Genomic DNA, 135,653 nt, shown 5'->3' on the forward strand with positions numbered 1-135,653 from the left:
TGACCACACCTGACGCCACTTTTACTAAAACATCTGCCCACTTCTAGTTAGGTCTTTCAATCCCATATTTTTTTCAGATATTAATTTTTTATTTTGTATATCTTTAGTCATTTAGCATTGTTCACATGTTGTGGAAGCCATCTTATCTGTTTCCAGCTCTAGTCATCAATAATTCACGTATAGCTTGTCAATGAAAGATGACTTAAAAAAAAAAAGCAAAAAAAAAAGTGATTTTGTGTGTGCTTGATCTTGTGTATTCTGATCTATGTAACTCCCATCGATCTTCTGATCATTTCCTCTTCATCTCCCAGATGTCTTCTTTCCAAATATACCAAGTTTTTGCAAGTCAGAATCATGTAATTCCACATGAATAGCAGTTACTTTTGGGTATGTCTATTTAGACGGAAATCTAGATTTTGCCATTACATTTAAGGGGTTATTAATACTCCACTCCCTCTACAACACAGTACCATCAGCATACAGTGAGGGAAAAAAGTATTTGATCCCCTGCTGATTTTGCCCACTGACAAAGAAATGATCAGTCTATAATTTTAATGGTAGGTTCATTTGAACAGTGAGAGACAGAATAACAACAACAAAAATCCAGAAAAACGCATGTCAAAAATGTTAGAAATTGATTTTCATTTTAATGAGGGAAATAAGTATTTGACCCCCCTCTCAATCAGAAAGATTTCTGGCTCCCAGGTGTCTTTTATACAGGTAACGAGCTGAGATTAGGAGCACACTCTTAAAGGGAGTGCTCCTAATCTCAGCTTGTTACCTGTATAAAAGACACCGGTCCACAGAAGCAATCAATCAATCAGATTCCAAACTCTCCACCATGGCCAAGACCAAAGAGCTCTCCAAGGATGTCAGGGACAAGATTGTAGACCTACACAAAGCTGGAATGGGCTACAAGACCATTGCCAAGCAGCTTGGTGAGAAGGTGACAACAGTTGGTGCGATTATTCGCAAATTGAAAAAACACAAAATAACTGTCAATCTCCCTCGGCCTGGGGCTCCATGCAAGATCTCACCTCGTGGAGTTGCAATGATCATGAGAATGGTGAGGAATCAGCCCAGAACTACACGTGAGGATCTTGTCAATGATCTCAAGGCAGCTGGGACCATAGTCACCAAGAAAACAATTGGTAACACACTACGCCGTGAAGGACTGAAATCATGCAGCGCCTGCAAGGTCCCCCTGCTCAAGAAAGCACATATACAGGGCCGTCTGAAGTTTGCCAGTGAACATCTGAATGAGTCAGTGGAGAACTGGTTGAAAGTGTTGTGGTCAGATGAGACCAAAATCGAGCTCTTTGGCATCAACTCAACTCGCCGTGTTTGGAGGAGGAGGAATGCTGCCTATGACCCCAAGAACACCATCCCCACCGTCAATCATGGAGGTGGAAACATTATGCTTTGGGGGTGTTTTTCTGCTAAGGGGACAGGACAACTTCACCGCATGAAAGGGACGATGGACGGGGCCATGTACCGTCAAATCTTGGGTGAGAACATCCTTCCCTTAGCCAGGGCATTGAAAATTGGTTGTGGATGGGTTTCCAGCATGACAATGACCCAAAACACACGGCCAAGGCAACAAAGGAGTGGCTCAAGAAGAAGCACATTAAGGTCCTGGAGTGGCCTAGCCAGTCTCCAGACCTTAATCCCATAGAAAATCTGTGCAGGGAGCTGAAGGTTCGAGTTGCCAAACGTCCTGACCTCTGTGATTCCACCCCAATGGTGGAACAAGCTCCCTCACAACGCCAGGACAGCGGAGTAACTCACCACCTTCCGGAGACACTTGAAACCCCACCTCTAAGGAATACCTGGGATAGGATTAAGTAATCCTTCTACCCCCCCTTACCCCACCCAATTTTTAAAAAAAAATACATATTGTAAAGTGGTTATCCCACTGGCTATAAGGTGAATGCACCAATTTGTAAGTCGCTCTGGATAAGAGCGTCTGCTAAATGACGTAAATGTAAATATGTAAAAGTGATTGCCAAAAAGGGTTTTGCCACGAAGTACTAAGTCATGTTTTGCAGAGGGGTCAAACACTTTCCCTCATTAAAATGCAAATCAATTTATAACATTTTTGACATGCGTTTTTCTGGATTTCTTTGTTGTTATTCTGTCTCTCACTGTTCAAATAAACCTACCGTTAAAATTATAGACTGATCACGTCTTTGTCAGTGGGCAAACGTACAAAATCAGCAGGGGATCAAATACTTTTGTATATACAGTTTTCTATTCTACTGTATTTTAGTCAATGCCACTCCGACATGGCTCATCCTAATATTTATATATTTCTTAATTCTGTTCGTTTACTTTTAGATTTGTGAGTATTGTTGTGAATTGTTAGATACTACTGCACTGTTGGAGCTAGGAACACAAGCATTTCACTACACCCGCAATAACATCTGCTAAATATGTGTATGTGCCCAATAAAATTTTATTTGAAATAACTGCCGGTCGCACGGTAATTGACCATGCATAGCTTACAAGCCACTGATGCAGACTTTTGGAACAATCTACATCTAAATAGGTATTCCTATATGCTTAATTTAGAGTTATTTATGTAACTTTAGTTGTGATACAAATGTTGTGCTATATGTTTTCAATTTTAATACATTCTAAGACTGCATGATGCGACTAATGATTTGAAAAAGTCGCATGAAAAGCATGAGCTCTGCTGGGTTTTTGTGCAGGCTGTACATACGGCATCAGTCTCTCATTTACAATTTGATAAGCACTTGATAATGCCTCAAATTTCCTGACTGCGTCCCTTTTGTGTGGCCGTAATGCCCCCTAAATAAAATCCATGCCTTTTGCAGCCAGTGGCCGTTGTGCCCTTGGGCTGAATATAATAATCATAATTCCTTTCTCCCGGCTGCACGCCGAAACACCTCTCATTCACACTGCTCTCCGTCACCTGATCGGGTCTTTGTCACAGGCTACAAGTGAAGACGGACACGTCGGGGACGCAACTGTGCATGTCCTTATCCAATTCCGAGGCGCACATTGAAGATATTGGAAGAACTGTCCACATTTACTTTTCGTCAGCCAACAAGATCAGTAGGCCTAACGTCAAAAAACCTGTTTTAAGCAATGAGGCTGACACAACAGATAAGAACGTTTAGCTTAAAAATGTTGATAAACTATTAGGCTATTTCTTCACATTATAAGCGCAACAATGTGCATACGGCAGTAGGCTATAAGCGTGAATGTTCCAAAATGCAATAATTAACAAGTGATAGGCTAATATTGTCACCCATCAGACTATTCTTGATTTGATCTTGTCTTTACATATACTAAATAATATATATGTGAAATTTGTTTTGATTTAGAATGGACCATTATCATGCACCTGTCTTGGAATATGGGCAGGGGGAAAAGAATACCACACTTTTCACGTGGTTCATTTTCATGCCAGCCAGGTAGGCTATACTCCTGTTGTAAAGAGAAACAATGTGCTTAATATTAGGAAAGTTGAGAAATAAATAGTATGTCTAGCCTATAGAAAGCTGATGGGATCCTCCTCTTTTTAGTAGAGGCCATCAAACTCTGTTTTCTCACGCAGTTGCATAGCCTATAAAAGTGTTACGCAACATGAGCTCATGGGCTCTCATTAAGTGTTTGATTAGATTTTTGAGCACATTTTCATTGACGTCAGAGTGATTAGATATGCCGCATTATTTTTTCATCGGGTTCTTGGTCACCTCCCTGATCAAGGCCCTTCTCCCCCGATTGCTCAGTTTGGCCGGGCGGCCAGCTCTAGGAAGAGTCTTGGTGGTTCAAAACTTCTTCTATTTAAGAATGATGGAGGCCACTGTGTTCCTGGGGACCTTCAATGCTGCAGACATTCTTTGGTACCCTTCCCCAGATCTGTGCCTCGACAAAATCCTGTCTCGGAGCTCTACGGACAATTCCTTCGACCTCATGGCTTGGTTTTTGCTCTGACACGCACTGTCAACTGTGGGACCTTATATAGACAGGTGTGTGCCTTTCCAAATAATGTCCAATCAATTGAATTTACCACAGGTGGACTCCAATCAAGTTGTAGAAACATCTCAAGGATGATCAATGGAAACAGGATTCGCCTGAGCTCAATTTCGAGTCTCATAGCAAAGGGTCTGAATACTTATGTAAATAAGGTTTTGATTTTTCCTAAATTAAAAGCTGAAATGTCTTAAGGCAATAAGTATTCTACCTTTTGTTATGGCAAGCCTAAATAAGTTCAGGAGTAAAAATGTGCTTAACAAGTCACATAATAAGTTGCATGGACTCAATAATAGTGTTTAAGATTATTTTTTAATGACTACCTCATCTCAGTACCCCACACATACAATTATCTGTAAGGTCCCTCAGCCGAGCAGTGAATTTCAAACACAGAGACCAGGGAGGTTTTCCAATGGTTAGCAAAGAAGGGTAGATGGGGTTTCCTGTTTTACATGTTATTTTGGCATTAATACGCGTCACATATCAGTTTGCAAACAGTGTAAAAAACATGGTCTCTTTTTTGCTTTCTTGAGTAAAGGCAGCTCCAAAATGCAGGTGTTTCAGCCTAGCTCAGTGCTTTCTGTGGTGGTGGGGCAGCCAGCGGAAAATACGGAGCGTAGGGGTTGGTAATGTTCTCTAGTTGCGCCGTGATTGGCTCAGTGTTCTGTCACTCATGGGGACACTACATCTGCCAAATCTAAGGGTAGAGCTCGAAGATTCAAGCCCCTTGGGAGCTGCCATAAAGTTAAAGGCTCAAGGTCATTGGCAACAGATAGAATGACATCAAATCACATATCTACAGTAGCTTGGATTGGCCTGATCATGTCAACATCATACTTTCCAAATCTTAGCTAGCAGTCATCATCATGAATGAAGTCGACAATCTACTGGCAAATCCTTTTTATTCCTTGTCATATGAAGATAAATAATGAAGAGAAATTATAGATAAAACGTATCGGTGCTCATCGGCCATTGGACATAAACATTAAACAAATTGGAAATCGCAAATTCAACAAATGAGTGGTTTGGAAGGGATCAGTGGCTAACTGCAAGCATTGCAAAGCAATCACTAGCCCGCTATTCAGTGGAGTGGGTGTGTGGTCCCAATTCTCGGTTTAAGGTTCTCTTTTCCAAGCTTAAAATGATAAACATTCAACATCGGCCACGCTGTCAATCCAGCATGATTTCTGCCGCGCTCAAAACAACTGTTAACTCAGAACTGGAAAATCTGACTTCAGTGAGTTCAAGACAACTGGGAACTCGGGGGAAAACGAGCTCCTACTGGGGAAATACGTTTTGAACGGTCATCCAACTCGGAATTGTAAGTCGGGAACTCAGGCCTCTTTCTAGAGCTACGACCTGAAGATCACTGACGTCATGATTCAACCTTGTTTCCCCCCCCCCCCCCCCAGAGTCCCCAGTTGTCTTGAAAGCACCATAAATCCAGACTTTGATAACAACATTTGCCCATGAAGGACCGCCACGCCACCTTCCTGTTCAAGTGAGCACAGCACAACAAGGTGAGTCCAAAAGCGTCTTGTATGCTGCTGAATAAGTAACGTAATATGCCAGGGAGATAGTTTTACTTTCTTAGCTACAGTATACATAAGTGTATGTTGTGTAGTAAGCTGTTAGTAGCCCATGTGCCTCACCCTAATAATTTGGTCTATTTTCCCCTCTAATTTCGCCTACTGTTCTGACTTGGTGGTGCACATGCAGCCTATAACCTGTTTTAGAGAAATGTAATCATCGAATATTGTAAAAGCTTTCATTGTCTGCTTATATGCCCCTTTTATTTATCCTACGGTTCTGACTTGGTGTACAGGGAGAACACTATAAGAACGGCCCGTGTTCTGAATTCTGTCGCTGTACATTTCAAAAGTGCTGAACAAATAGTTATATTGACTACGTCCGTCCTAGCTCGCTCATTAATGTCTTAATCTAAATTACAGATTGCCTCGTATCCGCTCGTCGTCCCCTTATGCCATAGTTTGGACATCTCAATTGTCAGTAGAAACCACATTTGTTTAAGCAAGTCAGCCATATCAGCTATGTTTATTTTTTAAGGCAGTAAATGACGCTGAATGAACTGTTTCGCTGCCAGACAAGGCTCCGCTGATAGCCAGGTGGAGCAGTGGTAAGGTGTTGAGACTGCTGTTGGGACGGCTTTATGGAGGCCCTAACAGTGTGTGGGCATCGTTTGTCACCGTTATTAGTGCAATTGATGTATTGTTTAGTGTTCTGTAGTGGCTTTGCTGGCAAAAAAAAAATGTTGGGGGGGGGGTTTGCCCCACCAAGATTTACATGCTGGAGAGGAAGGAACCAGCTCAGGGATTTCACCATGAGGCCAATGGTGACTTTAAAACAGTTAGAGAGTTTAATGGCTGTGATAGGAGAAAACTGAGGATGGATCAACAACATTGTAGTTACTCCACAATACTAACCTAAATTACAGAGTGAAAAGAAGGAATGTACAGAATACAAAATATTCCAAAACATACATCCTGTTTGCAACAAGGCACTAAAGTAAAACTGCAAAAAATGTGGCAAAGAAATTAACTTTATGTCCTGAATACAAAGCCTTATGTTTGGGACAAATCCAACACAACACATCACTGAGTACCACTCTCCATATTTTCAAGCATAGTGGTGGCTGCATCATGTTATGGGTATGCTTGTCATTGGCAAGGACTAGGGAGAGTTTAGGATACAAATAAATGGAATGGAGCTAAGCACAGGCAAAATCCTAGAGGAAAACCTGGTTCAGTCTAATTTCCAACAGACACTGGGAGACAAATTCACCTTTTAGCAGGACAATAACCTAAGTTGCTTACCAAGACGACATTGAATGTTCCTGAGTGGCCTAGTTACAGTTTTTACTTAATAATCGGCTTGAAAATCTATGGCAAGACTTGAAAATGGCTGTCTAGCAATGATTAACAACCAACTTGACAGAGCTTGAAGAATTTAAAAAAGAATAATGTGCAAATATTGTACAATCCAGGTGTGCAAAGCTCTTAGGAGACTTACCCAGAAAGACTCACAGCTGGAATCACTGCCAAAGGTGATTCTAACACGTATTGACTCAGGGCGTTGAAAATGTATCTAATCAAGATAGTGTTTTATTTTCCATTCATTTTATAATAAATGTTAAATCCATTTTAATCCCACTTTGTAACACAACAAAATGTGGAAAAAGTCAAGAGGTGTGAATGCAAATGACTGCTGTCTGAACACACACACAAATCCGATTTGGTCACTTGTAACTTGCTGTTTGGACAGTCAGTATTCCAAAACAGATTTGAGCATTAAGGCCTGCAGTGTGAACAAGGCTTCAGAACTCCAAGGATTAAGTCAAGTCACATTGACCTAGTGCAGCATCAGACTCCAATAGTGGTCTGTCTCTGTAAGAATGCTACCGCCTCTACCGCCTCTACCGCCTCTACCGTCTACTGCCTCTACCGTCTACTGCCTCTACCGCCTCTACCGCCTCTACCGCCTCTACCGCCTCTACCGCCTCTACTGCCTCTACCGCCTCTACCGCCTCTACCGCCTCTACCGCCTCTACCGCCTCTACCGCCTCTACCGCCTCTACCGCCTACCGCCTCCTGCCTCTACCGTCTACTGCCTCTACCGTCTACTGCCTCTACCGTCTACTGCCTCTACCGCCTCTACCGCCTCTACCGCCTACTGCCTCTACCGTCTACTGCCTCTACGTCTACTGCCCCTACCGCCTCTACCGTCTACCGCCTCTACCGCCTCTACCGTCTACTGCCTCTACCGCCTCTACCGTCTACCGCCTCTACCGTCTACTGCCTCTACCGCCTCTACCGTCTACTGCCTCTACCGTCTACTGCCTCTACGTCTACCGCCTCTACCGTCTACTGCCTCTACCGCCTCCTACCGCCTCCTGCCTCTACCGCCTCTACCGCCTCCTACCGCCTCCTGCCTCTACCGCCTCTACCGCCTACCGCCTCTACCGTCTACTGCCTCTACCGCCTCCTGCCTCTACCGCCTCCTGCCTCTACCGCCTCTACCGCCTCTACCGCCTCCTACCGCCTCCTGCCTCTACCGCCTCTACCGCCTACCGCCTACCGCCTCTACCGCCTACCGCCTCTACCGCCTACCGCCTCTACCGCCTACCGCCTCTACCGTCTACTGCCTCTACCGCCTCCTACCGCCTCTACTGCCTCTACCGCCTCCTACCGCCTCCTGCCTCTACCGCCTCTACCGCCTCTACCGCCTCTACCGCCTCTACCGCCTCTACCGCCTCTACCGCCTCTACCGCCTCTACCGCCTCTACCGCCTCTACCGCCTCTACCGCCTCTACTGCCTCTGGCGCTTTCTCAATTTTCTAACTCCCGACTTTTGAGTTAGAGGTAAGGACAGAGGATGCAAGGGATGGAGGAAAGATGAATTGAGAGCCTCTATGGATGCTCACCTGCTCCAGCGTAGCAGCGAAGCCCTGTCTGTCAGCCACGTAGGGAAGGCCATGGACCAACCCCACCTTCTCTGTCATCTGGTTGGCCATATCTGTCAGAGTGTCCGGTTTCACTGGGGAGGAAGAGGATCAATCAATCTACCAAAATGATTATTATTTATTTGTTATATAAATCAGCAGTTGTCCCTAAAAAGGGATTTTACAGATCAGGCAATGGGATCTTACTTATCATTTTCATAGTATTTCATTCAACTACAGTATTTGAATATAGGTGAATAAAATAATGTTGTGTTTGTATGTAAAGCAATCAAACTATCTAGGCTCAGTTTATTTGTTCAAGGTTCAAAACAAGAACACACAGAATCTCCATGATCAAATGGGAAGTAGTTTGGTGTGAGTCAGCGATAAAAAGGAAAAAACAGGGCTGCTCACTGACTTGGAATACTGGCGGTGATTCATTCTGTTATGATTAAATCAGAGTAAGGAAATGTTCCAAATGGCACCCTATGTAGTGCACTCCTTTTGACCAGGGTAGTGCTCTATGTAGGAAATAAGGTTCCATTGGGTCCTGTTCAAAAGTAGTGCACTATGTAGGGAATAGGGTGCCATTTGAGACACACACAGAGTTAGTTTCCTACCTCGTATTCCGCTGTCGCAGATCCACACCAGGTCATACTTTGCCCCCTCATAACCTGGCATCAGGTTATTAATCTTGGGGTTGATGCCAACCTTCTTTCCTCCTGTAAAAGAAGGACATCAGTTTTCTTCAGTGGCCTGAGGTGCCTTAACCAGTAACCGCTGGAGGTGCCTTAACCAGTAACCGCTGGAGGTGCCTTAACCAGTAACCGCTGGAGGTGCCTAAACCAGTAACCGCTGGAGGTGCCTTAACCAGTAACCGCTGGAGGTGCCTTAACCAGTAACCGCTGGAGGTGCCCTAACCAGTAACCGCTGGAGGTGCCTAAACCAGTAACCGCTGGAGGTGCCTTAACCAGTAACCGCTGGAGGTGCCTTAACCAGTAACCGCTGGAGGTGCCCTAACCAGTAACCGCTGGAGGTGCCTTAACCAGTAACCGCTGGAGGTGCCCTAACCAGTAACCGCTGGAGGTCACGATCACCAGACTGGGTCATGAACCAGTTATGAAACCAATACATTCTCTTAAACCCTCACTTACAGATGGTTTCACTTCCTGTTAACCCAGTGGTATTCAGATGGTTCCACTTCCTGTTAACCCAGTGGTGGTATTCAAACTTTTTTCAGCGGGGACCCCATTTTTTCCTGCCAGAATTTCTGGGACCCCACCCCAAATCTAATGACACAACCTTATAAATATAAATAACAATAATAATAATAATAATAATACAAATCAAAAAACGGTACATTTTGATTTTCACATCAACAAATAACCTTCAATTCATTACATTATTTATTTTTTACCACCTTTTTCTCCCCGATTTCGATCTTGTCTCATCGCTACAACTACCCAACGGGATCGGGAGAGGCGAAGGTCGAGTCATGCGTCCTCCGAAACATGACCCGCCAAGCCGCGCTTCTTAACACCTGCTCGCTTAACCTGGAAGACAGCCGCACCAATGTGTCGAGAACTAATACATACATTGTACAATTGTATAAATAAAAATTATCAATAACGTTAGTATATTGTCCCATGAAATAATATATACTTACTTCCAGTGAAGGGAAATCTTAACACCACAGCATACAATGACATTCTAGACGATTCTGTGCTTCCAACTTTGGGGAAGGCCCTTTCCTGTTTCAGCATGACAATGCCCCCGTGCACAAAGCGAGGTCCATAATGAAATTGTTTGTCGAGATCGGTGTGGAAGAACTTGACTGGCCTGCACAGAACCCTGACCTCAACCCCATCGAACACCTTTGGGATGAATTGGAACGCAGACTGCGAGCCAGGCCTAATCGCCCAACATCAGTGCCCGACCTCACTAATGCTCTTGGCTGAATGGAAGCAAGTCCCCGCAAACAATGTTCCAACATCTAGTGGAAAGCCTTCCCAGAAGAGTGGAGGCTGTTATAGCAGCCAAAGGGGGGGGGACCAACTCCATATTAATGCCCATGATTTTGGAATGAGATGTTCGACGAACAGGTGTCCACATACACTACATGACTAAAAGTATGCGGTCTGTATCATGTACCGGTTCACGGATCATAGGGTATTACAGCTTGTGAAAGTATTCACCCCCTGTTATGATGTCATTTCATAGTGGTGGGAACAAGGACATTTAGTAGATCAGTCGAGGGAGCTTACTGGTGGTTTATCTTAGAATGATTGATATATATATATGATTTACTGACTTGGGTAAATACCATCAAAGAAGGGAGTGCCCACTGAGGGTTAACAGATGTTGTTGAAGAAACGTGTAACATGACATATATAAACTGAGAGGTTTTCTTTGTCTGTGAGTTCGGATGGCAAGAGGCAGAGCATGCTCCTTTTGTTAACGAACCCGGTACCGAATATTACATATTTGTATGAACTCTCCATCTAAGTGTTAAGTATATTCTTGCATCATGAATTACTTGATACCCGAGACACTCATAACACCCCCCCCCCCCTTGGCATGTTTCCTATTTTGTTGCCTTACAACCTGGAATTAAAACAGATTTTTTGGGGGGTTTGTATCATTTGATTTACACAACATCCCTACCACTTTGAAGACGCAAAATATTTTTTTATTGTAAAACAAACAAGAAATAACACAAAAAAACTGAAAACTTGAGCGTGCATAACTATTCACCCCCCAAAGTCAATACTTTGTAGAGCCACTTTTTGCAGCAATTACAGCTGCAAGTCTCTTGGGGTATGTCTCTATAAGCTTGGCACATCTAGCCACTGGGATTTTTGCCCATTCTTCAAGGCAAAACTGCTCGAGCTCCTTCAAGTTGGATGGGTTCCGCTGGTGTACAGCAATTTTTAAGTCATACCACAGATTCTCAATTGGATTGAGGTCTGGGCTTTGACTAGGCCATTCCAAGACATTTAAATGTTTCCCCTTAAACCACTCGAGTGTTACTTTAGCAGTATGCTTAGGGTCATTGTACTGCTGGAAGGTGAACCTCCGTCCCAGTCTCAAAACAGGTTTCCCTCAAGAATTTCCCTGTATTTAGTGCCATCCATCATTCCTTCAATTCTGACCAGTTTCCCAGTCCCTGCCGATGGAAAACATCCCCACAGCATGATGCTGCCACCATCATGCTCCACTGTGGGGATGGTGTTCTCGGGGTGATGAGAGGTGTAGGGTTTGCGCCAGACATAGCGTTTTCCTTGATGGCCAAAAAGCTCAATTTTAGTCTCATCTGACCAGAGTACCTTCTTCCATATGTTTGGGGAGTCTCCCACATGCCTTTTGGCGAACACCAAACGTGTTTGCTTATTTTTATCTTTAAGCAATGGCTTTTTTCTGGCCACTCTTCCGTAAAGCCCAGCTCTGTGGAGTGTACAGCTTAAAGTGGTCCTATGGACAGATACTCCAATCTCCGCTGTGGAGCTTTGCAGCTCCTTCAGGGTTATCTTTGGTCTCTTTGTTGCCTCTGATTAATTAACTCCTTGCCTGGTCCTTGAGTTTTGGTGGGAGGCCCTCTCTTGGCAGGTTTGTTATAGTGCCATATTCTTTCCGTTTTTTTATAATGGATTTAATGGTGCTCCGTGGGATGTTCAAAGTTTCAGATATTTTTTTATAACCCAACCCTGATCTGTACTTCTCCACAATTTTGTCCCTGACCTGTTTGGAGATCTCCTTGGTCTTCATGGTGCCGCTTCCTTGGTGGTGCCCCTTGATTAGTGGTGTTGCTGGGGCCTTTCAGAACAGGTGTATATATACACTGAGATCATGTGACAGATCATGTGACACTTAAATAAAGTCCACCTGTGTGCAATCTAACTAATGTGACTTCTGAAGGTAATTGGTTGCATCAGATCTTATTTAGGGGCTTCATAGCAAAAGGGGTGAATACATATGCACGCACCACTTTCCCGTTATTTTTTAGAATTTTTTGAAACAAGTAATTTTTTTTCATTTCACTTCACCAATTTGGACTATTTTGTGTATGTCCATTACTTGAAATCCAAATAAAAATCAATTTAAAATTTCAGGTTGTAATGCAACAAAATAGGAAAAACGCCAAGGGGGATGAATACTTTTGCAAGGCACTGTACAGGTCTAAAAAGGGACTAAAATGTTCACTTGTATGTGATACAAATGTAAAAAGCATGTCAAACATCCTTCCTCCCGATTAAGTTTCTATGTGAGAATTGCCAGAACAATCTTAGATACCAAAAATATTTTCCGTCCACGCTCACATGGAATAGCCCAACTATGGATTCTTGTTTAGTCAGTCCCCTTGTGTACTGACAGGACACAGTACTGAGCATTGACATGTTTCCCTACTTACAACTACACATTTTAACATATTTATTAGACAGATCTTAGAATAGCAGGACATGAGACATGAATTGACAGTTGTTCAAAGAACACATCAACACATTATAGGCTCTTACCTATAAATAAACGAGCATCAACGTTGGGATATTTTCCAAGAAGCTTTTTACAAACATCAATGGCTGGGTCGTCATGGTCCTGCACACACAGCAGGATCTCAAACTGGCAAAGAGACAAAGACAGAGAGATACATTAGTCCAATACTGTAGAGAAACGGAGAGCCTGCACACACAGCAGGATCTCAAACTGGCAGAGAGACAAAGACAGAGAGATACATTAGTCCAATACTGTAGAGAGAAACGGAGAGAGAGATAAATGTTAGTCCAATACTGTAGAGAGAAACAGAGAGAGAGAGAGAGAGAGAGAGAGAAATGTTAGTCCAATACTGTAGAGAAACTGTATTCCAAAACTGTGGAGAAAGACAGAAATGTTAGTCCAAGCCACGAGGCATTTATTAAATTCATTTGTTTAACCAGGATATTCCACTCAGTAACAATTTCCACTGTTTTCCAGGGAGTCGTGGGTTACAAGAAAAAACACTTTAAAACAGATAGTTGAAAATTTGAGTCAGGACTGAACTGACTAAAACTAGAATTAGTATTAGACCCTGCACAGTGTTCTACTGGCCCTCTGACCCCGTCAACAGTGTTCTACTGGCCCTCTGACCCCGTCAACAGTGTTCTACTGGCCCCCTGACCCCGTCAACAGTGTTCTACTGGCCCCCTGACCCCGTCAACAGTGTTCTACTGGCCCCCTGACCCCGTCAACAGTGTTCTACTGGCCCCCTGACCCCGTCAACAGTGTTCTACTGGCCCCCTGACCCCGTCAACAGTGTTCTACTGGCCCCCTGACCCCGTCAACAGTGTTCTACTGGCCCCCTGACCCCGTCAACAGTGTTCTACTGGCCCCCTGACCCCGTCAACAGTGTTCTACTGGCCCCCTGACCCCGTCAACAGTGTTCTACTGGCCCCCTGACCCCGTCAACAGTGTTCTACTGGCCCTCTGACCCCGTCAACAGTGTTCTACTGGCCCTCTGACCCCGTCAACAGTGTTCTACTGGCCCTCTGACCCCGTCAACAGTGTTCTACTGGCCCTCTGACCCCGTCAACAGTGTTCTACTGGCCCTCTGACCCCGTCAACAGTGTTCTACTGGCCCTCTGACCCCGTCAACAGTGTTCTACTGGCCCTCTGACCCCGTCAACAGTGTTCTACTGGCCCTCTGACCCCGTCAACAGTGTTCTACTGGCCCCCTGACCCCGTCAACAGTGTTCTACTGGCCCTCTGACCCCGTCAACAGTGTTCTACTGGCCCTTCTTACCCCGTCAACAGTGTTCTACTGGCCCTCTGACCCCGTCAACAGTGTTCTACTGGCCCTCTGACCCCGTCAACAGTGTTCTACTGGCCCTCTGACCCCGTCAACAGTGTTCTACTGGCCCTCTGACCCCGTCAACAGTGTTCTACTGGCCCTCTGACCCCGTCAACAGTGTTCTACTGGCCCTCTGACCCCGTCAACAGTGTTCTACTGGCCCTCTGACCCCGTCAACAGTGTTCTACTGGCCCTCTGACCCCGTCAACAGTGTTCTACTGGCCCTCTGACCCCGTCAACAGTGTTCTACTGGCCCCCTGACCCCGTCAACAGTGTTCTACTGGCCCCCTGACCCCGTCAACAGTGTTCTACTGGCCCCCTGACCCCGTCAACAGTGTTCTACTGGCCCCCTGACCCCGTCAACAGTGTTCTACTGGCCCCCTGACCCCGTCAACAGTGTTCTACTGGCCCCCTGACCCCGTCAACAGTGTTCTACTGGCCCCCTGACCCCGTCAACAGTGTTCTACTGGCCCTCTGACCCCGTCAACAGTGTTCTACTGGCCCTCTGACCCCGTCAACAGTGTTCTACTGGCCCTCTGACCCCGTCAACAGTGTTCTACTGGCCCTCTGACCCCGTCAACAGTGTTCTACTGGCCCTTTGACCCCGTCAACAGTGTTCTACTGGCCCTCTGACCCCGTCAACAGTGTTCTACTGGCCCCCTGACCCCGTCAACAGTGTTCTACTGGCCCCCTGACCCCGTCAACAGTGTTCTACTGGCCCCCTGACCCCGTCAACAGTGTTCTACTGGCCCTCTGACCCCGTCAACAGTGTTCTACTGGCCCTCTGACCCCGTCAACAGTGTTCTACTGGCCCTCTGACCCCGTCAACAGTGTTCTACTGGCCCTCTGACCCCGTCAACAGTGTTCTACTGGCCCTCTGACCCCGTCAACAGTGTTCTACTGGCCCTCTGACCCCGTCAACAGTGTTCTACTGGCCCTCTGACCCCGTCAACAGTGTTCTACTGGCCCTCTGACCCCGTCAACAGTGTTCTACTGGCCCTCTGACCCCGTCAACAGTGTTCTACTGGCCCTCTGACCCCGTCAACAGTGTTCTACTGGCCCTCTGACCCCGTCAACAGTGTTCTACTGGCCCTCTGACCCCGTCAACAGTGTTCTACTGGCCCTCTGACCCCGTCAACAGTGTTCTACTGGCCCTCTGACCCCGTCAACAGTGTTCTACTGGCCCTCTGACCCCGTCAACAGTGTTCTACTGGCCCTCTGACCCCGTCAACAGTGTTCTACTGGCCCTCTGACCCCGTCAACAGTGTTCTACTGGCCCTCTGACCCCGTCAACAGTGTTCTACTGGCCCTCTGACCCCGTCAACAGTGTTCTACTGGCCCTCTGACCCCGTCAACAGTGTTCTACTCTGACCACTTCAACTGTGTTCTACTCTGACCACTTCAACTGTGTAAATCAGAGGCTTATTCTGACTGATACTACTTTTCACCTGGTGCTCTACAGTGCATTGGGGAACTTTTCAGACCCCTTGGCACATTGTGTTACGTTACATCCTTATTCTAAAATCCTCCTCAATCTACACACAATACCCCATAATGACAAAGCAAAAACAGGTTTCTAGAAATGTTTGCAAATGTATAAAAAAAAACTGAAATATCACATTAACATTAGTATTTAGACCCTTTACTCAGTACTTTGTTGAAGCACCTTTGGCAGCGATTACAGCCTCGAGTCTTCTTGGGTATGACGCTACAAGCTTGGCACACCTGTATTTGGGGAGTTTCTCCCATTCTTCTCTGCAGATCCTCTCAAGCTCTGTCAGGTTGGATGAGGAGCGTCGCTGCACAGCTATTTTCAGGTCTCTCCAGAGATGTTCGATCGGGTTCAAGTCAGGGCTCTGGCTGGGCCACTCAAGGACATTCAGAGACTTGTCCTGAAGCCACTCCTGCGTTGTCTTGGCTGTGTGCTTAGGGTCATTGTCCTGTTGGAAGGTGAACCTTCACCCCAGTCTGAGGTCGTGAGCGCTCTGGAGCAGGTTTTCATCAAGGATCTCTCTGTACTTTGCTCCGTTCATCTTTCCCTCAATCCTGACTAGTCTCCCAGTCCCTGCCACTGAAAAACATCCCCACAGCATGATGCTGCCACCACCATGCTTCACCGTAGGGATGGTGCCAGGTTTCCTACAGACGTGACGCTTGGCATTCAGGCCAAAGAGTTCAATCTTGGTTTCATCAGACCAGAGAATCTTGTTTCTCATGGTCTGAGAGTCCTTTAGGTGCCTTTTGGCAAACTCCAAGCGGGCTGTCATGTGCCTTTTACTGAGGAGTGGCTTCCGTCTGGCCACTCTACCATAAAGGCCTGATTGGTGGAGTGCTGCAGAGATGGTTGTCCTTCTGGAAGGTTCTCCAATCTCCACAGAGGAACTCTAGAGCTCTGCCAGAGTGACCATCGGGTTCTTGGTCCCTCCCTGACCAAGGCCCTTCTCCCCCGAATGCTCAGTTTGGCCGGGCGGCCAGCTCTAGGAAGAGTCTTGGTGGTTCCAAACTTCTTCCATTTAAGAATGATGGAGGCCACTTTGTTCTTGGGAACCTTCAATGCTGAAGACATTTTTTGGTACCCTTCCCCAGATCTGTGCCTCGACACAATCCTGTCTCGGAGCTCTACGGACAATGCCTTCGACCTCATGGCTTGGTCTTTGCTCTGACATGCACTGTCAACTGTGGGACCTTATATAGACAGGTGTGTGCCTTTCCAAATCATGTCCAATCAATTAAATGTACCACAGGTGGACTCCAATCAAGTTGTAGAAACATCTCAAGGATGATCAATGGAAACAGGATGCACCTGAGCTCAACTTCGAGTCTCATAGGAAAGGGTCTAATACTTATGTAAATAAGGTATTTCAGTTTTTAATTTGTAATACATTTGCAAACATTTCTAAAAACCTGTTTTTTCGCTTTGTCATTATGGGGTATTGTGTATAGATTGATGAGGAAACATTTTTAATGTAATCCATTTTAGAATAAGGCTGTAACGTAACAAAATGTGGAAAAAGTCAAGAGGTCTGAATACTTTCCGAATGCACTGTATGTATTATATACATTACCATGTATCTGCCCTTGTAATACTCGGGATGACACACACTAGAAATGTCAGCGGTTGGTTTTCTGACTCACTGGTATGTTGTTTCACAGCTACTATTGACTATGAAGAGATCCTGACACAGTGAACCTGTACAGACATGTTGGCTAAGGCCTGTTTTAAAACAGGACGTCACCATCTGAAGGTAAGGCAGGGCGTTTTTAAATACCTCAGTCACCCCATCCCTAACCATACGTCACGTCCAAGTACTGTACGGCATAGTGTTGACTCACCCAAAGCGCTGCAAGCGTGAAGACAGTTGTGAAAGGCTATCGTTGTGTCAATCATATGATTTGGTTGGTAACACGCACCACAGTCTAACGTTTCCCTTTACAGTACGAGAACATGTTGTTCTACAGGAAGCGGCTACTTCTGGTTTGCTGCCTTACTTTGATCTGTCTAACTGTATTGCTTGGTGGTGGGCAGGCTAATACCTGCAGTCAACTTGTGCAATACATTAGGAGATAAAGCAGGTTTCTTCATTACGTCATGAAGCTTACCATAGATCCCCAGAACAGTTGAGCACGTCATGTGATTTGTTTGTAAAAATGGCACAACAGCAGAAAGCTTGAGCCGGTGAGTCCATAGCGTTCTATATCTATCGGTGAGTCTCAGTTCTGCGGCGCACATGAGATGATTAAGTTAGACTTGTATGCAATTCACTACTAAATGTTTGCCATCAGATATCTTATAAATGGCTTTCTGCCAGAAGTCAAAGAGCTCTGGATGAGTTATGTAAAGCGGCCATTTTCTCCCTGTGCTTCCTACTAGTGTTTTTTTTCCCCCTCCTCCGTTCTCCTCCCCTCTGCTCTGTGTTCACATGCTGCTCTCCCTTCAGAAAAGCATGCATCACAACTTTGTTCATTTGCACAATATATTTAGTTCACTTTCGCTTGTAAATATCCACACTCACCGAAAATAACATTCAGTAGCTACTAGATATGCTTGTATAACTTTATGAGATGGATTTTCCTGTCTTTGCAATTCGTTTCTGTTTGTTTTCGCTCGTTAGCCTTTAGCTAACAGCGTCTATATGATTTCGCTAATAGTTCTAGGAGCTCTCTCTAGGAGCTGATCCGTCGTCAGTATTGTGGAATAATTTGAATGTTAAGGAAAGATTTGAATGGAGAAAGCTGATCCGAGAGCAGCGCTCCCTTTCTTCCGATCCTCTCAGTATCGACACGTGCTACAATGACGCACTCAGCGACCGTTCTCTCTGCGTGGTGTTTCGGGAAGCGCGTGCTACATCTTCAGACGTTGTAGGAAAGATGCATCGTTAAAAACACTTGTAAGCCTAAATTCCATCGCTTTTGGGAAACTGGGCCGAGGTCTGTATCCTGAATGAATGTGAGAAATCAGCATTTGAGGACCGTGTTGGATATACATGTTCCCAGGAGACAGCAACTTACCGAGATCAGGGCCAGCTCCTTCTCGAACTCTTGGTCGGACAGTCCGAGCGGATTATAATTTGTTCAGATGGTGAGGAAACCACAAACAGGCTAGGGACGGGAATGGCCAGGATTCTATATGTATTGCGAATCGATACTGTGATTTTATTGCGATTCGATGTTCCAAACACATATTGCTCACCATATGTCTGCTGCAGAGGGGCAGAGAGAGCCATGGAGAAAACACATTTTTGATCAGTCATGGAAATAAATGGGCTGAAAACAAATTGTCTCCCTATTTAAAAAGATGTAGAACAACCTATGAAGGTAAAATACTGGAGTTTTGGTGCAGGTATATCCAACTAGCACAAAAATAATATTGCGATATTGTCAAAACGATACATCGTCAAAAATAATATCCCGAAATGTAACTATCGATGTCCCCACCTCCATCACTAAAACAGGCATGCCCAAACTAAAGATTCAAAACCAAACAAAAGGCATCATGGCCACCAAACCCCAGCCTCCTCACGGCTCTGCCAGCTGCGACACTGACTGAACATCACCATAATTGGCAGCACCTTTCTCCTTTTCAACCAGGCTCAGCGCCTGGACAAGGTTTCTGCTGCCCCCTGGGGGAATGGAGTGGAAGTGGTAGTGCGCTGTCTAAAACTACCTAACCAATTCCCTAACAATACAATACAGAACAGGTAGTACCTTGGGGTAGTCGAGTTCAAAGAAGGTCTCCAGGTTATTGATGAGGTTGGGGTCTACTCCTTTCAGAGGCTTCAGTAGAGAGACCCCTGCCAGCTTACTGTAGGGCTGCTTGTCACTGGTCTTCTTATTGAGATAGAGTCGGCTACATTCAGGGAGACAGACACACAGACAGACAGACAGAAAGGGAGACAACAAACGAGATCTTGAGTTAATTTTTTTACATTATCCTTGTAATCTTAGAACAGACATTTACAACACTATTAGCCAAAGTTGAGGCAACTTAGAACAGACACAATCACAAATTCACAACGCTGGTATCAAAGGGGTTTTAAAATCACTTCACAGGTTTTTCCAACGGCAAGACGTCAAAAGGTGGCGTTTATGTTGTGATAAGATAAGTCCTTGTCCCATGCTACTGTCTTTACAGGCCAAGTCTACATCTCATTCTCAATCCCAACGGGAAAGAAAGGCACCGCCTAAAACGATGGAATTAGACTGTCTGTCCAACTTTGCCATTGGGGTTGAAGCATAGCAGCCTAGGCCTAATTATCTACATCTGAGGCCATGGATCATGTGACTGACTCATCTCAACATTCCACAATCTCTGAGGTGGTCTGAATGAAACGTGATGATAAACCATTGTTTCTGAGTGAATCACATACATGCTTTCATTGTCTGCATCCCAAAAATCGCACCCTATTCTCTGCTACTAACTACCTGCTGAACATTAAGGATTCTCTACCTGCTGAACATTAAGGATTCTCTACCTGCTGAACATTAAGGATTCTCTACTGAACATTAAGGATTCTCTACCTGCTGAACATTAAGGATTCTCTACCTGCTGAACATTAAGGATTCTCTACTGAACATTAAGGATTCTCTACTACTAACTACCTGCTGAACATTAAGGATTCTCTACCTGCTGAACATTAAGGATTCTCTACTGAACATTAAGAATTCTCTACTACTAACTCCCTGCTGAACATTAAGGATTCACTACCTGCTGAACATTAAGGATTCTCTACTGAACATTAAGGATTCTCTACCTGCTGAACATTAAGGATTCTCTACCTGCTGAACATTAAGGATTCTCTACTGAACATTAAGGATTCTCTACCTGCTGAACATTAAGGATTCTCTACTGAACATTAAGGATTCTCTACCTGCTGAACATTAAGGATTCTCTACTGAACATTAAGGATTCTCTACCTGCTGAACATTAAGGATTCTCTACTGAACATTAAGGATTCTCTACCTGCTGAACATTAAGGATTCTCTACTACTAACTCCCTGCTGAACATTAAGCCTGGTGTGTTTCCTGAAGCAGTAATTATGACGTTGTGTGGAAACTGGAAGGAACTGTGTGTTGGCTAAGTGGAAAAAGGCAAGCAAAACACTGGTCTAGACCTATATGCTACGTATTTGGCCCTACAAGCCTTTCTGAAGAGAAAATTCAGTAACTCAAGAGTTGAATTTCCTCTTCAATTCAATTTGCGCCTCAATTCCTGCACCTTGCTCGGAGTGCGAGGTAGCATTTTCCATTTTAATCATTTAGCAGACGCTTTTATCCAGAGCCACTTACAGGAACAAGAAAGGGTTAAGTGCCTTGCTCAAGGGTACATCGACAGATTTCCCCCCCATGTCAGCTCCGGGATTCAAACCAGCGACCTTTCGGTTACTGGCCAACCCTTTTGTCCTACATTCCTTTCACACAATCTGCTCTGCTTGAAATTCACTTTCTCACATTCCAAGAATACTCCGCTGTTTGTAGCTGACGCAGCATCTAAATATGGTCTACTGCTACTGGTGGTAGTTGGAGGGGAAGTCGTAAAGGGCCTAGCTGGTGGTAGTTGGAGGGGAAGTCGTAAAGGGCCTAGCTGGTGGTAGTTGGAGGGGAAGTCGTAAAGGGCCTAGCTGGTGGTAGTTGGAGGGGAAGTCGTAAAGGGCCTAGCTGGTGGTAGTTGGAGGGGAAGTCGTAAAGGGCCTAGCTGGTGGTAGTTGGAGGGGAAGTCGTAAAGGGCCTAGCTGGTGGTAGTTGGAGGGGAAGTCGTAAAGGGCCTAGCTGGTGGTAGTTGGAGGGGAAGTCGTAAAGGGCCTAGTATATGTTTCTTATATCTCCTAGATATAGGACAAACACTTCAAAATGATGGTCCTCTGTAGCTCAGCTGGTAGAGCACGGCGCTTGTAACGCCAAGGTAGTGGGTTCGATCCCCGGGACCACCCATACACAAAAAAATAAAATAATGTATGCACGCATGACTAAGTCGCTTTGGATAAAAGCGTCTGCTAAATGGCATATTATTATTATTATAAAACCTTGTTTGTTATTATTAATTTTTGGACTGTCTTATTTGCCAATTTCGAATGTTGTATTCAATTGCGTTTCTATGGACTATAGTGGTAATAGCCAAATTCTATATTTTGTCAAATATTGTCCTAAAGGGGTCCTAAAATTCAAAATCAAATAGCTAAATGATCTATAGTAAGACCATCTTAAAACAATTCCATATGTACTTTACACCACTGGGTACTAGCTAGTTAGTGTGTACTAACTAGCTGCACAAGCAACAGTGGTTAACATAATGCCCTGGAACAAAGATACTGACTCGCGCGATCCACAAGACCAACAAACCTCTACAGGTTGCGCGCGCACATACCATTTGGGACGCTAAAATACCATCTGAGACTCACGCGCATTTTGAGGTTTTGCAGACCACGCGGCGTCATCGCACACTCTGCAGCTGGATGCTTCTCGTCAAATGGGGGCACAGTGTTTTCTCGCGCTGCCCTATCGCGGCATTGGTAATGACGCTAGCTAGTGAACGGGTTTCCTTAGCCAGGTGCTAGCTAGTGAACGGGTTTCCTTAGCCAGGTGCTAGCTAGTGAACGGGTTTCCTTAGCCAGGTGCTAGCTAGTGAACGGGTTTCCTTAGCCAGGTGCTAGCTAGTGAACGGGTTTCCTTAGCCAGGTGCTAGCTAGTGAACGGGTTTCCTTAGCCAGGTGCTAGCTAGTGAACGGGTTTCCTTAGCCAGGTGCTAGCTAGTGAACGGGTTTCCTTAGCCAGGTGCTAGCTAGTGAACGGGTTTCCTTAGCCAGGTGCTAGCTACGGGTCCGGAATGACACCAGTATCATGGTACTTGTTAGTATCCGGAAAACAGCCCTAATTTTGGATGCAAACATCATTATGTTGTCATCCAGAGTCACATGTTTATTTTCCAAGCTATAGCACACAATATTTTACATACAGACAGTTTTTTTAAAGGACAAAAGAGTTTGATCTGCTTTGTGTTTTTAATTTTTGGCATGCAAAAAATATTGCGATACTGGTAACTTATCGTCTAGATACCGAGGCACTAAAGTAACTAGCTCTCCAAAACCCTTCTCGTATGTAGGGTTTTCAGCGGTTACATTCGCCGACTGTTGGCTCCATGTAAAGTACAATTCCAATGTTGTGTTTTAACGTTTAGAAATGTAAATAAATCACCGCTTTCAACTCATTTCGTTCATTTGAGTCAGTAAAAGGCGTCTGCATGCTTCCCAGTCGAAACAGTTCGGAAGAGTTTGTGCATATATTATTATGACAACATTTTGTGATGTTTTTGTTAATTTTGGTCTTCAGCAAGGTTTTTTGGGGGCTGTTTGGGCACACATTTCTCGAGGCAAGCCGAAGTTGGTAGCCGAAGCCTACGCCCCTTCGTCTGTGATCGGTCAACAGTAGGGACTCTTCAATAAAGTCTTTGTTGTCATTCAATGAGAGACGACTCATTTTCATGCACAATCTTTTCATTGAGAAATACTGCACCAAACGTCTTAGTTAAATGTAAAATTGTGCGACTAAGATCTCCTCTGCAAAAACGTCTAAATTAATGACAGATTTCTTGAGCTACACTACATGGTCAAAAGTATGTGGACACGTCTTCATATTAGTTGATTCTATTTCAGCCACACCCGTTGCTGACAGCACACAGCCATGCAATCTCCACAGACAAACATTGGCAGTAGAATGGCCTTACTGAAGAGCTCAGTGACTTTCAACGTGGCACCATCATAGGATGCCACCTTTCCAAAAAGTCAGTTCATCAAATTTCTGCTCTGCTAGAGCTGCCACGGTCAACTGTAAGTGGAAACGTCTAGGAGCAACAACGGCTCAGCCGTGAAGTGGTAGGCCACACAAGCTCACAGAATGGGACCGCAGAGTGCTGAAGCGCGTAAAATTCGTCGGTCCTTGGTTGCAACACTCACTACAGAGTTCCAAACTGCCTCTGGAAGCAACGTCAGCACAAAAACTGTTAGTCGGGAGCTTCATGAAATGGGTTTCCATGACTGAGCAGCTGCACACAAGCCTAAGATCACCATGCGCAATGCCAAGCGTTGACTGGAGTGGTATAAAGCTAGCCGCCATTGGACTCTGGAGCAGTGAAAACGCGTTCTATGGAGTGATGAATCACGCTTCACCATCTGGCAGTCCGACGGACAAATCTGGGTTTGATTATTTATTGATACCTTTGAAACGAGGTCTAGTTGCGGCCGCAACCAGACTAGATTGTGAACAGAATGATATTGCTTTACTGTTTGCCCAATAGGCTATCCTTCGCAAACTGCAGCAGCCACCCAAACGATTCGTTCTCGAGTTCGATGGTTGAGCAGAGGCAGGCTCAGTATGTTTTGGTTCTACAAAGCTGTCAATCGATAACATTCAATAATCAATTGATTGCATTCATTCTTGCACCATGTGATCATTTATCAACGTGTATTTTCCATCTATGCTGCCTGATCTATTTTTCTGGGCGCACATGATAGACAGTTGGTGGTTGGAGTACGGTATTAATTCTGCTGTAGAATTCATTGAGACCACCAGGTCAAACTAACAAATAAAATGAACGAGTCACTCGAACAATGAATCATGACACGAGTCAGTAAAGAATCGTTCGCGAACTACACTTCACTAGGAAACTCAAACTGTATATCTTGCTATCTGGTTGAACACGGCACGTGTATAACTACAACCAGTTAGCAAGTCGGAAATGTCACAATTCCAAATAGCATTTGAACGCGGAATTACACACAGGTGTTTGGAGCACGCTAGACAGCCAATTAGCACAGGTGGCCGCCTATGTCTTCCGCAAACCAAACGATGTAACATGGAGAGATGGCCGTGTGGAAACACTAACCCTATAAAGGTGTGTAGTAATGGAACATTTTGTTTTTGGGGAATTATTTATTTATTGCCGATATGATATGTTCCATATATTTCGAAACCCATACCGTAATCAATGCGTTTTAACGTTCAAAACGAGCGTCGGGGATCTTAAAACGAAACCCACAAGAAGATGCTATTGTCAATATGCGCTAAAAGCAGTTTTTTTTATTGTTTTTTTATTTCACCTTTATTTAACCAGGTAAGCCTGTTGAGAACAAGTTCTCATTTACAACTGCGACCTGGCCAAGATAAAGCAAAGCAGTGCAATAAAAACAACACAGAGTTACATATGGGATAAAAAACATAAAGTCAAAAATACAACAGAAAATATATATACAGTGTGTGCAAATGTAGCAAGTTATGGAGGTAAGGCAATAAATAGGCTATAGTGCAAAATAATTACAATAGTATTAACACTGGAATGCTAGATGTGCAAGAGATTATGTGCAAATAGAGATACTGGGGTGCAAATGAGCAAAATAAATAACAATATAGGGATGAGGTAGTTGGGTGGGCTAATTTCAGATGGGCTGTGTACAGGTGCAGTGATCGGTAAGGTGCTCTGACAACTGATGCTTAAAGTTATTGAGGGAGATAAGAGTCTCCAGCTTCAGAGATTTTTGCAATTCGTTCCAGTCATTGGCAGCAGAGAACTGGAAGGAATGGCGGCCAAAGGAGGTGTTGGCTTTGGGGATGACCAGTGAGATATACCTGCTGGAGCGCAGACTACGGGTGGGTGTTGCTATGGTGACCAGCAAGCTAAGATAAGACGGGGATTTGCCTAGCAGTGATTTATAGATGGCCTGGAGCCAGTGGGTTTGGCGACGAATATGTAGTGAGGACCAGCCAACAAGAGCGTACAGGTCACAGTGGTGGGTAGTGTATGGGGCTTTGGAGGCAAAACGGATGGCACTGTGATAGACTACATCCAATTTGCTGAGTAGAGTGTTGGAGGCTATTTTGTAAATGACATCGCCGAAGTCAAGGATCGGTAGGATAGTCAGTTTTACGAGGGCATGTTTGGCAGCATGAGTGAAGGAGGTTAGCGTCTATGAATGGGGTACAAGATGACTAGCTAACCCAATGAATTACACGGTGTAATTAATTGGTCTATAAGATAACTAGTTAGTTAACGTCATCATCTAAATACCATTGTGACCATATCAGAGGCGTTCACATAGGTTCAGTCAAAAGACAATGCCATACCGATGATGCTGATTTCGTAGCTAGTGTTAGCGTCAACAGCGCTAGCAGCTAATGTAAAATCAGTAACAAATATAGTGATATTTCCAACTTTGTCTGTGCCAGTAGCTTGCTAAATAAAAGGAAGCGCTGAAAAACATCAGTTTAGATATTTAAACAAAACAATAGTTAGTGGCTAACAATTTAACGGTATTAGCGATAGATTACCTTAGCTAGCTAACTTAGTTAGATAGTAAGCTAATCGATGTTTAGCTAACTAGTCATCTCACTCAAGGTGGCTATCCTGTGCGAGGTTGGAGAGGTTCAGTCTATCGACATAGATAGACAGCTAACGTTATTTTTGGCTTCTCTTCATGCTAACTTTGTTAGCTAACGTTAGCTTGCGACATACTTTAGCTAGCTAACTTAGTGTGTCTAGCTAAATTGATAGGCAATACTTACACATAGATGATGGACATCAAATGCATAAACCACAGTACGCAAAATAGAATGAATCCAAAGATGGAGAACCCTTGCATGGCAAGATCCAGAAGGTCCATTGCTGTGGCTAGCTACTACGTTAAAGGCCGTTGTTGTTGTCTCTACACCACTGGTGTAAATATCCAAGCACACTGGCGAGCCTAAAGGGAAGTCTTCCAAAGGACGTCGCTTGAGGTACTTACTGGGCGAGGTATGGCGCTTCCGCTCATGAGGTCAGTCTTCTTCTGGGGGTTTTTATGTGGCGGTTGGCAACCAACTTTACGGCGCATTACCGCCACCCACTGGACAGGAGTGTGTACCAGAGACAGTGAAGGTCTAAATCTGAGGAAACATTTACATTTTAGTCATTTAGCAGAGCGACTTACAGTTAGTGAGTGCATACATTTTTCAAACTGGCTCCCAGTGGGAATCGAACCCACAACCCTGGCATTGCAAACACCATGCTCTACCAACTGAGCTACACAGGATGAAATACATAATTAAATACTACATCCCCTGAAAATTTCCTCAGCAGTTCACTTAATCCTGGCTCTTCAACCCCATTACTCCTCAAATCTAATAACAATCGCTCCCTTTCTCTCACATTTTTCTGGCACTGAAATACCATTATCTACCTCATAGCTTTCTGACATAGAGCTCCCCACCCTCATGACACTTCCCTGGGGGGGGGGTACCATTATCTACCTCATAGCTTTCTGACATAGAGCTCCCCACCTTCATGACACTTCCCTGGGACGGGGGGTACCATTATCTACCTCATAGCTTTCTGACATGGAGCTCCCCACCCTCATGACACTTCCCTGGGGGGTACCATTATCTACCTCATAGCGTTTCTTAAACGGAAGCAAAGGGAACAAAACGGGGATAAACATACCTGAATTTGTCCAATAGAAACTCTCATTTGCAACTGTTTGGACTAATGATTACACCCTAGATCAGCTAGGTGCAGGCAAGAGCGTGCAAGGCGGTATTGAATGTGTCGCTGTCTGTCACCTTGATTACTAAAGATTATCTCGACCTGTGTGCACCCGCGTTGTAAACTTTCATTCATAGGCTAGGTTGTAGCAACCTCATGATGGGTACAGGGAACATTAGAGTATGGTGTAGGAGCCTAAACCTATCAATGTTACATTGAGCTGGGTGAATGGAATATGAATAACAGTCATCCAATATGATGTAATAGAAATAAGGCCATGTTCATAAAAAAATAAAAAAATAATCCTCCCTCATCTTAAACGTCACTGACCGCCACTGGATTTGATTCCCGCAAAATCACCCTGTTGTCCCGCATTTGGGTATTTGAAATGTGGTCACCTTATTTACAGCGATGCGGCCTCTGCAGATCTCCGCATCGCTGTAAATGCTGTACGGCCACTGCAGACCATGGATTGACCATAAAATCGGCTTTAAGTGTCTATAGTACGAATCAGGTTACAAAAAATTAAAGTTTATTGGTTGTGTACACAGTTTAGCAGATGTTATAGCGGATGCAGCGAAAATGCTTATGTTACTAGCTCCTAACAGTGCAGTAAAAATGTCAAACAAGTACACAAATAATAAAAATAAAAAAACTAGAAACAAGAAATCACGAATGTCAGAACGAATCCAGTTAACAATCCAAATAACACTATCAGTAATCCAAATGCAATCTATGCGTATATACACCAAAAAATATATACTAAGAATGCTGTGTACAGCTGTAGGTCAGCCTGGTCTCAGACCAGACGTAACATAGTAAATGTAAATCCGTAGATAAATAGTTTGCAATAGCAATGGCGTCTTTTCTAGGCACTAACTCCGCCATGGCTTGTTAGGACTACAAGCTGGTGAGCTCTATTACAGTGAGCTACAGTGGGGAGAACAAGTATTTGATACACTGCCGATTTTGCAGGTTTTCCTACTTACAAAGCATGTAGAGGTCTGTAATTTTTATCATAGGTACACTTCAACTGTGAGAGACGGAATCTAAAACAAAAATCCAGAAAATCACATTGTATGATTTTTAAGTAATTCATTTGCATTTTATTGCGTGACATAAGTATTTGATCACCTACCAACCAGTAAGAATTCCGGCTCTCACAGACCTGTTAGTTTTCCTTTAAGAAGCCCTCCTGTTCTCCACTCATTACCTGTATTAACTGCAACTGTTTGAACTCATTACCTGTATAAAAGACACCTGCCCACACACTCAATCAAATAGACTCCAACCTCTCCACAATGGCCAAGACCAGAGAGCTATGTAAGGACATCAGGGATAAAATTGTAGACCTGCACAAGGCTGGGATGGGATACAGGACAATAGGCAAGCAGCTTGGTGAGAAGGCAACAACTGTTGGCGCAATTATTAGAAAATGGAAGAAGTTCAAGATGACGGTCAATCACCCTCGGTCTGGGGCTCCATGCAAGATCTCACCTCGTGGGGCATCAATGATCATGAGGAAGGTGAAGGATCAGCCCAGAACTACACGGCAGGACCTGGTCAATGACCTGAAGAGAGCTGGGACCACAGTCTCAAAGAAAACCATTAGTAACACACTACGCCGTCATGGATTAAAATCCTGCAGCGCACTTAAGGTCCCCCTGCTCAAGCCAGCGCATGTCCAGGCCCGTCTGAAGTTTGCCAATGACCATCTGGATGATCCAGAGGAGGAATGGGAGAAGATCATGTGGTCTGATGAGACAAAAATAGAGCTTTTTGGTCTAAACTCCACTCGCCGTGTTTGGAGGAAGAAGAAGGATGAGTACAACCCCAAGAACACCATCCCAACCGTGAAGCATGTAGGTGGAAACATCATTCTTTGGGGATGCTTTTCTGCAAAGGGGACAGGACGACTGCACCGTATTGAGGGGAGGATGGATGGGGCCATGTATCGCGAGATCTTGGCCAACAACCTCCTTCCCTCAGTAAGAGCATTGAAGATGGGTCGTGGCTGGGTCTTCCAGCATGACAACGACCCGAAACACACAGCCAGGGCAACTAAGGAGTGGCTCCGTAAGAAGCATCTCAAGGTCCTGGAGTGGCCTAGCCAGTTTCCAGACCTGAACCCAATAGAAAATCTTTGGAGGGAGCTGAAAGTCCGTATTGCCCAGCGACAGCCCCGAAACCTGAAGGATCTGGAGAAGGTCTGTATGGAGGAGTGGGCCAAAATCCCTGCTGCAGTGTGTGCAAACCTGGTCAAGACCTACAGGAAATGTATGATCTCTGTAATTGCAAACAAAGGTTTCTGTACCAAATATTAAGTTCTGCTTTTCTGATGTATCAAATACTTATGTCATGTAATAAAATGCTAATTAATTACTTAAAAATCATACAATGTGATTTTCTGGATTTTTGTTTTAGATTCCGTGTCTCACAGTTGAAGTGTACCTATGATAAAAATGACAGACCTCTACATGCTTTGTAAGTAGGAAAACCTGCAAAATCGGCAGTGTATCAAATACTTGTTCTCCCCACTGTATGTCAAGAATCCAATATATAGATGAACAGTGTAACAAAAATGCAATGCACAGTAGTAGATATATTAGAATGAGCTAGGTAAAGAATCCAGTGCATTCGGGAAGTATTCAGACCCCTTCCCTTTTTCTACATTCTGTTACGTTACAGCCTTATTCTAAAATGGATTTAATAAAAATTGTTCCTCATCAATCTACACACAATACCCCATAATGACAAAGCAACAAAAAAAAAAACGTATTCAGACCCTTTGCTATGAGTCTCGAAATTGAGCTCAGGTGCATCCTGTTTCCATTGATCACCCTTGAGATGTTTCTACAACTTGATTGGAGTCCACCTGTGGTAAATTCAATTGATTGGACATGATTTGGAAAGGCACACACCTGTCTATATAAGGTCCCACAGTTGACAGTGCATGTCAGAGCAAAAACCAAACCATGACTTCGAAGGAATTGTCCGTAGAGCTCCGAGACAGGATTGTGTCAAGGTACAGATCTGGGGAAGGGTACCAGAAAATGTCTGCAGCATTGAAGGTCCCCAAGAACACAGTGGCCTCCATCATTCTTAAATGGAAGAAGTTTGGAACCACCAAGACTCTTCCTATAGCTGGCCGCCCGGACAAACTGAGCAATCGGGGGAGAAGGTCCTTGGTCAGGGAGGTGACCAAGAACCCGACGGTCACTCTGACAGAGCTCTATAGTTCCTCTGTGGAGATGGTAGAACCTTCCAGAAGGACAACCATCTCTGCAGCACTCCACCAATCAGACCTTTATGGTAGAGTGGCCAGACGAAAGCCACTCAGTAAAAAGCACATGACAGCCCGCTTGGAGTTTGCCAAAACACACCTAAGGGACTCTCAGATCATGAGAAACAAGATTCTCTGGTCTGATGAAATCAAGATTGAACTCTTTGGCCTGAATGCCAAGCATCACGTCTGTAGTATGTAAAATGTATGCACTCACTAACTGTAAGTCGCTCTGGATAAGAGCGTCTGCTAAATTACTAAAATGTAAATGTAAAAATGTCTGGAGGAAACCTGGCACCATCCCTACAGTGAAGCATGGTGGTGGCAGCATCATGCTGTGGGGATTTTTTTCAATGGCAGGGACTGGGAGACTAGTCAAAGTACAGAGAGCATGGAGCAAAGTACAGAGAGATCCTTGATGAAAACCTGCTCAAGAGCGCTCAGGACCTCAGACTGGGGCGAAGGTTCACCTTCCGACAGGACAACGACCCTAAGCACACAGCCAAGACAACGCAGGAGTGGCTTCAGGACAAGTCTCTGAATGTCCTTGAGTGGCCCAGCCAGAGCCCTGAATTGAACCTGATCGAACATCTCTGGAGAGACCTGAAAATAGCTTTGCAGCGATGCTCCCCATCCAACCTGACAGAGCTTGAGAGGATCTGTAGAGAAGAATGGGAGAAACTCCCCAAATACAGGTGTGGCAAGTTTGTAGCCTGGGCATTGTTGTTCACTAATTAACTCCAAGTAGGGAAAGGATGGCGGGGTTGAAAAGTAATAAAGGGGAGTATATATATAAAAAACATGGGGGATTGGAAGTGATGCAGACAATTACATTGATAGAAGATACAATCTATCTGCAATATTAAGCTGATCCATCCCCCAGAAAAAAATAATAAATAAATTGTTTGTAGCGTCATACCCAACAACACTTGAGGCTGTAATCGCTGCCAAAGGTGATTCAACAAAGTACTGAGTAAAGGGTCTGAATACTTCTGTAAATGTATAACTTCCATTTACATTTCAAAAAACCTGTTTTTGCTTTGTCATTATGGTGTATTGTGTGTAGATTGATGAGGGGGTTAAAAACAATGTAATCCTTTTTAGAATAAGGCTGTAACATAACAAAATGTGGAAAAAGTCAAGGGGTCTGAATACTTTCCCAATGCGCTGTAAATAAACAGTGTGAAAAACACAGTATATAAAGAAATGGTCCAGTGTTTTTAATGTTTGCTATAAGTTATATGGGACAACAGCGTTGGCTGTGTGTGGGTGTATGCGTGTGTGTGTGTGTGTGTGTGTGTATATATCTGAGGACAGGAGTCTGTGTGTGTTTCTGTCTCCTACTGCAGGAGTGTTAAGTAGATTGCGTCATCATCCTCTTCATTTGAGAAGACGACTGATTAAATATTTGAGTAATCAAATGTGTTTTTGTGTTTTAAAAAAAATGTGTAACGCTAAAATACCTATCACATCACACATTTAGTAATGACAGAATGCGTTTGAAACTTCACGCACAGTAAAACTTTTGTATGACTTAATACAATTATTTTATCGATAGTAGTGGGAGAAAAAAAAGATGCTTGTACATTGATAAGCACACCAAAGGTGGCATTAATGATAAGTAATCAAATAGCCCATTTCACACCGTAGTCTGCTGAATTTGCAAGATAATGGTCGTGTTCCTCTGTTGAAATGTTGCGTGCATCAACCAATGGTTGCGCGCCACGTCATCGTCTGTGTCATCGACTGACAGATTGCTATAACATATGATGTGGTTAGCTGATACATTAAATACCCCTATCCAGGCGTTGTACGTTCTGGCAGGCGTCAGCAACGCCTGGGCAGAGGAACGCGACAAATGAAAATGTGGCACTGACTCACCCATGGGTTGACGTTTCAGCATTGTCTCAATGAAGAGTTCCGTGTTCGACTAGCCATGTGCGACATGCACACGCATTTACAAGCCTGCTACAATCTTTACTAACGTCATGCCACTGATGATTGGCTGAGAGAAATTGATGATAAAAAAGATTGTGGGGGCTGTTTTGTTAGACTTCAGTGCGGCTTTTGACATTATCGATCATAGTGATCATGGTCCTCTGTAGCTCAGCTGGTAGAGCACGGCGCTTGTAACGCTAAGGTAGTGGGTTCGATCCCCGGGACCACCCATACACAAAAAATAAATGTATGCACGCATGACTGTAAGTCGCTTTGGATAAAAGCGTCTGCTAAATGGCATATTATTATTATTATTATTATAGTCTGCTGCTGGAAAAATGTATGTGTTATGGCTTTACACCCCCTGCTATACTGTGGATAAAGAGTTACCTGTCTGACAGAACACAGAGGGTGTTCTTTAATGGAAGCCTCTCCAACATAATCCAGGTAGAATCAGGAATTCCCCAGGGCAGCTGTCTAGGCCCCTTACCCTTTTCAATCTTTACTAACGACATGCCACTGGCTTTGAGTAAAGCGGATGACTCAACATTATACACGTCAGCTACTACAGCGACTGAAATGACTGCAACACTTAACAAAGAGCTGCAGTTAGTTTCAGAATGGATGGCAAGGAATAAGTTAGACCTAAATATTTCCAAAACTAAAAGCATTGTATTTGGGACAAATTATTTACTAAACCCTAAACCTCAACTAAATCTTGTAATGAATAATGTAGAAATTGAGCAAGTTGAGGAGACTAAATTGCTTGGAGTAACCCTGGATTGTAAACTGTCATGGTCAAAACATGTTGATACAACAGTAGCTAAGATGGGGAGAAGTCTGTCCATAATAAAGCGCTGCTCTGCCTTCTTAACAGCACTATCAACAACGCAGGTCCTACAGGCCCTAGTTTTGTCGCACCTGGACTACTGTTCAGTCGGGTGGTCAGGTGCCACAAAGAGGGACTTAGGAAAATTGCAATTGGCTCAGAACAGTGCATCACGGTTGGCCCTTAAATGTACACAGAGAGCTAACATTAATAATATGCATGTCAATCTCTCCTGGTTCAAAGTGGAGGGGAGATTGACTTCATCACTACTTGTATTTGTGAGAGGTATTGACATGTTGAATGCACCGAGCTGTCTGTTTGAACTACTGGCACACAGCTCGGACACCCACAAGACATGCCACCAGAGGTCTCTTAACAGTCCCCAAGTCCAGAACAGACTATGGGAGGCGCACAGTACTACATAGAGCCATGACTACATGGAACTCTATTCCACATCAGGTAACTCATGCCAGCAGTAAAATTAGATTTAAAAAACAGATAAAAATACACCTTATGGAACAGCGGGGACTGTGAAGCAACACAAACACAGACACATGCATACAAACACACGATAACATACACACTATACACACATGTACACATGGATTTTGTGTTGTAGATATGTGGTAGTAGAGTAGAGGCCTGAGGGAACACACTTAATATGTTGTGAAATCTGTTATGAATGTATTGTAATGTTTTTAAAATGTATAACTGTCTTAATTTTGCTGGACCCCAGGAAGAGTAGCTGCTGCCTTGGCATCAGCTAATGGGGATCCATAATGAATATAAAATACAAATACAAATACTGGTTAGCGGCAGGCGGGTGAGGCGGGTGAGCAATATCCACCGCCATAATAGGGGAGAGTGGGGTAAGTTGAGCCGTTTTTTTTCATTCAGCATCACCAGGTCAAGGAAAATATAGTATTCTGTCTAACAAAAAATCTACATATATACTGTATCTACATATATTTCAGGATTTTTTCTTTTTCTTTTTATTTCACCTTTATTTAACCAGGTAAGCCAGTTGAGAACAAGTTCTCATTTACAACTGCGACCTGGCCAAGATAAAGCAAAGCAGTGCGATAAAAACAACAACATGGGACAAGCATCATGGCCATGGGACAAGCATCATGACACCTATAAGAAAATACCTAACTTGTTTCTTCCTTCACAGACTCCATGAAACAATGACCTCTTCCTAAATATTTGGTCACATGATACATTTTTGTGTATGGTTTCCTAGAAACAAGGGGTGACTCAACTAACCCTTCGGCTCACTCCTTCTTTAGCAGGGTTGGACAGGGACCAGAAATCACTCCTTCTTTAGCAGGGTTGGACAGGGACCAGAAATCACTCCTTCTTTAGCAGGGTTGGACAGGGACCAGAAATCAGCCCTGGCATTTCTAACACACTCAACTAACCCTTCGGCTCACTCCTTCTTTAGCAGGGTTGGACAGGGACCAGAAATCAGCCCTGGCATTTCTAACACACTCAACTAACCCTTCGGCTCACTCCTTCTTTAGCAGGGTTGGACAGGGACCAGAAATCAGCCCTGGCATTTCTAACACACAGGCCCTTTTTTTTCGTTGAGGCCCCCCATTATTAGCGAGATAATTATAACTTTGAGCAGAAAACCCAAAGTTAAACAGCTCTACTGGGCTAAAAATGGACCAGCCCATCTGGCATTTGCCCAGATTGCTAGTCCTCCCCTGTTCTTTAGTGTAATATCATAAACAGTTCTGAATATAATTGTAGGCCCATGTTGGAGAAAGGAGTGCCTCAGAGAAGGACTAGGTTACATTTCAGGTTGTAGATGCAGTCAAGTTTCCTGTCATCTTCATGAACAAATCATTTCATTCAAGTTTTAACCAAACTGCCTTGTATTCATGGAATGCATGACTTGTAATTAGGAATGCACTTTAGCAATCCTTGCACCCGTCGGGAGTTTCCAAACTCTCACGCACAAACACTCCCCATCTCTCTCTCTCCCCACCTTTCTCTCTCACACACACACACGATTGCTTCCTCGTGCAGGTTGTACGACTCCAGAGAGATTTCCATCGTCAGTGAGAGTGAGGCAATACTCAGCATGTAATATATGTTATCATAATAAGTATCGGTGGAAACATTACAGCCAGAGAGGAGAGGCTCAGGTCACATGACGCCATGATGACACATCTCCATGGGAACAACAGGAGAGTTCACATTAGTCATGTAGACTATTATGAGATGTTGGGTGTGTTGTTGGGAAGCATATCCATCCAGTACCCCTTTAACTGGGCGTTACCACAATAAGTCTATATACCATCAGTAGAAAACATTTCAGATCATTTCACATAAATAGCTCATCAAAAAAACGTTTCGGTTAAACATTCTTGAATTAATTTACACACAAACATGTGAAACTAGAGCAAGTTATTATTGAGTTTAGACATATTATTAAAATTCAACAGCGCACAATATTTTAACAATACCAAACAGACAGGTAATAATCAACCCAAATTAATCTATGCAGCACATTGGTTTGTTTACTAAGCATTTCCCTTTCTGGTGCACTTAAACGACCTCTATAAATCGCTGACTGAAGTACATCATAGCAACACTCAATACTTTGTCCTCCTGTAAAATAATGTATTGCCTTTATCTGGTTCATCCCCATCCAGTGGTGTTTTACAGTATGGGGTCGTCACCAGGATGGACATATTAATATAAAACTATATGATGGAACAGCTACAGTTGAAGTCGGAAGTTTACGTACACCTTAGCCAAATACATTTAAAACTCAGTTTTTCACAATTCCTGACATTTAATCCTAGTAAAAAATTCCCTGTCTTAGGTCAGTTAGGATCACCACTTTATTTTAGGAATGTGAAATGTCAGAATAATAGTAGAGATAATTATTTATTTCAGCTTTTATTTCTTTCATCACATTCCCAGAGGGTCAGAAGTTTACATACACTCAATTAGTATTTGGTAGCATTGCCTTTAAATTGTTTAACTTGGGTCAAACGTTTTGGGTAGCCTTCCACAAGCTTCCCACAATAAGTTGGGTGAATTTTGGCCCATTCCTCCTGACAGAGCTGGTGTAACTGAATCAGGTTTGTAGGCCTCCTTGCTGCACACGTTTTTCAGTTCTGCCCACACATTTTCTATAGGATTGAGGTCAGGGCTTTGTGATGGCCACTCCAATACCTTGACTTTGTTGCCCTTAAAACATTTTGCCACAACTTTGGAAGTATGCTTGGGGTCATTGTCCATTTGGAAGACCCATTTGCGACCAAGCTTTAACTTCCTGACTGATGTCTTGAGATGTTGCTTCAATATATCCACAATTTTCCTTCCTCATGATGCCATCTATTTTGTGAAGTGCACCAGTCCCTCCTGCAGCAAAGCACCCCCACAGCATGATGCTGTCACCCCCGTGCTTCACGGTTAGGATGGTGTTCTTCGGCTTGCAAGCGTCCCCCTTTTTCCTCCAAACATAACGATGGTCATTATGGCCAAACAGTTCTATTTGTGTTTCATCAGACCAGAGGACATTTCTTCAAAAAGTACGATCTTTGTCCCCATGTGCAGTTGCAAACCGTAGTCTGGCTTTTTTATGGCGGTTTTGGAGCAGTGGCTTCTTCCTTGCTGAGCGGTCTTTCAGGTTATGTCGATATAGGACTCGTTTTACTGTGGATATTGTCACGATCGTCGAAAGGATTGGACCAATGCGCAGCGTGGAATGCGAACATACTTTATTATTAAATTCACCACACGAACAAAACAACAAAACGATACGTGAAGTCCTTGGTAACAAAACACAAACCATACACGGAACAAGATCCCACAATACACTGTGCCAAACAGGCTGCCTAAGTATGGTTCCCAATCAGAGACAACAATCAACAGCTGATTCACGTTGCCTCTGATTGAGAACCACACCGGCCAACATAGAAAACACATAACTAGAGACTACCATAGAAACACAAAACATAGACACTACACACCCTGGCTCAACATAACAGAGTCCCTAGAGCCAGGGCATGACAGATATAGATACTTTTGTACCTGTTTCCTCCAGCATCTTCACAAGGTCCTTTGCTGTTGTTCTGGGATTGATTTGCACTTTTCGCACCAAAGTACGTTAAATCTCTAGGAGACAGAATGAGTCTCCTTCCTGAGCGGTATGACGGCTGTGTGGTCCCATGGTGTTTATACTTGCGTACTATTGTTTGTACAGATGAACGTGGTACCTTCAGGCGTTTGGAAATTGCTCCCAAGAATGAACCAGAATTGTGGAGGTCTACAATTTTTTTCTGAGGTCTTGGCTGATTTCTTTTGATTTTCCCATGATGTCAAGCAAAGAGGCACTGAGTTTACATTTACATTTTAGTCATTTAGCAGACGCTCTTATCCAGAGCGACTTACAGTTAGTGAATACATTTTTTTTTTTATACTGCCCCCCCGTGGGAATCGAACCCACAACCCTGGCGTTGCAAACGCCATGCTCTATCAACTGAGCTACATCCCTGCCGGCTATTCCCTCCCCTACCCTGGACAACTCTGGGCCAATTGTGCGCCGCCCATGAGTCTCCCGGTCGCGGCCGGCTGCGACAGAGCCTGGATTCGAACCAGGATCTCTAGTGGCACAGTTAGCACTGCGATGCAGTGCCTTAGACCACTGCGCCACTCAGGAGCCTTGGCAGGCTTTGAAGGTAGGCCTTGAAATACATCCACAGGTACACCTCCAATTGACTAAAATGATGTCAATTAGCCTATCAGAAGCTTCTAAAGCCATGACATAATTTTCTGGAATTTTCCAAGCTGTTTAAAGTCACAGTCAACTTAGTGTATGTAAACTTCTGACCAACTGGAATTGTGATACAGTGAATTATAAGTGAAATAATCTGTCTGTAAACAATTGTTGGAAAAATGACTTGTGTCATGCACAAAGTAGATGTCCTAACCGACTTGCCAAAACTATAGTTTGTTAACAAGAAATTTGTGGAGTGGTTGAAAAACGAGTTTTAATGACTCCAACCTAAGTGTATGTAAACTTCCGACTTCAACTGTATGTCGCACATGCAGCTAACAAAAACATATGGAAATGTCTGCTCTACCCAAAATTACAACCAAATAATTGCAGCATTACCGCAAAAATGGAAGAGGAAAGTGGAAGGGGGAAAAAGTAAGGAACTTGTCTGTCGGCCTTGCATTAAAGAACATAACTGGTGAAAAGAAACTGTGATAAATAAAACAGTATATCAGTTTCATTTAAGGACCAAAGGATTGACAGCCGTCCCATATAGATTGCAAAATAGTTGGGAAGAGATTTTTGACGTACCGATTCCAAGGCACATGGTTTATGAACTGATACGCAAAACGACACCGGATTCAAATTTAGAATTTTTCATTTTAAATTATTATACAAAATTCTTGCAACCAATAGAATGTTATATATATGGGGGATACAACCATCCCATCTCTGCAGATTTTGCTGCGGAGAGACATAATCATTAGATCATTTGTTTTGGTACTGTCCATATGTAGCTTGTTTTTGGTCGCAGATTCAGGAATGGCTGAAGAATTGCAATATTTACCTGGAGCTAACCCTGCAGTTAGCACTACTGGGTGATCTGAAATGTCATAGTCAATCATTCAATAATATAATAATACTTTTAGCAAAAATGTTTATTTTCAATTTACAATCTGTAGAAATGTGAATAGAAAGGTTCAGAACTTTTGTGAAAGATCACAGCACAGTTGAAAAATATATGGCAAATAGAAATCCAATATGGATGGTGTTAAGAGATAGATGGGAGGTGTTGAATGGAGCTGAAGGATGGGACTAATAACAACTAATAACAACAAGATGACTAATGTAAAGCATACTGTGTCCATAATACGTACACCACCAGTCAAAAGTTTTAGAACACCTACTCATTCAAGGGTTTTTCTTTATTTTTTTTACTATTTTCTACATTGTAGGATAATAGTGAAGACATCAAAACTATGAAATAACACATATGGAATCATGTAGTAACCAAAGAATAACCAAAGAAGTGTTAAACAAATCAAAATATATTTTGTAGTTGAGATTCTTCAAATAGCCACCCTTTGCCTTGATGACAACTTTGCACACTCTTGGCATTCTCTCAACCAGCTTCACTTGGAATGCTTTTCCAACAGTCTTGAAGGAGTTCCCACATATGCTGAGCACTTGTTGGCTGCTTTTCCTTCACTGCAGTCCGACTCATCCCAAACCATCTCAATTTGGTTGAGGTTGGGGGATTGTGGAGGCCAGGTCATCTGATGCAGCACTCCATCACTCTCCTTCTTGGTCAAATAGCCCTTACACAGCCTGGATGTGTGTTGGGTCATTGTCCTGTTGAAAAACAAATGATAGTCCCACTAAGCCCAAACCTGATGGGATGGCGTATCGCTGCTGAATGCTGTGGTAGCCATGCCTTGAATTCTAAATAAATCACATACAGTGTCACCAGCAAAGCACCCCCACACCATAACACCTCCTCCTCCATGCTTTACGATGGGAAATACACATGCGGAGATCATCCGTTCACCCACACCGCGTCTCACAAAGACACGGCGGTTGGAACCAAAAATCTCCAATTTGGACTCCAAACCAACCAAAGGACACATTTCCACCGGTCTAATGTCCATTGCTTGTGTTTCTTGGACCAAGCAAGTCTCTTCTTATTATTGGTGTCCTTTAGTAGTGGTTTCTTTGCAGCAATTCGACCATGAAGGCCTGATTCACGCAGTCTCCTCTGAACAGTTCATGTTGGGATGTGTCTGTTACTTGAACTCTGTGAAGCATTTATTTGGGCTACAATTTCTGAGGCTGGTAACTTTTATGAACTTTATCCTCTGCAGCAGAGGTAACTCTGGGTCTTCCATTCCTGTGGCGGTCCTCATGAGAGCCAGTTTCATCATAGCTCTTGATGGTTTTTGCAGCTGCACTTGAAGAAACTTTAAAAGTTCTTGACATTTTCCGTATTTACTGACCTTCATGTCTTAAAGTAATGATGGACTGTCATTTCTCTTTGCTTATTTGAGCTGTTCTTGCCATAATATGGACTTGGTCTTTTACCAAATAGGGCTATCTTCTGTATACCCCCCTACCTTGTAACAACACAACTGATTGGTTCAAATGCATTAAGGAAAGAAATTCCACAAATTAACTTTTAAGAAGGCACACCTGTTAATTGAAATGCATTCCAGGTGACTACCTCATGAAGCTGGTTGAGAGAATGCCAAGAGTGTGCAAAGCTGTCATCAAGGCAAAGAGTGGCTATTTGAAGAATCTCAAATATAAAATATATTTTGATTTGTTTAACACTTTTTTGGTTACTACATGATTCCATATGTGTTATTTCATAGTTTTATGGAGGCAATGTAGTGTAGTGTATATAGGTTATAGGTTAAGAACTTTTGTGAAAGAGCAGTTTGAAAGATATGGCATATAGAAGCAAACCAGATGGACATCATGAAAATGTTCGGAGAGGTTGAGGGTAGAGGAAGTTCAGGAGTAAAAACAAACAAAATATAATTATTGTAAAATTGACTGTGTCCATAAAATGTATATAGTATATATAAGCTGGAATTCGAGGCCTAAGCGTTGTTGTTCACTAGTTTACTCCAATTAGGGAAGGGGTGGTAGGGTTGGAAAGTAATATAAAGGAAAATATATTTATAAAAAGGATAAGTGTATATATATATGTATATGTTTTTATTTATATGTATGTATGTATATGTACCGTTCAAAAGTTTGGGGTCACTTAGAAATGTCCTTGTTTTCGAAAGAAAAGCAAATGTTTTGCCCATTAAAATAACATCAAATTGATCAGAAATACAATGTAGACATTGTTAATGTTGTAAATGGCTATTGTAGCTGGAAACTGCTGATTTTTAATGGAATATCTACATAGGCGTACAGAGGCCCATTATCAGCAACCATCAGTCCTGTGTTCCAATGGCACGTTGTGTTTGCTAATCCAAGTTTATCATTTTAAAAGGCTAATTGATCATTAGAAAACTATTTTGCAATTATGTTAGCATAGCTGAAAACGGTTGTGCTGATTAAAGAAGCAATAAAACTGGCCTTCTTGAGACTAGTTGAGTATCTGGAGCATCAGAAATTGTGGGTTCGATTACAGGATCAAAATGGCCAGAAACAAAGAACTTGCTTCTGAAACTCGTCAGTCTATTCTTGTTCTGAGAAATGAAGGCAATTCCATGCGTGAAATTGCCAAGAAACTGAAGATCTCGTACAACGCTGTGTACTTCTCCCGTCACAGAACAGCGCAAACTGGCTCTAACCAGAATATAAAGAGGAGTGGGAGGCCCCGGTGCACAACTGAGCAAGAGGACAAATACATTAGAGTGTCTAGTTTGAGAAACAGACGCCTCACAGGTCCTCAACTGGCAGCTTCATTAAATAGTACCCGCAAAACACCAGTCTCAACGGCAACAGTGAAGAGGAGACTCCGGGATGCTGACCTTCTAGGCAGAGTTGCAAAGAAAAAGCCATATCTCAGACTGGCCAATAAAAAGAAAAGATTAAGATGGGCAAAAGAACACAGACACTGGACAGAGGAAGATTGGAAAAAAGTGTTATGGACAGACAAATCGAAGTTTGAGGTGTTCGGATCACAAAGAAGTACATTTGTGAGATGCAGACCAAATGAAAAGATGCTGGAGGAGTGCTTGATGCCATCTGTCGAGCATGGTGGAGGCAATGTGATGGTCTGGGGGTGCTTTGGTGGTGGTAAAGTGGGAGATTTGTACAGGGTAAAAGGGATCTTGAAGAAGGAAGGCTATCACTCCATTTTGCAACGCCATGCCATACCCTGTGGATGGTGCTTGATTGGAGCCAATTTCCTCCTACAACAGGACAATGACCCAAAGCACAGCTCCAAACTATGCAAGAACTGTTTAGGGAAGAAGCAGTCAGCTGGTATTCTGTCTATAATGGAGTGGCCAGCACAGTCACCGGATCTCAACCCTATTGAGCTGTTGTGGGAGCAGCTTGACCGTATGGTACATAAGAAGTGCCCATCAAGCCAATCCAATTTGTGGGAGGTGCTTCAGGAAGCATGGGGTGAAATCTCTTCAGATTACCTCAACAAATTGACAACTAGAATGCCAAAGGTCTGCAAGGCTGTAACGGAGGATTCTTTGACAAAAGCAAAGTTTGAAGGACACAATTATTATTTATATTAAAAATCATTATTTCTAACCTTGTCAATGACTAAATTTCCTATGCATTTTGCTATATTTCCTATTCAAACTCATTTAATGTATGTTTTCATGGAAAACAAGGACATTTCTAAGTGACCCCCAAACTTTTGAATGGTAGTGTATATATATATATATATATATATATATATATATATTTGCAAAAATATATATGGGGGATTGGAAGTGATGCAGACAATTACATTGATGGAAGTTACAATCTATCTGCAATATTAAAGCTGATCTTCCCCCTCAAAAATGAATAACAAACAAAGTGATAAATACAAACGATCCCAGATTTAGAATCCTGATGCAGTTGTTCCACTCTGACACAGGAAGAGGCGATGGCAATAATGAGTGTGTTTTTGTATATTTGTATTTTGTCAATTGTGTGCATGTTAGGCTCCCTTGCTAAAGAGACTTTGGTCCCTGGACTCCCGGTGAAAAGAAAGTTAATATAAACCCAATAATGCCACATCACGACTGCAGCTCTTGTGTTTCAGACAGGATATGGCACATTAAGGTTATGTCTCAAATGGACCCTATTCCCTATATAGTGCACTACTTTTGACCAGAACCATAATGGGCCATAAGGTACCATTTGGGACACAATCTAAGTTGAAGGGAAAGGGAAGTCACAAAACACAGGAACATCCTGTGGTCAAGGCCTCTACTGACACTGGGTGGTGGAGGAAAGTACTGTCCTTGGAACCAGTTACAGCTTTTCCATGACGCTAAAAGAAACCAATTAAGTTCCCACCGTGGCTGTCTCCCGTCTCAGCACAACATCTTGTGTGTTTTGAATTAACTGAAAGTAACAATGTAACTGAAAATAACTGGAATTCCATGTAAATTCTTAAGTAACTTTGGTGGTTTTAAACAGGAAGGCCTAGCTTCCTGTCTCTGACCATAGCTGTTTCCATTAAGCAACAACGTCTCAGCAACAGGAAAGGAAGGAGTTTTTTACGATTCCGAGGCAGTTTGGAGCTCTCCGATATAAACATCTCTTCAGTTTAAGATGATTCTCCTTTTACCAAAACCACTAAACTCCATAAAAAATGCAATACGAAGCAATTACTAAAGCACAACGTAACAACGTTGTAACTACAACGTTAGACCTACTATACCGGTACTGTGTAAAATCAGATTAATATCAAATGTGTTACCAAACGTTTAAAAAAAACACTTTTGGGACTAAAATACTAACATCCAAGAAACAAATATTGAGCTCATATACAAACATATTATTACTCCATATAACATATATTATTAAAGAATCATTACAAAGCAACGTGGGCATGAGAGAAAACATTTATCTCTAAAATAATGCAACCAGATCACTTTTTCATCGTTTTTTGGATTCCAACGTACGTTTTCCTCTGCATGATTCTGCCGTTTTTTGTGTCCTGTCCTGCAAAAAAAAAACACAAATAATATAATATAATAATATAATATGTTTTGAAGAATTTAAAAAAGGATAGAAAGCCCTAGAAGCCTGTAGATCGAAGGTGCTCTCGGGTTAAGGGGTTCATTGGTCATCAAAAACAAGGACCAAGGCAGAAGGCACTTCATAATATTTAGTTGTATTCCCCATCTCTGAAGAACCCACAGGCCCCTGCATATAGGTCCCCCAGCCTAGGCCCCAGCATCACCCAAAACGACTAAGCATAGCAGGTCTACCTGAGCCAAATGACACGTAGACCCTGTAGCTCTTGGAGAAATGTAGTGCACTATATAGGGAATAGGGTGCCATAATGAGATGGAACATAGACAAGTACCTTAGAACAGGTTACAGGATCGTGGTTCTCTGAAGGGGTTGGAGCCTGTCGGAACCCCCACCAGCAGGGCGTCTTTAGCTGCATTCTGCAGGCAGTACTGTTGGAGCTCGGCCGCTGCCTGAGACACCTGGGGGAACAACTAGTGTTTCAATGCTTAAAGGCCCTGTGCAGTCACAATTCTGTTTCTGCTGTGTTTTGTATCATATGTGTACAACAGCTGATGAAACTAACACTGTAAAAGTGTGAAGAAGAAAAAATATGATCAGTGTTATTTCCTGATAGTTGCTGGTTTAAGATTATAGAAACATGCACAGGCTGACTAAGGGACCAGACCATAAATGGACACCAAATCATTGCTATAATTGTCATTTTTTTGACCTGCAGTGGCCCTTTTAATATCATAAAGCAATAATATCGTATAATTAATGAGACTGCAGACAATTAATTAATGAATTATATAATGCCATGGTGAATTCCTTTCTATTTAGGAAGTATCAAGGCCAAGTTTGGTTGACTACATTTTAAACGGAATTAACGACTTTTTTTTTCACAGCATCAGTCACATCACAGTGGATCACACAAGAGCTGGCTGATACAGTAGACTAACTGGAATGCCATCACCCACACGTTTACAATCATCGTTTGAAATGCCATGAAATAAATACACCCCAAATCTATCCTATGCTAAATCTTCTGCCGTCTTTCTGTAAGATGTTGGTTTTGTTTACCTTAATCCGTTCCACGCTGGCTTCCAGTTTCAGTTGTTCTACAAGGCGACGCATGTTGGACACGTTGGAATTAGACGTCATGTTGATGCTTTATTCTTTTATGTCGTGTTTGTTTGTCAAATTGTTTGAGGTCTATTTGAAATATTGACGAGAAACGGCGCTTTCAGGACAGGTTAAAAGAAAAAAATATTTCACTTCCCAAACTTTTGAAGCGGAAGCCACATCCTCAGATGGGGAGGACCATTGGCGTCATGCACCCCAGAAATCTGAGGGGGCACAGAGTACGTGAGGATGCAGAGGCGTCGTGCCCATTGGGGGCACAGGGGCACAAGCCCCCTCAGATTTGTTCCCTTTCTTTACTACTAGCCACCTAGCAATTGTATGAAGTTGGCTAGCTAGCCCAGATAGTTTCCCAATCTCCCAACCGCATAACTAGCTACCAAGAAGCCATTTCAAGTTAGAGTAGCTAGCTTGTCTAACTATCTTAGCTGGCATGCCTGCTGGCAAGGTTCATAGACTTTAGAAAAATAAGCAATATCTAAATGTACTGAATGAGACTCCATTCCTTTCAATCTTTTACCCCGATTTTAACAGAGAAGCATATATATATATATATATATTACTTTTTTTAAGAACCACCAGTCAGGAGGATACAGACTGTTTAATAAGTATGCTAAGATATAATTAATCAATGATTATGGCTCTAGATTGCAGGAAAAAGCTGTTTCAGGTGTTTGAAAAATGCAAAAATTCTTAAAAATTCACCACACCCAGCCATCCTCGCAGGGGTGTCATGCACCCCAAAAATCTGAGGGGGGACAAAGAACATGAGGATGGCTCAGCCTTTTCCTGAAATCTAGAACCATAATCATTATGCTTAATTCTAGGTCAAAAATATGTATTTTTCTGCATATTAATTCTAGGTCAAAAATATGTATTTTTCTGCATATCTAAGCATACCTCTGGAGCTGTCTGTATCCTCCTGACTGCTGTTTATTTTTTATTTTTTTAAAGAAAATGTATATGCTTCTCTGCTAAAATCGGGGTAAAAGATTGAAAGGAATGTGAGTCTTATTCAGTACATTTAGATATTGCTTATTTTTCTAAAGTCTACCAACCTTGCCAGCAGTCACGCCAGCTAATATAGTTAGACAAGCTAGCTACTCTAAATTGATTTATAGCCTGAAATGGCTTCTTGGTAGCTAGTTATGCGGTTGGGAGATTGGGAACCTATCTGGGCTAGCTAAAGCCAACTTCATACAATTGCTAGGTGGCTAGTAGTATTACAGAAAAACAACAACAATATGTTTTGTTTTTTAAGGTTGACTTTGGGCAAAAACGCAAAAAAATAACATGAATGACAATTCGACGAACCACCAAAGGCATACCCCATTTTTGTTAGAAAATTGAGAAAGGGGTTGAGTTGGACCGTTTTTTTTTTTTTTGTGCCCAGGGTCGAACTTTTACAGGTCAATTCTGAGGGGGCATTTGCCCCTGTGCCCCCTATGGTAATGACGCCTCTGAGGGAGGACCACTGATTTGCCCCCCATGCCCCCTATGGTAATGACGCCTCTGAGGGAGGACCACTGATTTGCCCCCCCATGCCCCCCATGGTAATGACGCCTCTGAGGGAGGACCACTGATTTGCCCCTGTACCCCCTATGGTAATGACGCCTCTGAGGGAGGACCACTGATTTGCCCCCCATGCCCCCTATGGTAATGACGCCTCTGAGGGAGGACCACTGAGGACCAAGTAAAGAGCTCAGCTGCTGCTGGATCTCAAGAAACAAAAATAAAACCAGCCTCTCAGAGGCCCACAGCTGGCACTACATTTGCATTGGCATCTTTATGTCGTTTTTAATGACACGTTTTGCATCCGACAGGGTATACGTAAAAAAAAAAAATATCCAGACAGTTAAAATATATAATTTTTTAATATTTTAAGAGGGTTATGGGGTTATGAATACTTTGTATAATTTTGTGTACCGGTACTTTCAATTGTGATTTGAAAACAGCCTTCCCGAAGTAAGACAGTGCATACGAAGACTGTTCATGGACCAACGGAGACTAGAAGTAGGCCCAATCTGGGTCTGACGGGATGACGGTTCAGGCCAGAGACAGAAGAGCAGCTACAACGGACAATACAACCTTGCGTAAACCTTGGGTTGTGTCAGTTTTTTTTTGCAAAAACGCAAAAAAATAACATGAATGATAAATCGACGAACCACCAAAGGCATACCCCATTTTTGTTAGAAAATTGAGAAAGGGGTTGAGTTGGACCGTTTTTTTTGTGTGCCCAAAGTCGAACTTTTACAGGTCAATTCTGAGGGGGCAATGTGCTAGCTGAAGCCAACTTCATCCAATCATATATCTTGAAGTTATTAAGACACCGTTCACCTGAAATGTCTCCAATCAGAGAGGAAGAGTCGAACGAGAGGGTTATCTCTCGCCAAACTCTGTCCAGAATAAGCCCAATGCGTTTCTATGGGCTTAAGCAGACCAAAGACTGTTGCCTGCCAGGACAACGACTCCCGCTGTTAGGTCGGAGACACGGGCATCTCGTCATTATATACTGCCCCAATACAATATCTCTGAAAATAATTATCCATACAAACAGGCATTATTTTCAATCGTCTGTATACACATCATCAGTAGATTTATTCACAAATACACAGGTATGCAAACACAATGTGACTGTATAAACACAATGTGACTGTATAACAGTGTGACTGTATAAACACAGTGTGAATGTATAACTGGCACAAGTCAGGTGCAATATATGATATGCATGTTGTCAATCGTCAATAAAAGTGAGTCGTCCAGGTCCTTCATTCTTCATCCACCGTCGGTACCTCTTCCACCTGGGGTCCAGGGCCATCTTCATCTTCATCTCTTCCTCCTGCTCCTCCTTGTACACCTGTATAACAACATGACGCAATACAGACAGAAATAGTACAAACTCATTCAGAAATCATTTGGGGTTTTAAATCTGGACCCATTTCCCATTAGTGTCAGACTGTTTCTGCTCTCTTGCCAAACATGGCGTGACAATGAGTGACAAGGAGTTGGCAAAACAGCTATTTGTTGTAATAACATTGTAATACATGGTGCAATGCTTCACACTGTTCCTGTTACTATTACTACTACAACTATACTCCTACTACAACTATACTACATCTATTACTACTGCTACTACAACTATACTCCTACTACAACTATACTACATCTATTACTACTGCTACTACAACTATACTACTACTACAACTATACTACATCTATTACCGTATTGGTCCGAATATAAGACGACCCTGATTATAAGACGACCCCCCGTTTTTCAACACAAACATTTAGAAAAACAGATTTGCAGACTAGATTTGCCGAACAAAGAACTTCATTTTATTTTAAAATAACAATATTAAAAACACAGTGAATTAAACACAAAGGCAAACTATGTACAGTATGATTCAAAATTAATATCAAGCAATAATAAAGCAACATTTTTAAATAACAGAGAAAATACAGGCCACACATTTAACTAAACTTAACAAAAATTCGCCAAACTTCTCCTCCGATGTCTCTCTATCCCTCACACACGTCCTCTGCCCCGCTGTGTTCGCTCTCGCTGTCATCGCTCCCCAGCTGCTCCGCTTCCACCGGCTCCTCCCAAAGCACGTCGTCCTCGCTGCCGTCCAATGCATTTGAGATGCAACATTTTTTAAAGCCATCGATGATGCTCTGTGAGGGAATAGCATCCCATGCATGCAGGATCCATTCACACAGTAGACGGACTGACGGCTTCTGTATTTTCCCGGTCGGTGTGAGTGCGTGGTTGCCAGACAGGAGCCACTCTGTGTATTTTTTTCGCAGGTTATCCTTGAAAGGCTTGTTCACAACTACGTCCAACACCTGTAGCTGGCTTGTCATTCCCCCTGGTATGATCACAAGATCCCCGTTCATTGCTCGCACCTGACTTTTCACGGGCTCAGTCAGATGTCCGCGGAACGCATCCAGAACGAGCATGTTCCTCCTCTTCCTCAGTCCCCCGTAGCGTGCGCCCCACACAACCTTTAGCCAGTCCACTACAAGCCCCGACTCCATCCAGCCCTTCTCCTGGGCGCGCACAATAATGCCAGCTGGCATTGGGTCCTTTGGCACAGTCTTACGCTTAAGAATGACATACGGGGGGAGTTTGCTGCCACCAGCGAGACATGTCAACATGACAGTGACGCGGCTCTTCTCGTTGCCCGTTGATTTCACCAACACAGACTTTTCTCCCTTTCTATTGACAGTCACCGATGTTGGCATGTCGAAATAAACGGGTGTCTGATCAGCATTGCCGATCTGATCCAGCGGGTAGGAGTGCTTCTTCCTCAGGTTGATAACAAAGCGCTGAAACGAAAGCAGCTTCTCTCCGAAGTCTGACGGCAGGCGTTGGGCCAAACTCGTTCTCCGTCTAAGTGACAGTCCATTACGCCGCATCATCCTACGACACCAGCCGAGGCTGGCTTTAAATCCAGTGATGTTGAGCTCTCTGGCGATTTCCAGGGCCTTAACCTGGATGACAGCTCTGGTAATGGGCATTCCCTCACTTCTTTTTTCCCTGACATATTCAAAAACCCTCCGGTCAACCTCAATGAAACGACCACTTTGAGGACCACGGAAGGATTTTCGCTGACTGTTAGCATCTTTTAGACGTTGTTTTTCTGCTCGCCATCTTCTTACATTACACTCAGTGACCCCGAATGTCTTGGCAGCTTGGCAGTTGTTAGATGACTCTGCCTTATTGACAACCATTATTTTGAAATTGGCATCATAGCTCCTCCGCTGTTGTTTATTGACCTGGCCCACTTTTGAGCCACTTGTCTCTAAATGGTCAGCCTGTCTTTCCATCTTTAAACACCGGTAACGGGCTGGTTGTTAAGGACGCCTCTTCCCTCCGTCCGGAACGAATTTTTGGCGCCATCTGTGCCCGCGAATGTGTATTGACATTTAAAGGGAGCGCCGAAGAAGAGAAACTGCGCTCTGAATACTAGACCCCGAATATAAGACGACCCGACTTTTTTGGACCTATTTCGAGGGGAAAAAAGGCCGTCTTATATTCGGACCAATACGGTACTACTGCTACTACAACTATACTACTACTACAACTATACTACAACTATTACTACTGCTACAACAACTATACTACTACTACAACTATACTACTACTACAGCTATACTACATATATTACTACAACTATACTACTACTACAACTATACTACAACTATTACTACTGCTACTACAACTATACTACAACTATTACTACTGCTACTACAACTACACTACTACTACAACTATACTACTACTACTACAACTACTACAACTATCCTACTACTACAACTACTACAACTATCCTACTACTACAACTATTACTACTACTTCTGCCGCCGCCACCACCACTACTACTACTGCTACATTCGTTACTCCAGACCTCATAGTTGTCTTTGATCCAGAGCTGCCTCTCCAGGAAGGTCTCTCTCTGCTCCTCCTCCAGACCGTCAAACTGAGACTGAGACATCTTCATATTCTTCCTGATGATGTACAGCTTCTCCTCGTCTCCGTACTCCTCTCTGCAGATGGTGAACCTGTACATCCACTTACAGTGCCAGACCACGTAGGCACACAGGCAGTAGGGGAACAGGACAATCTTACAGAGCAGGATGTCCAAGATTTTAGGCTTCTGGTAGCCTCCCTTGATGTCGATCTTGTTCTTGATGATGTCTCGGATGATCTCTTCTTCCTGTTCCCTGATCTCCTCTTTGGACCGTCGGTTCTTACCCTTCTCTTTTGTCTTGTTCAGGAGACCCAGCTGCTTGGCTATCTCTGTCGCCTGGATACGGTACTTGGGGACTGTTGATAGGTAGTTGATGGCTTCAGTGTAGCTGGCCCACCAACTGTAGTACTGAAGGAAGAAAAACAGTCATAAATCAGAACTGTTAAGATGTTTCCCAAATTGGCACCCTATTCCCTATACAGTGCACTGCTTTTGACCAGAGCCCTGTCGGATTTGAAATAGGTTGCCACGTGGGACTCTTGGCTTAAACGTGTAAAAACAGTTTTGCGTTGAAATAAATATTGCATTTAAGCCAAGAGACATTCAGAGCGTGTGAAGATACGACTGTACCTGAAAGATTGATATAGCAACCACGGTCACCAGAATGACAATCCGCACGTCGACTTTAGGTGCCAGCCGTCTGCTGTAGTAGGTGTAGTAGTGGCTGTAGTACTGTTCCGGGTGGTCCAGCATGTAGTCGTAATCTCTACGGGAGTCCTCATCCTGATACGCAGGAGGAAAATGGGTCTTATTTTAATCTTCCTACATCAAACTATTCCGACTACTTGGATAACAGGCCTAGTAACAAGTACAAGTTACGAGAAGATAACCCCTTTATCAGAATGGTTTAGAGCCGTGTGCATAGTATGTATCAAGCGTCTCAGAGTAGAAGCGCTTACTTAGGATCAGTTTGGCCTTTTGGATTACAGCAAACAAGCAGAATAATGGCCATGGGGGGGGGCCTGATCCTAGAAGAGCACCCCTACTCCGAGAAGCAGGACGGACATACCTGCTCTACCCTTTCTCTGGCTACTACTCCTGTAGCTATGTGAAAAGGGACTATTACTGATTACTTTCCTGTGAGCCTCTTCGGGTCTATTGAGTAAATGGTAATTGACAGTATTGGTCCACTATAAACCAAGACAAAATGATCAATTTGACTGAGGGCCTTTGATTCAGGAGTTGAGAAAAGTGCCACATTGGCATACAGCATAAGTTGACGTCAGCAAGAGCCGGCAAAACTAGCTTGGCCAGAGAGCTGAAGCAACGGAGGGCTATGGTACGAATCATCTGTGAGGTTTCCTCCACTTACCTTCAGAGTTTCATATGCAGTTGCAATGAGCAGAAATTTTTGATGAGCACTTTCACGAGTCTCGCCTGCAAGACTTGAGAATCTATCCGGGTGATACTTTCTGGCTAGCTGTCTGTAAGCACGACCTATGTCCGATTTGGCCGCTTCTCTCGACACTCCGAGTACATCGTAACAAATCTCGGTGCCACAATAAAGTCCCTCGATGAGCGCCGTGGCAGAGGGTATGAAACCCCCCAAAAATAACAAAATGCCTATCCATTGACCAAAGTGTCTCCCATTCTCCGTGGGGGCAGCCATTTCACTGTCGTCACTAGTTCTTCTTCGTGTGGCTTTATCCGGCGGACTAGACGTTATGTTGCGTATTGCTGCCTTTCACAGTCCGGAACGTACATTGCAAATTTGTTCACAAAAAAAAGGAAATGGGGGGGGGAAGAAATTGCACCGCCATCTAAACTAGTGTGACTACATGTCCAGGATTGTGGTCCCGCAACCAATCAATCATGTCCCGCATTTTATTAACAAATTCAAACACCACAAAATAAAAAAATAAAAGTCGTATTTCAGTCAGACATTCCGACCTGTCTCTTGCAGTCACGTTGCGCCCTTGAAAATATATATATATCATAAGTATGTGATAGCCTAAACCTACTTTTGATGTTAAACACTTCTCCAATCATTGTTGAGATCTGGGAGGGAGAGGGTAGTGGGGCACAGTGTGTAGCTACTATGGGATGTTGAGTGGAAGTTTATGTTATATGGAATGACTAGCTAGTGTAATCCAGGAGACGGAATGGAAGGGAACAGCGAAGATTTTTATAACTACACCAAGATAGACCACAGCCTGTCGTTTCAATCGGGAACAAATGAGCCACAGTTGGCAGAACAAGCAAGGAGGTGGGCAGAGTCAAGCAAGAGCTAGCGAGATCCTATTGGCGTGTTGTAGCTAACATTTGCATATTTCAGTTGGGGAACGCCTACTTTGTGAAGTGCGAGTTTGCGATAACTCAATTCACTTTTGCACTCCTAAACAACGAAAAAAAAAAAAAAAAGGGTAAAGTCTACTAAGCATAGTCCACTCTGTTCGTAACAGATTGTAGTTTTGGGAACAGAAAACTGTATTGAGATCAAATGTTTCATCGATGAGTAAATTAACAGAATGTTGGCCAAAATCCATCTAGTTCCACCTTCTCCCACTGCCGGCCTCACGTTTATTTATAAAATATCTGTCTCGTTGTTCTATCTGTGGTAAGAGGTCTGATGTTGTGATCACCTGCTGCTAAAATTGCTTAATTGTTTGGGTTGGTTGGTTAAGCATTGTAATTCGTTGGTATTGCTAGATAGCTAGCCAATGAGCTAACTGTAACTACCTATGCGCTAACAGAAGCTAGTTAGATAGATTACATTCAATTCAGCTCCATTGTGGCTAGGTAGCTAGCACTCTCTCTCTCACAAACATTAGCTAGCTAGCCAAGCTAAACTCAAGTCGATCGTAAATCTAGCTAGCTAGCTGTTTTAGATGCTGACCAGACGGGCCACTTAGCTTTTCTTGCCAACCTAGGTAGCTAGCTAGCTATATAGCAAACAAAAGGGCTAATGTTAACCCACTGAATGATGTTTCATAAGCTTGTTATGTTGAAGCCATCCGAGTGTGTGTGTGAGAGAGAGAGAGAAAGAATGAATCTGGTGAATAACTTAGCCTCACATGGAATCTGATTATCACAATCGTGTAATTTATGCATGACAAAACATGAGGTCATGACACATTCTTAGGTATAGCTGAGCTAAGTTATCAGTTGTCTGTCTTTGTCTTGTATCTTTATAGTGGCAGATACACTACACGACCAAACATATGTGGACAACTGCTCGTCGAACATCTCATTCCAAAATCATGGGCATTAATATGGAGTTGGTCTCCCCTTTGCTGCTATAACAGCCTCCACTGTTCTGGGAAGGCTTTCCACTAGATGTTGGAACATTTCTGCGGGAACTTGCTTCCATTCAGCCACAAGAGCATTAGTGGGGTTGGGCACTGATGTTGGGCAATTAGGCCTGGCTCGCAGTCGGCGTTCCAATTCATCTCAAAGGTGTTATATGGCTCTATGTAGAACCCTTTTTGCCTTCCAAAGAACCCTTCTTGCCTTCCAAAGAATCCTTCTTGCCTTCCAAAGAACCCTTCTTGCCTTCCAAAGAATCCTTCTTGCCTTCCAAAGAACCCTTCTTGCCTTCCAAAGAATCCTTCTTGCCTTCCAAAGAACCCTTCTTGCCTTCCAAAGAATCCTTCTTGCCTTCCAAAGAATCCTTCTTGCCTTCCAAAGAACCCTTCTTGCCTTCCAAAGAACCCTTCTTGCCTTCCAAAGAACCCTTCTTGTCTTCCAAAGAACGCTTCTTGCCTTCCAAAGAATCCTTCTCGCCTTCCAAAGAATCATCAAAGAACCCTTTCTTCCAGAAATGGTTCTTAGGATGTTAAAAGTTCTAGGTAGAACCCTTTGCCTTACAAATAACCTTTTTCTTCCAAAAAGGGTTCTTTAGATCAAACCGGTTCTTGGTAGAACCCTATCCCTCCACATAGAACCCTTTTGGAACCCTTTTTTCTAAGAGTGCAGAGAATCGACATTTGGCTAGCTTGATCTCAGATCTGTGTATGCTGTTTTGCCAATTCCTACAGTATGATTGTTGCCATGCCAGGTTACCCTAGGAGTTGGCTATACATAGGAGTTGGCTATCTGGCACAAATAGATCAAAGACCACTCTTACATTTGGCTGATTGTCAGAACAGAACAAGTGTAACTTCGATGCACTGGATGACAACTCTAGAAATTGTTGGCTTCGTTCCAGGAAAAATAGGAGGTGGTTTGTTTGTGTAGCACCTGAATGCGAGGGCAAGCGGTTATGCATCGTAAGGGACCAAAATTGTTTTAGGTTGTGGCACTCCAGTGAGTGTGAATCATTGCAGAAATAGGAACTAGTAAAGGTAGCTAGCTGTCAATGATGTCTACACTGGTGCCCCGTCTAGGGAATAGGGTGCTATTTGGAAAGCATCCCTGGCATTGAAAAGCATCGCTAGCACTAGAGGTATGGCATACACTGAGTTGACAGAGGAGCTGTGAGTTGACAGGTCGTGTGAGAGGTCTGGCTGTCAAACAGAGATCCTGAGGAAGGAATTCCACCAGCAGATGGCTCAGTATGTCCCAACACGTAATTCAAATATTAAAGATTATATATATATATATATATATATATATATATATATATATATATATATACAGTGGGGAGAACAAGTATTTGATACACTGCCAATTATGCAGGTTTTCCTACTTACAAAGCATGTAGAGGTCTGTAATTTTTATCATAGGTACACTTCAACTGTGAGAGACGGAATCTAAAACAAAAATCCAGAAAATCACATTGTATGATTTAAGTAATTAATTTGCATTTTATTGCATGACATACATATTTGATACATCAGAAAAGCAGAACTTAATATTTGGTACAGAAAACTTTGTTTGCAATTACAGAGATCATACGTTTCCTGTAGGTCTTGACCAGGTTTGCACATACTGCAGCAGGGATTTTGGCCCAGTCCTCCATACAGACCTTCTCCAGATCCTTCAGGTTTCGGGGCTGTCGCTGGGCAATACAGACTTTCAGCTCCCTCCAAAGATTTTCTATTGGGTTCAGGTCTGGAGACTGGCTAGGCCACTCCAGGACCTTGAGATGCTTCTTACGGAGCCACTCCTTAGTTGCCCTGGCTGTGTGTTTCGGGTCATTGTCATGCTGGAAGACCCAGCCACGACCCATCTTCAATGCACTTACTGAGGGAAGGAGGTTGTTGGCCAAGATCTCGCGATACATGGCCCCATCCATCCTCCCCTCAATACGGTGCAGTCGTCCTGTCCCCTTTGCAGAAAAGCATCCCCAAAGAATGATAGTTCCACCTCCATGCTTCAAGGTTGGGATGGTGTTCTTGGGGTTGTACTCATCCTTCTTCTTCCTCCAAACACTGCGAGTGGAGTTTAGACCAAAAAGCTATATTTTTGTCTCATCAGACCACATGACCTTCTCCCATTTCTCCTCTGGATCATCCAGATGGTCATTGGCAAACTTCAGACGGGCCTGGACATGCACTGGCTTGAGCAGGGGGACCTTGCGTGCGCTGCAGGATTTTAATCCATGATGGCGTAGTGTGTTACTAATGGTTTTCTTTGAGACTGTGGTCCCAGCTCTCTTCAGGTCATTGACCAGATCCTGCCGTGTAGTTCTGAGCTGATCCCTCACCTTCCTCATGATCATTGATGCCCCACGAGGTGAGATCTTGCATGGAGCCCCAGACCGAGGGTGATTGACCGTCAGCTTGAACTTCTTCCATTTTCTAATAATTGCGCCAACAGTTGTTGCCTTCTCACCAAGCTGCTTGCCTATTGTCCTGTAGCCCATCCCAGCCCTGTGCAGGTCTACAATTTTATCCCTGATGTCCTTACACAGCTCTCTGGTCTTGGCCATTGCGGAGAGGTTGGAGTCTGTTTGATTGAGTGTGTGGACAGGTGTCTTTTATACAGATAACGAGTTCAAACAGGTGCAGTTAATACAGGTAATGAGTGGAGAACAGGAGGGCTTCTTAAAGAAAAACTAACAGGTCTGTGAGAGCCGGAATTCTTACTGGTTGGTAGGTGATCAAATACTTATGTCATGCAATAAAATGCAAATTAATTACTTAAAAATCATACAATGTGATTTTCTGGATTTTTTCCGCCTCTCACAGTTGAAGTGTATCTATGATAAACATTACAGACCTCTACATGCTTTGTAAGTAGGAAAACCTGCATAATCGGCAGTATATCAAATACTTGTTCTCCCCACTGTATACAGTGGGGGAAAAAAAGTATTTAGTCAGCCACCAATTGTGCAAGTTCTCCCACTTAAAAATATGAGAGAGGCCTGTAATTTTCATCATAGGTACACGTCAACTATGACAGACAAAATGAGAAAGAAAAATCCAGAAAATCACATTGTAGGATTTTTTATGAATTTATTTGCAAATTATGGTGGAAAATAAGTATTTGGTCAATAACAAAAGTTTCTCAATACTTTGTTATATACCCTTTGTTGGCAATGACACAGGTCAAACGTTTTCTGTAAGTCTTCACAAGGTTTTCACACACTGTTGCTGGTATTTTGGCCCATTCCTCCATGCAGATCTCCTCTAGAGCAATGATGTTTTGGGGCTGTCGCTGGGCAACACGGACTTTCAACTCCTTCCAAAGATTTTCTATGGGGTTGAGATCTGGAGACTGGCTAGGCCACTCCAGGACCTTGAAATGCTTCTTACGAAGCCACTCCTTCGTTGCCCGGGCGGTGTGTTTGGGATCATTGTCATGCTGAAAGACCCAGCCACGTTTCATCGTCAATGCCCTTGCTGATGGAAGGAGGTTTTCACTCAAAATCTCATGATACATGGCCCCATTCATTCTTTCCTTTACACAGATCAGTCGTCCTGGTCCCTTTGCAGAAAAACAGCCCCAAAGCATGATGTTTCCACCCCCATGCTTCACAGTAGGTATGGTGTTCTTTGGATGCAACTCAGCATTCTTTGTCCTCCAAACACGACGAGTTGAGTTTTTACCAACAAGTTCTATTTTGGTTTCATCTGACCATATGACATTCTCCCAATCCTCTTCTGGATCATCCAAATGCACTCTAGCAAACTTCAGACGGGCCTGGACATGTACTGGCTTAAGCTGGGGGACACGTCTGGCACTGCAGGATTTGAGTCCCTGGCGGCGTAGTGTGTTACTGATGGTAGGCTTTGTTACTTTGGTCCCAGCTCTCTGCAGGTCATTCACTAGGTCCCCCCGTGTGGTTCTGGGATTTTTGCTCACCGTTCTTGTGATAATTTTGACCCCACGGGGTGAGATCTTGCGTGGAGCCCCAGATCGAGGGAGATTATCAGTGGTCTTGTATGTCTTCCATTTCCTAATAATTGCTCCCACAGTTGATTTCTTCAAACCAAGCTGTTTACATATTGCAGATTCAGTCTCCCAGCCTGGTGCAGGTCTACAATTTTGTTTCTGGTGTCCTTTGACAGCTCTTTGGTCTTGGCCATAGTGGAGTTTGGAGTGTGACTGTTTGAGGTTGTGGACAGGTGTCTTTTATACTGATAACAAGTTCAAACAGGTGCCATTAATACAGGTAACGAGTGGAGGACAGAGGAGCCTCTTAAAGAAGAAGTTACAGGTCTGTGAGAGCCAGAAATCTTGCTTGTTTGTAGGTGACCAAATACTTATTTTCCACCATAATTTGCAAATAAATTCATAAAAAATCCTACAATGTGATTTTGTGGATTTTTTCCCCTCAATTTGTCTGTCATAGTTGACATGTACCTATGATGAAAATTACAGGCCTCTCTCATCTTTTTAAGTGGGAGAACTTGCACAATTGGTGGCTGACTAAATACTTTTCCCCCCCACTGTATTGGATGGGTATATTGACAGACATATTGGACACTCTTGCCCCAGCAGGCCTCAATGAGGAATGTTCTTTTTCTAGTTGTTTGTAGTAGGTTCTAAATAGGCCAAACATTTAGGGAATGACATCATGTAATTGTATTGTGTTTCTATCGTGATTTGGTTGTCATGGTTCCCCCACAGCGCCCTCTGCTGGTATCTCTTGATTGGGCCAATACTGACTGGGAATGTATCATGATGCCCACCTGTGAGGTCTGGTTGTTGTGACATTGATTGCCATTGCCTTGACCACCGAAGAAGTGTTCATACCCCAAACGTTCAGAGTGCTGTTTCTGTTTTTCATATATACACTACATGACCAAAAGTATGTGGACACCTGCTTGACCAACATCTCATTCCCAAATCATGGGCATTAATATGGAGCTGGTCCCCCCCCTTTGCTGCTATAACAGCCTCCACTCTTCTGGGAAGGCTTTCCACTAGATGTTGGAACATTGCTGTGGGGACTTGCTTCCATTCAGCCACAAAACCATTAGTGAGGTCAGGCACTGATGTTGGGCGATTAGGCCTGGCTCGCAGTCGACGTTCCAATTCATCCCAAAGGTGTTTGATGGGGTTGAGGTCAGGGCTCTGCAAGCCAGTCAGGTTCTTCCACACCGATCTTGACAAAGCATTTCTGTATGGACCTCGCTTTGTGCACAGGGGCATTGTCATGCTGAAACAGGGAAGGGCCTTCCCCAAACTGTTGCCACAAAGTTGGAAGCACAGAATCGTCTACAATGTCATTGTATGTTGTAGCGTTAAGATTTCCCTTCACTGGAACTAAGGGGTCTAGCCCAAACCATGAAAAACAGCCCCAGACCATTATTCCTCCTCCACCAAACGTTACAGTTGGCATTCGGGCAGGTAGTTCTCCTACATTTTGTTACGTCTTATTCTAAAATTGATTAAATTATTTTCCTCATCAATCTACACACAATACCCCATAATGACAAAGCGAAAACAGGTTGACATTTCTGCAAATTTATTAAAAATAAAAAACAGAAATACCTTATTTACATAAGTATTCAGACCCTTTGCTATGAGACTCGAAATTGAGCTCAGGTGCATCCTGTTTCCATTGATCATCCTTGAGATGTTTCTACAACTTGATTGGAGTCCACCTGTGGTAAATTCAATTGATTGGACATGATTTAGAAAGGCACACCCCTGTCTATATACAGTGCATTCGGAAAGTATTCAGACCCCATTACTTTTTCCACATTTTGTTACATTACAGCCTTATTCTAAAATGGATTGAATTGTCCCCCCCACCCCCCCTCCTCAATCTACACACAATACCCCATAATTACAAAGCAAAAACAGGTTTAGACATTAATGCAAATTTATTAAAAATAAAACAACTGAAATATCACATTTACATAAGTACTCAGACCCTTTACGCAGTACTTTGTTGAAGCACCTTTGGCAGCGATTACAGCCTTGAGTCTTCTTGGGTATGACGCTATAAGCTTGGCACACCTGTATTTGAGGAGATTCTACCATTCTTCTCTGCAGATCCTCTCATGCTCTGTCAGGTTGGATGGGGAGCATCGCTGCACAGCTACAGTGGGGAAAAAAAGTATTTAGTCAGCCACCAATTGTGCAAGTTCTCCCACTTAAAAAGATGAGAGAGGCCTGTAATTTTCATCATAGGTACACGTCAACTATGACAGACGAATTGAGGAGAAAAAATCCAGAAAATCACATTGTAGGATTTTTAATGAATTTATTTGCAAATTATGGTGGAAAATAAGTATTTGGTCACCTACAAACAAGCAAGATTTCTGGCTCTCACAGACCTGTAACTTCTTCTTTAAGAGGCTCCTCTGTCCTCCACTCGTTACCTGTATTAATGGCACCTGTTTGAACTTGTTATCAGTATAAAAGACACCTGTCCACAACCTCAAACAGTCACACTCCAAACTCCACTATGGCCAAGACCAAAGAGCTGTCAAAGGACACCAGAAACAAAATTGTAGACCTGCACCAGGCTGGGAAGACTGAATCTGCAATAGGTAAGCAGCTTGGTTTGAAGAAATCAACTGTGGGAGCAATTATTAGGAAATGGAAGACATACAAGACCACTGATAATCTCCCTCGATCTGGGGCTCCACGCAAGATCTCACCCCGTGGGGTCAAAATGATCACAAGAACGGTGAGCAAAAATCCCAGAACCACACGGGGGGACCTAGTGAATGACCTGCAGAGAGCTGGGACCAAAGTAACAAAGCCTACCATCAGTAACACACTACGCCGCCAGGGACTCAAATCCTGCAGTGCCAGACGTGTCCCCCTGCTTAAGCCAGAACATGTCCAGGCCCGTCTGAAGTTTGCTAGAGTGCATTTGGATGATCCAGAAGAGGATTGGGAGAATGTCATATGGTCAGATGAAACCAAAATAGAACTTTTTGGTAAAAACTCAACTCGTCGTGTTTGGAGGACAAAGAATGCTGAGTTGCATCCAAAGAACACCATACCTACTGTGAAGCATGGGGGTGGAAACATCATGCTTTGGGGCTGTTTTTCTGCAAAGGGACCAGGACGACTGATCCGTGTAAAGGAAAGAATGAATGGGGCCAAGTATCGTGAGATTTTGAGTGAAAACCTCCTTCCATCAGCAAGGGCATTGAAGATGAAATGTGGCTGGGTCTTTCAGCATGACAATGATCCCAAACACACCGCCCGGGCAACGAAGGAGTGGCTTCATAAGAAGCCTTTCAAGGTCCTGGAGTGGCCTAGCCAGTCTCCAGATCTCAACATGGAGGAATGGGCCAAAATAGCAGCAACAGTGTGTGAAAACCTTGTGAAGACTTACAGAAAACGTTTGACCTGTGTCATTGCCAACAAAGGGTATATAACAAAGTATTGAGAAACTTTTGATATTGACCAAATACTTATTTTCCACCATAATTTGCAAATTAATTAATTAAAAATCCTACAATGTGATTTTCTGGATTTTTTTTCTTCTCATTTTGTCTGTCATTGTTGACGTGTACCTATGATGAAAATTACAGGCCTCTCTCATCTTTTTAAGTGGGAGAACTTGCACAATTGGTGGCTGACTAAATACTTTTTTTCCCCACTGTATTTTCAGGTCTCTCCAGAGATGTTCGATCGAGTTCAAGTCCGCGCTCTGGCTGGGCCACTCAAGGACATTCAGAGACTTGTCCCGAAGCCACTCCTGCGTTGTCTTTGCTGTGTGCTTAGGGTCTTTGTCCTGTTGGAAGGTAAACCTTTGCCCCAGTCTGAGGTCCTGAGCACTCTGGAGCAGGTTTTCATCAAGGATCTCTCTGTACTTTGCTCCGTTCATCTTTCCCTCGATCCTGACTAGTCTCCCAGTCCCTGCCGCTGAAAAACATCCCCACAGCATGATGCTGCCACCACCATGCTTCACCGTAGGGATGGTGCCAGATTTCCTCCAGACATGACGCTTGGCATTCAGGCCAAAGAGTTCAGTCTTGGTTTCATCAGACCAGAGAATCTTGTTTCTCATGGACTGAGAGTCCTTTAGGTGCCTTTTGGCAAACTCCAAGCGGGCTGTCATGTGCCTTTTACTGAGGAATGGCTTCTGTCTGGCCACTCTACCATAAAAGCCTGATTGGTGGAGTGCTGTAGAGACGGTTGTCCTTCTGGAAGTTTCTCCCATCTCCACAGAGGAAATCTGGAGCTCTGTCAGAGTGACCATCAGGTTCTTGGTCACCTCCCTGACCAAGTCCCTTCTCCCCCGATTGCTCAGTTTGGCCGGGCGTCCAGCTCTAGGAAGAGTGTTGGTGGTTTCCAAACTTCTTCCATTTAAGAATGTGATAGAATAATTATTAATGACTAATTATTACACCCTGAAACTGTGTGAAATGTGTTAGAATGTGTGAGTGTAGGACCAGTAAAGACTATGACATTGAGCTACTATTTAGCAATGGGAGTAAGAGTTAGACCAGACAACAAAGGACAAGGAGAACTGGCTACAGACAACTGAGAAACCAAGATAAAGGGGCCTCCCAATTTAGGGAGGAGAGAGACTGTTAGGCTTTTTAAGGAGTATGAAATATGGTGCAGGATATTGTGAGGACGGCTATAACTAAGGAATGCAGCCTATGATAAGAACATGTGTGTGTGAACTGATGGTCAGGAGAGCAGTTTTAAAGTGGAAAACTACAGCCCGCCTAAAGAGGGGAGGGATTTTTGTATGACGTGTGAGTATAAAAGATGGACTCTGAAATTGTGATGGCAGAATTCTCAATGAATAAACATCTCTGACTATGGACTCTGTCCGTTTCTTTGATCCAAAAGCATTACAACCTTTTGGGAGACGCACAGAGACACTGAAATAGTTTGTTAAATAATTATCATAACAGAATGATGAAGGCCACTGTGTTCTTGGGGACCTTCAATTGGACATTCAACAAGCACAGCACTTACACAGATGACTGATGATTGGCTGAGAGAAATTGATACAAATATTGTGGGGTTTGTTTTGTTAGACTTCAGTGCGGCTTTTGACATTATCGATCATAGTCTGCTGATGGAAAAACATATGTGTTATGGCTTTACACGCCCTGCTATATTGTACAGTCGTGGTCAAAAGTTTTGAGAATGACACAAATATTAATTTTCACAAAGTCTGCTGCCTCAGTTTTTATGATGGCAATTTGCAAATACTCCAGAATGTTATGAAGAGTGATCTGATTAATTGCAATTAATTGCAAAGTCCCTCTTTGCCATGAAAATGAACTTAATCCCCCAAAAACATTTCCACTGCATTTCAGCCCTGCCACAAAAGGACCAGCTGCCATCATGTCAATGATTCTCTCGTTAACACAGGTGATAGTGTTGACGAGGACAAGGCTGGAGATCACTCTGTCATGCTGATTGAGTTAGAATAACAGACTGGAAGCTTTAAAAGGAGGGTGGTGCTTGAAATCATTGTTCTTCCTCTGTTAACCATGGTTACCTACAAGGAAACACATGCCGTCATCATTGCTTTGCACAAAAAGGGCTTCACAGGCAAGGATATTGCTGCTAGTAAGATTGCACTTAAATCAACCATTTATCGGATCATCAAGAACTTCAAGGAGAGAGGTTCAATTGTTGTGAAGAAGGCTTCAGGGCGCCCAAGAAAGTCCAGCAAGCGCCAGGACCGTCGCCTAAAGTTGATTCAGCTGCGGGATCGGGGCACCACCAGTGCAGAGCTTGCTCAGGAATGACAACAGGCAGGTGTGAGTGCATCTGCACGCACAGTGAGGCGAATACCTTTGGAGGATGGCCTGGTGTCAAGAAGGGCAGCGAGGAAGCCACTTCTCTCCAGGAAAAACATCAGGGACAGACTGATATTCTGCAAAAGGTACAGGGATTGGACTGCTGAGGACTGGGGTAAAGTCATTTTCTCTGATGAATCCCCTTTCCGATTGTTTGGGGCATCCGGAAAAAAGCTTGTCCGGAGAAGACAAGGTGAGCGCTACCATCAGTCCTGTGTCATGCCAACAGTAAAGCATCCTGAGACCATTCATGTGTGGGGTTGCTTCTCAGCCAAGGGAGTGGGCTCACTCACAATTTTGCCTAAGAACACAGCCATGAATAAAGAATGGTACCAACACATCCTCCGAGAGCAACTTCTCCCAACCATCCAAGAACAGTTTGGTGACGAACAATGCCTTTTCCAGCATGATGGAGCACCTTGCCATAAGGCAAAAGTGATAACTAAGTGGCTCAGGGAACAAAACATCAACATTTTGGGTCCATGGCCAGGAAACTCCCCAGACCTTAATCCCATTGAGAACTTGTGGTCAATCCTCAAGAGGCGGGTGGACAAACAAAACCCCACAAATTCGGACAAACTCCAAGCATTGATTATGCAAGAATGGGCTGCCATCAGTCAGGATGTGGCCCAGAAGTTAATTGACAGCATGCCAGGGCGGATTGCAGAGGTCTTGAAAAAGAAGGGTCAACACTGCAAATATTGTACTCCTGAGTGGCGCAGTGGTCTAAGGCACTGCATCGCAGTGCTAACTGTGCCACTAGAGATCCTGGTTCGAATCCAGGCTCTGTCGCAGCCGGCCGCGACCGGGAGACTCATGGGCGGTGCACAATTGGCCCAGCGTCGTCCAGGGTAGGGGAGGGAATGGCCGGCAGGGATGTAGCTCAGTTGATAGAGCATGGCGTTTGCAACGCCAGGGTTGTGGGTTTGATTCCCACGGGGGGGGGGGGGCAGTATAAAAAACAAACAAAAATATGTATTCACTAACTGTAAGTCGCTCTGGATAAGAGCGTCTGCTAAATGACTAAAATGTAAATGTAATTGACTCTTTGCATAAACTTAATGTAATTGTCAATAAAAGCCTTTGACACTTATGGAATGCTTGTAATTATACTTCAGTATACCATAGTAACATCTGACAAAAATATCTCATAACACTGAAGCAGTAAACTTTGTGAAGACCAATACTTGTGTCATTCTCAAAACTTTTGACCACGACTGTAGATAAAGAGTTACCTGTCTAACAGAACACAGAGGGTGTTCTTTAATGGAAGCCTCTCCAACATAATCCAGGTAGAATCAGGAATTCCCCAGGGCAGCTGTCTAGGCCCCTTACCTTTTTCAATCTTTACTAACAACATGCCACTGGCTTTGAGTAAAGCCAGTGTGTCTATGTGTGTGGATGACTCAACACTATACATATCAGCTACTACAGCAACTGAAATTACTAACACTTAACAAAGAGCTACAGTTAGTTTCAGAATGGGAATAAGTTAGTCCTAAATATTTCAAAAACTAAAAGCATTGTATTTGGGACAAATCATTCATTAAACCCTAAACATCAACTAAATCTTGTAATAAATTATGTGGAAATTGAGCAAGTTGAGGTGACTAAACTGCTTGGAGTAACCCTGGATTGTAAACTGTCATGGTCAAAACATATTGATACAACAGTAGCTAAGATGGGGAGAAGTCTGTCCATAATAAAGTGCTGCTCTGCCTTCTTAACAACACTATCAACAAGGCAGGTCCTACAGGCCCTAGTTTTGTCTCACCTGGACTACTGCCCAGTCGTGTGGTCAGGTGCCGCAAAGAGGGATTTAGGAAAATTGCAATTGGCTCAGAACAGGTCAGCACGGCTGGTCCTTGGATGTACACAGAGAACTAATATTAATAATATGCATGTCAGTCTCTCCTGGCTCAAAGTGGAGGAGAGATTGACTGCATCACTACTTGTATTTGTGAGAGGTATTGACATGTTGAAAGCACCGAGCTGTCTGTTTAAACGGCTAGTGCACAGCTCAGACACCCATCCATACCCCACAAGACATGCCACCAGAGGTCTCTTCACAATCCCCAAGTCCAGAACAGACTATGGGAGGCGCACAGTACTACATAGAGCCATGACTACATGGAACTCTATTCCACATCAGGTAACTGATGCAAGCAGTAGAATCAGATTTGAAAAAACAGATTAAAATCCACTTTATGGAACAGCAGGGAAGAGACACAAACACAGGCTCAGACACATGCAGACACACATGATAACATACACACTATACACACACATGGATGTTTTGTTGTAGATATGTGGTAGTGGAGTAGGGGCCTGAGGCCACACACTTAGTATGTTGTGAAATCTGTTATGAATGTATTGTAATGTTTTTAAAATTGTATAACTGCCTTAATTTTGCATCAGTGTAGATGAAGGGGAAGAGACAGGTTAAAGAAGGATGTTTAAGTCTTGAGACATGGACTGTGTATGAAGAAAAAAAAGTTTATGCACTCACTAACTGTAAGTCGCTCTGTATAAGAGGGTCTGCTAAATGACTAAAATGTAAAAAATGTGTGCCATTCAGAGGGTGAATGGGCAATACAAAAGATTTAAGTGGCTTTGAGGGGGTACGGTAGTAAGTGCCAGGCGCACCTGCTCGGTTTTTCACGCTCGACAGTTTCCCGTGTGTATCAAGAACGGTCCACCACCCAAACGACATCCAGCCAAATTGGCACCAACTGTGGGAAGCATTGGAGTCAACGTGGGCCAGCATCCCTGTGGAACGCTTGACACCTTATAGAGGAGTCCATGGCCCGACAAAGTGTATTTAAACCCTGGATTGCTGATGCTATGTATTGGTTACTGAGAGGCCACATTGGCACCCCACATTGGCTAATAACGTCACTCAAATGATGTAGCCGGAAGCCGTGCTTTGTTACGATTCTGAACGGTCAGATGGCTAGCAACAATGACGAGCTGCCATGTGGGGAATCATAGGTGGCACGTTTCAGATAGTTTTACCTTGTTCTTGATAGCGTGTCTTGTTTTGATTGATTTCCTGTCAATGCTAATATGGCAAAAATGTGCTAACCAACAAACAACTGTAACAATGTATTTGAGAGACAAGTGCTCATGGTGCAAATGTATTTATGTTTTCAATAAACATTCGGAGACTAAATATTGTTAAGGCCTACATGTTGTCAACAATCAAAGCGAACCTGTCTGTTTTGCCCCATAGTTGTGCACGCGTCGGTTTTGTTGCTAAACAACCAACTCGGCTATAGGAGTTAATGGAACGCTACAGTATTTCAATTAAATGTTTCAAGGCCAAAATTACAGGTATGTGTTGGGGACAGTAACATTAGTAATCTCGTAATCTCAAAAATATATATACTTTAAAAGGTCGACTCAGCGAAATGACGTTGCCACGAGCAGCACTGCAGAGACTTCGCTCTCACAGTCACACACGGGGAAAGGGGGATACCAAGTCAGTTGTACAACTGAATGCATTCAACTGAAATGTGTCTTTAGCATTTAACCCAACCCCTCTGAATCAGAGGTGCGGGGGCTGCCTTAATCCACGTCATTGGTCCCTGGGGAGCAGTTGTTGTTGAGGTTAACCGCCTTGCTCAAGGGCAGAACGGCAGATTTTTCCACCTAGCCGACTCCAGGATTCAGACCAGCAACCTTTGTTACTGGCCCAACGTTCTTAACCGCTAAGCTATCTGGACATGTGTCTGGGGTCACTTCACGCTCTTACACGTGTCTGTAATAAAATGAATGTGGCAAAAACAAAATAAGATTTTATACAATGGTGGGGGCATTGTACACAGTGCCCCCTATCAGTATATATAAATAATTGATTATGACGCATGTTTAATGTGATATGAAGCTATTTATGATACTTCAACACTCAAAAGGTGTTATGACTGGTTTCATAAAGGTCTTAAAAATCTAAACTCAGTTCTGAGTAAAACCAGTTTTCTATAAAGTGAATCAATCCAGACCAGTCTTTTACTTATCAACTGACGGCAGTAGTAAAACACAGTATATTTTTGTTGTACAAAACAGACCTTCAAAACATGATACCTTTTCCCTCCCCCGACCAAACATCTCTCCATCATCGCAGGTTTTCTAAACTTTAAGCCTTACAGCACTGATTGGAGTCCGGATTTAAACTTCAGAAAGGAAAGATCTAGACAGACGATATTGCTTTTTTGCTTCTGGACCGGTCAAACACTATAAAAAAAACAAATGGCTTAAAACCAAAAGGCCAGTAAAAAGAGACTTGATACAACAGATTCAGTACAACTCCATTATACCCCTTTTAATAGCAAGATCTTCATTTGAACCATGTACAATTATGAACAACATAAAGACCATATGGCATTAAACATTTAAAGTCATCACTGTCTGTCTGGTTCTAAGAAACAAAAACAACCTAACATCACATCTGCAAACCACTTCTCCTGTTGTTGCCTTTGTTCAGTTACACTGCATTCATGATATGAGCTGATGACTTGACAACATCATGTAAAAAAGATTACACAATCACTTAAAAAAAGGTACAGCTTATTTAAAAAAAGGAAACACGGTAAGATAAACTACCGCAGGACTTGCTGTTTGATTTGAATATGTCCCTGATTATCTCCTGTAGCGCCCCCTCTCCTTCTCCCTGTCCCTGATCCTGTCTCTCTCCCTGTCGCGGTCCCGGTCCCGGTCCCGGCGGGCGTCCCGGGGCCGTTCTCGCTCCCTCTGCCGGTCTCGTTCCCGGGGACGGCTGCGGCGACCGGTCACCACGGCCTGGGTCCGTCTCAGGAAGTCATCCACCCGCATGTCATAGTCATGCTGCAGAAGGCGGAGAGAGATGTGGTGTTCAGACTACTAACTAGTTATAGTCCCTCTGGGCATTAACACATTTAAGTGAACATGTGTGAATGGGTGATGCAGAATCCTTCTGTTGGGGTAGGTGGGCAACCTATCAAGTATGGGCTCAACGGAGCAAAACGTATTGTAACTAAACGAAACATTGCCACAGTAACGTCGTATGACTGCCTGGTAAAACAAGTAGTCACTGCAAAAGGGAACACTGACGCTATCTCGCTCCCCAACCAAGGTGCATGAGTAGCAAACTGAAGTGAAGAGGAAATTCATCAACTCTTGGAGGGCAGCGGAAGTTGACTAAAAACGCTTCTTTATTGATAAAACCAAAGTAATTTGGTCCTTAACCTTTTCATCAGTTGTTTATTTTTTGCGTTTTGATCAACTTCCACTGCCCTCCAAGAGTTGATGAATTATCCTCTTCAAAACAAGTAATCCCATCAGAGCAGACAGGAAACAGGAAATGAACTTTTACCAGGTTGGAGCTGAAGGAGCGGACGACTCTCTTCTCCCTGAAGCGGGCGTCGTGTGGTACAGGGTGGTGCCCAGGGTGGTGCCCAGCGTAGGGGGGGTGCGCCTGGGGAGGAGGAGGGTGGTGCTGGTAGAACGGGTGGTGAGGTGGCTGCTCCATCCCAGGGTACTGCGCCTATCAAATCAAATCAAATTGTATTGGTCACATGCGCCGAATACAACAGGTGCAGACATTACAGTGAAATGCTTACTTACAGCCCTTAACCAACAGTGCATTTATTTTTAACAAAAAAATAAAAATAAAAAAACAACAAAAAAAAGTGTTGAGAAAAAAAAGAGCAGAAGTAAAATAAAGTGACAGTAGGGAGGCTATATATACAGGGGGGTACCGGTGCAGAGTCAATGTGCGGGGGCACCGGCTAGTTGAGGTAGTTGAGGTAATATGTACATGTGGGTAGAGTTAAAGTGACTATGCATAAATAATTAACAGAGTAGCAGCAGCGTAAAAAGGATGGGGTGGGGGGGCAGTGCAAATAGTCCGGGTAGCCATGATTAGCTGTTCAGGAGTCTTATGGCTTGGGGGTAGAAGCTGTTGAGAAGTCTTTTGGACCTAGACTTGGCACTCCGGTACCGCTTGCCGTGCAGTAGCAGAGAGAACAGTCTATGACTAGGGTGGCTGGAGTCTTTGACAATTTTGAGGGCCTTCCTCTGACACCGCCTGGTATAGAGGTCCTGGATGGCAGGAAGCTTGGCCCCAGTGATGTACTGGGCCGTACGCACTACCCTCTGTAGTGCCTTGCGGTCGGAGGCCAAGCAGTTGCCATACCAGGCGGTGATGCAACCAGTCAGGATGCTCTCGATGGTGCAGCTGTAGAATTTTTTGAGGATCTGAGTACCCATGCCAAATCTTTTCAGTCTCCTGAGGGGGAATAGGCTTTGTCGTGCCCTCTTCACGACTGTCTTGGTGTGTTTGGACCATGATAGTTCGTTGGTGATGTGGACACCAAGGAACTTGAAGCTCTCAACCTGTTCCACTACAGCCCCGTCGATGAGAATGGGGGCGTGCTCAGTCCTCTTTTTTTCCTGTAGTCCACAATCATCTCCTTTGTCTTGGTCACGTTGAGGGAGAGGTTGTTGTCCTGGCACCACACGGCCAGGTCTCTGACCTCCTCCCTATAGGCTGTCTCATCGTTGTCGGTGATCAGGCCTACCACTGTTGTGTCGTCGGCAAACTTAATGATGGTGTTGGAGTCGTGCCTGGCCATGCAGTCATGGGTGAACAGAGAGTACAGGAGGGGACTGAGCACGCACCCCTGAGGGGCCCCCGTGTTGAGGATCAGTGTGGCAGATGTGTTGTTACCTACCCTTACCACCTGGGGGCGGCCCGTCAGGAAGTCCAGGATCCAGTTGCAGAGGGAGGTGTTTAGTCCCAGGATCCCTAGCTTAGTGATGAGCTTAGAGGGCACTATGGTGTTGAATGCTGAGCTGTAGTCAATTAATAGCATTCTCACGTAGGTGTTCCTCTTGTCCAGGTGGGAAAGGGCAGTGTGGAGTGCAATAGAGATTGCATCATCTGTGGATCTGTTGGGGCGGTATGCAAATTGGAGTGGGTCTAGGGTTTCTGGGATAATGCTGTTGATGTGAGCCATGACCAGCCTTTCAAAGCACTTCATGGCTACAGACGTCAGTGCTACGGGTCGGTAGTCATTTAGGCAGGTTATCTTAGAGTCCTTGGGCACGGGGACTATGGTGGTCTGCTTGAAACATGTTGGTATTACAGACTCAGTCAGGGACATGTTGAAAATGTCAGTGAAGACACTTGCCAGTTGGTCAGCACATGCTCGGAGTACACGTCCTGGTAATCCGTCTGGCCCTGCGGCCTTGTGAATGTTGACCTGCTTAAAAGTCTTACTCACATCGGCTACGGAGAGCGTGATCACATAGTCATCCGGAACAGCTGGTGCTCTCATGAATGCTTCAGTGTTGCTTGCCTCGAAGCGAGCATAGAAGTGGTTTAGCTCGTCTGGTAGGCTTGTGTCACTGGGCAGCTCGCGGCTGTGCTTCCCTTTGTAGTCTGTAATAGTTTTCAAGCCCTGCCACATCCGACGAGCGTCAGAGCCAGTGTAGTACGATTCAATCTTAGTCCTGTATTGACTCTTTGCCTGTTTGATGGTTCGTCGGAGGTCATAGCGGGATTTCTTATAAGCGTCCGGGTTAGAGTCCCGTTCCTTGAAAGCGGCAGCTCTACCCTTTAGCTCAGTGCGGATGTTTCCTGTAATCCATGGCTTCTGGTTGGGGTATGTACGTACGGTCACTGTGGGGATGACATCATCGATGCACTTATTGATGAAGCCAGTGACTGATGTGGTGTACTCCTCAATGCTGTCTGAAGAATCCCGGAACATGTTCCAGTCTGTGCTAGCAAAACAGTCCTGTAGCTTAGCATCTGCGTCATCTGACCACTTTTTTATTAACCGAGTCACTGGTGCTTCCTGCTTTAGTTTTTGCTTATAAGCAGGAATCAGGAGGATAGAGTTATGGTCAGATTTTCCAAATGGAGGGCGAGGGAGAGCTTTGTATGTGTCTCTGTGTGTGGAGTAAAGGTGGTCTAGAGTTTTTTTCCCTCTGGTTGCACATTTAACATGCTGGTAGAAATTAGGTAGAACGGATTTAAGTTTCCCTGCATTAAATTTCCCGGCCACTAGGAGCGCTGCATCTGGATGAGCGTTTTCCTGTTGATTTATGGCCTTGTACAACTCATTCAGTGCAATCTTAATGCCAGCATTGGTTTGTGGTGGTAAATAGACAGCTATGAAAAATATAGATGAAAACTCTCTTGGTAAATAGTGTGGTCTACAGCTTATCATAAGATACTCTACCTCAGGCGAGCAAAACCTCGAGACTTCCTAGAGATGAAAATAAATCGTATTCGATTTATACAATGAATTAATTAATTAATTAAGAGGTCAGTGGGGGGAAAAAAAGTCCCCTAAATGACAGGTAGACAAAGTGGCCAGTGTGATGCAGATAAAGTTCACTATTCACAAAAGTATTTACAACAAATATATTCAAAAGGTAGAAGCAGATCAGCCTATTTTATTACAGAAGGTCGCATACGGCAATTTCACTTTTGATACGTTTCTTTATCAAACCATAGAGAGCACAACGCCTCTCCCCCATGTAACCTACAGTTGAAGTCGGAAGTTTACATACACCTTAACCAAATACATTTAAACAGTTTTTCACAATTCCTGACATTTAATCCTAGTAAAAACTCCCTGTCTTAGGTCAGTTAGGATCACCACTTTATTTTAAGAATGTGAAATGTCAGAATAATAGTAGAGAGAATGATTTATTTCAGCTTTTATTTCTTTCATCACATTCCCAGTGGGTCTGAAGTTTACATACACTCAATTAGTATTTGGTAGCATTGCCTTTAAATTGTTTAACTTGGGTCAAACGTTTTGGGTAGCCTTCCACAAGCTTCCCACAATAAGTTGGGTGAATTTTGGCCCATTCCTCCTGACAGAGCTGGTGTAACTGAGTCAGGTTTGTAGGCCTCCTTGCTCGCACATGATTTTTCAGTTCTGCCCACAAATGTTCTATAGGATTGAGGTCAGGGCTTTGTGATGGCCACTCCAATACCTTGACTTTGTTGTCCTTAAGCCAATTTGCCACAACTTTGGAAGTATGCTTGGGGTCTTTGTCCATTCGGAAGACCCATTTGCGACCAAGCTTCAACTTCCTGACTGATGTCTTGAGATGTTGCTTCAATATATCCACATCATTTTCCTTCCTCATGATGCCATCTACTTTGTGAAGTGCACTTTATTTATTTATCAGTACTTTGTTGAAGCACCTTTAGGAAGCGATTACAGCCTCAAGTCTTCTTGGGTATGACGCTATAAGCTTGGCACACCTGCATTTGGGGAGTTTCTTCCATTCTTCTCTGCAGATCCTCTCAAGCTCTGTCAGGTTGGATGGGGACCGGCTCTGGCTGGGCCACTCAAGGACATTCAGAGACTTGTCCCAAAGCCACACCTGTGTTGTCTTGGCTGTGTGCTTAGGGTCATTGTCCTGTTGGAAGGTGACCCTTCGCCCCAGTCTGAGGTCCTGAGCACTCTGGAGCAGGTTTTCATCAAGGATCTCTCTGTACTTTGCTCCGTTCATCTTTCCATCGATCCTGACTGGTCTCCCAGTCCCTGCCACTGAAAAACATCCCCACTGCATGATGCTGCCACCACCATGCTTCACCGTAAGGATGGTGCCAGGTTTCCTCCAGACATGACGCTTGGCATTCAGGCCAAAGAGTTCAGTCTTGGTTTCATCAGACCAGAGAATCTTGTTTCTCATGGTCTGAGAGTCTTTAGGTGCCTTTTGGCAAACTCCAAGCGGGCTGTCATGTGCCTTTTACTGAGGAGTGGCTTCCGTCTGGCCACTCTACCATAAAGGCCTGATTGGTGGAGTGCTGCAGAGATGATTGTCCTTCTGGAAGTTTCTCCCATCTCCACAGAGGAACTCCGTCAGATTGACCATTGGGTTCTTGGTCACCTCCCTGACCAAGGCCCTTCTCCCCCGATTGCTCAGTTTGGCCAAGCAGCAAGCTCTAGGAAGTGTATGGTGGTTCCAAACTTCTTCTATTTAACAATGATGGAGGCCACTGTGTTCTTGGGGACCTTCAATGCTGCAGATATTTTTTGGTACGCTTCCACCAGATCTGTGCCTCGACACAATCCTGTCTCTGAGCTCTACAGAGCTCATTGCTTGGTTTTTGCTCTACACATGCACTGTCAACTGTGGGACCTTATATAGACAGGTGTGTGCCTTTCCAAATCATGTCCAATCAATTGAATTTATCACAGGTGGACTTCAATCAAGATGTAGAAACATCTCAAGGATGATCAATGGAAACAGGATGCATGGTTCCTTCTATTAAGGCAAGTCGTCCAGGTCCTGAGGCAGCAAAGCATCCCCAAACCATCACACCACCACCACCACCATGCTTGACCTTTGGTATGATGTTCTTACTGTGGAATGCAGTGTTTGGTTTTCGCCAGGCTTAATGGGACCCATCTCGTCCAAAAAGTTGACTCAAGTTTGCCAAAAAGCACCTGGATGATCATCAAGACAACCACCCCAGGGTTTGGGGATGCTTTGCTGCCTCAGGACCTGGACGACTTGCCTTAATAGAAGGAACCATGAATTCTGCTCTGTATCAGAGAATTCTACAGGAGAATGTCAGACCATCCGTCTGTGAGCTGAAGCTGAAGCGCAGCTGGGTCATGCAGCAAGACAATGATCCAAAACACACAAATCAAGTCTACATTAAATGGCTAAAAAGCAACAATTTTGAAGTTTTGGAATGGCCTAGTCAAAGTCTAGACCTAATCCCAAAGTCCAGACCTAATCCCAATTGAGATGTAGTGGCAGGACTTGAAACGAGCAGTTCATGCTTGAAAACCCACACGTCACTGAGTTAAAGCAGTTCTGCATGGAAGAGTGGGCCAAAATTCCTCCACAGCGACGTGAGAGACTGATCAACAACTACAGGAAGCATTTGGTTGGAGTCATTGCAGCTAAAGGTGGCACAACCAGTTATTGAGTGTAAGGGGGCAATTACTTTTTCACACAGGGGAATTGGGTGTTGCATAACTTTGTTTATGAAATAAATATGTAATTGTTGTGTTATTTGTTCACTTATGTTCCCTTTATCTAATATTAGGTTTTGGTTGAAGATCTGATAACATTCAGTATCACAAATATGCAAAATTAGAGAAAATTAGAAAGGGGGCAAATAATTTTTCATAGCACTGTAGGTTCTGCCTCTCACCAAATAGTAGAAAGCAGATTATTCAGTCGACATTCCTCGGTCCTAGACTATGGCGACGTCATCTATATGAAGGTTTTCCAAACTCGGTCCTGGGGGCACGTTTTGGTTTTTACCCAAGCACTACATAGCTGATTCAAATAATCAAAGCTTGATGAGGAGTTGGTTATTTGAATCAGCTGTGTAGCGCTAGGGCAAAAACCATTAATGTGCACCCAGGGGGGTCCCCAGGACCGATTCTAGAACATTTACCATCTAGATTCTAGAACATTTACCATCTAGAGTCTAGAACATTTAACATCTAGATTCTAGAACATTTAACATCTGCTGTAGATTCTAGAACATTTAACATCTAAATTCTAGATCATTTTTAACATACCATTCCTTGCCAAGGAGGAGGCGGCCCAATGGTGTGGTGGAACTCTCTCATGTAATCGTTGTAGGACTGGGGATCAAATGAACCACATCATGTTAATATCAATAGAACTGTGGATCAAATTCAGCGTATGTTAATATTAATGACCGTTTAATATATACTTCAGCTGAAATCAATAGCAGGTAAACGCCTGAACTCACCCCATTGAGAAAAACATCTCGTCTTACTCCAGTGGGGAACCGCCTTTGGAGAAATGAAGTTACTGATTATTGTTTGGGGGAGGGCAAGGGGTTGGGAATGATTGGTAGAGAGAGGAAGGGCTAGGGAAGGATTGGTGGAGAGAGGAAGGACTAGGGAAGGATTGGTGGAGACAGGAAGGACTAGGGAAGGATTGGTGGAGACAGGAAGGACTAGGGAAGGATTGGTGGAGACAGGAAGGACTAGGGAAGGATTGGTGGAGAGAGGAGGACTAGGGAAGGATTGGTGGAGACAGCAAGGACTAGGGAAGGATTGGTGGAGAGAGGAAGGACTAGGGAAGGATTGGTGGAGAGAGGAAGGACTAGGGAAGGATTGGTGGAGAGAGGAAGGACTAGGGAAGGATTGGTGGAGAGAGGAAGGACTAGGAAAGGATTGGTGGAGACAGGAAGGACTAGGGAAGGATTGGTGGAGAGAGGAAGGACTAGGGAAGGATTGGTGGAGACAGGAAGGACTAGGGAAGGATTGGTGGAGAGAGGAAGGACTAGGGAAGGATTGGTGGAGAGAGGAAAGGATTGGTGGAGAGGAAGGAGTAGGAAAGGATTGGTGGAGAGAGGAAGGACTAGGGAAGTATTGGTGGAGAGAGGAAGGACTAGGAAAGGATTGGTGGAGAGAGGAAGGACTATGGAAGGATTGGTGGAGAGAGGAAGGACTAGGGAAGGATTGGTGGAGAGAGGAAGGACTAGGGAAGGATTGGTGGAGATAGGAAGGACTAGGAAAGGATTGGTGGAGAGAGGAAGGACTAGGGAAGGATTGGTGGAGAGAGGAAGGACTAGGAAAGGATTGGTGGAGAGAGGAAGGACTAGGGAAGGATTGGTGGAGAGAGGAAGGACTAGGAAAGGATTGGTGGAGAGAGGAAGGACTAGGGAAGGATTGGTGGAGAGAGGAAGGACTAGGGAAGGATTGGTGGAGACAGGAAGGACTAGGGAAGGATTGGTGGAGAGAGAGGAAGGACTAGGAAAGGATTGGTGGAGAGAGAAAGGACTAGGGAAGGATTGGTGGAGAGAGAGGAAGGACTAGGAAAGGATTGGTGGAGAGAGGAAGGACTAGGGAAGGATTGGTGGAGAGAGGAAAGGATTGGTGGAGAGGGTCCTAAAATCAACCCCTATTCAATTGTGGAGCACTAAGAGGCCTGGCTAGATGGAAGCAATATGGCACGAGCTTCAGCTTGCCCTCTGATAGGCCATGTGGAAATGTATACCTACCCAATCCCCTCCAAGCTATACAAGTGCCTATGGGTTTAGATTTGGGGTCAAGGGTGAGTCTGTTGTGAGGTACTTACCGGTCAACTGGCGGGTTGCGTGGGTCCGGTGTAAAGGCTGTACGAAGACAGAAAAGCTGATTTACAATGTCCCTATGGAACGCCTCTCTAGTTACAGATACACTAGCTCCGCTTTCAACATGTTTAGTCCTAATATAGTCACATATCAGTAGTCAATTATAACTTGAAAATCAGTACTTTACTCATGAACACCCACCTCAAATAAATACATAATACACTACTTGACACTGTGTGATGTAAACCATGGTCTGATTCATATCAATACCATCCCAAACAGTGGAAAACATGACAATACCATCGGTCATATGAAATATGAAATGCAATTCAGACAGCAGTCACCTGTACCTCTAGTAACTCATTGCTGTAACGGAAGACAACGTTCATCTGGATTTGGCTTTAACCTTTTGTTCATATGTTGCATAAATGGGTGAAATGAGCTTTAAAATTTGAAACTCGAGTAGTTTTTCAATACCACATTCTATAATTTAGATACTGTACCAATACAGGACAAGACAGACCAACACGAACGTTGGCCATCTGCGGCAGGTGGCCGACCCATCACCTCTGACCACAGAACGTCGGCCGTCATGTTCTGTTTATTTCCTGGGGCCTCATTTATCAAAAGGTGCGCGCACACAAAAAAATACTCTAAAACCTTGCGTGCGCCAGTTTTCCCACAAAAGGTTGGTGTTTATCCGTTTCGAACTTGACGGGAAAGTGTGCGTATCTCCACGCAAATCTCAAAACATGCGTACGCATGAACTATCAACTCTCACATTATTTCCCCTGGCTTCCAGTCTAGCGATTCGTTTGGTACAGCGGGAGTCAATTTAAGCCTCGCTGTCTGCCTGTCCTGCCTTAGAAACTACTAGAGAGATCTCCCTTGTAGTCTACCTTACTAGAGAGATCTCCCTTGTAGTCTACCTTACTAGAGAGATCTCCCTTGTAGTCTACCTTACTAGAGAGATCTCCCTTGTAGTCTACCATACTAGAGAGATCTCCCTTGTAGTCTACTGTACTAGAGAGATCTCCCCTGTAGTCTACCGTACTAGAGAGATCTCCCTTGTAGTCTACCATACTAGAAAGATCTCCCTTGTAGTCTACCGTACTAGAGAGATCTCCCTTGTAGTCTACCATACTAGAAAGATCTCCCTTGTAGTCTACCATACTAGAGAGATCTCCCCTGTAGTCTACCATACTAGAGAGATCTCCCTTGTAGTCTACCTTACTAGAGAGATCTCCCTTGTAGTCTACCATACTAGAGAGATCTCCCCTGTAGTCTACCATACTAGAGAGATCTCCCCTGTAGTCTACCATACTAGAGAGATCTCCCCTGTAGTCTACCGTACTAGAGAGCTCTCCCCTGTAGTCTACCTTACTAGAGAGATCTCCCTTGTAGTCTACCTTACTAGAGAGATCTCCCTTGTAGTCTACCATACTAGAGAGATCTCCCTTGTAGTCTACCATACTAGAGAGATTTCCCTTGTAGTCTACCTTACTAGAGAGATCTCCCCTGTAGTCTACCTTACTAGAAATATCTCCCTTGTAGTCTACCATACTAGAAATATCTCCCTTGTAGTCTACCATACTAGAAAGATCTCCCTTGTAGTCTACCATACTAGAGAGATCTCCCCTGTAGTCTACCATACTAGAGAGATCTCCCCTTGTAGTCTACCGTACTAGAAGGCTGATCAACTGTATCGCAAGCAAATAGGCTTATTGTTCGTTTGGGGGATATAGGAGTTTTGGGGGAAATAGGAGTTTTGGGGGAAATAGGAGGTTTGGGGGAAATAGGAGGTTTGGGGGAAATAGGAGGTGTTTGACGCACCAGAATCATAATAATGGTAAGCTACTAAAAACATTCAAAAACGTAGGTCTAATGATAAAACAGATGCATTTGCCATTGGTAAGGAATTCACATAGCAGCATGTCGCCGAATATCTTTATTTTACTTTTATTAAATAGGCCTAAATCATAATCATATTGCAGGACTTCTCTCCTTTTCTGACATAACTGGTTTAAATTATCCAGCTCCACAACAAATACAAGCCATGCTGGACACTAAATAGACCGGTAGCCTTGGCAGTATGTAACGGTATTGGGTAGGCTACAGTATTGGGTAGCCTACAGTATTGGGTAGCCTACAGTATTGGGTAGCCTACAGTATTGGGTAGGCTACAGTATTGGGTAGCCTACAGTATTGGGTAGCCTACAGTATTGGGTAGGCTACGGTATTGGGTAGGCTACAGTATTGGGTAGCCTACAGTATTGGGTAGCCTACAGTATTGGGTAGCCTACAGTATTGGGTAGCCTACAGTATTGGGTAGCCTACAGTATTGGGTAGCCTACAGTATTGGGTAGCCTACAGTATTGGGTAGCCTACAGTATTGGGTAGCCTACAGTATTGGGTAGGCTACAGTATTGGGTAGGCTACAGTATTGGGTAGGCTACAGTATTGGGTAGCCTACAGTATTGGGTAGGCTACAGTATTGGGTAGGCTACAGTATTGGGTAGGCTACAGTATTGGGTAGGCTACAGTATTGGGTAGCCTACAGTATTGGGTAGGCTACAGTATTGGGTAGGCTACAGTATTGGGTAGGCTACAGTATTGGGTAGGCTACAGTATTGGGTAGGCTACAGTATTGGGTAGCCTACAGTATTGGGTAGGCTACAGTATTGGGTAGGCTACAGTATTGGGTAGCCTACAGTATTGGGTAGGCTACAGTATTGGGTAGCCTACGGTATTGGGTAGCCTACAGTATTGGGTAGGCTACAGTATTGGGTAGCCTACAGTATTGGGTAGGCTACAGTATTGGGTAGGCTACAGTATTGGGTAGCCTACAGTATTGGGTAGCCTACAGTATTGGGTAGGCTACAGTATTGGGTAGCCTACAGTATTGGGTAGGCTACAGTATTGGGTAGCCTACGGTATTGGGTAGGCTACGGTATTGCTGTGAGATAGGATTGGGAGCGTGACATCATAGCCTATCTAATCTCAGAGCCTACACCAAGGCAGGACATAGAAACACTATCTATTGATCTCAGAGCCTACACCAAGGCATGACATAGAAACACTATCTATTGATCTCAGAGCCTACACCAAGGCAGGACATAGAAACACTATCTATTGATCTCAGAGCCTACACCAAGGCAGGACATAGAAACACTATCTATTGATCTCAGAGCCTACACCAAGGCAGGACATAGAAACACTATCTATTGATCTCAGAGCCTACACCAAGGCATGACATAGAAACACTATCTATTGATCTCAGAGCCTACACCAAGGCAGGACATAGAAACACTATCTATTGATCTCAGAGCCTACACCAAGGCAGGACATAGAAACACTATCTATTGATCTCAGAGCCTACACCAAGGCATGACATAGAAACACTATCTATTGATCTCAGAGCCTACACCAAGGCATGACATAGAAACACTATCTATTGATCTCAGATCCTACACCAAGGCAGGACATAGAAACACTATCTATTGATCTCAGAGCCTACACCAAGGCAGGACATAGAAACACTATCTATTGATCTCAGAGCCTACACCAAGGCAGGACATAGAAACATTATCGATTGATCTCAGAGCCTACACCAAGGCAGGACATAGAAACACTATCTATTGATCTCAGAGCCTACACCAAGGCAGGACATAGAAACACTATCTATTGATCTCAGAGCCTACACCAAGGCAGGACATAGAAACACTATCTATTGATCTCAGAGCCTACACCAAGGCAGGACATAGAAACACTATCTATTGATCTCAGAGCCTACACCAAGGCAGGCCATAGAAACACTATCTATTGATCTCAGAGCCTACACCAAGGCAGGACATAGAAACACTATCTATTGATAAACTAAATATTGAACAATCATTGTAATTTTGCACTATATGGGCTGTAGGGTTTACTTTAAATGGTTTGAATGGACAATAATTGAAAAACACTACAACATCCTGCCCACAGCTCTACAGAAATGTAATACAGTTTGCCATTGTACATTATTTTTGAAATGGACATGGCTCAGTTCCGACATCCTCCAAATGTTATTTTTTTGTTACCATAGAAGGTGAATGGAGAGTTTTCCAGGCGGGGTCGTAGCGCTCGTTCACGACCGCACAAATATAATATGGCTCTGACTTATCAAATGAAAACATACTTGTATGTTGCGTGCGACAGTTTGATAAATCCCAATAATTTGCGGCGCAGGCTAATCCTAAAATCTCCACGTGTACCAGAATTTAGTATGAAATGTAGGCGTGGTTGATAGATGAGGCCCCTGGCATCTTTAAATTCTTTAAATGTTTTATTGCCACCGTTTCTTCATAACCCAGCAGGCGATCTACTGCGCATGGCTCACCATCGTGTTGCTCTTTCATGTCCTTATAATAACCAACATGCGGTACTAATGCAATAACTAGAATGTCCATACTGTACCAATAACATACGGTGATATCAGCTGACTACATACGGTGAGGGTAAAAAGTATTTGATCCCCTGCTGATTTTGTACGTTTGCCCACTGACAAAGAAATGATCAGTCTATAATTTTAATGGTAGGTTTATTTGAACAGTGAGAGACAAAATAACAACAACAAAATCCAGAAAAACGCATGTCAAAAATGTTATAAATTGATTTGCATTTTAATGAGGGAAATAAGTATTTGACCCCTCTGCAAAACATGACTTAGTATTTGGTGGCAAAACCCTTGTTGGCAATCACAGAGGTCAGACGGTTCTTGTAGTTGGCCACCAGGTTTGCACACATCTCAGGAGGGATTTTGTCCCACTCCTCTTTGCAGATCTTCTCCAAGTCATTAAGGTTTCGAGGCTGACGTTTGGCAACTCGAACCTTCAGCTCCCTCCACAGATTTTCTATGGGATTAAGGTCTGGAGACTGGCTAGGCCACTCCAGGACCTTAATGTGCTTCTTCTTGAGCCACTCCTTTGTTGCCTTGGCCGTGTGTTTTGGGTCATTGTCATGCTGGAATACCCATCCACGACCCATTTTCAATGCCCTGGCTGAGGGAAGGAGGTTCTCACCCAAGATTTCACGGTACATGGCCCCGTCCATTGTCCCTTTGATGCGGTGAAGTTGTCCTGTCCCCTTAGCAGAAAAACACCCCCAAAGCATAATGTTTCCACCTCCATGTTTGACGGTGGGGATGGTGTTCTTGGGGTCATAGGCAGCATTCCTCCTCCTTCAAACACGGCGAGTTGAGTTGATACCAAAGAGCTCGATTTTGGTCTCATCTGACCACAACACTTTCACCCAGTTCTCCTCTGAATTATTCAGATGTTCATTGGCAAACTTCAGACGGGCATGTATATGTGCTTTCTTGAGCAGGGGGACCTTGAAGGCGCTGCAGGATTTCAGTCCTTCACAGCGTAGTGTGTTACCAATTGTTTTCTTGGTGACTATGGTCCCAGCTGCCTTGAGATCATTGACAAGATCCTCCCGTGTAGTTCTGGGCTGATTCCTCACTGTTCTCATGATCATTGCAACTCCACGAGGTGAGGTCTTGCATGGAGACCCAGGCCGAGGGAGATTGACAGTTATTTTGTGTTTCTTCCATTTGCGAATAATCGCACCAACTGTTGTCACCTTCTCACCAAGCTGCTTGGCGATGGTCTTGTAGCCCATTCCAGCCTTGTGTAGGTCTAAGAGTGTGCTCCTAATCTCAGCTCGTTACCTGTATAAAAAGACACCTGGGAGCCAGAAATCTTTCTGATTGAGAGGGGGTCAAATACTTATTTCCCTCATTAAAATGTAAATCAATTTATAACATTTTTGACATTAGTTTTTCTGGATTTAGTTGTTGTTATTCTGTCTCTCACTGTTCAAATAAACCTAACATTAAAATTATAGACTGATAATTTCTTTGTCAGTGGGCAAACGTACAAAATCAGCAGGGGATCAAATACTTTTTTCCCCTCACTGTAAGTAGTTATGTGACAAAATTGTGGGCTGGCCCTGGTCAAAAGTAGTGCACTATATAGGGAATAGGGTGCTATTCTCTGGTCTAAAGTAGTGCACTATATAGGGAATAGGGTGCCATTCTCTGGTCTAAAGTAGTGCACTATATAGGGAATAGGGTCCCATTCTCTGGTCTAAAGTAGTGCACTATATAGGGAATAGGGTGCTATTCTCTGGTCTAAAGTAGTGCACTATATAGGGAATAGGGTGCCATTCTCTGGTCTAAAGTAGTGCACTATATAGGGAATAGGGTGCTATTCTCTGGTCTAAAGTAGTGCACTATATAGGGAATAGGGTCCCATTCTCTGGTCTAAAGTAGTGCACTATATAGGGAATAGGGTGCCATTCTCTGGTCTAAAGTAGTGCACTATATAGGGAATAGGGTGCCATTCTCTGGTCTAAAGTAGTGCACTATATAGGGAATAGGGTGCCATTCTCTGGTCTAAAGTAGTGCACTATATAGGGAATAGGGTGCCATTCTCTGGTCTAAAGTAGTGCACTATATAGGGAATAGGGTCCCATTTGGGACGCACACCATCATTTTCATACTGTACCAATTCATATGTTAGTAATAGTAACCTGGTCTCTGTGGGAACTCTGCTGGATAGTCAATCCTCGGGCGTTTCCTGTTGTGAATGGCATTTTCCTCTGGCCGATGCCTACATGAATTAGGTAAACAATTGAGACAAATGCCAGGATACACAAGATACAGCAAAACATCATAGTAGCCCTTTAACATCATAGATACAGCCCAACATCCTAGTAGCCCTTTAACATCCTAGTAGCCCTTTAACATCATAGATACAGCACAACATCCTAGTAACCCTTTAACATCATAGATACAGCACAACATCCTAGTAACCCTTTAACATCCTAGATACAGCCCAACATCCTAGTAGCCCTTTAACATCATAGATACAGCCCAACATCCTAGTAGCCCTTTAACATCCTAGATACAGCCCAACATCCTAGTAGCCCTTTAACATCATAGATACAGCACAACATCCTAGTAACCCTTTAACATCCTAGATACAGCCCAACATCCTAGTAACCCTTTAACATCATAGATACAGCACAACATCCTAGTAACCCTTTAACATCCTAGATACAGCCCAACATCCTAGTAACCCTTTAACATCATAGATACAGCCCAACATCCTAGTAGCCCTTTAACATCATAGATACAGCACAACATCCTAGTAACCCTTTAACATCCTAGATACAGCCCAACATCCTAGTAGCCCTTTAACATCATAGATACAAACATTTCTGATGCAATCTGAACAGACTATACCATAACACACTTAGTAGTCATTTAAAAACACTAAACATGTACAGAGTTATACTGAGCAGACTATCAAATCAACCATTATATTCTCAATGACATCTTACTGCTTGATCAACCATTAAATTTTCAATGAGATCTTACTGCTTGTAGACAGTTAATTCACCAGTTAGTTTTTGTTCAGCTTAGTTCCATAACAGTTCAGCCAATTCTGCAGCTAAAACAGGATGTTTACAGTACTGTAACTGTTGAAGTGCATCATTGTTAGATAAAATGTTTGGGGCATCTGTTATTTACCCCCTTGTGTTATCCAATAAGGAGCTAGAGACCGTAATCCCTGCATTAAACCAATATAGTTACTGCTTCTGACTAGCAATCAATATAACAATTAAACCAATTTATACCATGACATTGCTGAATACTCCTTTCTGATTGGCTTGAAGGGCATTCTAGAGCGTGCATTATTTCCCTATAATGCACAGTATATTTGCATGGTAGAATTAAATGGCTATAGTTAATTTTTACATGTTTTGTTTGAGCAGCTTTTGAAAGGAGAAGTCTAATTGAAAACAGTATTATTAGTGTTGAATTAGATTTTCATAATAGCAAGCGAGTACTGATGGTTTGGTTAGCTTAACTAGCAAGTCTGTTTGGTTACCAAGGCAACTACTGTAGCTATGTAGTAAACTAGCTAGCTACTTCAGTGGACGTTGAACACATTTCTAGCGGCAAATTAAACACATTTCTAGCGGGCAAATGTGTTAAATTATAGCTGTGGTATAAAGGGTTATAATCAACTCTGGGCTCTACGTGTTCTCTGGATAATAATGCAACTCTGTGGAAAGGTCACGTCGTTCATTATTTTCTATAGAACGCACAGAGCCCCGAGTTGATTATCCCTTACATTGTTACTGCTTCTGACCAGCCATCAATATAACAATGTAAATCACTGACACCACACAACAAACACCTTTCATGTTCAATTAAAATCAACCAGATAGTTAACTCAGCTGTAAATAAACGGTCTACAGGTAAATGAGAAAGAGCTGGTTAAAATGGTAACATACCGCTTTTTCTTGTAGTTTTGTGACTGTCACCGTTGATATTAAGATATCAAAAGTTCATATAGACAGTCCATCTTATGGTTTAGGGTCTACAGCCACAAAGACATTACAAGGAAGGGGCCGGGCTGGGAGGGCAAAGAAGGGGTGATTGATGCAGTCCATTGCAATCAAAAAGAAAACACCAGAGGATTAGCTTCACTCCGGCCATTTTATAAACCAAAAGGTGACCGACCCCCTTTGGCTTAGAACTTCCCTTCCTTGTGGTGTCATTCTCAGTCCATTAAGGCCTTCAAAAGGAAACGAGTGGGTTTGTAACATTCTGCCAGTGGGTCTCCTCCTACCTTATTCTCAGTCCTTTAGGTTAGGGTATGGAAACACTCCTGTCCTTTAGGAAACACTCCTAACCTAGTCCTTTAGGTTAGGGTATGGAAACACTCCTGTCCTTTAGGAAACACTCCTAACCTAGTCCTTTAGGTTAGGGTATGGAAACACTCCTGTCCTTTAGGAAACACTCCTAACCTAGTCCTTTAGGTTAGGGTATGGAAACACTCCTGTCCTTTAGGAAACACTCCTAACCTAGTCCTTTAGATTTCCCTAACCACCTACACAAAACAAAATCACGCCAATATGATTTCCTGCGGAGGGGGTGTAGGGGCGGGTGGTTTTAAGTGAACAATAGGATAATCATTATTTCAGTTCAACAGATATCCTTTGGTTAAAGGAACGTCTGCTGAAGAGCGAGTGAGTGAACGACGTTTGTTTTATCAACCCGGCCATACTGCCTCCTCTGCTCCCAGTGGTAGATGTATAGAGTTCAGATCATACTGCCTCCTCCCAGTGGTAGATGTATAGAGGTCAGATCATACTGCCTCCTCCCAGTGGTAGATGTATAGAGTTCAGATCATACTGCCTCCTCCCAGTGGTAGATGTATACAGTGGGGGAAAAAAGTATTTAGTCAGCCACCAATTGTGCAAGTTCTCCCACTTAAAAATATGAGAGAGGCCTGTAATTTTCATCATAGGTACACGTCAACTATGACAGACAAATTGAGAAAAGAAAATCCAGAAAGTCACATTGTAGGATTTTTTATGAATTTATTTGCAAATTATGGTGGAAAATAAGTATTTGGTCACCTACAAACAAGCAAGATTTCTGGCTCTCACAGACCAGTAACTTCTTCTTTAAGAGGCTCCTCTGTCCTCCACTCGTTACCTGTATTAATGGCACCTGTTTGAACTTGTTATCAGTATAAAAGACACCTGTCCACAACCTCACACTCACACTCCAAACTCCACTATGGCCAAGACCAAAGAGCTGTCAAAGGACACCAGAAACAAAATTGTAGACCTGCACCAGGCTGGGAAGACTGAATCTGCAATAGGTAAGCAGCTTGGTTTGAAGAAATCAACTGTGGGAGCAATTATTAGGAAATGGAAGACATACAAGACCACTGATAATCTCCCTCGATCTGGGGCTCCACGCAAGATCTCACCCCGTGGGGTCAAAATGATCACAAGAACGGTGAGCAAAAATCCCAGAACCACACAGGGGGACCTAGTGAATGACCTGCAGAGAGCTGGGACCAAAGTAACAAAGCCTACCATCAGTAACACACTACGCCGCCAGGGACTCAAATCCTGCAGTGCCAGACGTGTCCCCCTGCTTAAGCCAGTACATGTCCAGGCCCGTCTGAAGTTTGCTAGAGTGCATTTGGATGATCCTGAAGAGGATTGGGAGAATGTCATATGGTCAGATGAAACCAAAATATAACTTTTTGGTAAAAACTCAACTTGACGTGTTTAGAGGACAAAGAATGCTGAGTTGCATCCAAAGAACACCATACCTACTGTGAAGCATGGGGGTGGAAACATCATGCTTTGGGGCTGTTTTTCTGCAAAGGGACCAGGATGACTGATCCGTGTAAAGGAAAGAATGAATGGGGCCATGTATCGTGAGATTTTGAGTGAAAACCTCCTTTCATCAGCAAGGGCATTGAAGATGAAACGTGGCTGGGTCTTTCAGCATGACAATGATCCCAAACACACCGCCCGGGCAACGAAGGAGTGGCTTCGTAAGAAGCACTTCAAGGTCCTGGAGTGGCCTAGCCAGTCTCCAGATCTCAACCCCATAGGAAATCTTTGGAGGGAGTTGAAAGTCTGTGTTGCCCAGCGACAGCCCCAAAACATCACTGCTCTAGAGGAGATCTGCATGGAGGAATGGGCCAAAATACCAGCAACAGTGTGTGAAAACCTTGTGAAGACTTACAGAAAACGTTTGACCTGTGTCATTGCCAACAAAGGGTATATAACAAAGTATTGAGAAACTTTTGTTATTGACAAAATACTTATTTTCCACCATAATTTGCAAATAAATTCATTAAAAGTCCTACAATGTGATTTTCTGGATTTTTTCTTCTCATTTTGTCTGTCATAGTGGACGTGTACCTATGATGAATATTACAGGCCTCTCTCATCTTTTTAAGTGGGAGAACTTGCACAATTGGTGGCTGACTAAATACTTTTTTCCCCACTGTAGAGTTCAGACCATACTGCCACCTCTCAGGCTCTCCCCCCCAGGGGTAAAGATACATATGGGTCTTTCTATAAACTAGGGTACCATATGGGTCTTTCTATAAACTAGGGTACCATATGGGTCTTTCTATAAACTAGGGTACCATATGGGTCTTTCTATAAACTAGGGTACCATATGGGTCTTTCTATAAACTAGGGTACCATATGGGTCTTTCTATAAACTAGGGTACCACTGAGGGTTTCTTCCACTGGACAACTTGTTCCAGCTGTTGATAGGTCAACAATAGGGGGGGGGGGGGGGGGTCATAGCAATATTCAATCAAATTCACGAGTTGATTTAAAACCTGTTTAACCCTTTTATCATGTTTGGTGTCTTGACGGATTTGTCCAAAATCATGTGACATAAAACATTACTTTTCTGTCCTTCCATTTATGGCAGTGCAGGTTGTCGTTATATTATATCATACTGTAAGTCCATATATGATTAGGTTTAGAAGTCCCCATATATGATTAGGTTTATAAGTCCCATATATGATTAGGTTTATAAGTCCCATATATGATTAGGTTTATAAGTCCCATATATGATTAGGTTTATAAGTCCCCATATATGATTAGGTTTATAAGTCCCCATATATGATTAGGTTTATAAGTCCCCATATATGATTAGGTTTATAAGTCCCATATATGATTAGGTTTATAAGTCCCCATATATGATTAGGTTTATAAGTCCCCATATATGATTAGGTTTATAAGTCCCCATATATGATTAGGTTTATAAGTCCCCATATATGATTAGGTTTATAAGTCCCCATATATGATTAGGTTTATAAGTCCCCATATATGATTAGGTTTATAAGTCCCCATATATGATTAGGTTTATAAGTCCCCATATATGATTAGGTTTAGAAGTCCCCATATATGATTAGGTTTAGAAGACCCCATATATGATTAGGTTTATAAGTCCCCATATATGATTAGATTTATAAGTCCCCATATATGATTAGGTTTATAAGTCCCCATATATGATTAGGTTTATAAGTCCCCATATATGATTAGGTTTATAAGTCCCCATATATGATTAGGTTTATAAGTCCCCATATATGATTAGGTTTATAAGTCCCCATATATGATTAGGTTTATAAGTCCCCATATATGATTAGGTTTATAAGTCCCCATATATGATTAGGTTTATAAGTCCCCATATATGATTAGGTTTATAAGTCCCCATATATGATTAGGTTTATAAGTCCCCACATATGATTAGGTTTATAAGTCCCCATATATGATTAGGTTTATAAGTCCCATATATGATTAGGTTTATTTCCCAGGATACTCATGAAAGAAGAGACTTTGGGAACATATTTAAAACAACTTACCTAGAAAAATTCATTCAAGCAGTGAACCTGATGACTGTTGAAAAGTGTGTATAAACAACTAAAATGTTGGTGGTTTAAGTAGCTAGTACGATGGTTCAAATGTACATTTACATTTTAGTCATTTAGCAGACGCTCTTATCCAGAGCGACTTACAGTTGGTGAGTGCATACATTTTCACACCGAGACTGCATTCATTACTCAGGGAGATATCAAGACCCCAGTTTCTTTACACTGAATTATACATCACCACCACGTGCAGACAGAAACAAGCCAGACTCAGCCTACTAGTAACGAGGTTAGCACCGGCCTATATATACTGTGGTTAGCACCGGCCTATATATACTGTGGTTAGCACCGGCCTATATATACTGTGGTTAGCACCGGCCTATATATACACTGTGGTTAGCACCGGCCTATATATACTGTGGTTAGCACCGGCCTATATATACTGAGGTTAGCACCGGCCTATAGATACTGTGGTTAGCTCCGGCCTATATATACACTGTGGTTAGCACCGGCCTATATATACTGTGGTTAGCACCGGCCTATATATACTGTGGTTAGCACCGGCCTATATATACTGTGGTTAGCACCGGCCTATATATACTGTGGTTAGCACCGGCCTATATATACTGTGGTTAGCACCGGCCTATATATACACTGTGGTTAGCACCGGCCTATATATACACTGTGGTTAGCACCGGCCTATATATACACTGTGGTTAGCACCGGCCTATATATACTGTGGTTAGCACCGGCCTATATATACTGAGGTTAGCACCGGCCTATAGATACTGTGGTTAGCACCGGCCTATATATACTGTGGTTAGCACCGGCCTATATATACTGTGGTTAGCACCGGCCTATATATACTGTGGTTAGCACCGGCCTATATTTACTGTGGTTAGCACCGGCCTATATATACTGTGGTTAGCACCGGCCTATATATACTGTGGTTAGCACCGGCCTATATATACTGTGGTTAGCACCGGCCTATATATACTGTGGTTAGCACCGGCCTATATATACTGAGGTTAGCACCGGCCTATAGATACTGTGGTTAGCACCGGCCTATATATACTGTGGTTAGCACCGGCCTATATATACTGTGGTTAGCACCAGCCTATATATACTGAGGTTAGCACCGGCCTATAGATACTGTGGTTAGCACCGGCCTATATATACTGTGGTTAGCACCGGCCTATATATACTGTGGTTAGCACCGGCCTATATATACTGTGGTTAGCACCGGCCTATATATACTGTGGTTAGCACCGGCCTATATATACTGTGGTTAGCACTGGGCCATAGATACTGTGGTTGGCACCGGCCTATATATACTGTGGTTAGCACTGGGCCATAGATACTGTGGTTAGCACCGGCCTATATATACTGTGGTTAGCACTGGGCCATAGATACTGTGGTTAGCACCGGCCTATATATACTGTGGTTAGCACTGGGCCATAGATACTGTGGTTAGCACTGGGCCATAGATACTGTGGTTAGCACTGGGCCATAGATACTGTGGTTAGCACTGGGCCATAGATACTGTGGTTAGCACTGGGCCATAGATACTGTGGTTAGCACTGGGCCATAGATATATCTATCCTCCTCAGAGCGGCTGTATGCGGTCCTTGGCAGCAGCCCAGAGGATTTCAGGTTTCCCTCTTCGTTGGGATGTGATGAGAGCAGAGCACTCTGGGAAGGACGGTTAGATGGTCATATCAGAACCGCTCCATCATCACGTCGACAAAAGAGCTCACTAGCAGTCCAAATAACATTTCTAACCTTCCCAGGTCGCCTCGGGCGGGCTCTCTGTGCGGCGGGCGTCCTCGAGAGCGGGGCTCATAAGGCATCCTCCTCTTGTGTCGCATTTTATGAATAACTTGATACAAGTCAATGCTCTCGTCCTGGGGGAACAGCATGCACAGCTGCATCCCACACCCTGGCTCGATCTCCTGCAGGGCCGGAGGAGGACGGGAGAGAGGGGGGCAGATTAGTAGATCAACCCATAGAATATCTGTGAATCAAACTAAGTTAGTGTGAATAGTTTAGAGTGAATAGTTAGTTAGTCTTAACTATTTACTCTAACTAACTATTCACTTTAGGGACATTAACGGTTAACCGTTAATTGGTTAGCCGCCGGTCAATCTATAGGGTAATTTGCATGAGAGTGAATAGTTAGCGAGAAAAGGGATGGATAGTATTTTCTCTTTATTGGTTAGATAGTGCTTTCAGAAAGTATTCATACCCCTTGACTTATTCCACATTTTGTCGTGTTATCTTGTAATGAATAATGTGGAAATTGAGCAAGTTGAGGTGACTAAATTGCTTGGAGTAACCCTGGATTGTAAACTGTCATGGTCAAAACATATTGATACAACAGTAGCTAAGATGGGGAGAAGTCTGTCCATAATAAAGCGCTGCTCTACCTTCTTAACAACACTATCAACAAGGCAGGTCCTACAGGCCCTAGTTTTGTCACTCCTGGACTACATTTACATTTACATTTTAGTCATTTAGCAGACGCTCTTATCCAGAGCGACTTACAGGAGCACTACTGTTTCAGTCGTGTGGTCAGGTGCCACAAAGAGGGACTTAGGAAAATTGCAATTGGCTCAGAACAGTGCATCACGGTTGGCCCTTAAATGTACACAGAGAGCTAACATTAATAATATGCATGTCAATCTCTCCTGGCTCAAAGTGGAGGAGAGATTGACTTCATCACTACTTGTATTTGTGAGAGGTATTGACATGTTGAATGCACCAAGCTGTCTGTTTGAACTACTGGCACACAGCTCGGACTCCCATGCATACCCCACAAGACATGCCACCAGAGGTCTCTTCTTTTTGGTGCTTTGAAGACAACTGGGAACTCGGCAAGAGAGTGCAAAGCTGTCATCAATGCAAAGGGTGGCTATTTGAAGAATCTCAAATATATTATGATTTGCTTAACACTTTTTTGGTTACTACATGATTCCATATGTGTTATTTTATAGTTTTGATGTCTTCACTATTATTCTACAATGTAAAAAATTGTACAAATAAAGAAAAACCCTTGAATGAGTAGGTCTGTCCAAACTTTTGACTGGTAGTGTACGTTTCAAGCAGACCACCATAGCCCGTGCCCAAGAACACTAAGGTAACCTGCCTAAATGACTACTGACCCGTAGCACTCACGTCTGTAGCCATGAAGTGCTTTGAAAGGCATGTCATGGCTCACATCAACTCCTTCATCCCAGAAACCCTAGACCCACTCCAATTTGCATACCGCCCCAACAGATCCACAGATTACGCAATCTTTATTGCACTCCACACTGCCCTTTCCCACCTGGACAAGAGGAACACCTACGTGAGAATGCTATTCATTGACTACAGCTCAGCGTTCAACACCATAGTGCCCTCAAAGCTCATCACCAAGCTAAGGACCCTGAGACCAAACACCTCCATCTGCAACTGGATCCTGGACTTCGACGGGCCACCCCCAGGTGGTAAGGGTAGGCAACAACACATCTGTCACGCTGATCCTCAACACGGGGGCCCCTCAGGGGTGCGTGCTTAGTCCCATCCTGTACTCCCTTTTCACCCATGACTGCGTGGCCAAACTAGACTCCAACACCATCATTAAGTTTGCCGACGACACAACAGTGGTAGGCCTGATCACCGACAACGATGAGACAGCCTATAGGGAGGAGGTCAGAGACCTGGCCGTGTGGTGCCAGGATAACAACCTCTACCTCAACGTGATCAAGACAAAGGAGATGATTGTGGACTACAGGAAAAGGAGGGCCGAGCACGCCCCCAGCCTCATCGACGGGGCTCTAGTGGAGCGGGTCAAGAGCTTCCAGTTCCTTGGTGTCCACATCACCAACAAACTATCATGGTCCAAACACACCAAGACAGTCGTGAAGAGGGCATGACAACGCCCATTTCTCCACAGGAGACTGAAAAGCATGGGTCCTCAGATCCTCAAAAAGTTCTACAGCTGCACCATCGAGAGCATCCTGACTGGTGGCAACTGCTCAGCCTCCGACCGCAAGACGCTACAAAGGGTAGTGCGTACGGCCCAGCACCTCACTGGGGCCAAGCTTCCTGCCATCCAGGACCTCTATACCAGGCTGTGTCAGAGGAAGGCCCTAAAAATTGCCAGACTCCATCCACCCTAGTCATAGACTGTTCAAGCAGTACCGGAGCGCCAAGTCTAGGTCCAAAAGACTTAACAGCTTCTACCCCCAAGCCATTTTTTTTACGCTGCCGCTACTTGCTGTTTATTATCTACGCATAGTCACTTTACCCCTACCTACGTGTACATATTACCTCAATTACCTCGACTAACCTGTACCCCCGTACATTCACTCGGTACCGGTACCCCCTGTATATAGCCTCGTTATTGTTATTTTATTGTTGCTCTTTTATTTTTAACTTTAGTTTATTTAGTAAATATTTACTTAACTCTATTTTCTTAAAACTGCATTGTTGGTTAAGGGCTTGTAAGTAATAATTTCACACCTGTTGTATTCGGCGCATGTGACAAATACAATTTGATTTGAGTGTGTGGTTTCATAGCGTAGCGTTGGAATGATTAAAGTGCAGCCTTTTCCACCAATCACCTGGTTGAATTTTATCTATTGGATTAGAATAATTTTTATTGAGATTTTTAAGGTTAACCACATTACAATGATTGAGATAAAGACTATATATATATATATATATATATATATATATATATATATATATATATATATATATATATATATATATATATACACACACACAACTTTCTTTCAGGACTTTGGAAATTCTCCCGAGACCCCATTTTCATATCAGGCGACAACACATGGCGACCCCCTAGTTTGGAAACCGCGGTAACTGAGGTGGTGTTGACTGGGTGGGACTGTGACAGTGTGATGCAATAGACAGCCAAGTGGTAAAATGAATTTTGTTCTAAAGAAAGAACAAAGCTTCACAACCAAAATGACTACTACTGGGTCTACTATCAAACCGGGTATTTTTGGTATACAACTTCTCACATAACACACATTACCGTTGTTGATGAAGCCGTCTGTGTCATCAGGGCAGTAATTTGGGTCAGCAGGTACGGGGCGGCAGGTAGCTTAGTGGTTAAGAGCGTTGTGCCAGTAACCTTAAGGTCGCTGGTTCTAATCCCCGAGCCGACTAGGTGAAAAATCTGTTGATGTGCCCTTGAGCAAGGCACTTAACCCTAATTGCTCCTGTAAGTCGCTCTGGATAAGAGCGTCTGCTAAATGACAAAAAAAAATGTAAAATGTAAATGTAAGACAATTCTAGGTCATCACTAGTTACCACGGCCACAAAGTCAAAAGGCCTATTTCTACAATTCCTTTCCTGTTTGCTGTGATATGGTCACTTCTTTCTTCAACTACGAGCCAAATGTCAGAGGAATTGTGGACCAATATGCAATGTATTGAGAGCTATTTTGTCGTATGCATTTTTTTTTTTTTATGCGATAGCAAGATGGATGATATCTAGCAAACTATTTTAGTTTACAACTCGCTCATAGCTTTGTGAATGTATGTGACTGTTTTTAACCACAGCTAATAAAATATCATTTCATGAGAGCTGCATCTGTGCATCCTGGTTTTAATGTTGACACAACTCCAGAGTCGGTCTACCATCTTTGACATCGCTGGTCCTGCCATGCATACTAGGCTAGCTAGCATCCTCTTTGATAACTGGTATACCTTGTTAGTTAACTTAGCTAGCTCATCAAAACAGTATTTTCTTTGCTATTTCTGCACGATCACACTTATTAGACCTCCCTGTCACCACCGGTCATCCAGCTAGCCACGTAGCCAGCAGGGTTGCATCGGTTTCCATTGGACTATACTAGAGCGTGCTAGCTACCTAGCTAATACTAGCATCGCTAGCATGCCAACGTTAGCTAGCTAGCTAATGACCATACACCAGTCGCGGGTCTGCAAAATCAAGCAAACGGTACTAAACTTTGTTTTGACATTGTAGTGGCCATTGCCATTTTGGTTCTTTGTTTTTTGCTTAGTGACATTGTGAATATTATATTTTTGTATTTTAACTCTGATTTAACTAGCTATGCATCTAATCCGGTTTCGGCATGAGAAAATGAGTGAAGTCCCAAATTCCTGCGAGAAACTGTGAGAATTTGCTCACTCACGGATACAGAGCCTCAGAAATAAAAGATTTGGTCAAGAAGCCGATGATAAGTGCCTTATTGCAAACAGGATGCAATTTTGGAATATTTTTTATTCTGTTTTATTTTCACTCTGTAATTTAGGTTAGTATTGTGGAGTAACTACAATGTTGTTGATTCATCCTCAGTTTTCTCCTATCATAGCCATTTAACTCTGTAACTGTTTTAAAGTCACAATTGGCCTCATGGTGAAATCCCTGAGTGGTTTCCTTCCTCTCCAGCAACTGAGTTAGGAAGGAGGCCTGTATCTTTGTAGTGACTGAGTGTATTGATACACCATCCAAAGTGTAATTAATAACTTCACCATGGTCAAAGGGATATTCAATGTCTCCTTTTTTATTTTTTATTTATTATCTACCAATAGGAGCCCTCCTTTGCGAGGCATTGGAAAACCTCCCTGGTCTTTGTGGTTGAATCTGTGTTTGAAATTCACTGCTTGACTGAGGGACCTTACAGATTAATTATATGTGTGGGGTACAGAGATGAGGTAGTCATTCAAAAATCATGTTAAAACACTATTATTGCACACAGAGTGAGTCCATGCATCTTATTATGTGACTTGTTAAGTAAATGTTTACTGAACTCATTTAGGCTTGCCATAACTAAGGGGTTGAATACTTATTCAACTTTTTATTAATTTTCTAAAAACATAATTCCACTTAGACATTATGGGGTAGTGTGTGTGTAGGCCCCATTATAAATTCAAGCTTTAACACATCAAAATGTGGAAAAAGTCAAGGGGTGTGAATACTTTCTGAAGGCACTGTATAAAGAGGTGAATTAGAGGAGACAGATAGATACAGCTATATATACACATGTGACAAATTAGTGGATTCAGCCATTTCAGCCACACCCGTTGCTGACAGGTGTATAAAATCGAGCACACAGCCATGCAATCTCCATAGACAAACACTGGCCTTACTGAAGAGCTCAGTGACTTTCAACGTGGCACCATCATAGGATGTCACCTTTCCAACAAGTCAGTTCGTCAAACTTCTGCCCTGCTAGAGCTGCCCCGGTCAACTGTAAGTGCTGTTATTGTGAAGTGGAAACGTCTAGGAGCAACAACGGCTCAGCCGCGACGTGGTAGGCCACACAAGCTCACAGAACAGGACCGCCGAGTGCTGTTCGTCGGGAGGTTCATGAAATGGGTTTCCATGGCCGAGCAGCTGCACACAAGCCTAAGATCACTATGCGCAATGCCAAGCGTCGGCTGGGGTGGTGTGAAGCTCGCCGCCATTGGACTCTTGAGCAGTGGAAACGCGTTCTCTGGAGTGATGAATCACGCTTCACCATCTGGCAGTCCGACAGACGAATCTGGGTTTGGCGGACGCCAGGAGAATGCTACCTGTCCGAATGCCAACTGTAAAGTTTGGTGGAGGAGGAATAATTGTCTAGGGCTGTTTTTCATGGTTTGGGCTAAACCTAATCTTAACACTACAGCATACAATGACATTCTGTGCTTCCAACTTTGTGGCAACAGTTTGGGGAAGGTCCTTTCCTGTTTCAGCATGACAATGCCCCTGTGAACAAAGCGAGGTCCATACAGAAATGTTTTGTCGAGATCGGTGTGGAAGAACTTGACTGGCCTGCATAGAGCCCTGACCTGAACCCCATCGAACACCTTTGGGATGAATTTGAACGCCGACTGCGAGCCAGGCCTAATCGCCCAACATCAGTGCCCGACCTCACTGCTGAATGGAAGTAAGTCCCCACAGCAATGTTCCAGCATCTAGTGGAAAGCCTGCCCAGAAGAGTGGAGGCTGTTATAGCAGCAAAGGAGGGGACCAACTCCATATTAATGCCCATGATTTTGGAATGAGATGTTCGACAAGCAGGTGCCACATACTTTTGGTCATGTGGTGTAGATAGAGGTGAATTAGACGAGGAGACAGATGTGGGGACAAACAGACTGGAAGGTCAAAGGGCGGGTTTTGAACCGATTTCCAGGGGGCCAATGCGTGGTCCGGAGTCCGCAGCACTACAACAGGACCCGACTCTGGCACATGGATAGAATTTATAAATCGATGTTCACCTGTCCATCCCGGCCGATCTTTACAGGCTTGCGTTCATTCCATGGGTTGGAGAGGTGAGCCGTTTTAGTGAACGGCAACTCCCGTCTGAAAATAAAATGGTTTAGAGCTTTAATTTAAACAAGGTCATGGATGCAGAAGTCTTAAAAACAGGTCTGAGATGACAAAACACTAAGGGGCGGTTTCCCAGATAGAGATTTACCCCAGTCCTTGACTAAAAAGCTCTTTTATATGGAGATTATCCATTGAGTTTGCATTTTAGTCTAGGACTAGGTTTATATCTGTGTCCGGGGAAATCGTCCCGTAATTAATCTGTCTGAATTTCCATTTATATTCTAGCCACCACATTATAAAGACATGGCTTAGGCCTTACCTGCAGATCCAGTCGATCCTGAACACCCCACCCAGCATCTTGGCGTTCATCCCAGCAGGCAGGACCCAGTGGATGGGAGACCCTCCATGATGGGACTCAGAGGACAGCCTGGCAAAACCTGGAGGAGGACACACTCATTTTTATTAACCTTATTTCAGGACTGTCGTCTCGCGCTGTTGAGTTAAAAAGGGCGATCAACATTTACACAACACTGAAAGAAAGGCAACTCCAGTCCTGGGGGAGCTTTGACACTTCTGGTGGAGTTGAATACATATACAGTGGGGAGAACAAGTATTTGATACACTGCTGATTTTGAAGGTTTTCCTACATACAAAGCATGTAGAGGTCTGTAATTTTTATCATAGGTACCCTTCAACTGTGAGAGACGGAATCTAAAACAAAAATCCAGAAAATCACATTGTATGATTTTTAAGTAATTAATTTGCATTTTATTGCATGACATAAGTATTTGATACATCAGAAAAGCAGAACTTAATATTTGGTACAGAAACCTTTGTTTGCAATTACAGAGTTCATATGTTTCCTGTAGGTCTTGACCAGGTTTGCACATACTGCAGCAGGGATTTTGGCCCACTCCTCCATACAGACCTTCTCCAGATCCTTCAGGTTTCAGGGCTGTCGCTGGGCAATACGGACTTTCGGCTCCCTCCAAAGATTTTCTATTGGGTTCAGGTCTGGAGACTGGCTAGGCCACTCCAAGACCTTGAGATGCTTCTTACGGAGCCACTCCTTAGTTGCCCTGGCTGTGTGTTTCGGGTCATTGTCATGCTGGAAGACCCAGCCACGACCCATCTTCAATGCTCTTACTGAGGGAAGGAGGTTGTTGGCCAAGATCTCGCGATACATGGCCCCATCCATCCACCCCTCAATACGGTGCAGTCGTCCTGTCCCCTTTGCAGAAAAGCATCCCCAAAGAATGATGTTTCCACCTCCATGCTTCACTGTTGGGATGGTGTTCTTGGGGTTGTACTCATCCTTCTTCTTCCTCCAAACACGGCGAGTGGAGTTTAGACCAAAAAGCTCTATTTTTGTCTCATCAGACCACATGACCTTCTCCCATTCCTCCTCTGGATCATCCAGATGGTCATTGGCAAACTTCAGACAGCCTGGACATGCGCTGGCTTGAGCAGGGGGACCTTGCGTGCGCTGCAGGATTTTAATCCATGACGGCGTAGTGTGTTACTAATGGTTTTCTTTGAGACTGTGGTCCCAGCTCTCTTCAGGTCATTGACCAGGTCCTGCCGTGTAGTTCTGGGCTGATCCCTCACCTTCCTCATGATCATTGATGCCCCACGAGGTATCTTGCATGGAGCCCCAGACCGAGGGTGATTGACCGTCATCTTGAACTTCTTTCATTTTCTAATAATTGCGCCAACAGTTGTTGCCTTCTCACCAAGCTGCTTGCCTATTGTCCTGTAGCCCATCCCAGCCTTGTGCAGGTCTACAATTTTATCCCTGATGTCCTTACACAGCTCTCTGGTCTCGGCCATTGTGGAGAGGTTGGAGTCTGTCTGATTGAGTGTGTGGACAGGTGTCTTTTATACAGGTAACGCGTTCAAACAGGTGCAGTTAATGAGTGGAGAACAGGAGGGCTTCTTAAAGAAAAACTAACAGGTCTGTGAGAGCCGGAATTCTTACTGGTTGGTAGGTGATCAAATACTTATGTCATGCAATAAAATGCAAATGAATTACTTAAAAATCATACAATGTGATTTTCTGGATTTTTGTTTTAGATTCCGTCTCTCACAGTTGAAGTGTACCTATGATAAAAATGACAGACCTCTACATGCTTTGTAAGTAGGAAAACCTGCAAAATCGGCAGTGTATCAAATACTTGTTCTCCCCACTGTATATGGGGCTATTAAGTTAACCACAGGAATAGCAGCCTAATAGCTATCGCTCTGTATTGACCTTGGAACTTGCCACTCTCCTTGACTGAGAAGACCAGGATGACGCTGCGAGCGGAATGGAAGGCAGCGTTCAGCTTCTTCTCATTAACGGGCAGAGTGGACCACACCCCCTGGAAATAACACAGTCAACATTACACTGTTTTGCCTGTGTTCATCGTCGGGAAACAGTTTTCATACAAACTTTTGTTTGTATGTAAAGGCATTTACATTTTAGTCATTTATCCAGAGCGACTTACAGGAGCAATTAGGGTTAAGTGCCTTGCTCAAGGGCACATCGACAGATTTTTTCACCTAGTCGGCTCGGGGATTAGAACCAGCGACCTTTTCGGTTACTGGCACAACGCTCTTAACCACTAAGCTACCTGCCGTAACCAGTGTTTTGTACAGTCTTCTTAAGAGACTATGGTTATGTCCCAAATGGCACCCTATTCACTATGTAGTGCACTACTTTTAACCATGGCACTAGTTTTGGTCAGAGCCCTATGGGTCCTGGTCAAAAGTAGTGCACTACATAGGGAATAGGGTGCCATTTGCGACACAGCTTCTGAGTTAAAGTGATACTGTGAAATTCTGCCATACAAGCCCTTGTTCTACTTCCCCCAGTGTCAGGATAGCATTTTTAATGTCTCTGTGTGCCGTATAACGGAAGTCAGTGGTAGTTTCGCGAACCAATGCTAACTAGCGTTAGTATGACTTATAAATGACTGGAAGTCTACAGATATGGTAGCATCGCTAACTTCCTTTATACGGCACGCAGAGACATGAAAAAATGGTATCCACAAGTTCATCTGACTCTGGGAAAGTAGAACAAAAAGGTATATGTATGCCAGAATTTCAAAGCATCCCTTTAACTCAGAAACTAAATGGCAGAATGTCGCAGTATCCCTTTAAGATGAAGGAGTGCACCTTAGCCTTGGCCAGGGAGACGTTCTCATGGTTGTTGCTCTTGATCAGGAAGAAGCGGGCGTCTCGTAGGACGTACTTCAGCTTGCTGGTCTGGTCCTTGCGAACGGCGCGGACAGACGACGACAGCTTCTCACGCGTCTTCTCAGAACCTGGAGAACGCCACACCGTTTTCAAATGCATGCAAATAACTTATTCATAGCACATGCCATGGCTGCAAAAAAAAAAAACTCAGAACAAGAGCTAAATCTATACATTGATTCTTCAAGCAATGAAAGACATACACGGACAGGTGCAGCAAAGCGGACAGTGAGCTTTCAGGATATAACACCACAGATACGCATCGGTCCCCGGTTCAAATGTTTAAGATTCTAGTGCATCGGTCCGCGAGAGCCCAAACCGATCCAAAAGGGAGCATCGATAAGTAAATCGATTCCAATGTTATGAACCGGGCGGTTGACTAAATGTTTTTCCTGCCTTATTCTGAAAATACCTCTAAATCTGTTGTGACTGAATTGTTGCGTACTCTCCTTCAGCCCATTAAAACCTTTTCTGCATGTAACTGAGCATGACACCGATCCACAAGTCCGATAAACGGTCCTAACAGTGTGGAAGACGACAGCTGATGGCGCCAACGAGAGGGAGACCTACCCGGTCCCTGTTCTAACATTGGTAGGCGACATCTGCATGGAAAAATCATAGGCTTTATTAATTGAGGCACAACCAATGTAATTTGCCGGGTCATTGTTACCAAATGTACTGTGGAAAATTAAGAGTTTTAGCAGCAGAGGTGTCTAGGCTACCGGAGTGGACACAACTCACATCTTGCTGATTGCACATCTTAACTGCTGATTGGGGCTTTTCCATTAAAACAGGTTTGTTTTTTGGTAGTTCTGCTTTAAAACTGTCAGTGCATTTGTTAACCAAATCAAAATATATTTTATATTTGAGATTCTTCAAATAGCCACTTTGTGTGTAAAGTGATCATGGTATTACCACGACAGTGAACTGGGAGGGTGTAACGTGATCACGGTATTACCACGACAGTGGACTAGGAGGGTATAACGTGATCATGGTATTACCACGACAGTGACCTAGGAGGGTGTAACGTGATCATGGTATTACCACGACAGTGGACTAGGAGGGTGTAACGTGATCATGGTATTACCACGACAGTGACCTAGGAGGGTGTAACGTGATCATGGTATTACCACGACAGTGACCTAGGAGGGTGTAACGTGTGGGTGAATAAAAGAGAGTCTGACAACGATAGTGAAAGGAAAGAGAGTCTGACAACGATAGTGAAAGGAAAGAGAGTCTGACAACGATAGTGAAAGGAAAGAGAGTCTGACAACGATAGTGAAAGGAAAGAGAGTCTGACAACGATAGTGAAAGGAAAGAGAGTCCCAATAATCTCTTCTTCCTCCTGAAGTGTGCATTCGTTGACTGCTTCCTGTATAAACATTGAATTGGTGTAGGCATAAGCTAGACGGAATGTCCACCATTTTCTTATACCAGTAATTTCCTTCTTAATCCATGAAGGGAAGTGAACAAGTGCACACTTGGAAGGAGGGACAGATAAATCGGGACATAGCCCACGTGAATGTTGAGCCAGGTGTTTATTACCTGAGGCGTCAGACCCAGAGCCAGAGTGAACCGACTCCCCCTCAGAGAAGGACACCGACTCAGACTGGGAGTCGCTGGCTTCACTGCGAGTGTCGTAATCATTTGGCGCATTCCTGGTTCTCCGGTCCCCTTGCTCCTGCTCATACTCTTCCTCCTCTTCTTCCTCCTCCTCCTCCTCATCTTCCTCTGGGTCATTCTCTCCGTCCTCCTCTTCCTCCATGTTGGAAGGGTTTCCCTCGGAGGACTCGGCCGTGCTGCCCGTCTCCTGGTCGGATGCCTCCTCTTCGGCCTCTTCCTTAGCGGAAGGGCTGACCATGCCAACGCTCTCCTCACCGGGATGCATCAGCTTCTAGACAACAGAACAGAAGGACATCAGTAACCGAACCCTCAGTCTCTACAGAACAGAAGGACATCAGTAACCGAACCCTCAGTCTCTACAGAACAGAAGGACATCAGTAACCTAACCCTCAGTCTCTACAGAACAGAAGGACATCAGTAACCGAACCCTCAGTCTCTACAGAACAGAAGGACATCAGTAACCGAACCCTCAGTCTCTACAGAACACAGAGGAAGGACTAGTGTTGCACGGTATATACACCGAAACTTCTGTACCGATACTAGAACATTAAAAACGGTTCGGTACTCAAATTGTTACTTTGGGTCAAATGTGTCTCACGTCGTCTACTGATGGGGATTAAGTCTGTTTATCAGCACAGCCGATGTCCCCTTAATACTAAAGAGCCAGGCCTCTGTGCCTGCTACACTTAGCCAGTCCTGAAGAACCACTGAACTCACTGGGAGTCTGGTCTGCATCATGTTAGCTCCCCACTCATACTGGCTCTAGTCTGTCCTGAGGAACCACTGGGAGTCTGGTCTGCATCATGTTACCTCCCCACTCATACTGGCTCTAGTCTGTCCTGAAGAACTGAACTCACTGGGAGTCTGGTCCGCATCATGTTAGCTCCCCACTCATACTGGCTCTAGTCTGTTCTGAAGAACTGAACTCACTGGGAGTCTGGTCCGCATCACCACTCATGCTGCACAGAAGTTAACACATTTGAATAATGCAACACGACATGTAGAAATGCTGAAACTGTTAATTACTGTTTGCAAAACAAAAATGTTCATTACAGGCTACAACACTATGAAATGCAAGAAGATGGTCCTCTGTAGCTCAGCTGGTAGAGCACGGCGCTTGTAACGCCAAGGTAGTGGGTTCGATCCCCGGGACCACCCATACACAAAACATTTATGCAGCATTGACTGTAAGTCGCTTTGGATAAAAGCGTCTGCTAAATGGCATATTATTATTATTATATTATTAAGATACCGGTAGCTTCCATCTTTGTAGGCTAACTTTCCTATAGGCCTATTTTAACACTGAAAAGGCTTTTTTTAAATTAAAATATGTGACATTGTTACACACAAGGATATAGCATGACATTTCAAACTATTAATTTAATAAAAACAACAAACGTTTCAATGCAGCCTATAGTTTTTATGACGTGCACTCCATAAAAAGCCCGGCAGCTGACTGGTAGCCTGTTGGTTAGGTCGTCCAATCAAAGCGGCACCCGATGCTCAACGTGTAGCAAGTGGAGTGAGAGTTCACTAAAATGCAATGAAAGACGGAATAAGTAGACTGTTGTTTTATCTGAATGGGGTGGTGGAGAAGGCGTAGCATGTAGCCTCAATTAGCCTGGCTAGCTATAGCTGGCTAGCTCCTCTAGGCTACTCCAGTCAAGATGGACACTTGTTTTATGGGATGATGAATAACATTGTGGCCTGCTACATGCTAGCTAGTCTTAGCCGTACTGTCTGCTCGCTACCATGTCACACGCAGCGGCCCCCTCATCTGCAGCGAGAACACCAGCGTACCCTCCCTCGCGCAGTAGTGCTCAGGTTTTTTAAAATAATTTAAAAAACATGTATATCCTGGGAAAAAAAATTAATGATACTACTCGAATAGTGAAATTATTTTTAACCCCCCATCCCAAATGACACCCTATTCCATATATAGTGCACTACCTTTGACCAGGGCCTCTACCTTTGACTCTGTTGTGCATATCCTAGTTGCATCCCAAATGGCCCATAGTGCTCTGGTCTAAAGTAGTGCACTACATAGGGAATAGGGTGTCATAGGGCTCTGGGTCTAAAGTAGTGCACTACATAGGGAATAGGGTGTCATAGGGCTCTGGGTCTAAAGTAGTGCACTACATAGGGAATAGGGTGTCATAGGGCTCTGGGTCTAAAGTAGTGCACTACATAGGGAATAGGGTGTCATAGGGCTCTGGTCTAAAGTAGTGCACTACATAGGGAATAGGGTGTCATAGGGCTCTGGGTCTAAAGTAGTGCACTACATAGGGAATAGGGTGTCATAGGGCTCTGGGTCTAAAGTAGTGCACTACATAGGGAATAGGGTGTCATAGGGCTCTGGGTCTAAAGTAGTGCACTATATAGGGAATAGGGTGTCATAGGGCTCTGGGTCTAAAGTAGTGCACTACATAGGGAATAGGGTGTCATAGGGCTCTGGGTCTAAAGTAGTGCACTATATAGGGAATAGGGTGTCATAGGGCTCTGGGTCTAAAGTAGTGCACTACATAGGGAATAGGGTGCCACTTGGGATGTACAACATAGGGCTTCAGAGTTACACAACCAGGGTTGGGTAGGTTACTTTCTAAATGTAATCTGTTACAGTTATTAATTACCAGTCCAAAATTGTAATCAGTAACGTAACTTTTGGATTACCCGAACTCGTAATGTGAATACTTAATACTAATTGTAATTATTTTGCAATATAGCCTATTTATTGCCTTACCTCCATAACTTGCTACATTTGCACACACTGTATATATATTTTCTGTTGTATTTTTTGACTTTATGTTTTGTTTTCAAGTAGATTTAAGTCAAAACTGTAACTCGGTCTTCTTGGTAAGCAACGCTAGTGTAGATTTGACCTTGTTTTTTAAGATTATTGTCCTGCTGAAAGGTGAATTCATCTCCCAGTGTCTGGTGGAAAGCAGACAACCAGGTTTACCTCTAGGATTTTGCCTGTGCTTAGCTCCATTCCGTTTTTTTTTTTTTTTTATCCTGCAAAACTCCCCAGTTCTATAAAGATTACAAGCATACCCATAACATGATGCAGCCACCACTATGCTTGCAAATATGGAGAGTGGAACTCAGTAATGTGTTGTATTGGATTTGCCCCAAACATAACTTTCTGTCCTGAATACAAAGTGTTAATTGCGTTGCCACATTTTTTTGCAGTATTACTGTAGTGCCTTGTTGGTTTGTGTTGCTTCCGTCCCTCTCCTCGTCCTGGGGCTCGAACCAGGGACCCTCTGAACACATCAACTGCCGCCTCCGGGAAAACTCCAGGGTTGGATGGCATACCAGTCGAGGTATACCAAACCTTTTTTGATATACTCAGGGGACCGTTATTAGCCTGTTTTAACCACTCCTATGTAAATGGTATATTATCAGACACTCAAGAAGAAGGTCTGATTTCATTATTACTGAAACAGGATACAAGTGGGAAATATAAAGATCCAGTCCATTAAAAAAAATGGAGGCCCCTTACACGTCAGTGTGGCGATGCAAAAATTATAGCAAAATGTATAGAATAAAAAAGGTATTGTCAGACATTATTCATTCAAAATGTATATAATTTCTTACAACCAACAATAACTTTTGATCTGGCAGTTACCTAAATTCTGGCTTCATCTGCAATGGACTCTTTTTGTCATTCTAACCCAATTTTTGGGCTACCCAAGAGGAAACAACGGCGTCACAGAGGCAAGAGAGGATCCTGGCGAGTTTAAGGTGAAGGGAAAACCAGCCACCTCTTCCCGCCATTCTACTGGCCAATGTACAGTCACTTGATAATAAGATGGATGACCTCAGAGCACGGATTTGCTACCAACGGGACTCTGCTTTTCTGAAACATGGCTCTCGGACAATATACCCCCCCTCATGGCTATCCTACTCAATGGATTCCCCATTCACCGTGCAGACAGGACAGTGGAGTCAGGGAAATTGAGAAGGGGGAGGGCTTTGACTTTTCATCAACAACTAGTGTGCTGACTCAAGCGCGGTGGAAGTGTCGACCCCATTGTTCACTCGTCTTGGAATACCCAATGGTAAAATGCTGACCCTTCTACCTCGAGAGAGTTTTCAGCTGTTATCGTGACTGTTCTATATCTATATATATATATATATATATATATATATATATATATATACATATATATACACACACACACACACACACACACACACACATTCCACCTCAGGACAAGAAATATAACAAGCTGGCACTTAATTAACTGTACGAGGCTATAAACAAGCAGGAAAACGTACATCCAAAGGCTGACTTCTTGGTTGCCGGTGATTTTAATTCTGCGTCATTAAGACACGTGATGCCCAACTTCCATCAACACGTCTTCCTCACCACTAGGGGCGATAGAGTCCTAGACCACTGTTATTCTACCCACACGCAAGCAAGCATACATACATACACAGTTGAAGTCGGAAATGTACATACACCTTAACCAAATACATTTAAACTCAGTTTTTCACAATTCCTGACATTTAATCCAAGTAAAAAAAAAAAATCCCTGTTTTAGGTCAGTTAGGATCACCACTTTATTTTAAGAATGTGAAATGTCAGAATAATAGTAGAGAGAATGATTTATTTCAGCTTTTATTTCTTTCATCACATTCCCAGTTGGTCAGAAGTTTACATACACTCAATTAGTATTTGGTAGCATTGCCTTTAAATTGTTTAACTTGGGTCAAACGTTTCGGGTAGCCTTCCACAAGCTTCCCACAATAAGTTGGGTGAATTTTGGCCCATTCCTCCTGACAGAGCTGGTGTAACTGAGTCAGGTTTGTAGGCCTCCTTGCTCGCACACACTTTTTCTTTTTCAGTTCTGCCCACAAATGTTCTATAGGATTGAGGTCAGGGCTTTGTGATGGCCACTCCAATACCTTGACTTTGTTGTCCTTAAGCCAATTTGCCACAACTTTGGAAGTATACTTGGGGTCGTTGTCCATTTGGAAGACCCATTTGCGACCCAGCTTTAACTTCCTGACTGATGTCTTGAGATGTTGCTTCAATATATCCACATAATTTTCCTTCCTCATGATGCCATAAATTTTGTGAAGTTCACCAGTCCTTCCTGCAGCAAAGCATCCCCACAGCATGATGCTGCCACCCCCGTGCTTCACGGTTGGGATGGTGTTCTTCGGCTTACAAGCAACCCCCTTTTTCCTCCAAACATAACGATGGTCATTATGGCCAAAAGGTTCTACTTTTGTTTCATCAGACCAGAGGACATTTCTCCAAAAAGTACGATCTTTGTCCCCATGTGCAGTTGCAAACCATAGTCTGGCTTTTTTATGGCGGTTTTGGAGCAGTGTCTTCTTCCTTGCTGAGTGGCCTTTCAGGTTATGTCGATATAGGACTTGTTTTACTGTGAATATAGATAACTTTTGTACCCGTTTCCTCCAGCATCTTCACAAGGTCCTTTGCTGTTGTTCTGGGATTGATTTGCACTTTTTGCACCAAAGTACGTTCATCTCTAGGAGACAGAACGCGTCTCCTTCCTGAGCGGTATGACGGCTGCGTGGTCCCATGGTGTTTATACTTGCGTACTATTGTTTGTACAGATGAACGTGGTACCTTCAGACGTTTGGAAATTGCTCCCAAGGATGAACCAGACTTGTGGAGGTCTACCATTTTTTTCTGAGGTCTTGGCTGATTTCTTTTGATTTTCCCATGATGTCAAGCAAAGAGGCACTGAGTTTGAAGGTAGGCCTTGAAATACATCCACAGGTACACCTCCAATTGACTCAAATGATGTCAATTAGCCTATCAGAAGCTTCTAAAGTCATGACATCATTTTCTGGAATTTTCCAAGCTGTTTAAAGGCACAGTCAACTTAGTGTATGTAAACTTCAGACCCACTGGAATTGTGACACAGTGAATTATAAGTGAAATAATCTGTCTGTAAACAATTGTTGGAAAAATTACTTGTGTCATGCACTTGCCAAAACGATAGTCTGTTAACAAGACATTTGTGGAGTGGCTGAAAAACATGTTTTAAGGTGACTAAATTGCTTGGAGTAACCGTGGATTGTAAACTTCCATGGTCAAAACCTATTGACACAACAGTAGCTAAGATGGGGAGAAGTCTGTCTATAATTAAGCGCTGCTCTACCTTCTTAACAACACTATCAACAAGGCAGGTCCTACAGGCCCTAGTTTTGTCGCACCTGGACTACTGTTCAGTCGTGTGGTCAGGTGCCACAAAAAAGGACTTAGGAAAATTGCAATTGGCTCAGAACAGGGCAGCACGGCTGGCCCATGGATGTACACAGAGAGCTAATATTAATAATATGCATGTCAATCTCTCCTGGCTCAAAGTGGAGGAGAGATTGACTTCATCACTACTTGTATTTATGAGAGGTATTAACATGTTGAATGCACCGAGCTGTCTGTTTGAAATACTGGCGCACCCATGTATACCCCACAAGACATGCCACCAGAGGTCTCTTCACAGTCCCCAAGTCCAGAACAGACTATGAGAGGCGCACAGTACTACATAGAGCCATGACTACATGGAACTCTATTCCACATCATAAAACATAAAAGAAAACACCTTATGGAACCGAGGGGACTGTGAAGCAACACAAACATAGGCACAGACACATGCAGAAACACACACACGATAACATACGCACTATACACATATGTACACATGATTTTGTACTGTAGATATGTGGTAGTGGAGTAGATGCCTGAGGGCACACAGTGTGTTGTGAAATCTGTGAATGTATTGTACTAAAATTGTATGAACTGCCTTAATTTTGCTGGACCCCAGGAAGAGTAGCTGCTGACTTGGCAGCAGCTAATGGGGATCCTTAATAAATACAAATGGGGTGTGTGCTCAGTCCCCTCCTGTACTCCCTGTTCACCCGCGACTGCGTGGCCGCGCACGACTCCAACACCATCAAGTTTGCTGACGACACAACGGTGGTAGGCCTGATCACCAACAACGATGAGACAGCCTACAGCAGCATTTCCCAAAACTCTGTCCTGGGGACCTCAAGGGGTGCACGTTTTGGTTTTTTTGCCCTAGCACTACACAGCTGATTCAAATAAAAATCAACTAATCATCAAGCTTTGATTATTTGAAACGCTGGCCTACAGGGAGCTAGAGCAACAACCTCTCCCTCAACGTCAAGGAGCTGGTCGTGGACTATAAAAGGGGGGGGCGAGCACACCCCCATCCACGTCGACGGGGCTGCAGTGGAGCAGGTCGAGAGCTTCAAGTTCCTCGGTGTCCAAATCACTAAGGACTTAAAAATGGTCCACACACGGCGCCTCTTCCCCACTCAGAAGGTTGAAAAGGTTTGGGCCCTCAAAAAGTTATCCATCTGTACCATTGAGAGCATCTTGACTGGCTGCATCACCGCCTGGTATGGCAACAGCACCGCCCTCTATCGCATGGCGCTACAGAGGTTGGTGCTGAACAGCCCAGTTCATCACTGCAGCCGAGCTCCCTCCCATCAGGTTGTGTGAAAATAAGGCCCAGAGAATTGTTACACTCCAGCCTCCCATGTCATAGACTGTTCTCTTCTTTCGCAAGCGGTGCATCAAGTCTGACACCAACAGGCACCTGAACAGCTTCTATCCCCAAGCCATAAATAATATAATATGCCATTTAGCATTTGCTTCAAAAGATTGCTAAATAGCGAACTAAATGGCTAAACAGACTGAGTTGACCATTTTTGCACTGTCTTTATGCACTGTAACGCAGGGCCCTACAGATTCACACCCCGACACACACTTACTCCATCATTCGCGCACACACACACATAATACAGTGCCTTGCAAAAGTATTCATCCCCCTTGGCGTTTTTCCTATTTTGTTGCATTACAACCTGTAATTTAAATGGGTTTTTATTTATTATTTTTTATTTGGATTTCATGTAATGGACATACACAAAATAGTCCAAATTGGTGAAGTGGAATGAAAAAAATAACTTAAACAAATTCTAAATAACTAATAACGGAAGTGGTGCGTGCGTAGGTATTCACAAGATCTGGTGCAACCAATTACCTTCAGAAGTCACATAATTAGTTAAATAAAGTCCACCTGTGTGCAATCTAAGTGTCACATGATCTGTCACATACACACCTGTTCTGAAAGGCCCCAGACTCTGCAACACCACTAAGCAAGGGGCACCACCAAGCAAGCGGCACCATGAAGATCAAGGAGCTCTCCAAACAGGTCAGGGACAAAGTTGTGGAGAAGTACAGATCAGGGTTGGGTAATAAAAAAATATCTGAAAATGTGAACATCCCACGGAGCACCATCTAAAATCCATTATTAAAAAAATTGAAAGAATATGGCACCACAACAAACCTGCCAAGAGAGGGCCGTCCACCAAAACTCATGGACCAGGCAAGGAGGGCATTAATCAGAGGCAACAAAGACACCAAAGATAACCCTGAAGGAGCTGCAAAGCTCCACACATTTGGTGTTCGCCAAAAGGCAAGTGGGAGACTCCCCAAACATATGGAAGAAGGTACATCTCTGGTGAGATGAGACTAAAATTGAGCTTTTTTGCCATCAAGGAAAACGCTATGTCTGGCACAAGCTTATAGAGACCTACCCCAAGAGACTTGCAGCTGTAATTGCTGCAAAAGGTGAATAGTTATGCACGCTCAAGTTCCGTTTTTTTGTCTTATTTCTAGTTTGTTTCGCCCCCAAAAAAATATTTTGCAACTTCAAAGTGGTAGGCATGTAGTGTAAATCAAATGATACAAACATTTTCATTCCAGGTTGTAAGACAACAAAATAAGAAAAATACCAAGGGGGTGAATACTTTCGCAAGCCACTGTATGCTCGTACATTTATACTGATTCTATACACACGCACACCCACTCACATACAATCATCATACACGCTGCTGCTACTCTGTTTATCATACATCCTGAATCCTAGTCACCTTACCCCTGCACATTGTTAATATGGTATTGGAACTGACCCTGTATATAGTCACCTTACCCCTATACATATCTACCTCCATCACTCCAGTATCCCTGCACATTGTTAATATGGAACTGACCCTGTATATAGTCACCTGACCCTGTATAGTCACCTGACCCTGTATATAGATTCTTACTTTCTCATATTCTTCTTATTTCTCGTGTGTTTTTGTTCTATCTTGTTATTTGTAATACTACATTGTTATTGATTACAGCTTGCAAGAAAGGCATTTCACTGTACTTGTGCATGTGACATTAAAACTTAGCTCCATGCGTTTATCCAAGTTTCATGTATAATCTTTAGATGCCTACAGCAGTCACACCACTAGAATACATAGCTTGGTCTGTAGCCTACAAAGCCTATTCCTGCTCTTTTCCTGCAATCCATCAAACGCATTTGGTGTGTCATCATAGAGGTCTCTGATTGGTGGTCATCATTTGGTGTGTCATCATAGTGGTCTCTGATTGGTGGTCATCATTTGGTGTGTCATCATAGTGGTCTCTGACTTGTGGTCAGACTCGCTCTGGCAGAACAAACTTAAAACTTGTTTCAATGCTGATTTGAATGTCATTGAGAAAACTAATATTTTTTTACGCAAACATCCTTTCTGAAGTAATCATCTAGTTTTTCAAAAATATCTAATCTGATTACAATATTTTAGATGGTAACATAACGGATTACAGTTTTTTTTTTTTGTAATACGTTACTCCCCAATCCTGCACACAATTTAGGAATATACTTGATACAAGTAGGCCTAGACTAGGGTTGGGCGGTCTACAGATTTTCATATCGTCATACTGTCCTCCTCTCACCACGGGATTGACGGTATTACCTGCTTAGTACACAAGGGGGCGCCAGAAAATGCAACAACAAAAAAGCCCATTGGCTGTCTATTACCAGAATGCTAACATAATTAGCACAAGTAACAGCGAATTTCCATGGAGGCTGCTAGCTAAATATGCTAACGAACGCAAACGAAAATAAACTAATTGCAAAGACAGGCAATCCAGCTCATAAAGTTATACATATATTAGGTAGAAGCTATCGAATGTTATTTTGGGTTTGGACATTTACAAGCGAAGGTGAATTAGAGGCATTGTGCAAATGGACAACGTTTTGATGCATGGAGTAATGGCTCTGTTGCTAGGGCAACGGGAGCATGCAGTAATGGCTCTGTTGCTAGGGCAACGGGAGCATGCAGTAATGGCTCTCCAGCAGCATGTCTACACGCCGTGTCTGTGTGGAGTCTGGAGTCGCTAGGGCAACGGGCGGAGCAGTCTGGTGTCGCTAGGGCAACGGGCGGAGCAGTCGAGGGGGAGCAGCAGATGTGCCTCTTAATTCAGCCACTTAGTAAGTTAAACTAGAGGGTCGTGTTAACACATATTTTCACGCAGGAAAAAAATTATATTTAAAAACACCTAAGAAATATCTTGCTGCGTTTCGTAAACGTTGATCTAAAATGCTTCCTATTGTCATTTCTGTTCGGCATCAGACTAATTCTGTGCTTCAGTTGCACTTTTGAACTCAGATGAGAATTCAGGAATGGTCGTTCTCTCAGCAGACAGCTCTGACTGATGTCTAGCTACTTTTCTCTGGTACTTTTCTTGGTGTAGCCAGACTACAGTAAAATGCAAGATTAACTTTAAGCAAAACATTGGGACATGTAGCTGGCTACATTCTTTCTATGATAAACATTAGAAATATGATGGCCATGCATAGTTTTTGCCAAAAATACCTTGCATTTTTTCATTTTAAGTCCATTTACTCGTGTGGCTGCTAGCCAAATAGCATTGCACCTCTGTTGTCATCTGATGAAAATGAAGCTATTTTTCTGACGAATGTGTTGCATTAATGTATTTTCTGTGAAGGAAAACTGTAGTTGCACGTCCCTGATCACTCCGTTGACGCAAAAAAAACACTTGACTTTCATTATAAAACGCGACCCCTGTCAACACACAGCTGGACTCACCTTGCTCCCGTTTTCTCCTGCTGTTTCATTTACAAACAAACACCTGACTGGCTCAGCTGTTCTGGGGAACTAAGTAAGCTTCATAATGTAAAATAATGTGACGGGTGAAATGAAGAACGCGATCTGCTTCATCTCCTGACGTATTGAACAAGCTAACTGCAGGTATTTACTTAAAACTATTTGCTACAAATATTAAAAACGTATCGAAAAACTTCAAAGGAATAGTTCAACGGTATTGAAAAACTACCCTGTGGCTATTTCCAAATACCCCGGTATACGGTATACCGCCCAAGCCTAACCTAGCCACTTGATTTTGGGACGGAAACAATACGTGCCTTGGATTAAGTTACATACCATGTGCTGTTCAACGGCGATCCTGGAGTGACAAAGCACTTCTGGCTTTCATCCTCTCCCTCACACCGGGGACACCAGGTGACTGTAAATATCTATCTAATTCATGCCCACCAGGACCAGATTTGAACAGTCCTGCAGCTATAGCTAAAGTGATTTCCCCCTGTGATCTTTAATAAAGCTGCTCCTACCTCTGTGGTGAGCTCAGGCATGAGGGGCTTGATCCTCTGTCTGTCTGGCTCTCTCCTGCGGCCCAGGGGCTTGTCAGGCTGGGCTGTTTTGGGAGGATCTCTCATAGGATGGGTCTTCCTGTCCTCGTAGTAATCTTCAGTCCTGTACTCGGAGGGGTGCCGTCCCCGCCTGGGGTTGACAGGCTTTTTCCCGCTGGCCCCAGCCGAGGGGGCAGATCTCTTAGTGGCCTGTCTGGTGGTGGTGTGAGCCGAGGGCCGCAGACGCTTCAGCTCGTGGTTATCCCCTCGGTCGTTCTTCCTCTTAGACCCTGGAGGGGGAAAAGCCATATTCATCTTCAATATCAAGGCCAATATGTAACCTGGTCTGTTTGGGACTGGCTTCGACACCGAATTCAATCAAATAAATAAGAAGAAAGAAACAACTTGTTTTTTTAACGTGTGCACCCTTATTAAACTGCTCGTCAACTCTACTGCAAACCGGGATGATGACAATGAGTGGATTTAGCATGAACAGACTCAGACAATATAGGCTTTTAAATCTGTCGATTCACAGAACTGTGTGGTAAAAGTACCTTTTTTCTGGTTGACGCGGTGTTCACTCTCCGGGTTGTAGAGCTCGTCGTCCTGATCAGGGGCCTCGGTGAGGATGTCGTCCAGCACGCTGAGCTCTCCCTCTGGAGGACAGATGGAAACCACACTTAGGCATGGTAGATTTCAACTAACACAGAGCGCACTTCCTTTACATAGTGCACCGTGTAGAGCTGGGCAGCCCAATCCTGATCCTGGAGGGCCGGTTTTCATGCTCTCTTTCTAAATCAGGAACTAATTCAGACCTGGGACACCAGGTGAGTGCAATTAACTACCAGTAGAAACAAAAAGCAGAAGTGTTTCGGCCCTCCAGGACCAGGATTGGGCAGCCCTGATGTAGGAAATAGGATGCTACTTGGGACGTAACCAGCATTATCGTTTTATAATTTAGTGGAATCTGTGTGCGCGCAGAACAGAGGGGATCACCTCTGGCCTAGCGAGCTGATGAAATAGTTTGGACTGGCATTGTAGCCTGTGCACGGGGCTAATCAATGGTTTGGGCCATGTACAGTATATAGATAGCCTTTGCATGGTCCATATTATCAGGTATTAGCTATTAGCAATAAACATTATCACCTTTAGACCAACTGATGCAGCAAAGTGCAAATAAATAGGCTGAAGCATGGGGTTGCATATCTGCATTTACCCTATTGGGCTAATCATTGGCCAGATCTTAAATGTAACCTTTGAACTAGTTATTACCATATTTATTAATTTTATGTCCCCAAAAAACGTTCATAATCACTGAATATAATGTAGGCCTACCTGTTAGGGTAACTCGGGGTAACTCGCCTACCTGTTAGGGTAACTCGGGGTAACTCGCCTACCTGTTAGGGTAACTCGGGGTAACTCGCCTACCTGTTAGGGTAACTCGGGGTAACTCGCCTACCTGTTAGGGTAACTCGGGGTAACTCGCCTACCTGTTAGGGTAACTCGGGGTAACTCGCCTACCTGTTAGGGTAACTCGGGGTAACTCGCCTACCTGTTAGGGTAACTCGGGGTAACTCGCCTACCTGTTAGGGTAACTCGGGGTAACTCGCCTACCTGTTAGGGTAACTCGGGGTAACTCGCCTACCTGTTAGGGTAACTCGGGGTAACTCGCCACCCGGGGTAAAATACCCCTGCCTGTACTTCTCACAGAAACCACTTCACGTCACAATTTTCCCCCTCAACACTTTCCCTGTTTTCCACTACTCTTGCTCAACAAAAAATATTAATGTCTCATCACAATTGTTTAAGTCATTCCAAATAAATGATTGAGGTAGAGAGGCATTGTACCCCAAGTCACACTACAATTGACCGATGTTACATTGAGCCCCACTCTCCCCTAATGCACTCACTGCGAATTGCGGAGCAGTCAAAGTGTTTCACCATGCTCCTGCTAAAAACCCTGGGTTTAAAAATGGCGCAGTTCGCGCATATTTAGGAGTTGAGAAATAAATAAAGTAGTAATGGAAAGCTGGGATTCCCCTCATTTTAACAAAAAAAACATTAAAAACTGCTGTTTTCGCGATTGCAAGAATTGTTGTGCATTGACTGATTGTCAGAATGCATGTTTCCCTCCCTATGGCAATTATAACATGAATACACGAGCTGAATATTTATCTAGCATAGAACACAACAAGCCAACTAGGTAAATAGATCAACTATTGTACTAAGTGGTTGTTAGATTTTTCTATTATTTACTCATTTTGTTTGCAGAGGAAAAGTACATGTGGAATGTTCTAGCATCTTCCGAATTCGCCTCAGCAGTAATATTTTTTCCATGTTCCATATTTTTTGTTGTTGCGTGGCGGCAATGATTTTTGCCGTGGCGCAGCACCAAAGCAAAAATGAGCGCAGCGGAAACACTGATGTGACCAATAGGGCCTGACCTATAGCCTATCATAATCTCATCAATAAATTGGTTATAACAAACTTCGAACACAGTAACGCGTGACAGCAAAATGGGTGCGGAGGACGAGGAAAATAAACTCAAAACGGGCGAATATTTACTGGTTGCTCAGGAGGGAAAGGTAAAGTCAGGTCTGTGGAAAGACATTTGACTTAGTTGTGGAAACTACTGGAGATCAAGAAAAAGGAGGGTATATGAGCAAGCGTTGCGTGAATATTATGTGTGCCAAAACGTTTGTGTTAGATTACAATATAATTTCTGACCATTTGGAACAGTGTAAACAACAATAAATAAATAAGTGTACCAGAGAGTCTGTTCTAACGAGATTTGTATATATATATATATATATATATATATATATATATATATATATATATATATATATATATATAATATAAGCCTTTATTACAGCAGACTAAAAACATATATACACTACTGGTCAAAAGTTTGGACACACCTACTCATTCAAGGGTTTTTCGTTACTTTTACTATTTTCTACATTGTAGAATAATAGTGAAGACATCAAAACTATGAAATAACACATATGGAATCATGTAGTAACCTAAAAACTGTTAAACAAATCAAAATATATTTTATATTTCAGATTCTTCAAATAGTCACCCTTCGCCTTGATGACAGCTTTGCACACGCTTGGCATTCTCTCAACCAGCTTCATGGGGTAGTCACCATTTCAATTAACAGGTGTGCCTTAAAAGTTAATTTGTGGAATTTATTTCTTTCTTAATGCGTTTGAGCCAATCAGTTGTGTTGTGACAAGGTAGGGGTGGTAAACAGAAGGTAGCCCTATTTGGTAAAAGACCAAGTCCATATTATGGCAAGAACAGCTCAAATAAGAAAGAGAAACGACAGTCAATCATTACTTTAAGACATGAAGGTCAGTCAATACGGAACATTTATAATAATAATAATAATAAGCCATTTAGCAGACGCTTTTATCCGAAGTGACTTACAGTCATGTGTGCATACATTTTTACGTATGGGTGGTCCCAGGGATCGAACCCACTACACTGGCGTTACAAGCGCCATGCTCTACCAATTGAGCTACAGAGGACCACGAAAGTGGTCAAAGAACTTTGAAAGTTTCTTCGAGTGCTGTCGCAAAATCCATCAAGCGCTATGATGAAACTGGCTCTCATGAGGACCACAACAGGAAAGGAAGACCCAGAGTTACCTCTGCTGCAGAGGAAAGTTCATTAGAGTTACCAGCCTCAGAAATTGCAGCCCAAATAAATGCTTCACAGAGTTCAAGTAACAGACACATCTCAACATCAACTGTGAGGAGAATGTGTGAATCAGGCCTTCATGGTCGAATTGCTGCCAAGAGACCACTACTAAAGGACACCAATAAGAAGAAGAGACTTGCTTGGTCCAAGAAACACGAGCAATGGACATTAGACCGGTGGAAATGTGTCCTTTGGTCAATTTTAAAACTAAAATGCTTGATTGCATTTCAAAGCATGAATGTCTCATATGCTGTGTGATGGCCTCTGTGGTCCTCTGTAGCTCAGCTGGTAGAGCACGGCGCTTGTAACGCCAGGGTAGTGGGTTCGATCCCCGGGACCACCAATACACAAAAAAAAAAAAAAAAAATGTATGCACGCATGACTGTAAGTCGCTTTGGATAAAAGCGTCTGCTAAATGGCATATTATTATTATTATGGCATGAACGAATGATTGATTGATTGATTGATATGGTAGCCTATATTTATATTGAAATCTAGGCCTAAGTAAGTTACGGAATTAAGACTAAACAGGATGCGCTCTTCGGTCTACATCTTGATGGTGGTTATACAAGGCTGAGAAGTTAAGAGCCCATCCTTCTACTCACTGAGCTTATTTATTTCAGAGAAAGTGATTTACAAATGTAAAATATTCAATAGAGAACATACTAGCAATATGCTGGCTACTGTTGATAGTGAGCAAAATACACTTTAGCATTCGTCTTGGCTAGCCTACTGTAGCCATGTGGACATCTCTTTTGGGATGTTTGTGCATCCCAATCAGCCACTCGAAACGGTCTTGAGTGGCAACAAATCTGCCCAATTAGCTGATTCGCTTTCCGTACACCCACTCCTTTCCACACGCCTACTCGCCCATAGTCCGGTCGCCATATTGGGCTGCAGCTACCCATTACCAGAGATACTGTCGAAGAGAGCAGCTTCTTCGACTCACACCCTGACTATTAGAATGGATTGCGTGATCATTTCCTTAGCAACCGCGTGACGCTGCATAACAACGTGAACACGATTGGTCAACAGTCTGCTGGGCGGAGCGTTATGCGTTTCTCCGGTAATTTCCCGCTGGGATTCTTATCTCTTCCTTTTCTAATTTATTTGCCCATACTTGACTGAAACCGGCCATTTGGCTTTCCTCTCCTCACCATATTTAGTGGGGAGTGGAAATTCCAAACGAATGCTTTAGATTTATACATCAGGGTATAACATCTGGCATCTTTGTTCTATCTGTATGAAGATGGGCGGAAACTGCATCTCCAATAGAAATCCCCGATCACACTTGTAGGCGACGTCATGATGACTTTGGCTACCTAAACTCATGCTGGTCGTCTCGCGCCGAACTGCGCATGCGCAGCCAGTCAAATCAAAGGCACTCCTTAGATATAAAGTTATTTTTGACAAAAAAAATGTACAGTTCGTCACTTTCACGAGGTTGGAATAATAACACGTTCAACTCCTTAAGACACTGACTCGAATCTAGGTTGTGCCTTTACATTTCGAGAAAATTAACCACTAAGGAATAATTTTTCACTTTCACTAAAACCCTAAACCCCGGCCTGGTCGAGAAGGGTGCAATTCGGGGCATTCCTGCATCTGCAGGAACCCCTCTTTATACTTGTATTGGTCAATCTTTAAGCTAGTACAGGCGGGAGGCGTTCCACTACAGTAGGTGGCTTTAATGCACAATAACGTTGGACACCAGCTGCCGATAAACCCCACAGAAGAAGGAGCTGGGGGGAAACAGTAGCAAGTCGTACACGGATAGACAGTGTCCATCGTCCTTGCCTGTCAGGCACTGTTTTCCCGCAGTTCTGTTAATGACAGCTTGGGCAGGTGTTCGGCAAGGAAAAATGTGTGCTTGCTTAGCCAGCTAGTCCGGTACTACTAACTGTGGCGACACTTTGTGCTAGCTAACCAGCTGTGCTAGAGTAGACAGTGTCTTTCTCAGCACAGGGTGACACTGTGCTGGCTAACTAACACACGGTGTCGCTAACAAGTTAGCTAGCACATGGTGTCGCCCCAGCCTCCCGCCTGCCTTTGCCCCCGGTTATGTTAACAACAGTGAGGGGACGTTCATGCAGGAACCAATGGGGTGTATATAGATTTTAGTCATTTAGTAGACACTCATCCAGAGCGATTTACAGTAATGAGTACTTTTACTATTTTCTACATTGTAGAATAATAGTGAAGACATCAAAACTATGGGGGGGGGGTTCATGAAGGAACCAATAGGATAGTCGAGGGGGCACCCCGAATTGCGGACTGTAGATGCACACTATTGGCCTGCTCTGCTTGGCCAGCGTTCCCGGAAGTCTCGCGTCTCGGGTTTAGAAACTGTGGCGCTGTTATCTTTGCTAGTTAGCTTTAACATTAACACTAGTATTTAGTAAACAAACGAGTATGATAACTCGTTATCTAGCTATCAAGACGTGGTAACGTTAACCCGGCTGTGTGTAAATTAATATTAGCATCACTGACTGGCCATTCTAAAAGCCAGTTGTGAGAAACTGGACTAGCTAACATCGTTGACAAAGGAATAGGGCCACAATGGTTAGTAAGCTAGCTAACGTTAGCAAGACAGCCAGAGATGTGTATATAATGACGAGATGCTCATGTCTACACCCGAACAATGGGAATCGTCCCAAAGTCGGGAAGGATGGCGACAAACTTAGGTCCAAAATAAGCCCATAGAAACGCATGGGGGTTATTTTGGCGAGTGAAACCTCTCGCTTCGCCTCTTCCTCTCTGAGACAGCTTGTTGCGTCGCTAACCACTGCGATGAACGCTACGTTACGTACCTTTCTCGTCTCGTCTGTCGACCGCCATCTTCCGCCCCTTTCCTCTAACCTTTAGAGGACTCGTTTTGTCTCCTCTCACGGTTACCCGATATCTAACTAGCTACTTATTTAGCAAAAATGTGTTAAATTGATGCCCCCCCCCCCTCAATGTTTACTGGAAGTGGGTCTCATCGTAGCTGCTGAAATGGCGCCTGAACTGCGACCCTCCTTTTTCTTCGTGTTAATTTCCGGCACTCTAGACAGTGTGTTGCGTATTGCTGCCTTTCGCAGGTCGGAGTGCAGATTGCACATTTCTAACAAAAAAGGGGAAACATTTCAATTGCACCACCATCTAACCCTACACCTATACACATCCCACTACGTTGGCCCTAAACGATGGAACCCCTTCTCTCAAAACTCCCTGTAGATCTTCTGCACTAATATTTCTCTGCTGCTGCAACTACCACATTGATCTTTTGTGATTTCTGCTCCATCAGTGCAGTGCAGTTGATCATCGTGGCTATAAACGCAAAAAAAATTCAACCTTACTAAAACGGCAATAAACGCAAAAAAATCAACCTTACTAAAACTCATCCTCTCAGGATCTCTCTCTCTTCAGGCCTACTCACTGGGGGGCTCCCAGTCGAATCCCTCACCCTTGGGCTATCCTCTACTCCTTACTGCCTCAGCATATGAAACCTTCTTCCCCACACGAACTCTGGCAATCTCAACTTGTCTCTCTCTTACAGGGCTCTTCGGATCCCCAGCTGCATGGGCGCCATCCACAGTTTACACACAGTGCTTTTTTAACCCCGACTTCACACTCCCTCTGACTCTGCCCTACAACACACTTTCCACATCATGGGATCTCCCTTCTACATACTGCTGCCACATGTCAAAATCCTTGGCACCTATAGCACCGTAGCGGGTTCCGAACAAACACCCTCACCAAATATATAATTTACCCTAGCCTGACCTTATCAGGTAGAAACTCCATATCAAAGCTCAACAAGACAGACAGGGTATCCTCCATCTCACCATTTCCACCGGGTCTGCGTCTCACCAAACGACGGGCGTCACAAACACCAGGAATACACTTTCTCATCTTATCCACCTCTATACTCAACGCCACCCCACTGATCAGTCCTTTGAGCGGCGCCCTGCTCCGGAGAGCAAAGCACGACACAGGTTGAGCCCAGAAACGCGATGCGGAGTGCCCGCTGCCTCTGGGTGAAGGATTTATTTTATTTTATTTTTGGGCAAAGGATGGGTGAAGGATGCACAAAATAGCAACACAATTCCACTTCCCGAGACTTTGACAGATGTAACAGTTCTTCACCCAACTTGACACAACATAGGGCAGCAGGTAGCTTAGTGGTTAAGAGCGTTGTGCCAGTAACCGAAAGGTCGCTGGTTCTAATCCCAGAGTTTAAAGCAAGTTTGCTGCAAATCTGCTGATATACAACCACATTTCGAAATTGCAACTTGTGTATACTATTCTAACTCAACAGTAAGTTGAGACCCCGACTGAGTTCCTAGTGTACAAGCTAGCTAGCTAGTGTAGCTAGCAGAGGTGGGACCAACTCACTATTATTCAAGTCACAAGCAAGTCTCAAGTCACAAGGTCTGAATCCCAAGTAGAACGGGTCAAGTCTCGAGTCAAGTCGAAGTCGTGAATCTAAGAGTGAGTCGAGTCACAATTCTTTCAAGTGTCAAGTCAAGTAAAAAATAAATATATTCATGCAATGACTTGTTCAACTACATATCTTTGTCTATTTATTGAGGCTACCAGACACACCTTTTCTTTGTTTTGTTTACAACACATTTTAATTATGTTATTGTAAAATAGGGACTTTTTAGCAGTCGTAAAGGCATGAAATCAGCAGAAGGCAAGGTAGCTGCTTTTAGCAACGTGTGTGTATTTACATACACTAACATTGCTCCCAATTGTATTAGGTTACACAAAAACAGTCCGCAGGAAGCCAGAAGTTAAATACAATTCTATTTCAACTTACTGTGCTAGTGAGCAGGATGGTTGGTCATTATGACGGGGGGAATTTGTGACTAATTAACTAAAGGATCGTATTATTAAACGCCCACACCAGCGGAAATCCAAATTTTTCCTCTGAAAGACGATGCCCGGAGCTTACCCGTGATGTTGCACAAAGATTTAAGTCAATACGTCATCCTTAAAGTATGATATACAGTGGGGAAAAAAGTATTTAGTCAGCCACCAATTGTGCAAGTTCTCCCACTTAAAAAGATGAGAGAGGCCTGTAATTTTCATCATAGGTACACGTCAACTATGACAGACAAAAGGAGATTTTTTTTTCTCCAGAAAATCACATTGTAGGATTTTTAATGAATTTATTTGCAAATTATGGTGGAAAATAAGTATTTGGTCAATAACAAAAGTTTCTCAATACTTTGTTATATACCCTTTGTTGGCAATGACACAGGTCAAACGTTTTCTTTAAGTCTTCACAAGGTTTTCACACACTGTTGCTGGTATTTTGGCCCATTCCTCCATGCAGATCTCCTCTAGAGCAGTGATGTTTTGGGGCTGTCGCTGGGCAACACGGACTTTCAACTCCCTCCAAAGATTTTCTATGGGGTTGAGATCTGGAGACTGGCTAGGCCACTCCAGGACCTTGAAATGCTTCTTACGAAGCCACTCCTTCGTTGCCCGGGCGGTGTGTTTGGGATCATTGTCATGCTGAAAGACCTAGCCACGTTTCATCTTCAATGCCCTTGCTGATGGAAGGAGGTTTTCACTCAAAATCTCACGATACATGGCCCCATTCATTCTTTCCTTTATACGGATCAGTCATCCTGGTCCCTTTGCAGAAAAACAGCCCCAAAGCATGATGTTTCCACCCCCATGCTTCACAGTAGGTATGGTGTTCTTTGTATGCAACTCAGCATTCTTTGTCCTCCAAACACGATGAGTTGAGTTTTTACCAAAAAGTTCTATTTTGGTTTCATCTGACCATATGACATTCTCCCAATCCTCTTCTGGATCATCCAAATGCACTCTAGCAAACTTCAGACGGGCCTGGACATGTACTGGCCTAAGCAGGGGGACACGTCTGGCACTGCAGGATTTGAGTCCCTGGCGGCGTAGTGTGTTACTGATGGTAGGCTTTGTTACTTTGGTCCCAGCTCTCTGCAGGTCATTCACTAGGTCCCCCCGTGTGGTTCTGGGATTTTTGCTCACCGTTCTTGTGATCATTTTGACCCCACGGGGTGAGATCTTGCGTGGAGCCCCAGATCGAGGGAGATTATCAGTGGTCTTGTATGTCTTCCATTTCCTAATAATTGCTCCCACAGTTGATTTCTTCAAACCAAGCTGCTTACCTATTGCAGATTCAGTCTTCCCAGCCTGGTGCAGGTCTACAATTTTGTTTCTGGTGTCCTTTGACAGCTCTTTGGTCTTGGCCATAGTGGAGTTTGGAGTGTGACTGTTTGAGGTTGTGGACAGGTGTCTTTTATACTGATAACAAGCTCAAACAGGTGCCATTAATACAGGTAACGAGTGGAGGACAGAGGAGCCTCTTAAAGAAGAAGTTACAGGTCTGTGAGAGCCAGAAATCTTGCTTGTTTGTAGGTGACCAAATACTTATTTTCCACCATAATTTGCAAATAAATTCATAAAAAATCCTACAATGTGATTTTCTGGATTTTTTCCCCTCAATTTGTCTGTCATAGTTGACGTGTACCTATGATGAAAATTACAGGCCTCTCTCATCTTTTTAAGTGGGAGAACTTGCACAATTGGTGGCTGACTAAATACTTTTCCCCCCCACTGTATTTGGGCTTGAACAGGGATATCCGAAGTTAAACTTCAGATTTTTCCGGTTTATGCCTTGTGTTTCATGATAAAATGACATACATGTATTTCTGACTATACGCTTTATGCTATGCATGGCTTTAGTTCATCTGGAACCACCTACAAAACATTTACATGTGCGGCCTCATTACTTCCTGGTGCTATGGCTTACTGCTGTCTGTAGTGATGGGAAACCAAGGCTTTCGAAAGCCTTTGGGGCTTTTACCAAATTGTGACGAAAAATTTTTCATTACTCTGAGCTTTTAACCAGTGGCGTGTATTCATGGATGCCAAGGGAAGCATCCAAAAAAACAAAAAAAACATTATCTTTCGTCTCTGTGTTTCCAAATGTTCCTTCAATTTGCAAGAGGCTGAATGTCTCTAACCGGAGAAAGCATTCGAGGGAGCGAAACAGCGCCACTCTGTAAGTGTAGTCCATTATCTGACTGTCTCTGTAAGTGTAGTCCATTATCTGACTGTCTCTGTAAGTGTAGTCCATTATCTGATGCTGTCTCTGTAAGTGTAGTCCATTATCTGACTGTCTCTGTAAGTGTAGTCCATTATCTGATGCTGTCTGGTCAATAAGAGTATGATATTGTTGCCGCCCCTAGCATTGAATGCAAGGAAAGCCAGCGAGCATTTGGCCTCCCTTGATAAATGTTTTGATAAAATAATAGCCAATCAGCGTTGAGCTAAACTGAGTGAGCTAAACTGTAAATGGTCCTGGCGCACCAAAAAAAAAGTGTCAAGGGAAGCCAGTTTGGATCTGGCTTCACACCAATCACATCACATCAAAAGCAAAACATCTTTGACAGAAAAAACTTGAATTGTTGCATCTCGTTGTGTCATTGTCCTCCGGTGGCTAGCCAAAATTGTCCCTTTCCTAAATTAGCCATGGATGGAGACAGGGATTTGGACTTTTTAGACAACATATGCCTAATAAAATACTTCAAATGGTAGGCTAACCGCATCTTGCTCTCTTTCTGTGTGTGGTGACTTAAAGAAGAGTCAAGTTAAGGCTGAATTCATCTGAGCTAACATCTATCTGAATTTCTGTCGGTGTCCATTTTGAAAGTGTTGAACGAAGGCCTTCCTCGTCGCAGCTCGTTGGCTCGCACTTCATTATACTTAGAGCTTAGTGTTAACGATATAAGAACACACATTATGAATTTACTGAACATAAATGTAATAATGTTTGTGTATGGTTCAAAAGTCAAAACTCATGTTGGCGTTCGTTATTATTGAAGGACAATGCGGTTCTTATTGACTTACACAAATCCACAAGGAGTCAGTAGAAACCACATTTGTTTAAGCAAGTCAGCCATATCAGCTATGGGTTTTAAAAAGGCAGTAAATGAGGCAGAATGAACTGTTTCGCTGCCAGACGAGGCTCCGCTGATAGCCAGGTGTAGCGGTGGTAAGGATTCACTCCATGGTGCTGAAAGGAAAGCTGTCGGGACAGCTTTATGGAGGCCCTAACAGTTTGTGGGCACCGTTTGTCACCGTTATTAGTGCAATTAAGGTATTGTTTAGTATTGTGTTGTGTAGTGGCTTTTGCTGGCATGCATCTAAAATACTTTTTTTTTTTGCCCCACCAAGATTTACATGCTAAAATCGCCACTGCAACGACAGATGATCAACATCAATTCGCTAGGGATATTAGATCCAACGTGGATCCAGGCACGACTGTCTTCTCTGGCGTATCGAACGAGACACCTAAATATTCTGGACATTCCTCGCAAACACCTTTTTTCCCAGCACTTGGGTTGTTGTTGCATCCCATGCCCTATCACAACAGCTGTTCATCACTTGACTGTCATTCTGAAAATTCCTTCCTGGATCAGATGATTATGATGATGTGTGAAAATATCATGGAGTAACTAATCAGATGGACACCAAATGCACATCCAACAAGTGCATCATTATTGACGATCCATGTCAATGACAGTATCGATTTAGGTTGTAAGTATCAAGGTAAGGTGACTTTTCCAGTTAGAAGCATTCCATTTTGCAATCCCATCATTTTTGATTTTTGTGCCCATGAAAACAGTTTCCACCCCGTAACATAAGGAGACACTAAATGTTACCTAGTTACACTGGATTTCTGAGATCTCTGTACAAAAAACTGTACGACAACTAGATACAGGATTCTTACAAGGTTCCAGTTCAATATCTAATTTAACTGATGAATGTTTAATATCTGATATAATGACAACCTGCACTGCCATAAATGGAAGGACAGAAAAGTAATGTTTTATGTCACACGATTTTGGACAATCCATCAAGACACCAACCATGATAAAGGGTTAAACTTAGGTTTTAAATCACCTCGTGAATTTTATTGAATATAAGTTATGATCCCTCCTTATATCTTAACGTAATGACATGAAAAAAATGGGCAGATTATTATCGATGACTTTTACAGCTGTAACAAGATGTTCAGTTTAGGAAATCCTCACTGGCACCCTAGTTTATAAAGACCCTTTTGCGCTATGATAACGTCGCCCCCATGACGATAATGCCCACCACGATAATGTCGCCAGGTGATTGTTTCAGTACATTACATTATTCCAGACCAGGGGGTCACTCCGTCTTCTGTCTTGCTTTAGTTTTCCTGAAGCAGAAAGTACATGTTTTAACCGAGACTATAATGATGAGTGCCACGACGGAGAGCAGGGCAGCTGCCACGTCCAGACAGTGGTACTGGTACCAGCTCAGGTTATGGGACTCTACCCTCAGGTGCTTGGCCCCCTTGTTGCGCATCACAAACTCAATCCAGAACACCGCTGTATCCAGGGGCTTCATTGGCTGGTCGTGGTGAAGACTGGAAAGCCTCATCATGTTTTCTTTGTACCTGGTGAAAGAAGAAGGGATGTAGTTATTTAGTCTGAAGTGTCCAGTCTGTTTATGACATCACACCAACTCCTTGTCACTCATTGTCATATTTTGCTTGATCTGGGATCAGGCTTAATGTCTAAAGCACTCAATACATCACGGTAATCATTGTCCCCCACAATGAAATCAGGGAGGGGACTATGGATCTGTCTCCGTCAATTCGTAAACTAATATTTAAGGAGGAGTGAAGCTTGACAGAACAACTCATATTTAAGGAGGGGTGAAGCTTGACAGAACAACTCATATTTAAGGAGGAGTGAAGCTTGACAGAACAACTCATATTTAAGGAGGAGTCAGGCTTGACAGAACAACTAAAACATGATAATTTCCTCCTTAATACAGTAATGTCAAGAAATACCTTACTGACACAGGTTGTTGGCTTTGAAATAAGCCAATCAGCAAGTGAGGAAACCAATCGTACCGAATATTTGTGTTTTTGGTCTGTTCAATCTGAAAATGACTTACGATGGATCATTGATCACAGAGTTAAGGCCATCCACCAGATCTTTGGATGTCATCTTGTTGAAGTCCATCATGACAGCCGCTCCCTTGGTCTTCATGTGCATGATGTTGACTGGCTGGTCAGCGAACAGAGGGATGCCCACCATAGGAACTCCATGGTAGATGGCTTCATACAGTCCGTTGGTCCCACCGTGGGTGATGAAGGCTTTGGTCTTTGGGTGACCTTTTGGATACAACACAACGACAGAGAGAGCAGGGTTGTAGGGTCAAACACTGTATAGGACCTACAGGGCCCGTATTCATAAAGCGTTTCAGAGTAGGAGGGCTGATCTAGGATCACTTTAGACTTTTAGCTTATAATGAACAGGTTGAAGATACCCAGGTTAGGACAAGCTACTAATTCCATGCAGAAGCATTTGAAAAATCAGCAGAGTCATGGGACCAGTGTTGTTGTTAAAGCATTGCTTAGAACTCTTCCTCTATTGTGCATTCTTACATTTTAGTCATTTAGCAGGATGCTCTAAACCCAGACGCGGCTTACAATTAGTGCATTCATTTTAAGATAGATAGGTGAGACAACCACACATGACAGTCGTAATGCAAAGAGTTATGGGATATCAGAATCGTAGTCTTAACCGATGTTATCTTCTACCTGATCCCAGATCAGCACTACTGCGGGCCAAGGATCACAAAGAAAGACATGTTATTACCTAGTAAGTCATTCTGTGGAATCCACTTATAGACTCTTGTGTTGGGAGCCAGGGTCTCTGGTTTCTCCCCACTGTATCTCCACAGCACCTATACAAGGTGAGAAAACAGGAATAAGAATCTGGCGATGAAACGGTACTCAGAACTAGAAGCTATGATATTTTTTTGAAGGGGCCCTGATGTCCAAATTCATCAACACCTCAGAATGAATTCTGTGTAAAAAAACAAAAACAAACAGTATATTTGTATCCCACAAATGGATCAGATTGAGGGGGCATATGTGCTCCCTGCTTAGTTTGAATGGGCATGACACCTCTGCTTATAGCATTATAACAAAGGGCATGACACCTCTGCTTATAGCATTATAACAAAGGGCATGACACCTCTGCTTATAGCATTATAACAAAGGGCATGACACCTCTGCTTATAGCATTATAACAAAGGGCATGACACCTCTGCTTATAGCATTATAACAAAGGGCATGACACCTCTGCTTATAGCATTATAACAAAGGGCATGACACCTCTGCTTATAGCATTATAACAAAGGGCATGACACCTCTGCTTATAGCATTATAACAAAGGGCATGACACCTCTTCTTATAGCATTATAACAAAGGGCATGACACCTCTGCTTATAGCATTATAACAAAGGGCATGACACCTCTGCTTATAGCATTATAACAAAGGGCATGACACCTCTGCTTATAGCATTATAACAAAGGGCATGACACCTCTGCTTATAGCATTATAACAAAGGGCATGACACCTCTGCTTATAGCATTATAACAAAGGGCATGACACCTCTGCTTATAGCATTATAACAAAGGGCATGACACCTCTGCTTATAGCATTATAACAAAGGGCATGACACCTCTGCTTATAGCATTATAACAAAGGGCATGACACCTCTGCTTATAGCATTATAACAAAGGGCATGACACCTCTGCTTATAGCATTATAACAAAGGGCATGACACCTCTGCTTATAGCATTATAACAAAGGGCATGACACCTCTGCTTATAGCATTATAACAAAGGGCATGACACCTCTGCTTATAGCATTATAACAAAGGGCATGACACCTCTGCTTATAGCATTATAACAAAGGGCATGACACCTCTGCTTATAGCATTATAACAAAGGGCATGACACCTCTGCTTATAGCATTATAACAAAGGGCATGACACCTCTGCTTATAGCATTATAACAAAGGGCATGACACCTCTGCTTATAGCATTATAACAAAGGGCATGACACCTCTGCTTATAGCATTATAACAAAGGGCATGACACCTCTGCTTATAGCATTATAACAAAGGGCATGACACCTCTGCTTATAGCATTATAACAAAGGGCACGACACCTCTGCTTATAGCATTATAACAAAGGGCACGACACCTCTGCTTATAGCATTATAACAAAGGGCACGACACCTCTGCTTATAGCATTATAACAAAGGGCACGACACCTCTGCTTATAGCATTATAACAAAGGGCACGACACCTCTGCTTATAGCATTATAACAAAGGGCACGACACCTCTGCTTATAGCATTATAACAAAGGGCACGACACCTCTGCTTATAGCATTATAACAAAGGGCACGACACCTCTGCTTATAGCATTATAACAAAGGGCACGACACCTCTGCTTATAGCATTATAACAAAGGGCACGACACCTCTGCTTATAGCATTATAACAAAGGGCACGACACCTCTGCTTATAGCATTATAACAAAGGGCACGACACCTCTGCTTATAGCATTATAACAAAGGGCACGACACCTCTGCTTATAGCATTATAACAAAGGGCACGACACCTCTGCTTATAGCATTATAACAAAGGGCACGACACCTCTGCTTATAGCATTATAACAAAGGGCACGACACCTCTGCTTATAGCATTATAACAAAGGGCACGACACCTCTGCTTATAGCATTATAACAAAGGGCACGACACCTCTGCTTATAGCATTATAACAAAGGGCACGACACCTCTGCTTATAGCATTATAACAAAGGGCACGACACCTCTGCTTATAGCATTATAACAAAGGGCACGACACCTCTGCTTATAGCATTATAACAAAGGGCACGACACCTCTGCTTATAGCATTATAACAAAGGGCACGACACCTCTGCTTATAGCATTATAACAAAGGGCACGACACCTCTGCTTATAGCATTATAACAAAGGGCACGACACCTCTGCTTATAGCATTATAACAAAGGGCACGACACCTCTGCTTATAGCATTATAACAAAGGGCACGACACCTCTGCTTATAGCATTATAACAAAGGGCACGACACCTCTGCTTATAGCATTATAACAAAGGGCACGACACCTCTGCTTATAGCATTATAACAAAGGGCACGACACCTCTGCTTATAGCATTATAACAAAGGGCACGACACCTCTGCTTATAGCATTATAACAAAGGGCACGACACCTCTGCTTATAGCATTATAACAAAGGCACGACACCTCTGCTTATAGCATTATAACAAAGGGCACGACACCTCTGCTTATAGCATTATAACAAAGGGCACGACACCTCTGCTTATAGCATTATAACAAAGGGCACGACACCTCTGCTTATAGCATTATAACAAAGGGCACGACACCTCTGCTTATAGCATTATAACAAAGGGCACGACACCTCTGCTTATAGCATTATAACAAAGGGCACGACACCTCTGCTTATAGCATTATAACAAAGGGCACGACACCTCTGCTTATAGCATTATAACAAAGGGCACGACACCTCTGCTTATAGCATTATAACAAAGGGCACGACACCTCTGCTTATAGCATTATAACAAAGGGAACACGACACCTATCTGCTTATAGCATTATAACAAAGGGCACGACACCTCTGCTTATAGCATTATAACAAAGGGCACGACACCTCTGCTTATAGCATTATAACAAAGGGCACGACACCTCTGCTTATAGCATTATAACAAAGGGCACGACACCTCTGCTTATAGCATTATAACAAAGGGCACGACACCTCTGCTTATAGCATTATAACAAAGGGCACGACACCTCTGCTTATAGCATTATAACAAAGGGCACGACACCTCTGCTTATAGCATTATAACAAAGGCACGACACCTCTGCTTATAGCATTATAACAAAGGGCACGACACCTCTGCTTATAGCATTATAACAAAGGGCACGACACCTCTGCTTATAGCATTATAACAAAGGGCACGACACCTCTGCTTATAGCATTATAACAAAGGGCACGACACCTCTGCTTATAGCATTATAACAAAGGGCACGACACCTCTGCTTATAGCATTATAACAAAGGGCACGACACCTCTGCTTATAGCATTATAACAAAGGGCACGACACCTCTGCTTATAGCATTATAACAAAGGGCACGACACCTCTGCTTATAGCATTATAACAAAGGGCACGACACCTCTGCTTATAGCATTATAACAAAGGGCACGACACCTCTGCTTATAGCATTATAACAAAGGGCACGACACCTCTGCTTATAGCATTATAACAAAGGGCACGACACCTCTGCTTATAGCATTATAACAAAGGGCACGACACCTCTGCTTATAGCATTATAACAAAGGGCACGACACCTCTGCTTATAGCATTATAACAAAGGGCACGACACCTCTGCTTATAGCATTATAACAAAGGGCACGACACCTCTGCTTATAGCATTATAACAAAGGGCACGACACCTCTGCTTATAGCATTATAACAAAGGGCACGACACCTCTGCTTATAGCATTATAACAAAGGGCACGACACCTCTGCTTATAGCATTATAACAAAGGGCACGACACCTCTGCTTATAGCATTATAACAAAGGGCACGACACCTCTGCTTATAGCATTATAACAAAGGGCACGACACCTCTGCTTATAGCATTATAACAAAGGGCACGACACCTCTGCTTATAGCATTATAACAAAGGGCACGACACCTCTGCTTATAGCATTATAACAAAGGGCACGACACCTCTGCTTATAGCATTATAACAAAGGCACGACACCTCTGCTTATAGCATTATAACAAAGGGCACGACACCTCTGCTTATAGCATTATAACAAAGGGCACGACACCTCTGCTTATAGCATTATAACAAAGGGCACGACACCTCTGCTTATAGCATTATAACAAAGGGCACGACACCTCTGCTTATAGCATTATAACAAAGGGCACGACACCTCTGCTTATAGCATTATAACAAAGGGCACGACACCTCTGCTTATAGCATTATAACAAAGGGCACGACACCTCTGCTTATAGCATTATAACAAAGGGCACGACACCTCTGCTTATAGCATTATAACAAAGGGCACGACACCTCTGCTTATAGCATTATAACAAAGGCACGACACCTCTGCTTATAGCATTATAACAAAGGGCACGACACCTCTGCTTATAGCATTATAACAAAGGGCACGACACCTCTGCTTATAGCATTATAACAAAGGGCACGACACCTCTGCTTATAGCATTATAACAAAGGGCACGACACCTCTGCTTATAGCATTATAACAAAGGGCACGACACCTCTGCTTATAGCATTATAACAAAGGGCACGACACCTCTGCTTATAGCATTATAACAAAGGGCACGACACCTCTGCTTATAGCATTATAACAAAGGGCACGACACCTCTGCTTATAGCATTATAACAAAGGGCACGACACCTCTGCTTATAGCATTATAACAAAGGGCACGACACCTCTGCTTATAGCATTATAACAAAGGGCACGACACCTCTGCTTATAGCATTATAACAAAGGGCACGACACCTCTGCTTATAGCATTATAACAAAGGGCACGACACCTCTGCTTATAGCATTATAACAAAGGGCACGACACCTCTGCTTATAGCATTATAACAAAGGGCACGACACCTCTGCTTATAGCATTATAACAAAGGGCACGACACCTCTGCTTATAGCATTATAACAAAGGGCACGACACCTCTGCTTATAGCATTATAACAAAGGGCACGACACCTCTGCTTATAGCATTATAACAAAGGGCACGACACCTCTGCTTATAGCATTATAACAAAGGGCACGACACCTCTGCTTATAGCATTATAACAAAGGGCACGACACCTCTGCTTATAGCATTATAACAAAGGGCACGACACCTCTGCTTATAGCATTATAACAAAGGGCACGACACCTCTGCTTATAGCATTATAACAAAGGGCACGACACCTCTGCTTATAGCATTATAACAAAGGGCACGACACCTCTGCTTATAGCATTATAACAAAGGGCACGACACCTCTGCTTATAGCATTATAACAAAGGGCACGACACCTCTGCTTATAGCATTATAACAAAGGGCACGACACCTCTGCTTATAGCATTATAACAAAGGGCACGACACCTCTGCTTATAGCATTATAACAAAGGGCACGACACCTCTGCTTATAGCATTATAACAAAGGGCACGACACCTCTGCTTATAGCATTATAACAAAGGGCATGACACCTCTGCTTATAGCATTATAACAAAGGGCATGACACCTCTGCTTATAGCATTATAACAAAGGGCATGACACCTCTGCTTATAGCATTATAACAAAGGGCATGACACCTCTGCTTATAGCATTATAACAAAGGGCACGACACCTCTGCTTATAGCATTATAACAAAGGGCACGACACCTCTGCTTATAGCATTATAACAAAGGGCATGACACCTCTGCTTATAGCATTATAACAAAGGGCATGACACCTCTGCTTATAGCATTATAACAAAGGGCATGACACCTCTGCTTATAGCATTATAACAAAGGGCATGACACCTCTGCTTATAGCATTATAACAAAGGGCATGACACCTCTGCTTATAGCATTATAACAAAGGGCATGACACCTCTGCTTATAGCATTATAACAAAGGGCATGACACCTCTGCTTATAGCATTATAACAAAGGGCATGACACCTCTGCTTATAGCATTATAACAAAGGGCATGACACCTCTGCTTATAGCATTATAACAAAGGGCATGACACCTCTGCTTATAGCATTATAACAAAGGGCATGACACCTCTGCTTATAGCATTATAACAAAGGGCATGACACCTCTGCTTATAGCATTATAACAAAGGGCATGACACCTCTGCTTATAGCATTATAACAAAGGGCATGACACCTCTGCTTATAGCATTATAACAAAGGGCATGACACCTCTGCTTATAGCATTATAACAAAGGGCATGACACCTCTGCTTATAGCATTATAACAAAGGGCATGACACCTCTGCTTATAGCATTATAACAAAGGGCATGACACCTCTGCTTATAGCATTATAACAAAGGGCATGACACCTCTGCTTATAGCATTATAACAAAGGGCATGACACCTCTGCTTATAGCATTATAACAAAGGGCATGACACCTCTGCTTATAGCATTATAACAAAGGGCACGACACCTCTGCTTATAGCATTATAACAAAGGGCACGACAACCTCTGCTTATAGCATTATAACAAAGGGCATGACACCTCTGCTTATAGCATTATAACAAAGGGCATGACACCTCTGCTTATAGCATTATAACAAAGGGCATGACACCTCTGCTTATAGCATTATAACAAAGGGCATGACACCTCTGCTTATAGCATTATAACAAAGGGCATGACACCTCTGCTTATAGCATTATAACAAAGGGCACGACACCTCTGCTTATAGCATTATAACAAAGGGCACGACACCTCTGCTTATAGCATTATAACAAAGGGCACGACACCTCTGCTTATAGCATTATAACAAAGGGCACGACACCTCTGCTTATAGCATTATAACAAAGGGCACGACACCTCTGCTTATAGCATTATAACAAAGGGCACGACACCTCTGCTTATAGCATTATAACAAAGGGCACGACACCTCTGCTTATAGCATTATAACAAAGGGCACGACACCTCTGCTTATAGCATTATAACAAAGGGCACGACACCTCTGCTTATAGCATTATAACAAAGGGCACGACACCTCTGCTTATAGCATTATAACAAAGGGCACGACACCTCTGCTTATAGCATTATAACAAAGGGCACGACACCTCTGCTTATAGCATTATAACAAAGGGCACGAATACTCACCTCTTGCTTATAGTACATATAACAAAGGGGCACACACCTGTGCTTATACATTATAACAAAGGCACGACACCTCTGCTTATAGCATTATAACAAAGGGCAACGACACCTCTGCTTATAGCATTATAACAAAGGGCACGACACCTCTGCTTATAGCATTATAACAAAGGGCACGACACCTCTGCTTATAGCATTATAACAAAGGCACGACACCTCTGCTTATAGCATTATAACAAAGGCACGACACTCTGCTTATAGCATTATAACAAATGGCACGACACCTCTGCTTATAGCATTATAACAAAGGGCAAGAAAATACTCTCAGCTTATAGCATTATAACAAAGGGCACGACCACCTCTGCTTATAGCATTATAACAAAGGGCACGACACCTCTGCTTATAGCATTATAACAAAGGGC

General features: G+C 43.4%; 5 protein-coding genes across 5 annotated transcripts in view; all 5 read right to left on the minus strand.

The window, feature by feature from the left end:
* Nucleotides 1-26,534, minus strand: part of LOC311115018 (ceramide glucosyltransferase-like) — a 36,797-nt gene extending 10,263 nt beyond the window's left edge. Inside the window, exons 1-5 of the mRNA XM_084190236.1 lie at nucleotides 26,332-26,534; nucleotides 19,488-19,629; nucleotides 12,976-13,078; nucleotides 9,082-9,183; nucleotides 8,444-8,556 (exon numbers count right to left, since the gene is read on the minus strand). Coding sequence (XP_084046362.1) covers nucleotides 8,444-8,556; nucleotides 9,082-9,183; nucleotides 12,976-13,078; nucleotides 19,488-19,629; nucleotides 26,332-26,429 — 558 coding nt within the window. The 5' untranslated portion in view covers nucleotides 26,430-26,534. The remainder of the gene's footprint in view (nucleotides 1-8,443; nucleotides 8,557-9,081; nucleotides 9,184-12,975; nucleotides 13,079-19,487; nucleotides 19,630-26,331) is intronic.
* A 17,229-nt stretch (nucleotides 26,535-43,763) lies between these two features.
* LOC311115024 (guanine nucleotide-binding protein G(I)/G(S)/G(O) subunit gamma-10-like) lies at nucleotides 43,764-45,281 on the minus strand. The gene is made up of 3 exons (XM_084190241.1): nucleotides 45,086-45,281; nucleotides 44,358-44,484; nucleotides 43,764-43,990 (listed from the first exon to the last, which is right to left on the minus strand). The coding sequence occupies exons 1-2, from the start codon at nucleotides 45,164-45,166 to the stop codon at nucleotides 44,359-44,361; spliced, it is 207 nt and encodes a 68-aa protein (XP_084046367.1). The 5' UTR covers nucleotides 45,167-45,281; the 3' UTR covers nucleotides 43,764-43,990; nucleotide 44,358.
* A 2,436-nt stretch (nucleotides 45,282-47,717) lies between these two features.
* On the minus strand, nucleotides 47,718-52,321 carry LOC311115023 (dnaJ homolog subfamily C member 25-like). Its single transcript, XM_084190240.1, has 4 exons — nucleotides 51,992-52,321; nucleotides 51,250-51,402; nucleotides 50,557-51,027; nucleotides 47,718-48,002 (listed from the first exon to the last, which is right to left on the minus strand). The coding sequence occupies exons 1-4, from the start codon at nucleotides 52,286-52,288 to the stop codon at nucleotides 47,880-47,882; spliced, it is 1,044 nt and encodes a 347-aa protein (XP_084046366.1). The 5' UTR covers nucleotides 52,289-52,321; the 3' UTR covers nucleotides 47,718-47,879.
* Nucleotides 52,322-68,041: 15,720 nt separating this feature from the next.
* On the minus strand, nucleotides 68,042-121,634 carry LOC311115017 (YTH domain-containing protein 1-like). Its single transcript, XM_084190235.1, has 15 exons — nucleotides 120,256-121,634; nucleotides 114,292-114,393; nucleotides 113,720-114,027; nucleotides 102,150-102,498; nucleotides 100,527-100,675; nucleotides 99,622-99,730; nucleotides 97,690-97,807; nucleotides 97,319-97,403; nucleotides 90,867-91,036; nucleotides 83,401-83,480; nucleotides 76,833-76,869; nucleotides 75,496-75,538; nucleotides 75,299-75,364; nucleotides 69,097-69,267; nucleotides 68,042-68,588 (listed from the first exon to the last, which is right to left on the minus strand). Exons 1-15 carry the CDS (start codon nucleotides 120,281-120,283, stop codon nucleotides 68,385-68,387), a joined length of 2,019 nt encoding a protein of 672 aa, XP_084046361.1. The 5' UTR covers nucleotides 120,284-121,634; the 3' UTR covers nucleotides 68,042-68,384.
* Nucleotides 121,635-126,364: 4,730 nt separating this feature from the next.
* LOC311115027 (UDP-glucuronosyltransferase 2B15-like) lies at nucleotides 126,365-128,377 on the minus strand. The gene is made up of 3 exons (XM_084190244.1): nucleotides 128,131-128,377; nucleotides 127,424-127,643; nucleotides 126,365-126,917 (listed from the first exon to the last, which is right to left on the minus strand). Exons 2-3 carry the CDS (start codon nucleotides 127,564-127,566, stop codon nucleotides 126,647-126,649), a joined length of 414 nt encoding a protein of 137 aa, XP_084046370.1. The 5' UTR covers nucleotides 127,567-127,643; nucleotides 128,131-128,377; the 3' UTR covers nucleotides 126,365-126,646.
* Between the last annotated feature and the right edge of the window lie 7,276 nt (nucleotides 128,378-135,653).

Source organism: Coregonus lavaretus (assembly GCF_964263955.1).
Source record: "Coregonus lavaretus genome assembly, contig: HAP1_SCAFFOLD_340, whole genome shotgun sequence".
In the NCBI taxonomy this organism is placed as follows: Eukaryota; Metazoa; Chordata; class Actinopteri; order Salmoniformes; family Salmonidae; genus Coregonus; species Coregonus lavaretus.

Bases quoted from the DNA above. Each gene is read 5' to 3' on its own strand.
- LOC311115024 (XM_084190241.1), bottom strand. From the start codon at position 45,166: ATGACGTCTAATTCCAACGTGTCCAACATGCGTCGCCTTGTAGAACAA. The intron at 44,485-45,085 runs GTAAACAAAACC...TTGTTCCCCCAG, and splicing joins CCAGCGTGGAACGGATTAAG to GTGTCTCAGGCAGCGGCCGA.
- LOC311115023 (XM_084190240.1), bottom strand. From the start codon at position 52,288: ATGGCTGCCCCCACGGAGAATGGGAGACACTTTGGTCAATGGATAGGC. The intron at 51,403-51,991 runs GTAAGTGGAGGA...CCTGCGTATCAG, and splicing joins CTGCATATGAAACTCTGAAG to GATGAGGACTCCCGTAGAGA. The intron at 51,028-51,249 runs GTACAGTCGTAT...TTCTTCCTTCAG, and splicing joins TTGCTATATCAATCTTTCAG to TACTACAGTTGGTGGGCCAG.
- LOC311115027 (XM_084190244.1), bottom strand. From the start codon at position 127,566: ATGGTGGGCATCCCTCTGTTCGCTGACCAGCCAGTCAACATCATGCAC. The intron at 126,918-127,423 runs GTAAGTCATTTT...TTCTTTCACCAG, and splicing joins TCTGTGATCAATGATCCATC to GTACAAAGAAAACATGATGA.
- LOC311115017 (XM_084190235.1), bottom strand. From the start codon at position 120,283: ATGGCGGTCGACAGACGAGACGAGAAAG. The intron at 99,731-100,526 runs GTGCACTCCTTC...TGTTATTTCCAG, and splicing joins TCTCCCTGGCCAAGGCTAAG to GGGGTGTGGTCCACTCTGCC. The intron at 91,037-97,318 runs GTGAACATCGAT...CCGGCCCTGCAG, and splicing joins AGATCGGCCGGGATGGACAG to GAGATCGAGCCAGGGTGTGG.